This window comes from Toxotes jaculatrix, chromosome 9 (assembly GCF_017976425.1).
Source record: "Toxotes jaculatrix isolate fToxJac2 chromosome 9, fToxJac2.pri, whole genome shotgun sequence".
NCBI lineage: Eukaryota > Metazoa > Chordata > Actinopteri > Toxotidae > Toxotes > Toxotes jaculatrix.
This window is the reverse complement of record NC_054402.1, coordinates 13,734,744-13,878,922: the sequence shown is the minus strand read 5'-3', so window position 1 is coordinate 13,878,922 and position 144,179 is coordinate 13,734,744. Positions and strand designations below refer to the sequence as shown.

At 40.1% G+C, this 144,179-nt stretch overlaps 4 protein-coding genes across 6 annotated transcripts; 3 read left to right on the top strand and 1 right to left on the bottom strand.

Annotated features, from left to right (window-relative positions):
• Positions 1 to 65,663: 65,663 nt before the first annotated feature.
• Positions 65,664 to 92,628, top strand: vps53 (VPS53 subunit of GARP complex). The gene is made up of 22 exons (XM_041047112.1): positions 65,664 to 65,785; positions 66,263 to 66,343; positions 67,372 to 67,421; positions 67,510 to 67,576; positions 72,829 to 72,915; positions 73,338 to 73,453; positions 73,929 to 74,048; positions 76,307 to 76,385; positions 76,519 to 76,662; positions 76,786 to 76,928; positions 77,546 to 77,687; positions 78,599 to 78,697; positions 79,437 to 79,531; positions 80,647 to 80,889; positions 82,411 to 82,558; positions 82,912 to 82,994; positions 83,096 to 83,174; positions 83,506 to 83,654; positions 83,755 to 83,824; positions 84,032 to 84,169; positions 90,437 to 90,541; positions 91,130 to 92,628. The coding sequence occupies exons 1-22, from the start codon at positions 65,699 to 65,701 to the stop codon at positions 91,298 to 91,300; spliced, it is 2,496 nt and encodes an 831-aa protein (XP_040903046.1). The 5' UTR covers positions 65,664 to 65,698; the 3' UTR covers positions 91,301 to 92,628.
• Positions 92,629 to 92,879: 251 nt separating this feature from the next.
• rflnb (refilin B) lies at positions 92,880 to 95,792 on the top strand. 2 transcript variants are annotated; one of them, XM_041047253.1, is made up of 4 exons: positions 92,884 to 92,955; positions 93,074 to 93,494; positions 93,980 to 94,074; positions 94,364 to 95,792. In XM_041047253.1, exons 2-4 carry the CDS (start codon positions 93,297 to 93,299, stop codon positions 94,680 to 94,682), a joined length of 612 nt encoding a protein of 203 aa, XP_040903187.1. In that variant the 5' UTR covers positions 92,884 to 92,955; positions 93,074 to 93,296; the 3' UTR covers positions 94,683 to 95,792. The 2 variants fall into 2 exon arrangements, with proteins under 2 accessions (XP_040903186.1, XP_040903187.1); XM_041047252.1 differs by having other exon boundaries at positions 92,880 to 93,494.
• A 1,028-nt stretch (positions 95,793 to 96,820) lies between these two features.
• Positions 96,821 to 104,127, top strand: LOC121187112 (tRNA-dihydrouridine(20a/20b) synthase [NAD(P)+]-like). Of its 2 annotated transcripts, XM_041046226.1 has the most exons (13): positions 96,821 to 97,163; positions 97,403 to 97,524; positions 97,709 to 97,826; positions 98,079 to 98,201; positions 98,407 to 98,633; positions 100,249 to 100,262; positions 100,783 to 100,874; positions 101,076 to 101,176; positions 101,524 to 101,671; positions 101,819 to 101,954; positions 102,047 to 102,149; positions 102,332 to 102,432; positions 102,753 to 104,127. In XM_041046226.1, exons 1-13 carry the CDS (start codon positions 97,072 to 97,074, stop codon positions 102,786 to 102,788), a joined length of 1,413 nt encoding a protein of 470 aa, XP_040902160.1. In that variant the 5' UTR covers positions 96,821 to 97,071; the 3' UTR covers positions 102,789 to 104,127. The 2 variants fall into 2 exon arrangements, with proteins under 2 accessions (XP_040902160.1, XP_040902159.1); XM_041046225.1 differs by lacking the exons at positions 100,249 to 100,262; positions 100,783 to 100,874; positions 101,076 to 101,176; ... (3 more) ...; positions 102,332 to 102,432; positions 102,753 to 104,127 and adding an exon at positions 98,751 to 99,084.
• A 2,017-nt stretch (positions 104,128 to 106,144) lies between these two features.
• LOC121187111 (solute carrier organic anion transporter family member 1C1-like) lies at positions 106,145 to 133,224 on the bottom strand. Its single transcript, XM_041046224.1, has 14 exons — positions 133,129 to 133,224; positions 120,191 to 120,332; positions 116,835 to 116,967; positions 115,923 to 116,044; positions 115,700 to 115,846; positions 114,042 to 114,140; positions 113,105 to 113,353; positions 112,528 to 112,692; positions 111,495 to 111,690; positions 110,373 to 110,538; positions 109,232 to 109,404; positions 107,460 to 107,524; positions 107,119 to 107,236; positions 106,145 to 106,382 (listed from the first exon to the last, which is right to left on the bottom strand). The coding sequence occupies exons 1-14, from the start codon at positions 133,222 to 133,224 to the stop codon at positions 106,145 to 106,147; spliced, it is 2,109 nt and encodes a 702-aa protein (XP_040902158.1).
• Between the last annotated feature and the right edge of the window lie 10,955 nt (positions 133,225 to 144,179).

Here is a 144,179-nt window from a genome sequence, read left to right as displayed (position 1 = left end):
AAATACACAATTATTCGTGGATAGCAAACAGGATAATTACAGGAAATTGTCTGTTTATGCAACAACAATTGACAATATATGTAGCTGCCTTCAGTGTGTCCAGAAAGGTGAGTGCAGCTTAAAATGATCTGCCTTTGGTGATGTATTTGTGATACCATAAAATTCAGATTTGCACTTATGATTCTACAACTGCACAGTTGTATTGCATTAGTTTCCAGAAATATCGTAGCCCTTACCACCACACTCACTTTAAATGTAGGATGATACATATATTTTCTATACACTTTACTTGTTTCATCTTCCAGAGCTGAATTTTTTACTGCCTAAATTAATTCTGAGAAGTGCTAGCAATAACAGTACATCTGAATATAAGAGCATCAACCAATGCTACATGTAAAAGAAGAAGAGACAAGCATAGATACTGTAGTTTTGAGAGACAGGGAAAAGGACAAGGGGCTGTACTGTGCTGCACTGATGTGGAATTAACTGAAAACCAAAAGCAATATGGAAACAGATGAAAGCCTGATGGTGATGAGTCAGAGAAGTGATAATGAAAACCATCATCGTCACATGCTGACACGACAGCAGCTTGGTCAGTCAGGCCACAGTAATGCACTGCAACTCAAAGAAAATCTAGCGAAGCTACACGGACACTTTGATCTGTGTGTGTGTGTGTGTGTAGGTGTGTGTATGAGAGAAAGAGCTTGAGTTTAATTTACATAAGCAGATTACACCCTAGCCCCAACTCAAAATTGCCTGTGATTAAATCATTAAAATGCTATCTATATATTAACATTTAGAGCCATTATATAGTTGAGGCTATGCACATACAGCCATCAATTTGAATGAAAGCAAAGTGGCTACTAAAAACCCTGTTAGCATTGAGCTGAGCCTCTGTGTCTGAATTTGTGCGGCCATGCAGTTATTCCTCTCTGGAGATATTTTACATGTGCTGTAAACAGTTGGTAATGTCAGTTTAACAAGGGGGGGTCTTCACTGATGAAGAGCTTTGTAGCAATAAGCCAGTTAAGTTAAAAAATGATACAGATCACACTCTGGATTTCTCTTACTAAAGTTAAGCCACTGATCTTGAAAAAAGATTTGAGGGGTGACAGGTATGTCAACATAACCAGAAAGATCCAATGCAGGTGTCTTTTTTAAGCAGTATTCTTCACTTGATATTCAAAGTCATCTCTAATTACTGAGACACTGTGGCTGGTGTCCAAAATACCAAGCAGTCTGATGTTGATGTGCTATTTTAAATGTGTAATTTCAGTCATGGTTACCTACCAACAAACAGTGAGATACAGTGAGAGCATGGTTGAGAGGATGTGTGAAACAGAAAGAGAACAAGACAGAGCACAACGCCAGCACCTGTCTTAATATATCCCCTAAAAACTCTTTGTCTAACACTCACACAGGCACATGCTTTCCCTTCATTTTGTCTTTGTTTCTCTCCCTCTCTCTCTCCACACAAACACACACACACACACACACACATGTAGATAGACATAGAGAAAGTGGCATCCATCACTTCATGGTTACAATGTTACTATGGTGCCCCAGGCAATAAGAAACAGGGAGCAAGTCAGTTTAGGAGGCTGAACTGTGACAGGAGACACACACCATAACACACAAGCAAGCACTCTAGCCTGCCATATTTGTCTAGGCAACACACACACACACGTTTTTCCTCCTCTTTGCTGCTTTTTCCCCTTTTCTTTTTGGTGCTGGCAGGCCACACCCTCTAATGGTCTCCACAACTCTCTGTTGCACACTAAAATTTACATACTGCACATAAATCGAACACCTGTGGCATAGTTTTTCCTCACAGACCCTCAGGACCACGATAAAGGCGGTAATGACGGCGATGGTACTTCCATCAGGCATCATCATCATCATGACAGCAGAGGTTATGCATGTAACCATCCGTGTAATGTTGAATCTTTGTTCCCGTCTCTGTTTGACTGTTTTCCTGCTTATGTGTGAATGTGTGTGCAGTTTCTCCATTTACAGACAGCACAATAGCAATGAGTGAATTGTTTTCTGGTATAAATGGGTAATAATGCCCAGCACTTAGTCTGAATTAGAAGTGGAAAGAGTATCGGTGTTGTCAACATAGGCCTTCCGGGGCTTAAGACTGGAATATTTTTTTACTGTGTGTGGATGTAGAGAGACTGAGGGGTGCAGGGTAATGTCCTCTTGTAGACAAGTCAGTCACTTCGAACCTTCTCTTGGCATGGTTGGCATGCATTTTATCGGCACGGCATGGAATCAGTGCTGATTCTGCTCCGCTGTTGGACTCACACAGCAGCAGTAATAATAAAAGGCAAGATATGAACGAAAGTCCCACTAGCGACAGTTTCCCTGGATTTGAGAACCACTGATCTATTGACTAAATGTCAATTGTCCAGAGCAATTGTCTTAACATTCAGTTTCAAGTGAAATATAATGTTTGCAGTAGACATACAGTGCAGTAAAATTAAATTCAATTTAGGCAGTGGCGTTACAGGCAGAACAGCTGGGACCATTAAAAAAAAAGAAACAGAAACTTGGCATTCACTCCGCACGCTCGCGCACCTTGACCTCAGCCCCAGATGGTCTGGGCTTTGCCCCAGACCTTGACAAACTCCTGGAGACACCCCAGGGATAAAGGACTCACAACTATGCCATTCTGGGAATGCAAGATTGAAAGGTTAAATAAGTGTGTCATTACACTAACAGCAGTAGCATCTAGGTCAGTCCACACAAGTGGGGAAGAACTCCCGGTGGAGGTGTTTTTTTGTTGGTTTTTTTAAATTATATTTAAATGCATACGCTTAGGATATACTAAAAGATTGACACAGAAATGCACACAGAGGAACACACAACAATACTGTGCAGTATGTGTGGAATCAGAGCGCACACCATCTCACCTTGGTCTATCACTCACAGACAATGATACGTACTGTTCACAGTATTACCAGAAAACTACTGTAAATGTACCATTGACTGTGTCATGGGAAGTTTAAACATTGTTATCTATCTAGTAATATTTCAAACCTTCACATCCAAAATGATCCATATTTTCTTTTAGTTTAGTTTAGTCTGGAACTTGTACATAGTTCTTGAAGAGCTATAAATCAAATTTGTTTCATTTTATTTTGTCAACACTATTTATTTATTTATTTAGGTGGCTGTACAAAAAATGCATGTGCCTGTTTGTTTGCATCTATGGGTTAGCGTAGGAGGTGTGTATTAAGGTGTATGTTAATTTTGGCGCATACTGAGAAGGATAATCTGATGAAGATAGACTGATACATAGACAAACACATGTTGTGTGAGCATGTGTTGTTGGTGTGGGAGGTTTGAGTTACTTAAGTACCAGTCTAGAAGAAATTTTGTGAGTTCAGCATCAAACCCCTGTCTTTCGTTTGCTAAGAGCTGTCTCCAGTGGTAGAAAGCAACACCAGTGTTGAGTCTTGTTCTGCTTCTATTTCTATCACTCTTTTTCTTCTACTGAAGTTAGCACGCTACCTAGCAAGCCCAGCCCGTTCCATCTGTTAATATTGCTGTTGTGATAGTGAGTTACTGTAGCGTTGTGCCTGCCCACAGTTCTGCTATTTACATGTGTTCTACATGGATCATTAACTGCTGAGCATGTGGAATTTTTGCCTGGGAATATAAGCTTCAGCCTCAGTCTTTTAGTACAATATTGTGTGTAGCCATTTGATTTAAATGTAGATCCCACAACATTCACAACATACTTATAAAGTTTGTACATAGTTCTTGCAGAGCTAAAAATCATTTAAAAAAAAAAAACAGTTGTTTTTCAAGTGAAGGCCAGTCAGTTTAAGAATTGACCACAGGATCAAGAAAGATGAACTCAAAACTCAAATTGATAATAGGGATGGAGAAAAGGACTAGTTATGGACTAGTTCAATCTATTAGGATTTTTCAGTATTAACTAATCTAAGACATGCACTTAAAGCTGAATGTGTATTTGAGTTCGGTTATATCTCAATCATAGAAAAAATAACACAAAAACTATTTTTTACATTTCTCATTATTTCTCAGCATTATTCACATTATTTCCAAGTATACGTACACACACTGTTCAGAGCACTGTAGAATCTCAAAGCTGTTACTTCAGCCATCAGCTTTCAGAGTACTGGTTCAAGGTCTCAGCCCCTTCGTATTGAATAACTCTAATTACACACAACAGGGGGAAAGAGAACGAGATGGGAAATGAAGAATGTGGGAGAGAAGGATAAGCAGATTGAGAAGTGAGGGACAGAGAGAAAGACAAGACCTTGACAGGGGTAAGTCTGCTTTAAGTCTGTGAAAATATATACTGTATATGCACTAGTGATGAGAGATGTTCAGGTAAACAGCCCCCGTTATAACCTTGTATACACATACAAAAACACGCACAGACAAATATTAAACTCTGCTTCGTGTCCTGCTTCAGAACACGCTTGAGAAAGCACTGTTATATTTTACATAGACTTTATCCTCTAAACACTCTCTATAGACTTCAGGCACTCATGTACATGCTCTCAAACCTGTGGTGTTCCATTCGAAACAACAACAACACAGTGTTTCCATTCAAATCCAAAGTTTTGAGCTAATATTAATAAATGTATGTTTTCATCAGCTGCTCTAATACAAATATACCCAAGCGGATGTGGCAATGTTACATAACCAGCAAAGGAGCAGTGTTACAGAATACATGACAGGACCATTACCACTCTGGTCAGCTGCTAAAGAGATTAAAAAAAAAAAAAAAAAGAAACAGGGAGCCTTTGGCACCATCTCGAACCAGGCTGTTGTGTTGGAATAATAGGCCATTAAGTCCAGGACTGCCGAGACCCCTTTTTGTTCTTATTTTTGGGGGCTTTCTGTCAGAGGGGAGACATGTTTGCTGAGTAGCAGCATGACACAGTTGCTTTATCTACATGAGAAGAAATTAAAGTAGGTACTTCCAGCTGTAAAGCCAGCTATAAAAACATGCTTTGTGATTTTTCTCTTAAACTCCTAAGCCACTTGTAAACACTTCATCTATCCAGCCAATTGTTTAAAAACAGCATTCATCCATAACAATTATGCTGTTTCAATATTTAATCTATACCTAACAAATGTGAAGTGCTGGGAGCCATTGTTAAAGCTCCACTTTCAACTGGTGTACGTGCAGCTACAGCACTGTTGCTTCAGCCTGATGGGTAAAATGTGTGTTTGAAATATTGTTAGGGATGATACAGTGCTTACAGTTTGTGCGGGGCTAATGCAATACTAGTACTGAATACCAGAGGTGGGACCAAGTCATTGTTTTGCAAGTCCCAAGTAAGTCTCAAGTCTTGGCCCTCAAGTCCCGAGTCAAGTCCCAAGTCAAGACAGGCAAGTCCCGAGTCAAGTCCAAAGTCAAGATTGACAAGTCTCAAGTCAAGTCCAAAGTCCTACACTTTGAGTTTCAAGTCCTTTCGAGTCCTTTTAACCACACAGCAATAATATATTATGTAAGAGGTAAGCATATTAAACAGATGTCAGAACATCCCTTATAGCAACACATGAACTGTATTGAAACTACTCTTAATTACTCATATTATTAATATCAATCTTAACATTGTGTGATAATATATTTTGTATTTTAGTGTGTTACGTTGCAGCACGTAGACCAGCAACTCACGTGTGCAAGCTAACTTGTTTTTTCGTCAATGGACTGCTAGAGAGTAAGAGCAACGAGCAGTATAACTTTGTTTTCCTGTCGGAAAAATCCGTCTGACAGCAAGCTAAAACGGTACACATATTCTTAATATAGCGCACATTTAAAGTGACCTTGATTTTATTAGGTTTGCCTCTTTGTAGGTGGCTAAAATATGCGTTGCTGCTAACCGCCGTCTACTGTGTGATACCTTGACTAATGTTATGTATAAGTACCTCAACCATAGCCCTGTTAAAAAAATACTTAACAAAGGTATGAATAAGGGAGTGAACTCGCAGTAGACGCAACAAATTACCGTGTTTGCAATGATTTAGCTACACAGCAAAGAAAAATTAGCTACTTAGCCAATAAATGTAAGCTTTCATTCAGAACTTACCTTTCTTTGTGCAACTTCAGATGTCGAACGAAGTTCGAAGTTGTTGCGTCTCCATCTGTAATCTTCGAGCCACATGTTTTGCATACTGCAATTCGTTTTTTATTGACCACCTCGTAGTTTTTATACCCGAACGAAACTATCTTTGGTATCATTTTTTCCAGCTAGCGCGCTGTTTGACAGTCCGTCTTCATTGGTTGTCCTGCAATTTGATTGGATGGATGCTGTCGGATCAAAACAACGTTGATCTAATTTGATTGGATGTTGTGCCAACAGCACATACACACACAGACGCACACATACAAAGAAAGATACAGAGCGTTCCTTAATAACATCCTTTTTAATCTTTGGGTTTTTGAGGAAAGTAGCAAGTCTTGTCGAGTCAAAAGGCTCAAGTCCAAGTGAAGTCACAAGTCATTGATGTTAAAGTCCAAGTCGAGTTGCAAGTCTCTTTACATTTTGTCAAGTCGAGTCTAAAGTCATCAAATTAATGACTCGAGTCTGACTCGAGTCCAAGTCATGTGACTCGAGTCCACACCTCTGCTGAATACACAAAGGAAAGGGTCATTGTATATCATATCGATGGATGAAATATGTAGGTTGTTGGGACTTTTGCTGCAATAGTCATTGCTTTGCCTTTACACAGATTTCAAAACATTAACAGAGACATTTAATGTCTTCTTCACTATCTCTGCTTTAACAACTCAGCTGCAATTTTTCAGTGTTTTGGAGCTCTTGTAAAAGTGGTCATTTATCATTATCATTATGATAAATATTGCCTGTGCCTACAAAAATCAAAGATGTAAGAACACGTTTATTGTATTGTAAATCTTCTAGAATACATGCAGTAATACATGAAATAATGAACAATAATAAATGCAATAATAATGTGCAGCTATAGCATATAATAATAAGGCTGTTCAAGTAATCCTGCACACACAGACTCGCACACACACACACGCAGGTCATCCATCTAAAGCATATAAATTTCCCACCCATATGCTGGAGTGCAGTTTGTATTGAAACAAACAGCCACTGCTAATGTTGCCATCTGGTTGAACACAAAATCCAGTCCAACACTCGACTCCACTGTGTATCAGCATATTGAACTAGCAAACATGCAAACATAACAAACTACCTCAACACTCCATCTCATTATGATAACTTCTGACAATATAAAGGGCCATATTTAAACCGAAGGTAGGTAATAAAATATTAACAAAATATATCATGACCAGCAAATCTGTCAAGACAGGGTCAGATTATGAAAAATTTGAACTTCTCTTTCCACTAACAAACGAACATCTAATGCATTATGAAGATATTTCCAAAACAGATTTGAGATGCTGTGATGTGCAATTCACAAGTTTATTGAATCATGCCATTTCTTAATCCTCCTTCTCTGTATCTCTTTCCCCTTTCAGATTTTTCCCCCCTCACCTTTCTCTCCCTCTTTTTATGTCTCTGTGTGCCCAACTGTGGTCAGCCAAAACACTGATCTTATCAGAAGTGAGGTTATTTGTTTGCTCCAATTTTTTTTTTTTCCTCACACAGTTTGTTTTCTATCTGGAAAGCTCTATAAAACAACATCTGATCGATATGGGCCTGCTGCCACTGCCGGATCTCTCTCTCTCTCATTCTCTCTCTCTCTCTCTCTCTCATTCCCCCTGGAACCTTGAATTCATCCCTGACCCTCAGCCAAAACCCCTGCAATAAGCCCCCCCCCCCCCCCAACAAACACACACTAGTCCTCTCTAACCCACATTAAAATGCAATCTCTCACAGTTTCCCATACATACAAACACACAGGCTTGCTCCAGTTGACAGACAGCGATGATATGCCAACTGGCTGATTACCGACAGGACTCTCTGTGCAAATATTTACCAGACCCCTGAATAACTGACAAAATAAAACATATGCAGTGAATGAATGAAGAATAGGGAAAACACTGATCCCAACCTGAGAGAGAAAGATTAGTCGTAAATATCTGATAAGAGGAGATGAAATAACAAGTGATGAGAAGGGGAGAAAAGTGCAGAAGATGAAGAAAGAGAAGGGAACCAAAATGGACAGAGGGATGGAGGGGAAGGAGGGAAGGGAGGAGATGAAGATGGAAAGCTAAGACAAATCCCTTCTTAATGTGCTTAGCTTTTTTTCCCATTAGGGAAGAGCAGCTACATTTAGGGAGAAAACCAAAAACGTCTTGATGTTTTGCACAATTTAGGTCAGCTTTATCCCAGGCACTTTTTAAACTAACTGCACGAGTAAATAACAGAATATCGTGTTACACTGAGAAAAATCAGTCTACTTAAGGAAAGGTATCAGAAGCCAGAGCTAAAGACAATTGCCATGAGGGACATGAAGCGAATGAAGAGAAACAGAGGCTGATGTGACATCACTGACGTTGACATGGCATCTGACAGGCTAATGCTGCAGCAGAGAGGCTGACATGGTGAGACAGCTTGACATTTGAGCAGGAGGCATGACAAGAGGGAGGTTTACCCAAAATGATCTGATTAAAGAGATAAAGAGAATCGCGTGGTGCTGTAACTCACACCATGTCAGATAAAGTTCATTGTCAAAGTCATTCAGCTGTCGCTAATAACAATGATTGGGAAAAAAAAAAAGAAAAGTGGTGACTAAAAAAAAAAAAGTAAGGCTTACTGAGATTATGGATGAGAAAACATCAGCTTTATGCTTGAGGAGGTGAACCACTGGAAGACAGATTGTTTGACCTTTCATCCATAATCACAAAGCTCCATTTACACTTTGCTCCATACCACTTTTGCCTCTACTCTGCGCTGCTGCTGCTGTTGCTGTTGCTTTAAGAAGAAGCAAGTGCAAGTCCGTGCATGGCACAGTGATTACTCTAGATAGATAACACTTCACCTTACTTTAGTTTGGATGGGAATATGGAGTCACTGAGGTGCTGAACTAGTTGGGTGCACTGATGGCCCAGCAGTGGTGCACTGCACATCCATATCCCAAGCAAGGAGCAGTGGACCAAAAGCTTTTGTCCTAATCCAGGTCATCCATGTTACCTAGCAGTTTCACAAGTCAGCTCTACACCCTGCAACACAGCTTTTTCAACCGGAGCTATGCCCAGCGCATCATTACACTTGCTTACGTGATTACAATACAATTTCATTGATAACTCAAAAATGATGAATGCTTTATCCTTATTTATTATCACTCCTAAATGGACCCAAACCAAACACAGCTCCTTCAAAGTGCTGCTACACTTTGTGCTAATTAAATGCCATTTTCCTAACGCACAGTGAGGGTTTTTCACTCGATGGCTGCTCTTTGGTATTTTTGATGACTCACCAGAGTGGAGGAGCAGAAGCATAATATGGGGAGTGTCGCTGGCAATTATTATTTTCACGTCAAGATTTATGTCAAGGTGCTCACATTTGGCATCCACTGACTTCTCAAACCAAACTGCTCAGAAAGTGCATGTTGCACAAATCTTCTGATATTTTGTCTCTTGATTTGGCACATCCTTAAGGCACCAGCATTCTCCAACCAAAATGCTTAGGGTATGGTCAAACAGAATTTCAAATCTAATGGGGTTGTACAAGATGTTGTATGAACAGGTTTGTTTGGCTTATACCCCCTTATAAACCCCTTTTTGTAATATATTTTGCTTCTTTCCCCTTTGCATATATTGTTCAACCAGCAGATGCATTTAAATGCATGGAAATATATTGTCTTATTTTAACTTTTGACAGTAATTCCAGACAATCACAGCGAAGATTAATATCCAACTCATACCAGCAAATCTAACGCAATAACACATCAAACTACAGCCTCAAATAGCACCTTTATGACAGAGTCTTGACAATAATTGAACATTATAATCTTCACACAGTTAGTATTGATTTCAAGAATATTGTGTTGGATTGCAGGAAAATGTACAGGCCTTCATTTAAGTATGTGTGTGTTCGGGGCCAAATATTCATTCGCATGAATCTTTTAATGTGCAGTAAGAACATGTTAGTTTCCTTTCTTTAGCCCAAGCCTAAAGGTGTCCACTGTGTATAGACAATAAGAAATTGACAGGTTGTATTTCTTGTTTTGACCTGATTCAGGCCACATATCACTAGTACAAAGCCTCAGGAGCCCAGAGACAGACAAGTGAGGTAATTCAAGGCTTTGGCCATAGATCTGTGTTGTCAGTGGAAAAACAATAAAGGAAAGTTTCTCTGGAAAAAAAAAGTGTATCCAGCTTTGAGAAAATGATGAAAGAGAGAACAAAAAGGAGACAGAGACTAAGAGCAAAAAGAAAAGTCATGTATGTAGTTTTCAGTATTTAGCAGCTGAACTTCACAGTGGAGGAAAAGCCTTTGCAATTTTGCATGTGTTTGTCTTTTCAAAAATGGCTGGATTAAGATAAAATGTGGCATACTTATATATTGATTTTGGTTACCCTATGACCTTTTCCCTAGTACCACAATCAGGGCAACCATTCAGTTTTCAATTTGAATAAATGAATTTCAATATTTCTGGTGTGCATTAGTGTTCACAATAGACAGAAATATATTGATGTCAGTGACCCTATGCTCTTTTCCTCCCTCACCTATGTAACCACACTCTACCCTGCTTTGTATGACCATTTTTCATGCGCCCAGTACAATCTTAATGGCAAACTGGGGAGACCAGGCATAAATGACTAACTGCACACAGACTAAAAATCCTACTCACACTGCCATCTAGCAGGTTACTTATCCCAATCCTGTGCAGTTTAACACCACGTAGGGCAGCACATCATATGGTGTGGTCAAAAGAGCAACAGATTTGAACCTTTCAACCCAATGCACCAATTATTTTCCTCTGTGATGATAATTCCCAAAATGTGATTGGACAACGGGAAGGTGCATGTCCTGGTTTATTGGTTACAATTAATTTAAGAGCATGTAATTTCTTTTTTCTCTCTGAGTTTTAAATGTTTCCCTTGATATCTGAAACATGCATTCCCTTGCACATTCTCCATTACGAATTGCTGTGTATTGCACATGCTGCACTGCAATTACTTAAGTGATGTTCACTTTGCCTTTGCTGACCTACAGGCGTCTACAGTTCAGGATCTGTGCTGCTGCCAATTCATATTCGGTCAGCATGAGAGCATGAGAAAGCAGAGCGCTGTAATACCAGCTACTATGTGCAGTGCACAAGGGACAAATACCCTAATCCCCAAGGTCCACAGAGCATTAGATTGCTTTCACACAGACAAGCTGGTACAGCTGCAGGCTTCTTATTTCATCCCCTTCGCAGTCATACTGTTTATGTAGCTTTACATTTACACTGTTGTTTATAATTCATTGCGATTTTTTTTTTAATGTGTTCTGGGTAACCAAGTCATTAAGGGGTGTATCGGTGGCATTGTGAAATCAAGGTCAAATGCTAAAAGTGCACGTTTAGGTCCTGTGTGATAGACATGATAGATATAGCGCTTGACTGCACGCTTTCTGTGGATACTATACCTTTGAGGTCATGTCATTGCTCATGCACAAACAATTCATCATTTCCAAGCCAATGATGAAGCAGCACCTATCAGAAATATGCTACGTTTGGAAAGTGAATAAGGAAAAGGGCTTGGAACCCATTATTTTCTACATTCAGACAACAGTGAAATTAGACATTTAGTGCCATGCGTAAAAAGATGATGGCATATCCTGTGTAAATGTCTTAAGATTGGGGAATTATTCCATCACTGTCTGACCTATAAACAGGAACATGATCCAATCAGTCAGTGACTGACAGCTCTTTTGCCCCGATTGCTGGATGATAAATTGTTGGGACTGCAGTGTAATGAAGGACTATTTACACTTTTCTGCCAAATGTGGTTGGCACAGTTCTGGTTTCCAGTGTGTGGTTGCATTTAAGCAATTTTTGAATTTCTTCAAGAAACTTATATTTTCAAAATGTTCTACTCTGGGAACCAAAAGATTTAGAGAAGGGTAACATAAATTTCACTCAGAAACAAAAACAGTTTTATATTCAAAATAGAAGCATATATTTGAGCAAATGTTGCAGAATGTTCCATAATTATTAGGGCTTCTGGGAGAGACTTTTATTGTCATTGAGCACAGTTACTTTCAGTTTCTGTATAGTGTGATCTGGTCAGCAGCAGTAACACCAAAACTATCAGGTTATTCAAATACAAGTACTCAGTCAGCATCTCCTGAAAAGGCAGACACTGCAGACACTAGACCATAGGGATCCTTACATAATCTAAAGAGGTCTCCATGTGTGATCAGTGCTTTCAGATCTCATTTATCTTCATGCAGGGACATCTGGTTGGATGCCTTTGCTAGATCAGTTGTAGAAAATAAGTTTGCAGCCACACCACCCACCACTGGTAGCTGGTGTGTGATCACTGTTTGGTTCACAGAGGCCTGAAAACAGCTGTATTCCACCTCTTTTTCTCTCATGTAATTATTATAAGAGGAAACCTGGAAAGACATCAGTTTTAACTGAGACACCTTTCAGAAAGTCAATTTCAGACAAGATAGCAGCCCCAGTGACAAAGAGCTGTCAGCAAATTTTGTGTTGTGAAAGTTTGTCGGTAGGGTCAGCTTTCACATTCTGCACAAGGTTGCATACATGGAGAGTTTTAGTTTTAACACTGGAGAAAAGTTTTGTAGTCTTTAGCTGGAAGAGATCCATGCAGGCTTAACACTCAGTGCTGCTACATCTGTTTCTTTAACACCCTGCCACCTTCATCACGAGGTTAGGTCTTGTGTCTACTTTAAGATTAAAAGTCCTGTCTTGAATGCCTGCGTGCTGTCCTTTTATTTCTTTAAATGGGTTGAAGTGGACTGGAAATTTCTATCTAATCGCTCTGTGAAATCACAAGTTAATCTTTATTAGTTAGTGTGACTGGTTGTATCTGTAGCCCATTTCAAGCCCTATTACCACATCACTGTGCAGCAGACAGACATTTACACTTTAAAGCACTGGTCAACAAAAGGGCATATATAGGCTTAAAGCCTGGTTCTCTATTTTCTGATTTGTTAAATCGCAGCATTATTTCTTACAAGATTTCTGTTTTCTCTCTCTCTCTCTCTCTCTCTCTCTCTCTCTCTTTCTCTCTATCTCTCTCTCTCACTCTATAATCTAACTTGATAGATTTGTCTCATCAGACATTTATTTATATTTCATAATAGCAGTTGGTTTCATTTGAACAAGCATACCTGTAATGCATTTTTGGAAATGTAACATATCTATCTCATTCCTTCAATCTGCTTTCAGGGTATTCCTACATTGTTTAACACTTCTAAAATTACTCTAAACTGTTGGAGATATCTCCCTTTCACTTCACAATATCCTGTGTGGTTTCAAGTATGATGAGAGTCTGTGTTTAAAGTTAATTTAAATGGTGTTAGCTTTAAGATTTAAGATTTTGATTTCCTACTTTTCAAAAGAAAATAAACTAAAAAATAAATCCCACTGGCAGGGAAAATAACTAATGTTTAATCCTTTGTTAAAAACATGTATTCTGTAGCATTTCAGATTAATCATTGATTTTATTTACTGATATGAAATCCTTAAAGGATCAACCATGCCCCAGCGAATACACGAAACATCCATTCTGTCAAGAGCTAAGAAAGTGCCTGAACTGAACTAGGAGGATGCAAAGTGATCAATAAATGTGATCAGCAGAGTGTATTGCTGGTTGAGTGGGTCATTTCAGGCTCTATTAACTTCACTGATGGTGTGAGAGAGGCCAAGATGAGGTTTGTCTACTAACAAATCTCTGGACTTTCAGATTTTCCAACCATTCATAAATTCTATTAATCTGATTATCCATCCATTCACATCCTTGTACCTCATTTATTTGTTTAGCCTTTGGGGCCTCTCTGGGTCATACCAGACATCCAAGTCTTAATTATATTCAGTATATATATATATTTATACACACACACACACACACACTAACACATACATACATACATACATACATACTGCAGTGTAATTACTCTTTTTGTGTCATATGAGTTAGATTCTTTACTTTATATGGATGTTGTTGATAAACCATGGTTTTGTTTGAAAAATGTTAACATTGTGGATTTAAGAAAAATTATTATTTAGTTTGTCAAGAAAAAGAAAAACATTTCTACAGTAGGAACGCTTGCATTTTTTTTTTTGAAAGGTTTTTTTTTTTTAACACCAAGGCTTTTTCAGCCTTAGATCTAAATTTTCAGTGAAATTACTGAATCTCTATTGAATTAAGACATAAATGGCTGTCAACTAATGTTGGAGACTTAATTTTGAATCTGACAGTCATCAGTCATGATGATTCAAAGGTAAATTCGACTTCTTTCAAGGTTCTTACATTACAATAGAGCAATTTGCTTTTTCAAAGTTTCTGATATTGAAAGACAAGAATGATAAAAGCAGCAGTGTTAGAGGTCGGCTTCTCTTGAACATCATGTGCCTGCTGAAAATAACACAGGGAAGATTTAATAGCTTCCTGTTATTTAAGGTTTTTAACCTATAATGGCCATTTTTTCAGTGAAATGTCGAAGCCCCAAACTTTCCCGCTGTGTAAGTCTTAGTTTCTGTGCAAGACAGCCACAATTCCGAGCATCTTCAAATCAGTTTTAAGTCTATGTCTTGACCTTTGTGTGATGTATTAGAGTAGTGGAGTGCTTTGTAGTTGTACTTATATTCTGGTATTGAGGTGGTAAAGTACAATAGCCCCCTCTGTAGAAAACAAATGGCACTTGGCTCTCAGACACCTATTAAAAAACAAGTTTAGACTGACATTGCAAAAGTTTGCAAAAGATTCAGTGGGGGTCACTGGCACTACATGGACTTGCTGAGAACAAAGATGAGTACGTCATCTCAGTCATAGGTACTGTAAAGTGGTGAAGAATTCCCCACTGTCGAGTGTCATTATTTTGATAGTCCATTGTTGGTTGAATTGGTGCAGTCACCCCAGTTGAATAGGTCCATTGACCCTGCAGTGTTCTAGAAAGCAATAGTTATTGATGTGGCAACTGACTGCTAGTGAGGACTATTAAGCAGGGCAAAGGTTAAGTATTTCCAAATCAGACTGCAGTGCAAGGTGAAAAGACAGAGAGGTCAAAGGTGAGAGAATAAGGGTGTTAATGGGAAGAAAGAACATTATACTTTCTATATCTACTTAAAAGAAGGAAACAAGTAAGGGGGAAAGTGGACAGACAGAGGGGAAGGAAATGAAAACGGGGACTGAAGGATTTAAAAGAGATGGGAAAGGAGCTAGAACCATTTGTTAAAAATGAACAAACTGCAGTACAGTAGTGCATAATGTATAGTAGCAACTTAATGTACAAGTAAGCTCCCCACAAGGATACAGCTAAAAGTACTGATACTCTCTTTTAGCTGAAATGGATGAAGGAAATGTGGAAAAGCACAAAAATAGTATTATCCTTTCTATTATTTAGAATCTGTTAAAGAAGCCTAAAGGTTGAGAAATTAGCAAAGTGCATCACTGTTTCAGGAAGATGGCCTTATTTTTGGACAGACTAGATCTGGAGTCCCTGTATAATAGTGATATTTCCAAATCTGAATACAAAATTCCCAAGGCACACACTGTATAATAGATTTCATACAAACACCTGCCCTTTCTAAATTTTTATTACTGTATTTGAAAGGCTATAGGGTAAACAGCTACTCTCCACTAAAACTCATCTCTCACTTTCTCTGTAATGTGGTTGACAGCTGACTTATTCGTGCGCTGGTGGGAAGCTCCAGAATCTAAGATGTGACAGCTGGCTGCCAAAAGGCAATACTTTCACAGCTAAATTGTCAGAAAATCAAACCAAAAAGACTCACAATAAGGTCTGACTAGCACACAACAGTTTCAAGGGGACACAGTGGGGCACAGTTGAAACCAATGTTGACAACTAAGTAACTATATCCCAAGATGTGACTTTCAACACCCCTTTAGCAATTTCATTTCACAAAATAGTATGGCTAAAAAAAAAATGAAACTTCTTGAGCATAAAAGCATCTTTCCAATAAAATCACAATCCTGGACTATGAATCTGCAGTCCTGCTTTGGCTGTGACTCTGGGTTGACACCTGGGTTTGTTGAGCTGAAGAGATCAGCACATTAGTTGACTGCTCAGCAGCGAGACTGAGACAGGTAACTGATTGCAGAGTGTTCACAGCATGTGTGGAAACTGCAAAGTTTACATGTCCTGGTCACTCAGTGTGGTCCCTTAGTAAGGAGCTGCACAGTGACAGTCTTGCAAAACTAGACTTGTTTAGACTGAATTATTAAACATTACTTACTGGAAAATGATGGCTTAAAGGGAGGATGAATTAGGACTGAGGGATCCTTAGCCAGAAACACCTAATTTAACTGTTCTCTGACAGAAGTCAAATCCATATTGGGATTGAATGCACTGATAATGATGACAGAATTGTGACAAAAAAAATATTTTTGTCACCTACCTTACTAAATTAATACCCAGCCTGAAAGATTAAGTACTGTAAACCATTGAGGGATTATTTTAAAGAAAATGTGAAATAACATTTTTTTTTTGAATATTAAATGGAAAGGTCTTAGTTTTACTATGGTTAAATTGGAACTCTAGAATCAACAGTTATCTTAGGCCACATACAGAATAAATCCTTGGTTTGTTTGCTTGGCTGAAAAGCAGGGGTGGCCAAACACACTAACTAGTGAGCTAAACCTTATTGGGTTTTTATTTATTTTGTTTTTTGATAGGTTATTTAAAACATTAATTGAAATGAATATTGATTTCATTTTACATTTCAAAATGTTTGCCTTAAATGCAAATTAATCACAGCCCTTGCTTTCTGTGATGTAATTAATATATGATTAGAAAATCATCAATCACAAAGACTAGGCCCTCGTCAGTTTTTTTGTGAATTCTTCATGAACTTTCAATTAATTTTGCTGTTGGCAGTGGAGAAACATGCTTAATTAGAGTGAGACTAGATGAGCCATGAAAAAAAAAACAACTGAAGTTTGAAACTAGGAACAGTTATAATGAGTGTATGCAGAAATTCAACAGACAACAGCTTATTTGCAGTTGAACTGACATTGTGTGATTATGCATCGCCCCATCATATTTTAATTAAGGTATTTATAAGGATTTCAACACTGAATGTTACCTACTAAGCCTCCAGCTATATCACTTTTACCACTCTGCAAATACTTATTTTTCGATCAAGAACAATTAGTAGCTCAGAGGACTATGGGGAAAGTGTCCACAGTAAACAATTTACAACAGAGATGACCAAAAAATTTTCTCACATCAATCTCTATCATCTATAAGTGGGGAATATAAATGACAAGTGACATGCTTTTCTCTGTGTGTTGTGTGATTTTTAACAAAGCAGTGAAAGAAAATACCAGTGTATGCATGCATTATTCAGCCCTTAAAACGGTGAATGGTGTATATATAAAGTACATACTGTATATATACATGTAGTGGCTGATGGGTGCATGTGCCTGTTGACATGTCAGCAGCAGACTGTGCCTCTGTGTGTATGCTAATGTAGCTGCTTGTCTTCTTATAATGTCCCCTCTCTGACCCATTTCTATAATCCACAGCTGTTGAACTCCTGCCTTCCTTTCCTCTCACACTGTCTCCTTTTTCCTCATCTGTAGGCAGGTGCTGGTCCGCTGATACTGACAAGGTAATGGAGAAATGGGATGTGCACTGACTACTGAACAACTGGCTACACCTGCAAATGCAAATGTAAAAGAAAAAAAGAAGAGAAGGGAAGAACTTTGGAAATAAGAGAAGGGATAGAGAACCAAGGGAAAAGGGGGGAAAGAGAAAAGTGCATGAGAGGAGAAGAAATTTTGAAGGAAGCAGACGGGAAAAGCAACTGAGACAGGGAAAAGAAATGGAGACTCCCTGGGGATGACAGACAGGGAACGCCACCAAGGACAATTTCAGCATCAATAGCAAAAACCCCTTTGAGAAAACAGTCTTGTTGAGCGAGAGAGGTGGTTGATGCTGCTAATTGCTTATTTTCACATTTGCTGTTTAAGCATCTTCATTTCCATACAAAGTGACTGACAAGATCCAAAACCAGTGGGAAGAAAGCAAGGACCAATGTTTTTCCTCAGGGCATTCTGTTGCTATGTGTATAATAAAGTTGAATCTGTGAATAATTTATAAAATTTGATAAATGCTCCTGTCCATGTGTTTTCCAGCGTGGTCCCAAACCTTAACCCCCCGGCTCTATTATAGCCAGCAGGTGTTAGACATTGCAATCCTCCAATGAAAGATTGATTTCCTTTGAAATCAATAAAAGATGCTCTACTGCCTGTGCTATATACAGCAAGGTGCAATCCACTATTTTTAAAAAATGGGTAGGATGATGTTGTTGTTCTCGTTTTGCTCTATGATTTGTTGATTGGTTAGGGCCTCTGTAATGACCTGAGAGATTTTAGTTTGATGAAATGCTATATGCAGTAAGTACTGGTGTCAAAATAGAATTTGTGTAATTCTAGTCATGTTGCCCCTGCAATATGTTGCTTTAAGTATTTCTATGTTTATTTTACCAGTTCAGCTCTGCCCATGTGCTAACACAGGTTTTCATATTTTCAAGTTAATTGAAATTGCTGGCGGCTGTTTCATTCATTTTGGGCGTTCCACAGTTTACTTGTGACTCACTCGTTCTTGTACCTCAACAGAAACGTGGTATCACTAATGTTAGTGGTATTAACGTCCGGCAGTGTTAAGCTAAAAACATACAGCAGCCACTTTGCACCAGTAGGCACATGGGTGGGTCCACAATATATTACATATCTATCATATGAAGTCAATGTGGAGTGCTGCTATGGATTTGTGGAGTGTTGCTTGTGTTATATCACTTGATTCCTCACCTGAAGACCCTCTCCAGCTATGGCTCACCAAGCAATGTCTTTTTTAATATCCGATAGTGTCAGTTGCAGAGGCTTGGTTTTTTTCCACCTCAAGAATGAGTTTCTCTTCCTCCCAATCGCGACAGCTACCAGAGCGCTAGAGAAGACATGCTATCACCTGACAAGAGCAAAAGTCATGGTCCAATAACTGGGATGTGGCAAGTGAGGAAGCAAGCCTCAAAAGAGTGCTGCTATTATATGGTGGCTGTCTTGGTGCATGTCAGAGGGCACCAGTGTGTTTTGGACTGTAGTTTGACTAAAGTTGTTTTTTATTATCTGGAAACTTGCTGCCAGTTAGCAAAAGTTTTTGTGTATAACTTGATATTTTTAACTTGATGGCTATTCTCTAGCCTTCTCCTGGTCTTTCATCCTGTTGGGTAGCAAATTTAGCATTTACCTTGTGTCCCAAGTGTGACAGTGTGTGTCACTTCCGGATTTGATGACCAGAATGAAAAACCAAAGTGCTGTAATGCCCTCGAGAGCCAGAATTAAAAACCACTTAACTGGAGCTTCATTGAGCATGTTACCTGGAACTCACCAGAGACAAATGGCTGCAGCCTTCTCAGCTGTGCTATGGTAAAAATACTGTATGCTGCGTCATGACATGATACTGAAATGACTGGATTTGTCACAAGATTTACTTTTGAAACCCACCTCAAGAAAGGCATTATGAGTTGAACTGCATGAACAGCAAGCTGTGTCTCAGCCTGACCCAATAAGAATAAAAATAGATAAAAGTGCTGCAGGTACAAACTGTTGGAGCCTTTACCTTTAAAAAAAAAAGTCAGCGTACCACTCATTATATTCTTAAAACGCAATTTAACTGGGCTGCAATTGTACTTGATATTAAAGGGAAAAAAAATGTTTTTTATTCTTACAGTATATATACAGTAAGAATGCAATCATAACATGGCATACACAGCAAGTTTATAATCAGCTATAATCATAAGCTTACCAGTGACCATCCCCTTTGTACATCATACTGTTCCCACACAGCACAGCACTGAAACATTGCCGTGTTCTCTACCGTAGGTTTTCAGCATTCAGAATTCAAGAAAACACCAGTTGTAAAGCAAACCTTAAACCTGTTCACGGACATCATACTTGTGTCTTTAACCTCTTTCAAGGGACATAGACTACTTGTATTTGATGCTGCCTTGAGCTTTAGACAAAAAATAATCCACATAAAGGCATATCTGTATTCTATGCCTTAAAACCAGTTTTTTTGCACTCCCTAAGCAATTCATACATTTAATCCTCCACAGTTTATTGTGGACCCATATTATTTCAAATGCCCACAATCAGCTGGATTGCTGCAGTACAGCTGCCGGGCTGCTGCAGTGTTTTTCCACTTTAATGGTCTTGCTTTTCCAAGGATTAGGCTCTTTTGCTGGAAGTCCATTGTTGAGCATGTTGTCCTCACTCCTGTTATTATTCTCTGTGCCACGGAGATTAAAGGACCCTGCACTAAGTGGTTGTCTATTTCATATTTAACACATCCTCTATCACTTCTCAATGCTGTTATTAATACAGTATGTTGATACAGTATGGTTAAAGCAGTTGTAAAGGCAGCACAGGTCATTATTTGTACACTTATCTTTTTCTTAATGCATAATGCATAAGAATGAGGGCAAGGATGAAAAGCTGCATGTCCTAACTAGAGTTGCTGCGTCACAGTTTAATGCCTCCGCCAACCAGTCAAGTTGCAGTTTAAATCCATGTCTGTCCATACTCATATATGTATAATAGATGAAGCTGACCTTTGACTTTTTGGTTATAAAATGTCATCTTTCATCATTTTACCCTGTTAGACACTGGGGAAATTTTATCATAAGGTATGAATTCTTGTATTATGGCCAAAAATGTGTTTTGTGAGGTCACAGTGACCTTTGACCTTTGACCACCGAAGTTTAATGAGTTTTTTTTCTTGAGTCCAAGTGGATGATTGTGTCAGATGTAATGAAATTCCCTCCAGGTGTTGCTGCTATGTTCCATTCACAAGAATGGCCACAGTGACCTTGACCTTTGACCACCAGAATACTAGTTCATACTAGAGTCCAGTTGAATGTTTGTTCCAAATTTGAAGCAATTTACTTGCACCTACACAATAATAGCATTTCTTGGTGCTTTTGTTGCTTGTGTTCAGTCTCCTTTGCCATAAACTTGGCACGGCCAAGTCATCATGCCTCAGCATGCTGAGCTCACTTTATCCTCTTTTACTTTGATTCACTTTCGAGCTAACTGAATTACATTAATTAGCTCACACCTGTCATCACCTTAGATGGGTTGTAGGGACAACCAGGACCTGGAGAGAAACAAGTCAGTGGCTGTGTTTTAATGTTACCTTTTGATGACATTTCTTCACATGCATGCATCATGTATATTTTAAATTTATCAAAGACAGGAAGAAAGCACTCTCCTCCAGGGCTGTGCTCTCTCTTTGACATTAAAGAGAGCTATTAGTAGGAATTGCATAGAGGGAGTCGTTTTAACACAGTAACCTGGGTATGTGGAGATAAACGGTTTAGCGGTGACTGTCATTAATGAAGACAAGCTCATTTCAACTCAAATTATCAATGCCTCTCAAACCATGAAAGCTGCCTTCTCACTGTGTGTGCGTGCATGTGTTCTAATACCAAATGTCCTGACAAGGGTGGAGAGGAGAGAAGATATTTCACAACCATTAGGAAATTTTGTTGGTATTTACTGGGCATTTTATGGTTTGAGATATACATTTAGAGTTCAGGTTGATGTTTTGTTTGGTTTCATACATGAGAAATCACAAATATCCAAATAACTGTGTCATTTAAAGGATAAACTGACAAACATCCAAATTATTTCTCATCTCCAGGAGAAATGGTAATTCATTAGTTTACTACCCTATTATCATAATGGTTAAGTGTACTGAGCATCCAAATAAATCAAGTAGTCATTTGTGAAGCCCAAGCCAATTGAGTTCAACAGTACTGGCTTAGAACAGCTGATGGGATAAAATGCAGCCCTCATCCTGACAGTTTACTACTTCTTGCAGGAGGACAGAAAAAGAAATATGAAATTGCTAACAGAGGTCAAACAAGACCTCCAGAGGGTGATAGCATTTTCCATCACCGCTCTAACCAAAGTGCCACAACATTGTCTGAGTGATTTTCACCGACTGGTCCAGTGTCTCTCCAGAGCCACAGTCATTTTTGTTCATGCATTAATACTCCCAGTTGAAGGTGTAAGGATTTTACCACTCATTTATAGCAACTTTAGTGATCACTGGCACAAATACTTGTACTGGCCATGAAAAGACTAAATCCACCAGTTTCTATTCAATGAATTTCAATGCTTTTACTCTTTTGCTTTTACAATGCTTTTAATTATACTCTACCTATCCTCCAAATCTAGCTAGCAGAAAAGAAACCACCTCACAGACACATGAGAAATCAGCCTGTACCAGATAGATGCTATGCAGCTTTTCTTTGAATTCAGACACTGACACATATGCTGCCATTGACCTTCTGACAGTCTCTTTGTCTCACCTGTGATTCAGGTCAGCTGTCTCTGTTCCTGAACTAACTGCCTTTAGAGCCCCGTTTTCCTCTGTTCAAGCCTCACACTTTACATTGTGATACTGGTCCAAAATGGTACATCCATGCAAATTAAAATGGCTTTACTGTATATTTCAAGCTAATAATTTATGTCTTCATGTGCAGAGAAGGATGCAAATTGGTTTTGTTTCTTGTTCTGTGGAAAGTGGGAGATATAGTCAGGTCATGATATAGATTAAAGTGAATGAATGAAAGATTTCACTGTTGCTCAGTCTTTTGAACAGTTTTGACAGTCCCAAGACATCTTTTATTTGGAACTTTTGACTGTGACTGTACCCTAGCTCAACAGGAGACCTATAATTAATGAAATGCCTCTGCATCTGGCATAACTTTTAAGTCCAGGCACATTGCAACAGCTTGTTTTATGCTGGACTATTAAACATGCCAGGACTTTGCAGTAAAGCTTCTACAAGCCTCAAGCACAGAACTAGCTGTCCAAGCAAATTTTTAAGATAAAGAAGCATATTGCTGGTTCTCTCAAGTAATTTTCAACCCACTCCTTTAAATTTGTTTAAGTTGCACTAATTGGAGCTAAATAAGGTCAAATCTTGTAGCATGTAACTGATTCCAAAGGGGAAAAAGTAGCTGGGGTGGCAGCAGCAGAGATTTTCTAACTTTGTCATATCTGATTATTTCAGTCTGTTCTCAGGAACAAGCCTTATTAAAGCATACAACAGTAACACTGTGACCCTTCCGAAGCACATCTGTGACCCAGTCTTTATCCATGATTCAACAAAAGCCTGACTTTTCAGAGAAGGGCATGGCTGTGAATGACTAAATTAATTCCGTGACATAATATTGAAACTTCCATTACTTTATGGATGTGTGACACAGTAGGTTCTCTTTCTGGGAATAGATGATGTTTGCACGCACATTTCTTTCAAATCTATGGGTGGTGCTCATTTATTCTGGCCATCTTGTCACCAAGAGTGGAGTGGGCCCCTTTGGCAGGTTTTTCACTACACTATGCACACAGAAAGATCACTGATGGATTTAAAACCCACCAGTAACAAGGACATCTCCTCTCTTAATCTGTCTACCAACTGCTTGGCGCACAATGGATGACAAGAGCCTCTCCTAGCAGCTGTCTACACTCATCTCCACCATAACTTAAAAATCACTTCATGCTCGCTGGTCCATGATGTGTTGCTGAAGGCTGAAAAGAGCAGCCCAGCCCAGAGGCTACAGTTTGTGGCAAAGGGCAGAATTTGTCACTCCTAGTTGCTGAAGCTGGCTGCTGCTGAAGTCAGACTGAAATGGAGATTTCTTTTTTCTGTAGATTGGTAGCAGATCTAATGAAATATTTCTTACAAGTTGCTGCAATGCCATGCTCATGGGAATCAAACATAGGATTATCTCCTCCTTGTTGATGCCATAGGATAGAGTGATGGAAAACTGGGAGAGACCTGCACATGAAAAATAAATAAGAAAAAGTGTTCTTTTCTCCCGCATTTTCCTTACTTCTTCTCCTGCCACTTATCCGCTCTGGTGCCCTCGGCTCTGATGCAGAACACTTGAAATGTGCGCTCACACAGCTCCTGAACCTCACCAGACAGTGGAAGCCACTGCTTTCTCTGCTGAGTGAGATTTACATTTCACTGCCACGACATGCTTGTGTATGTAAATAGATAATAGTCTCTGAATTTAAGCCCTTAAGATATAGAAGACAGTAATTACTGTTTCTTATGTTGCAGTGTTACAGCATGTTGCAACATATGTTACAGCATATTGCAACATATACAATATGATGCCAAATCGAACAGGATCGTTTTTAAAAGGAAGAAAAGGTTAGCGAGGATCAAGGAATTTACACTTCGTGGAAACAAGCCAACCTGTATCAACCTGTATCAGCCTGAAAGCCTGGATGGCACAGGGATATACTTCAGAAAGGGCAGCAGCTGTAACTGTGTTGTTGATGTATCCATGTGTCAGTAAGAGGAGGTTAATACAGAGGGGAAAAACTACTGAACTGCTGACTAACAGCTGTAAAGGTCCCTCTCCACACTGATCTGGGGAACCTTACTAAATAGTTAAAGAGTTGAGAGATTGTGCTGGGGGAGCAGAGAACATGTTGAACTGAGAAGATAACACTGATAACAAGGAAACACATTATTAAGACAGTCACCAGGACAAAAAGTGGAAAGAGGATAAAACCTTGCAGGGAGAGTCTCTTGGTTTTCCTCAGTGGGCTGCTGATGATAGGCTCCTTTAAAGATCTAAATGCACATGTGCTAAGCTAATTAGCTGAATGTGTAGTTCTGAATGGCTTCGTGGAGAGGGGTATCAGTAACTCAGCAACAGAAACAGGCCTGCTGAGGAAAACTGATCATCCAGATCACTGCTCTTTCAGCCAGAAGGAATCTGTTATTAACAGCTATTTGGTGCCTTATGGTCACATGATAAAGCAGTGCACTGTGACTTTTGTCACTGTGTTAACTGAGGCATAACAAATCAATTTAAATACTTCTGAGGCAGTATAATGGGAAGGGTGTTTTAAACTTTGAACCATTGTTGAGAATTTTTCTTTTTTTTTTTTGCCCAAACACCATGTTTGCCATATTTTGCATTATAACTTTAAAAAAGACTTACTTACACATTCACAAAAGTGACAAGTAAAAACTTTACAGCAACAAGATCCATTACCTCTGAATTTCAGAAAAGCACAACATTTTCACTTTTGACATTTCTTTATAATGTAATTTCACACAAGGGACTTTCCAGGATCAGGGGGAACCATTGAATTGATAGAAAATATGATGCCTCTGTTTCTGATGCTGCCCATCTGCTGTGACGAGAGGATATTGCAAACTAATGCTCAGCATCTGCTCTGATCTTGGTGCGTCAAAGGATGAGAAAAAGCAAGCGAGACAGCAAGGGGGATGCACAACATGTTGAATATTTTTAGCAGGGCTTTTTTGATTTGCATCAGGTCAGCACTTGGGCGCTGATTCGCCACAGTGGGAGGTACTAACCAGTGACTCATGAGTTTCAAAATGTGACTAACATGTGATAGCCCCTCTTGTCTCCTTAATGAGATTTAATTTGCATTTGCAAGTATTGCTTCATAGAGATGCAAATATGACAAAATGGGCAAGGTACTTTGAAAAAACTGTCAAATAAGAAAATTGAACTGTCTCAAAGACCAGTGCTGCACTACTTCAAGTAAGGGAGCAGTATTAGCTTGCTTTTCCAAGTTGATTTAAAAGAGTCCCTGACAGCAAAAGTCACATGGCCCAGATCTGGTCAAGAGCCTCCATATGTCTGTAATATGGACCAGGGCCGGCGTGCCAATACCAGTGTGGATCTGGTTTATTTGTAATTGTTCCTACAAGCCTGGCCCGCATCATTTTTGATTTGCCTGACTGACTGTGAGGTCCAAATGGCACTGCCCACTCCACAGAGTACACAGCCTGCACCTGGGACACATCTGGAATAGGGCAGTAAAACTGTTATGAATGTAACCCAGATCTGCCGGTTTGGAAGCTGATCCAGCCCAGAGTCAGCCACTATCTGCATTGTCACAAAGGTTATCTTGCTCTGTTTCAATAAGCTATAGTCAGCTCAACTGTGACACCCAGAAAAAAAAACACGTTTTTTCAGAGGGACCAATACAAGAGGTAGGTAGAGCTGAACTCTGTGTAAGCCAAAAGCCAATGCCAACCCTCTCCTTTCTTATCTCCCACTTAAGGCTCAGGGAGGTGAAACCACAAGAATCTGAATGTGGGTCACTAGTGGTTGTCTCTGCAGTGAACTTTATCGGATTATCCTCATCCATTTCCTTTTTCTCCCATGATTGTCAGTATTTTCAATAAGTTTTTTTTTTTTTTTTGTTCTGAGAGCCATGCAGTTTAGAGCCTTTCAAAGCAAACTGTCAAAACACATGAGAAATGTGTGACCTGGGAGCTGGTAGGAGGAGGAGAAGTTACATTAATTTTTATCTCCCGACTAATCCAAGTAGTTTCATTGATGCTGAAGAAAACGGGCATCATCTGTGCTCCATTGGTTGATCTACTGGTGGACCACATCTGCAAATGTACAAAGCTGGGATTCACTGCTATGATTGATATCATGATGCCATCCACAGATGTTTGAATGACTCTACTCTTTATTGTGGAACATTCATAAAGCCTCCATAAACCTGACTACTGCACCACTTTGAGCTTTTCTTGGTCACTAAAGCACAGATGTGCTATATCTGAGAGCCAGGATTTTACCACTTGAGTCACTCTAACATGGAGCAGGTTGCTTCTTATCACAAATGACATTCTCTTTTTTCTGCTTTGTTTTTCTCTACTTCAGAGCATGCCCTCATCTACACTGAATCAAGACAGCCTGAGTGAGGATGAAGTCTAGTTGCCACAGATGTAGGGAGGCTTTACTGTAACCAAAGGGACTTTTTTTCAATGCACACTGTGCCTCAAAACATAAAATGAATGTTGCTCAAAGAAAGTTCTGTAGAATACTCTTATCAGTAATGGTGGATACTTGTATTTAAATCTAAAGCAAAACTATTTGTATACGTATGTATGCTCACAATTATTTTGTTGCACACGAGTAAGACAAAATAACATTGTCAATGGCTGATATTTAATTTTTGTACAAAACCAGCCAGTCACCATAAGGGGAACAAGACATCGTTAGGATGTCAGGCATTACAATATGTCCTAAATTCAGAAAAAGAAACATGGAAAAACCCCATGGATTATGCTTTTAAAAGTCTTCAAGCTAACTCATTCCCTCTGTGCACTTGCCAAATCAGCCTACTCACCTCCAAATGACACACATATCATCTCAGTGCTGTCACGGCTTTGGGAAGGCAAGGACTAGGACCCAAACGCAAGACCCCACAGACGTAGTCAAAAATAATAGTTATTTATTCAAACAAAGTTAACAAACAAAAAATCACTCACAGAGGAGGAGGAAAACTAACTGGACAAAGTAACAACAGAAAATCACTCACGGAGGAGGAAGGCAAAGTGACGGGACAAAGTAACAAACAAAGATCACCCATAAAGGGGAAAAAGGCACTAAAACAAAAGTTACCAAAACTAGAACACAAAATCACTCTTACGAGGAAAATGACTAAACCAGGAACAAAACAAGAAACAAAGTAACAAATAAATACACAACCTGACTGGGGAAACAATACGAGAGGCAAGACGAGGAACGAGACGTGGCAAAGGTATGAGACAAAAGCATGGGACGAAACATGAGACAAAAGCATGAGACAATAACGAACTGACACTGGACAAAGGGAAACGCAGACTATATATACACACATAGGTAAGGGGGACAGGTGGAACCAATTAGGGCGGGGAAAACAATGACAAACGCGGGAAACAAGACAAAGACAGGAAGTACAACAAGACCAGATACACAAGGGCAGAAATTTCAAAATAAAACAGGAACTATAACCAAAGCTAAAACTAGAGTTCCAAATTCAGCCCCCTTAGGGGCTAGTCATGACAGTACCCCCCCCTTAAGGGCCGGATTCCAGACGGCCCACAGTCAGACATACAACACTAAGCAGGGTGGGAGGAGGGGGTCTGGAGGAGGGAGTCAGTGGACAGCAACCAGAGCGCTGGTGAGAGAGGCAGGAGATCTCAGGTGGACAGCCTAGGTGCCAAAACAGGGCGGGACAGGAGACCTCCGGCGGCCGGCCTGGAGGTTGAGCCAGGGCAGATGAGGTGACCTCAGGCGGACGGCCTGGAGGTTGAATCAGGGCAGGACAGGGGAACTCAGGCGGACGGCCTGGGGGTTGAAAAAGGGCAGGACAGGAGACCTCAGGCGGACGGCCAGGAGGTTGGGTCAGGGCAGGACAGGGGAACTCAGGCGGACGGCCTGGAGGTTGGATCAGAGCAGGACAGGAGACCTCCGGCGGACGGCTTGGGTGCCAAACCTGGGTAGGACAGGAGACCTCAGGCGGACGGCCTGGAGGTTGAGCCAGGGCAGGACAGGAGACCTCAGGCGGACGGCCTGCAGGACGATGGAGGTAAAGGTGAGGAGGAGGAGGTGAGGCTGGAGGTCGACGGGGGTGAAGAGTCTCCTCCGGAGATGAGGAGGAAGCTGGCTGAGGAGCAGGTGACGGCCGGATCACCGGCTGGAGTCGTGGAGCAGGTGTCGGTCGGACCGCTGACAGGAGGCGTGGAGCAGGAGTCGGTCGTACCGTCGGCCGGGTGCGTGGAGCAGGTGTCGGTCGGACCGTCGGCGGGGCGCGTGGAGCAGGGTTCGGCCGGACCGCCGACAGGAGACGTGGAGCAGGAATCGGTCGTGCCGCCGGCCGGGTGCGTGGAGCAGGTGTCGGCCATACCGTCGGCCGGGTGCGTGGAGCAGGTGTCGGTCGGACCGTCGGCGGGGCGCGTGGAGCAGGGTTCGGCCGGGCCGCCGACAGGAGACGTGGAGCAGGAATCGGTCGTGCCGCCGGCGGGGCGCGTGGAGCAGGGTTCGGCCGGACCGCCGTCTGCAGACATGAGACAGGTGTCGACCGGGCCGCCGACAGGAAGCGTGGAGCAGGAGTCGGCCGGACCGCCGGCGTCGAGGAGCAGAAGTCGGCCGGGCCGCTGACAGCACCGCTGACTGGAGGCGAGGGATAGGAGTCGGCCGAACTGCCGACCGCAGACGTGAAACAGGTGTCAGCTGGACCGCCGCCTGGAGACGAGGGACTGATGTCGGCCGGACAGCTGACGGGAGACGAGGAACTGATGTCGGCCGGACCGCCGACAGAAGACGGGAAACAGGTGTCAGCCGGACCGCCGCCTGAAGACGAGGGACTGATGTCGGCCGGACCGCTGACGGGAGACGTGACACTGATGTCGGCCGGACCGCTGACGGAAGACGAGGGACTGATGTCGGCCGGACCGCTGACTGAAGACGTGGAACTGATGTCGGCCGGACCGCCGACGGGAGACGTGACACTGATGTCGGCCGGACCGCTGACGGAAGACGAGGAGCTGATGTCGGCCGGACCGCCGACAGGAGACGGGAAACAGGTGTCAGCCGGACCGCCGCCTGAAGACGAGGGACTGATGGCGGCCGGACCGCTGACAGAAGACGGGAAACAGGTGTCAGCCGGACCGCCGCCTGAAGACAAGGGACTGATGGCGGCCGGACCGTTGACGGGAGACAGGAAACAGGTGTCAGCCGGACCGCCGCCTGAAGACGAGATACTGATGTCGGCCGGACCGCTGACGGGAGACAGGAAACAGGTGTCAGCCGGACCGCCGCCTGAAGACGAGGGACTGATGGCGGCCGGACCGCTGACGGGACACGGGAAACAGGTGTCAGCCGGGCCGCCGCCTGGAGACAAGGGACTGATGGCGGCCGGACCGCTGACCGGAGACGTGGCCGGGATCCCCGAAGCAGGGACAGGGGAGACTGGCTGGAGGCTAGCTGATTGGGAGGCTGGCCGGGAAATTATCTTACTTCTCCAGTACTTGGCTAGTGTGTTTTTAAAACCATGGGTGTCGACCAGAGCCGGATCAGACGGAGACAGTCCCGACAATACAGCAACCTCTGGAAATACATGTATAAGCCAAGGTTTTTCCATTACTAGGACACGGAGCATTTCCCGACCCCAATTCCACTCCCAGTAGGTTGTTCCGGGCTGCATAAGCTCAAACAGCCTGCAAAGACGGGGGTAGGTTTCAGAAAGCTCCTCAGTAGCAGTTTTCATTTCCAAACATTCTTTGGACATGGACAAAGACTGGAGTTTCAAGTCTGTGATGGGGTCTGCTGGGTCCATTCTGGTCAGTTCGTTCCGTCACGGCTTTGGGAAGGCAAGGACTAGGACCCAAACGCAAGACCCCACAGACGTAGTCAAAAATAATAGTTATTTATTCAAACAAAGTTAACAAACAAAAAATCACTCACAGAGGAGGAGGAAAACTAACTGGACAAAGTAACAACAGAAAATCACTCACGGAGGAGAAAGGCAAAGTGACGGGACAAAGTAACAAACAAAGATCACCCATAAAGGGGAAAAAGGCACTAAAACAAAAGTTACCAAAACTAGAACACAAAATCACTCTTACGAGGAAAATGACTAAACCAGGAACAAAACAAGAAACAAAGTAACAAATAAATACACAACCTGACTGGGGAAACAATACGAGAGGCAAGACGAGGAACGAGACGTGGCAAAGGTATGAGACAAAAGCATGGGACGAAACATGAGACAAAAGCATGAGACAATAACGAACTGACACTGGACAAAGGGAAACGCAGACTATATATACACACATAGGTAAGGGGGACAGGTGGAACCAATTAGGGCGGGGAAAACAATGACAAACGCGGGAAACAAGACAAAGACAGGAAGTACAACAAGACCAGATACACAAGGGCAGAAATTTCAAAATAAAACAGGAACTATAACCAAAGCTAAAACTAGAGTTCCAAATTCAGCCCCCTTAGGGGCTAGTCATGACAAGTGCGTTTGTTGTATGTAATATACGCTTTTACCCCGCAGCTATAGAATCAGTGAAGGCTTTGATACTTCACAACTGAAACAACTTCAGTACAACGTTGCAGAGCCTGTTCCGCAGTGTTGTGCAACAGTGTTGTAACTAAGAGATTTGGTCATCTACATACTTAACTGAACTGTCGCTAAGCCCCTTACACTGTTCAAGCTTTCTGTTCTTGAATGTCTTATATATACTTTAAATGGATAACACTGGCAGATTTACCACACAAAATTCTTGGTAATTCTTGAAGTAATGAATCGTTTTTAGAAAGCATGTGGTTTTCAGTCCGCTTGTTTTTATCTCCATTTTCAATTTGAGCATTTGAGTGGAAATGCCAGAAATTTTAAAAAACATTTCCACGCTTGGCTGAGGTGGAATATGGTATATCAGTAAAAGCAAAATGTGACAAAGTACAATAGAGACAGACTTAAGAGGAATGAACCGTGATGTACGTGAAGCATTTGATGTAAAGCGGCAGATGAAGATATCAGAAGTATGTGGAGCGAGAAGGAGGCTTTAACAACCCTCAAAGCAATGTATGAAACACATAAATAGCATATTTCCATCTCTTCATTTTTTCACCATCTAAGGTTTGGCTGGTGCTCCTTTAATTACATCATCTTGCTACATCCCCTTCCTCTGCAATGGTTTTTATGGCACTTGACGAGAAAATCGCCTCCAAATGTTTATCTTGACAAACCAACTAATATTCAATATAACAATAGTGGATGGAAATGGGCATGAATTCACGGTTTCTTTTGATGAATTTTGAATTCGATTAAGTTAAATGAAGTTTGGTTGAAATTTGCACAGCATTTGGATGGGAACCCACCTAGTGCTAGGCAAAAGCTGGTGTCTTATCCCTTGTCACCATCCAAACTCTTTATATTTGGAATATGGAATATCTTACTAAAGCTCCATACACACTGGTTCAACATGCATAGACATCCAAGGTGTGACTGCAGAGCTCTGCCCACTGCGGTTGTTTTTTTCTCAGCTATGATTAGCCACTGCTCAGGGGAGAGGTTTAGTGAACAGTTAGTTCATATGTTAGCAGTTACAACTGCAAAATTAACAAATGACTTGTTGGCACAAGAGTCCAGGATTACAGTTTCTTGTTGTTTGATTCCCATGTGACTTCAAGTATACTCCATGGTATTTAAGTTCATGCTTCTAATGCATAGAATGTTAGGAAAACAACTCCTCCTCTGTTTGCAGAGTATCACATCTCAGAAAATGGGTCATCTTTGAGGTTTTACAATTACAGGTGACAGCCTGAAAGATAGATATTTATACCTGAGTTTCAGTAATAACTGCATTCATATATTTAGAACCCTATAAATGGCTCTCTGGATGCAGCTTGAATGGCTAAGACACATTTCCTGTGTCTTGGCATGAAGAAAACAGTAACAATCAAAGGCGTTACACAGTCCTGTTTTGAGGTTGAGAATCTTAAGGTTTGTGATTCATTTATTATTCATCTAAACCCCGAAAACCTAAAAAGCAAGTCATGGAGAAAGTAGGTAAGAGGGTTACAAATATCCATAAGTTTCAGCAGCTTTCTGGCCCCTTAGGCCTTCCCACATCATGTTACAACAGTTATTGTTTCTGAGGAAAGGAGAAAAAATGGATAGTATCCACAAACAGGATTAAAACTCCTAAAACTTCCAGTGGACAGCAAAACATCCTTCATTCCATCATCCACCAAAGTAGGTTAAGATTATCTCATACGGTAGCATGTATTCCTGTTTTAAACAGTAGGTTGTTTATGTGCCAGAATCACACCTACATCATGGTACATATATGCAGTATGTATACTAGTTTACAAAGCAACAAAGAACCCCCATAAGATTTTCTTTTGTTGGTTTTTAACAACCCACGACATAAAGAAAAAAAACACTACTCGCTTTAAAAACAATGAAAAAACATTGTTGGATTATTCAGTACTTGAGAATTTCTCCAGCCATGTTTGATCCTCAGGTTTATGTTTTAATACAGGCAAAAGCCAAAGTCCTTGAGCTTCATAAAAAGCTGAAAGGGGATGTTAGTGTTTGTCACGAAAAAAAAGAAGGATAACGATTGATAAAGTTAAAGCCTTCTTGAAAACCAATTTTTCAAAGTGTGTTTATGTCAACAACATAATGCCAATGAGCGTGGGTCTGAAATATAATAGAGAATGCAATATACCTAAATACCAGTCTCAACAAGAAAGCACTCTGTTGAATAGAGACTAAATCCACCAAGGCTGAAGGTATTTGTCAGCATCTGTTTGCTACTGTCGTGACGCTGTGCACAACAAAGACAGAAACTCTTGGATGTATTCTGTAAATACTGGACTTCTGGATCCAAAGTATAATTGTTTGACTTCAGAGACCTTTGGTCCATTTGTAAACTCCATTTGTAAACTCTTGTGCCACTTAAAGTCACAAAGAAATGAGTCCTTTCACATGTATGTGTTTATCAATAGTAGCAAAAAAGTGTATATGTAGTTATTAAATACAGCCATTACCAATGCAAATATCAGCCTTTCTGCAAATTTTTGAACTTCTGAACAATGCATGGAAGGCAAAATTCTCTCCAGACCACATTTCATGTGATTGAAAATTAAGCTGTGTCAGCTCACTGATATGGGCAGGGAAGATGGAACAGTGTAGGCCAGGGCAGACTTTATTTTTCAATCCAAAAGTCGGTGGAAAGGAAAGATATCTTAATGTCAGATGAAAGGAGGGATACTGTCAAGATAACCACACTTAGGCTTAATCATTGTGGACTGAGTAAAGTAGAAATCAGAAGGAGAGACCCACGTGGGTTATGTGAATGTGGTAGACCTAAGAGTTCAACATGTTTTACTTCAGTGTGATATATAACAAGGAAAATGAGAAATTATTCAAAGAGCTATCTGACTCTGAGAGTTCTTTCTCTTTCAGCTTTGCTGAGTCTGAACAAGTATCATGGGTTAACAGATAGAAGGTCATCCAGTTTTGTGTGCTGCAAGTAATTTTCTTTTTTCTTTCTTTTTTTTTTGTTAATCGTGTACATAAATGTGATGTAGCAAGCAACGCGTATTATATTTGATGTGTTTGGCCATGTGAGACATTTTTATGCAATTCTTCAGCTATTTGTGATCATAATTTTGGTTTTGTTCATAGACAGAAAAATCTTTATTGTCCAAGGGGGAGATGTTTGTTTTTACAGCCTAAACATTGATACATGAATTAAAAAGTAGTGATCACATTTGCACATTCAGAAGAGGCAAAAACTCCTGCCAAAGAGGCCCCTCCTCAAAGTCCTTCTACTGCCTTATGATGTGATTGTATGTTTTAAATATTCATTTGCAATTCAGTCATTTGGCAAATGCTTTTGTGCAAGCGACATGCACTTGTACTACTTTACTGACCAAGGATTTTTTAAATGGAACCGCTTTAATGCTAATTCAGTTGCGACAAGCATTTACTTCAGCATTATTCATGATTTCCTCTATCACAGGAGGAATATATGGAGTCCTTTGCTTCCATGTACAGATCCAGCAAGTTTCCTACAAACACAAACTTTAGCTTGAGATTTTAAAGTCCTAAAATACATTGTAACCTAAACCTATCAGCTTTTACAATTTCTTCACCCACTTTCATTGAGAACCTTTAATTTACCAGCTACATTTAAGTCTTATCCAAATATGCAAGTGTTATAATGAAAAGAGTTGGCTTGTGGTTCCATTTCAAAGGAGAGCAGGGTTGAACTCACCAACACTTTAGTAGTTCACACCTTGTCTGTCTTAAATGTGAGTTCTTTCTATTCCATTTTCCCTGCTTTCTCTCCAATCTTTTAACCCCTATTCCCTGTTCTGTCTCTTTTCGCTTAGTCCTTCCCTCTACTTAATCAGTCTCTTCCCCGAGTCTTTTTCTTTTTCGTCACCCCCTCTCTCTCTCTCTCTTACTCCTTCTGTTTTTCTCGCTCCTCCTCATTTAAATGTCACACTTTCATTTCAAGTTGGATCATTTTCTCTACCAGAGGGAGAAGAGGAGGAAGAGGGAGATGAGCATGAAGGAGAAGACGAGGCAGAACACAGCGGTTGCAAATGTAGTAGTTCACACCTAAATTACAGGGGAATACAGAGAGGGGGACAAGAGAGGGAGAGATTTGATGCTGTAAGTGAGCAATATTAAAGAAGAAGGCATGACTCGAGTAAGAAGCCTTGCAGCCTCGCCTTATCTCTTCACAGACAATGCTAAAGCTGAACCTGACAAACACAGTAAAGTAGGATAGGGGTTCAGGCACAGTGTGGCATAGTCCAGCATATTAGTGACTAAGTTTGACAGCTTTTTTAAATACATATATGGTAAATGTCAGAGGAGCTGCAGCTTAACCAGGTGTTATTTTTCTTTTCAAGCATACGCCAGTATCCCTAAATTTAGCTCTACATTTTAAGATGAAACTTTAATGATCCCTGAGGGGAAATTGGGTCATTGCAGCAGCAACAAAATAACACACAACGGAGTCCAAAAGTCTGAGACCACTTTCTTGTTCATGGGAAAGTGGTCTCAAGACCCCACTGTATACAATACTGTCTAAAGGAGTACTACAGATAAAACATGTCGTCTATACTACTCAGGACTCTATTTAAAATTTTAATGAAATCCAGGCTTGAGCGCAGGGAGAACTCTTTCCCAAAGCAACAAAATGAGAAATTCATGAGACCTTGGATATCATTAGTACGACAGATCCTGCCGCTGCTCTGTATTTATAGTTGAATATACTCAAATCCAAAAGAGCTCATCAAATAAAGGAACAGTTCAACAGTGTGGAAAATATGCATTCTTTCTGAGAGTGAGGTGAGAGGATAGATAGACTACCAGAGTCTGTGCATTAAACCTGCATTAACTGATTAACTTTTTTTTTTTTTGCCAGGTAGTGTACCGTTGGTTTAGAGGAGCTTTCTTTTCTAAAAAATGGTTGCCTGGTCTGACTTTTAAAAAAAAGGTTGATGTAGGCAGTGAGAGAGAACCAAAATGGTAAAGCTGCAAAACCAAAACCATGAGCTGAAAGATACCAAAACTCTGCACAGAGCTGAAGGGAACTGCAGAGTCCAGTAATATTCTCTGCGGGTTTGTCAATACAAGTGGTTCTATTTACATTACCTGTAATTTCATCCATCATCCATTAAAGTACTGAGCTGGAGTCAGCATAGCCCAGTAACGGGAGGCAGGGGGAATCGGCTGGATTGGCTCTGTGCCAAGTGAAAAAGTACACCTATGTAGAAACCACTAATTTGTGGTTTTAAGGAAATTCAAGGGCTATTTGCTGTTCCAGCTGGTTGAAGTGACTTTGCACAGCATCCCAGAGCCAACTCAGAGAGATTGCCAGGTTTGGTAAATGTACAAAGACCATCTATATCTGGCAAACCAAGCTACAGCTCCAGATGCAACCCAGAAGATAGAAATAGCTCCAAACCCCTGAAATCACAGATTGTCATTTTTATATTTCTGCTTACATTTATTGAAACTTGCAGCGTTGGTCACGATTCATAGTTGAGAATTACTGAATGAAGAGTTTGACATCATAAGAACAACATGTGAATTCTGTCCTAGTGTGGCATAAGTAGATTTGCCTGAACTAGAGCCAGTAACAGATGTCAATGTTCTATCTTTCCCTGTGTGTGTGTGTGTGTGTGTGTGTGTGTGTGTGTGTGTGTGTGTGTGTGTGTGTGTGTGTGTGTGTGTGTGTGTGTGTGTGTGTGTGTGTGTAAGCACTCAAAAGCTGCATGCTGTTTCTCCCCAGCTCCTGATGGCACTGGGCATGCCTGGGTAAGCACTAGATTGCTTGGCTATATGTCTGTGTCTGTAAGCATGTGTGTGTGTGTGCGCGCAAGAGTGTGTCTGATGATGGAGAGAAAAGTGAAGTAGAGCAATACCATCATGAGATACTGAGTGAATATTCCTCCCATCTCTGTTCCTATTCCTCTCTTCATTTGTGTCTTTTTATTGTGCCTGTTTGCTTACTTGTCTGTGTATCTGCCTTTTCATTTCAAAGTTTGCTCGCCTCTGTGTTTGTTTGTGTGTCTGCCCACCCAGAAGCCTGCGTATTTGCACACCTCTAAGCCTGTCTGCTAAACCTATCTGCCTGTTCGCATGGTCTGCATGCCTATCTCTCTTCTCTCACTTTGTACAATTTCCTGTCTGTCTTCGAACGTATTTTATCAGTCTGAATACAATATGGCAGCTGTCTACATGTCTTTGACTTTTACATCTGTCTATCCATTTGTGTGCTTGCCTACTTTCTTTGTCTTTGGAACTATGTCTTCAGTCTGTGGCTATTTCCACCGCTGCAGTCATTTTGAGTCCCTCAGCTATGTGTCTCAAATGTAAAACTGTAAAGTTAAAAATGTTGTTCTGCCTCTTCCATGTTGTTACTCATGTCAGTCTGTGTGTCCTTTTCTATTGTCCATGTCTATTGTGTTTCTGTATCTTCTTGTAACTGTCTTCCTCTCAGTCTTTCTGTCAGTCTGACTGCTTGTCCGCATTTAACTCTGTTGATCCCAGTTATCCTGCCAGTTATCCTGTCAATTTCCTTGTCAGCATCTGCACAGCTTGATTTTTGTGTCTGTTCCTCTTTCCTCCCTTCCCTCTGCCAGTTCATCAGTAACCACTTTTTTCTCTTCTTTTCTGTTCTGCTCTTGCCTTCTATCTTTCCTCTCTCACTCTCTTCTCTCAGCTTAGCTTTTATTTAACGGGATCATTTCCTCAGTATGGCAGCAGAGGGGAGTGGGAAGGACAAAGGTGAAGAGGAGCAGCTGCTAATCAGTAAGCATGGAAGCGACGGATGATAGGAAGTCAGGCAGCGGAAAAGAACAGCTTGCAACTTGGGAAGTTTCACCTGAACTTTGCAGGGAGGAAAGGATCGAAGAGAGACAGGGAGGACCAGGGAGGAAAGAGAGACACAGAAAGGGGAGACTAAGTGGATTAGAATAAAGGACAGAAGGGAAGAGTGGAAGAGAGAAACATCAAAGCTGCTGAGGGAAAATTGTGTCTGGCATAGGAGAGAGAGAGGAAGTGAGGCTAAAAAAGAACTCAGAGTACTATTACTTATCAAAAAGCTGACAGCAGGCTTAAGTTAGCTGTCTGACAGTCCTACCTAGAGACCTGAACCTACCATCAGTCCCTGTGGTCTATAATAAAACTCAAGTCTGAATAGTTCCTGCATTCACTCGGACCCTTGATAATAAGAATGTGCTTGAGTTTCATCATTAATTTGATTTTAAGAAACCGTGCTTGCACATGGCTCGGTACCTCGGGTTCATGTGCATGTCATGAATCACATTCTTCAATCTTTATTTTCAGCATGCTGGAACAATTTCACATTGTGCTTTCAATGCCCTCTATTAGTCATTGCCAAAGACTGGAGTTAAGAAAGGGGGTTTGGCATTACAATCACTTTGCAATATAATAGAGAACAAGGGTGTGTATTGGATAAGAATTCTCTCACAGACCAGTAATACTTTGGCGCTGGCACCAAAAAGTTTCCTTAAAGCTGGCAACTTGGCCCATCGAGCTTTTCAGCAAGAACAAGAACCTGTGGGAGAAATTGTTGCACCAAACAGCTGAACTTCACAATGAAGTATAGAAGCTGTGACAGCAGTACACGAATCTTTATTTATTGCTCTTCACAATGATTGGCACCATGCAGATTTTGTCCGAAAGGATCGCTTCTTGTCCTGGTGGACGTCATATGTGTGGAACCTGAAATGACTTCCACTGATGGATTTCTCCACCCTCAAGCTGGCACAGTACGTGAAGAACAGTGCTAAGGTGGATGTAGAGAGTTTCCTTTACGTCTCCCTTTAGCTTTGACTGTATTTTTAGCATTATGTCACCTGTGTGCCTTAAGCTTTGTGATTAGCCTATAATCCCCAATGCAGAATTTTGTCACATCTGATGACTCAAAGTATAAGAGATACACTTGGTTTTATTTCATGTGTTAAATACCTGTCATCACACAGACTGTGGTTATAAGTCACCTCATTATGTATAAGAGGCTAAATCCACGTTTACCCACCTAAAATTAGAAAAATTAGTACATAAACCTTCTGTATATAAAGAAAGAGAGAAAAAAATACACATGCAGACCAGAATGTATTCACATTAAATTCAAATTAAATCGACAACATGTTTTTCTAAAATGACCTTATAAATGTAAATTAAATCTGTCGCCCCCACTTTTGTCCTGAATACCGCTTTATACCCTAAACATCAAGGTGTGAAAGGTAATAATATTCATTAAAGACTGAGGCTACAACCTTGTTTTAATCTACCCTCATTACTGTGCACCGCAGGCGTGAATACACTGCCATCTTTGTGCCCAAAAACTCACAAAGCCAGCACACCCCTGTACACAGAACCCCTGACCTGTAGGTTTAATCACAAAAATGTGTTGGGGTTTAACAGGACACTATGTGACTCTAATTAAATATCACTATCTGATAGTCTTCTAACAACTTGTTGTGTATGTTCAGTCACGTGCTTGCTTCTGTTTTTAATTATCTCTTGACTTTTGCCTTAATGGTGGCATGAATCTTGTTTTCTTTCTTTTTTTTTTTTTTTTAGTGAGTAGAACTCAGAGGGTAACAGCATATTTCTGTGTTCTTATCCAACTTTCACTGTCCAGCTCAAACACAGTACTGCCTTCACCTTTTTGACTCTTGATGACTTAGATGTCATCCTCACAGTATAGGAGTGAATTTTGCCTGATCCTTCTTTCTCAGCTTCTTGACTGCACACTTACTCAGCAGGACCACAGACTCTCATTTTATGTTGTCAGTCTCCTCTATCTGCTCTCGGCCTGTTGGGATGTTGGATGGCCTGCCAAAGTAAGAAGCATGGATAGTAGCTTGTGGCCTCATTAGCGGTGCGATCATAGGCAGCCATGGCCTTGGGGGGGACGGGGTGAATTTTCAAATCCCATATCTACTCATCAGTAAATGTTCTCAACATTAAGAGAACAGTTCCATTAAACCTCTCTCTTTGTCCATTCCCTTGAAAGTGATATGGGCTGGTCTAAGACCCACAGCTACTAAAGAGCACACGTCACATCGCAAGTTGCAGTGCAGCATTTCTGAAAAACTTTGCTTGTTAGCTGGTACTGGCATTTGCTTGGACAAACCATTTCTCATGGTTCACGATCGTAAATATCTTTACGTAACCACAAATACATTCTACGAGACCTGGAAAGGTTGAGTGATTTCAGTACTCATTGTATATGCCATGGGTTTGCACATGCCTGTTTGTTTGTTTTCTGTTCTTAAGACTTTTGCACATATTTGTAACACAGTAGTTTACATCTCACTGCATTCTGGGCCAGAAGAAACAGCCCCAAATCGACTTTAATGGCCTTTCTTTCCCCAAGTGGCCAATTTCCTTTATGCAGCTCATTTAGAATGGAAAAACACACTGCCATTTGGCTTAATTCTTCCTGTACACGGTCCCATCTGTACTAATCACTCTGTTCTTGCCCAGCTTCCTGACTACAGCCTCACGACTCTCACCTTTTACTGTGTGTGCAACAGGTCTCTTATTTCTCATTCAGTAGTTAAATATTTTGCCAGTCAGAGGGAGCTGTTGTTGTGCTGCCTGCATCTCATCTCTGAAAAAAGGCTGAACTGTGGTAGGAATATCCTGTGTTTCTCTGTATACCTGGAATGCATTAAATGACCCTGAATTCAGGAGGGGAGACTGTTTGTTGCTCTTGGATGCCCTGCTTTGTTGTTGCTGACTGCATCCTGATAGCATGGCTGGACTGAATTGTGTAGATCTTTGAAACATCCACTGGCATTCTTGATAAGCTATTTGCTTTGTCTGATTGATACTTAACTAACCCATAACCCATCTAGTTTTTAACCTCACAACTGTTTTACTGTATGTGGGTAGATACTGCACAGACTATAACAGAATGACTATGGTAAATTATCTATAGTGCACAGGTTGCCTGTTTCAGAGTCAGAAACTTTGCTTAAATTAAGTTCAGAGAAGAAAATTTTCAAATTTCTCTCTGGAAGTGATGAGCTCTCTGGAGCCATGAAGGCTAGCTCGCCATTACTGCACCTGTGAAGCGTCTGATTTCAGGACAAGAGGTTGGTTCAGGTCTGGGTAGACACGATTTGGGGATCAGGTTTATAAAATCTGGTGACAAAGGAGCCTGTGATGATTTTCAGTCCTGTGGACAAGTTGTCTTTCTAATGTCCCTTTAATATGTTTTCATTTCAAGCAGGACATCTCCTTATCATAGCCTTGTTGGCCTCTGACTCACTGTGGCCTCAGAATCCACCGTGTATTTGTTTCATCAGGTTGGTGTAAGAGAGCTTGTCCTCCTTCAACTACGAGCACAGAAGTTCCTCAGAATAGTCACTATGGGCACCTTTACTGGGGAAAAGTTCTGGGCAGGATTTACTGTGCAGTATCAGATTCATTCAGTTTGTCGCCAAGGGCTTTTATCTCCTCCTCTAAAGCTCAGTGGGGATGCTGCAGCTCTGCGGTATACTTTCATCCCTTTTAGGTGTAGACATTCCTGCTTTGCTCCCTAACAGCTCCCCACTGCTGTGCCTTCTATGAAGGACTACAGCTCTTGAACAATTTTAATTGCTTCCACTTCTTATGTGTTTTTGTTCAGTCTCATCCAACATCTTTTCTTTTTTTAGTATATTATGTTTATTCTTAAAAATGCAAAGAACACTACCATACACTGTATACATAGTTTTTCATTTTCTCCTGCTCAATCATTCTCCCACCTGGTTTTACCTATAAATCCCCCCAGACACAGAGAACAGTAACTCAAAGAGTATAGACAAAAAAAAAGAATGTGGGGGATGAGGGGCTTTCCACTCCATTAGGAGAAAGCAATTACGTTTTTGTGCTTATTTTTTAAAGTTTGATCTTTGTCAACTTGAACACCAAAGATGCACATCCAGCGACTGGGTTGAATGTTTAGTTTGAAGGGCTTTGATAAGACTTTGAATATTGTGTCCCAGCAATTTGTCATGAATTGTTGGGCTGAACCAAAGCGCGTGTGTAAGATGTGCTGGTGAATCTATTGCAGCTATCCACCACATTGGAATACATTTTTGAACATTTGGATTTTGTATAGGGCAGGTGACACAGCACCTTGAATTGGAATATATTTTACTGCGCACATAATGAACTTTTATTAACCCTAATTAGGACCGGGTTCCAAAATGAATCTGGCATGGTCACGTAAAAGTTTGTTTTCTCAATCCACTTTGATTTTGGCAACGTTGGTCTCAGTAATTGAGATAATTATCCAACTTCTTTTCTGCCAGTTTAATGATCATAATGTGTTCATCTGCTTGTATTTATGACACTGTCATCCTTTTCTCTGTGCATTCAGATACCTAGAGATATTCACTACCCGATTCTAGTGTGTGGTAAAGTGTAATAGTGATCCAGTTAATACCAATATGAGAATGCATATCTGAGGGAAATTCATGGGACCGGGATTCTGTCAGTTGTGACTTTTTCAAGTTCAAGGTGTCAACTGTCTGGAAGGCCAAGCACACTCACGTCTGGTGTAGAACCTCCTTGTGGGCTCACCAAAATATGTCACTAGAAGAGATACAGAGAGACATGAGGGCTGCGCTTATCTTGAGATGTGAGTTTATGTTTGACATTACATCAAAACCTTATCAACCTACTGTAGACTGTTAGAGGTTAGGAGTCCGCCAGCATGGCTTCTTTGTCTGCCAGCCAGAAGCATTAATTCAACAGACAGCTCTTTTTGTTCTTGTATGTCTAGGCCAAACCTGGTACATTAGGCATGAGGGTGAACCTTAAGCATTTAACTGATGCCTGACATTATCCCTAATGCCACCAGCAGACCATAGTTTGACTACTTTTTGAATGATGGGATTTGAACAGATTGAGTGATGGAAGTATCTAGAAGCCAGAGAGAAGATTTGATCTAAAACTCTAAGACTTGTAGTCTAAAGTTTTTTTGTTTTGGGGTTACTGCTTTGGTACACCACATTAGTATATCGCACATCTGTACAACAGCAGCTTTGGAGATACCGTGTGGAGATCATGAGAACTGTGGTTGGTCAGCTTGGGGGCTGCTTTCATTTTCTCAGGCATGTGGAAAAGGTTGACTCTAAAAAAAAAATACTGACATTAAGATGCAGTCATCTGCCCATTTTCAGTAACATCTAGCAAACTCATTTCCACTGCAAACCTTCTACTCACTGTGATCCCACCTCTCTACAGTATATACTATTCATTCACTACTCAAGGCAAAACAGAAGATACCTGAATATAACAGTAGTTTAAATATAAGCCCATTGTTGCTTGATGTTACAATGAAATGATGTAAACACATGATATACTTTGGAGAGATGATACATCCATCTAGCACTACAATGGTGGTATCAGTGGGTGAAATCTGAAGCCTAACTGTAAATCAAAACCTACCTTGTGGGTTTTTATGGCAAGACTCCTCAGTGCCGATCATAAATCCAGCTTAAAGGTCTCCTGAGCTTCAACTTATGGGGATTTTAGGCTGTGTCTGAAGCAATCAAATTCACAGTTTTAGCCAGACTTGAAACCAAATCCTGTGCCTCAAGACATGTATTCCAAATCAAGTATTTTTGATTTAGCCAATGGCTTTGCCAATGAGTGGCCCTTCCTGGGAGTTCATTACTATTTAGACCACTTACAGAAAGGATATTTTCTTTGTTTACACACAGCAACATTAATGTAGTTTAACTCTAGGAGCTCAAAAACTGCATCAATCAAATGCCAGTGTTTATATTTGTCTGACCTAGTTTTCGACACCCACCTCAAAACCATATCTGGTGTATTACTGGACAAACTCCAATTAACACTTGTCAAGTCAAAAATCAACACTTATTAATATGAGGAAACTTGCATTGTATACTATGAATAACTGCTTTTTTATGGGTTTAATTAAGAGACCATCCAAGGCATCATACTAATCATAAAGTGAGAGAGAGGGTGGAGAGAAGAGAAAGATGAGAGAGAAGGGCAGCTAGGAGGGATAAGGCAGAGAAAGGCAGATAATCATGTGTTTGACATTTCAGTGTTTGGTGAAAGAGAGAGGATGGGAGAAAAGAAGATGAATAGACAAGGGATTAGGGGTCTGAAAAGAAAGACAGCTTCTCTTAAGATGCTTTCTCTCTTAAATGCAAGTGGGAGGAAGTGAGAGGAGGGCCAGTGGTCAGAAAGACAGAGAAAGTAAGAAAGAAAAACATGTGAGAGTGGAAAAGAAAGGAAAAGTGAGAGAACCCTCCTACACTCACCGGTCTGTTATTTCTAAAAATGACCCTCCAGGCTCCAGGATGGAGTGACGCATGTCTGGCTACCTGGAATTTACTTGTTTTCTGACACAGCCACTCAGGTACACACACCTAAGTACATCATCCATCTTGTGTCACTTCAGAAAACTAACTTCAATTAACTCCCACTAGGTCTTCAATTTGAAGGACCAGTGTGTAGGACTTAGGGAAAACTTATTGGCAGAAATGGAATATAATATTTATAATTATAATTATATTCTCATTAGGGCGGCACAGTTAGCACTGTCGCCTCACAGCAAGAGTGTTCCAGGTTCAAACCCTGGTCTGAGCTCTTCTGTATGGAGTTTGCATGTTCTCCCTGTGCCTCTGGATACTCCGGCTTCCTCCCACAATTTCAAAAAACATGCACCTTAGGTTAATTGGCCACTCTACATTGCCCCTAGGTATGAGTGTATGCGTGTGTGGTTGTCTGTCTTCGTGTGTCAGCCCTGCGATTTACTGGTGACCAGTCCATGGTGTACCCCGCCTCTCGCCCATAGTCAGCTGGGATAGGCTCCAGCTTCCCTGCGACCCTGACAGATTAAGCGGTAGAAAATGAATGAATGAATGCACATTAGGTTAATTGGCCACTCTACATTGCCCCTAGGTGTGAGTGTGTGCATGTGTGGTTGTCTGTCTTTGTATGTGTGCGATTGACTGGCGACCAGTCTAAGGTGTACCCCGCCTCTCGCCGTAGTCAGCTGGGATAGGCTCCAGTTCTCCCGCAACCCTGACAAATCAAGCGGTATAGAAAATGGATGGATGGATGTTCTCATTGGTGTATAATCACCTGAAACCAAGAAATGCCTGCGTTAGCTTAGAACGAGCCCTTCATATCTACATGGGGAGCGGGTCCTCTTCCAAGGGGCCCACCATGTTTGTCCACCATGTTTCTACAGTAGGCCAGAATAGACAAACTCTGGCTCTGGAGAGGGCCTTTCACATTTTTATGTTACCTGAAATCTCAATGTAGATTCTCCTACACACCTACAAAAGGGTGGGATGAGCAGTATTTAGTTGGTTGCCATCTGCTAGATGCCACTACAGACTTGTGCTTTAAAGAAAATACACTGTATATGTGCATGTACCGTATAAACAGTGTAGATTTACAATTGTAGACAAAAGAAAGAAGCTTCGTGTTTTCTGTTAATATAGACACGTTTTACCTTCATCACAAAAAGAAGTATTTTATAATATGTTTGTTTCCATTTCTGTTCCCATTTCCCTTAAACAAAACAGAACAGAAAATAAGCATAACGTATCCACTTATCAGATTTCATTAGAACTGTCAAAAATGTTGCTTAATCTTTTCCTTAATCTGGTTGTTGGGACATGGCCATGAAGGGTTGTGTGAAAGCCAAGAGATGACACAATGAGGCTGAACAAAAAGACAAGAGAATCCAGATCTTCATGTTCCCAAAAAACAAGGCCTCTTTTAGATTCTGTGAACTAGATTTGGAATTATACAGTGAGTTTTATATTTGTTCTTTCTCTTTGCCATGCAGCCACTCCCCAGATGTCTCTTCCTCTCACTTTTAACTCAGCAAGATTACCTTGCAGACATGACAAACAAAGTAACATGGCAGTTCAAAGAGTTTTTGGTTCTTCAAAGGGGGCAAAAGCCCAAGTCATACCTAGGTAAACAAAATAATTGGACCTCACTGTGCAACAGTATCTGTTGTAGTTGAAACAATATGTACTATTAACTATAAATACTATTAGGACTTTTTTTTTCTTTCACTTATTACAAACCTGTTGCCCAGTGTAGAGGTGAAACTGCTGCTGCCACATCCAGCTTGGCTCAGGTGACTTGTTGTAATGGGTGGAAAGCCAGTGAGGGCTCACGTCTGTGTTGCTGTCATAATGACCCCTACTTTTCAGTCTGAGCACCTGCTAGGGGCAGTGACATCTAGGAGGATAACCTTTACGTGCATTACACCCCGGTTAAAAGAAGCAGCTGGTGATGTCAGCTTGGCATGTCCCCTGGAGGAGGCCTCTGCTGCCATGTTGAGTGGCATTTCAATATTCTGAGATGCATCTTTCAAAGGCTGATGGCATAAGTGACCGGTGATGTACACTCAAGTGACACATCTTCCCCAGAATACGCTGTTATCATGTCCTCTGCATAATATGATGGAAGATCAAGTGATATGTAAATGTAAGGTTTAAGTTGGGACAAGGTCAAACCAAATTGAAATTAAAATTAACATCAAGATATCTTAAGGGACTTGAGCAGGGAGTCCTAAGATGTGTAAGTATATTCCAGCAGAGGTGCTTGTCAGATGGTCAGTGTCTGAATTTTTTGTAATTTTTCAAAACTTACAATCTGACATTCGCACAGTGAATGGTGGATCATGTGTATAACTGAGTGCAGCACTATGTAAGAGCAAGTGAGAGTTATCAATGGTGTCAGAAATTCCCATTATCCCCAACTCAAAATTAGAGGCCTACAGTAACCACTCATATACTCAGTTATCAAACTGGAATCCACCCATTCACCATACCTATCCTATTTACCTCTGCATAGTGTTATTCTGTTGAGTGAACCTCCACCACATCAAAAGTATATACTGCAAATTCACCATATAACAATGTCAACATTGTTGATATCAGCTGTGTGTTCTGTCTTATTAGTTTGAGCAGTTGATGGATGGATGTATTTTATCTTGTTTGAGCATAAACTCCCCAAATTGAATTGGTTCTTCAATGTGTCTTTGAGGCTTTTCCTCTGCAGGCTTAGTGCAAATATGTGGATAGCTTTGGTGGAATTGGTGGTGAATGTGCTTTAAAAAAACTAAGCCACTCCTCAACATTTGGATATGACTTGTATCTACTGTCCAGCTCGGTCTGTGTGGACACCAATGGGGAAAACTTCAAGTGGCCCAGACAGTTCGCACTCGAAATGCAGACAGTCACTTTTCGTCTTGTCACTCACTGTATAGAATTCATGGTGACATCTTCTTTGCAGTTGTTTCAGAACTGTCAAATTGACAGCGAAGATGTGACACATATTCTCTCAGTGAAAGGACAAGGTCTACAGGGTTACACAGGTCAATTTCAGTTGCTTGTATTGAAGTAGTCACTACAAGCGGAGTTCCACAAGCTACAAATAAAGGTTTTAAATTTCCACGTTAAAGTCCATGTTTTATCATGTGGACACGTTTTAGGTAATATCAAATGCAGTGAATGCTGGACAGTGGCAGAAAGAGTGCTTTTGTATGTGCTGACATTCTTGTGTCAGACAGAGCCATTTCTATCTGGTTACTGTCGTTAAGCCTGTAGTGACCGTCTGCCAGCATGGAGTAGGGCAAAAAAGGACTAAAAAAAAAGTCAGGAAAAACTAGACGCGTTGTCCTGGCAGCAGTTCACACTTTGAACCCAAACCACATGAAGTGTATAGACAGTTTTGTTGGAATTTGGTTTTATATTGTGGTGTTATTCAAGAGGGGATTAAAAACAATTGATACACAAACATAAAGTTGTTTTCAATGTAGGCAATTCTTCTGCAAGCTTGTATTATTATAAAGAAGCTCTTTCTGTCAGTTGGTCTATAAGAAAAGGGGATAGTCTATATGTACTATCATGGGTTTGCCATTGTCCAGCAATTACTCTTTACTTTACACATGCAAATTTTGATGTGGGTTTTCATCATATCCATATACACTAAATGACTAATGATACAAAATGCCACTTAATCAAATACAGTATTTTTTTAAATTAAAAAGTTTTAAAGGATACAATTTTTATGAACATAAAATGTTAAAGTGTTCAAGTAAGAACAAAAAGTAAATTAAGTTATGAATATTACTACACTTCTGAACCCCAGGACATTTTATTGGATTATTAACTTTTTTGTAAAGTTGTCAGACTATGGAGGTAATGACAAAATGCACAGCTTCCCTGGCATTTTTTGCAGGCCTTTTGAACCGGATTGCATTATACTGTAGAGGTGTTTCTACTATTGTTTCCAGCCCCTCTGTAGCAGCAGCTGTAAGTCTCAGCAACTGAGGTTATCGCAGTGAGATTTAGAGAGACGCCGGTAAAGTGAATCAGAGGAGGAGCAATTCATGTCACTACAGTAGCTGTAATAAGTCTCTGCAGTGTGTGCCTGTGTGTGTGTTGCCTACGTATCAGTGTGCGTGCTGTGTGCACCCGCCCTACAGTAATAAGCTTGTTGGTGTCTCCAGTTCATTTATCTGCAGTGACCTTCAGCTACACAGCCTGCACTTCTCCGCACTGCTGTACACACACTCTCTCTTACACACAAACACACCCTGACTGACCAAACCTGTCCTAGACACACGTAAACAAGAACAATCAAAGTCATACTGTCAGGCACTAATCATCTCACCCGTAATAAACAAATTTAATGACATTCTCATTAGGTTTCTGAATACATGTACACCACATGACACTCATTCAATGCCTCATGTGAATACTGTGTGTAGATGATGGATGTTCAATAGCTCTTCCTAGTCCTTTGCTTTAATTTTCCTTTCCTCTTTGTAATTTAGATAATAATAATTATTATAAATATATTTTATTAGTGTGGCAACGTTGCATTGATAAATGGCCTGTTTTCAAGATGAAACATGATTATGACTTACAAGACCTGATTTATGTGCTTTACTTTTGGTATTGAGTAGGTTGTTCAGCAAATACAAGTACACATCATGAGGCACAGGGCTTGAGCACAAAATTTTGACACTATTAGCCCAAATACAATACAACAAAACTGGCACAAGCCTAAAAAGAATTGTTTTTTTAATGGCTCCACTTATAGCTAAGAGGTGATGTTGAGTTGCTGCCTCACGTCACCTTACACATAGAAGAATCACTCCATTCACCGTAACATGGTTATGTGGATAGGTTTTAAACTGGAAATGAAAATGAGCACTGGTATTCCAGTTGGCCAATTTAGGTCCTGGAATTGGTTCTAGAGGAGAAGTAATGGAATCAGTTCATTCCTACTGGTATTCCCCTCAGTGTGTTTTCCAGTCATACACTCACACACACTCCTGTCAAGTTCTTAGACGTGGGTCATTTTGGGACCACAGAAGGATTTTTTTCTGACTGTGACTATGTTGAAATTCTGTCTCACCATCAAAAAGACATTCCGTGTCACCATTTTTCTTGGCTGCTTGACAGACACCTCTGGTCCATTTCTGCAATAAAGATGTTTTCCACGCCTTTTGAATGTATTTACTCTGTGATATCATAAGCCAGCAGAAGGTTCCTGTAGGTTAAACTGGGCTTATGGGAAAGTGTTGGGCTCATGGCAGGAACACTACAGACAGATAGGCCTATATACAGATCAGTGCCCAAATAAGAATAAACAGAAGAGCATTCATTTTGGAAATTTACCAGTAAGAAAAAAAAAAAAAAAAAAAAAATCAGTCATGACTGCACAGAGGCAGTAACCTCTACCCACTGATTTTAATTTCTGCTGTGGTCTTACTTTGACCACAGCTTGTTCAAAAGTATGGATGTTTCACAGTAATTTCACAGGCTTATAGCAAAAAAGCAAACATTATTTAATCCTAAACAGGTCACAGTGACTCGCCAACTATTTGAAGTTATAAGTACGCCAATAAGCCAATGTAGTTTAATATGACTAAGGCTCTAAATTCTAAAACACATATTTTATGAATATTTAATTATGATAATGACACATCTGCAGTAAAATATTGAACTACAGAAAGAAATAAATCACACCACATTTCTTTTCATTCTCAAAGTGTCACTCACATCATCAATCCCCAAACTGTGCGGTCTAATACAAATTAATATGCACTGGGAAAAAATGCAAATGTTTACAATGACATACTTCCACCTTATCTTACTGTGCCTACTGCTGGCTCTACCTTTGAGATATGTCTGTGAGCCTCATACTGCTGAACTCTTCCATATTTTCAGTTGTAACTGTCAAATAATTTTGATCTTACCAGAACAGCTCAGACCAATGTAGAAGTCAGTCATCGAATCTGTAGACTACGGACATTACCATGGCATTTCAGTGCAGTCATTTCCACACTTTGTATCAAAGAGGGATGTAAAATATGCCTTTCAACACCGATTTTACGGGAAGATTAAATAGCATCTTTTTGCAATTCGTTACTGCACAGTTTGAATGTAATGCTTTGCCCCGTGGTTTATTTTCTCACTATAGTGTGTTTCTGTGTCTTATTCATCTCTTTATGTCATCTTTCCTCCACCCTCTCATCCCCTTTCTCCTCATTTACCCTTCTCTCTGTCAGCATGTCCTGATCTCTATTTATCTTTTTCTTTCTTTCTTTCTTTTCCACTGCCAGGAAAAACACTGTGTTGATCTCTCTCTGACTCTCTCGCTCTCTCTGATTTCATGGCTTTATTGTCTGTTGTCTGAAATTGTTTCTTTAGAAACCAACTGTGCCTCCAGGGAAAGGACCCACTGACAGCCAGGGAGGAAGACAGGAAGAGGTGAAAGGGACGACTGACAAGAGAAGAAGATAGAGAAATCACCATTGACAGAAAGGAGGATGTAGAGAAAGGTGATGGGGTGAGAAGGAAGACAGTGAAAGTTAGTGACACGGAGCGTTTGAATTATGCATGCCAGTAATTGATGGATCCAAGTGCCACCTCTTTTTCCCTGAGTAACAGCTGCAACCAGCAGAACTTTATCAGTGTGAGCCTAAATGCTGATTGGGGATTTGAAAATAGTGAAAAGATGTGCCCTGTGGACATGTAATAGCAACACCCTGCTTCCCTTTATGTGCGGATAGCGTGTTTCATGGTTCAAGGAGCACTCCAGCAATTTAGCATTGCCCTTCCATAAAGTTGGGAGACAACGAGAGAGATTAAAGAAACAATGGTCAAATTTGAAGCAGCAGAAGCCGAGTTATTCGGCTCCAAAAACATTGGATCCTTTTTTTTCCCCTTAATGTAGCACATTTGCGACTTTCATTAGATCTCTCTTCCTCCTAAATGGCCACCTCTTTATTTAAAATTTTTTATGCCTCAAGCCGAAGCTGACATAATCTTAATGGCATCTTCAGACTTTAGAAAGCTCCTCTTCAGCCATAGAAGACATGAACTCTTTGTCATGGCGATCACAAGGTATACAGTAGGAAAAAGTGGGCCTGTGTTTTTTCATGCTAAGCTAAAGCTGGGCTGAAAGCAGCCATAGTCATTTTTGAATAACATGAAACGCTATTTAGCATATGTTCTTTGAGGATGCACAACTCTGTATTACTAAGCAGACTGCCAATAGAGGCCAGTTTTACGAACTTGACAGATTTGCTGTGGATTGCACATCGTGCACTGATGTTCTTTTCCATTAGATGATTAACTAAATCAAGTCTACACTTAGATGCCTCTTCTGTGGAGGGGGATCATAACCTTCCCATTAAAGAAACATTTTTACTAACGTTTTCTTCTTGCTTTATTGAACAGGAATCAGTACCACAGTTAGGGTCTCTTGAGTATTTACAACAAGTTTCTTGTTACAGACCCACCAGGGTCTATCAGTCTGCATCTACTGACAGCACAGCTCCATGTTTCATCTGTCTGAAGATTCATTGACAGTAGTACCCAGTGCAAACATAGGAGTGTTTTGTTTAACCATTCACAAAGGAAATAAATCTACTGTATTTAAACCTGTTACTTGTTCTTACATTCACCAGACAATTAGTAAATATTGACAATGTTCTCAAAATGGCTCCTTCAAATATTACCTTCAAGGCAGTTGCAAATATTTTCATAGACAGGGCACATTCACATATGTTTAATAGAGCTTAAGGATGTGGAGAGCTCTTGTCTCACCAAAATGTCTTGTGAGAAATGCTGAACATAAACAAAAATGATTCACAGTGTGCAGTAGGAGATTGTAAAACTCACACCTTTTTAAATATTCAGCCTCTGATATCTTAAAATAATGGTTAAAGTAACTTTATGCAAAGCAAAAAAATACCAATTTGTTCAGAGAAGACGAAACAAAGTAGAACAGAATGGAAGAGAGCAAACCAAAACAGAGAAGAGCAAAACAGACAGAGGACCAAACCAAACCAGAATAAAACCGGAAACTACAGACCAGAGGAGAGCAGGGCAATGTGTTTCACCCTGTGCAGTAAATCACACCGGGGAGCCTTTGTCAGTAACAGCTCCAATCCTGTGTATGTGTTTGAGAGAAAGAGAGAGACGTGTGTTTTGTGTGTTTTGGATGGGAACACACTCCTGAATCTCTGTGTGTTTGTGCATTCCCTTGCGTGTGTGTGCGTGCGTGCGGCACGTGTGTTTTGTTTGTGTACATTTTACCACTTTAAAGATTCTTTACTGTACAAGTGGCCTTGGTACTGAATCAAATAATTTCTCAGTACACAACAAATACGTTTGGAAGTGCGCCTGTGTATCTGTGCTCCCAGATCTGTGAGACAGAGAGAGAGAGTGAGACAGAGACAGAGAGAAAGAGATAGACTATGCACTCTAAATATGCAGCACTTACTGAGATCACTTGGTGCATCTCTGGCCTATAAAGCACCAGAGAACTCCTTTCTCAGCACACTCAGCACAGGAAATATGACGCTAGCACTACAATGACACACACACACACACACACACACACACACACACACACACATACTACCCAGGCTGTAAAAGTGCCAACATTAGTCTCTTTTTTTGTCATCTTTATGGATCAGATAAACAGCACTGTTGTTCAAAGTAAACATCAGTATCACATGGGCAATGAGAACACCGCATTATTTCTATTTGCTCTGAGATCTTAACATTTTATTACCGTGCTCATCTGGATGCATAACATTGGTTTGTGCCAGCAGGGGAATCATGACCCTTTGCAATTAAGCTCATTTTCCATGTATTGCCAGGCTGCTTTCTGAAATCTTTACTTACAGCACAGGTTTGTATCAAATCTGAGTATTGGTGTGTAGTAAGTAATTGTAGAGCTAAGGCTATTCTTAGCCAATTCATCAAATGAAACTTTTTTTTTTTTTAGCTGATATCCTTTCTGGGAAGAAAGTGGTGGAACCACCAGCAGCCTTTGTGCGGCATTGTTAAACACAGCTGTGAGTAATTTATTAATAATCTGTGAAATTTCAAGAGTCTCAAAAGAAGGTATACTTGGTGCCACTTGAATAGGCTTAGTTCATAATCCTACATCTTAGATTTGGAAAAGATATATTTCCCGTAGCTGAGATCAATTTAAGACTAGGAATGTTTACTATGAATTCATGTTGGCGATTAAACTCTATTAAAACATCTTACTAAAACACATTGGCCATGAAAACTGTGGGGAAAGAAAAGACTAGACTGGCCCCTTAGATTTGAGACGCTGGTGGTGCTAAAGAGACCACTTGTGTCGGTGTGGATCGAGGACAAGTGGGTTGTGCAGCACTCAGCTTGTGAGGTAGGATGACAAATTCACGTTATTCACTGACATTAAAACCAGCTGCCAGTTTTAATGTTGTGGCTGATCAGTTTAAAGTTAAACTTCCACCAGCCGAGTAATTTTTTGAAGAAGAAGCTGGTAGTCAACCTAGCTTCCAAAGACAACAGCCTACTGCCACAAGAGGGCAGTAAACTATAAAATGAGTGCAAATAGGTGATATCAGATCCTTTATGGGGCAGAACGCTGTTCTGCCCCATAAACGCCTCTCAAAAACCATATGCTGTCATTTAATGTGGAGAACGTGTTGTTTTGGGCCAATCAGAAACAAAGTAAAGTTCCTAAGATTCTAATAGTTGCTGGAAAAAAATGACATTGGATTTGATTAATTATAATTTGATTTCTACATGGGACTGTTTTCTCATTTTTCCACATGAATAATATGGCATACACTGGTGGACACAAGAATACAAACGATGGTCTTACAGAAGTCATGCACAAGTGAAGCCAAAGTGTAACCCACACCAGCACCCTTGATACACAGAATATTCCACTGTCCTGTTTCCCAGCACTGATGAGCGTCACCGCGGCAGTTCTGTCACATCCCAATGTCTGTGTCTTGACTTGTTCCTCTGTCTGTACAGTATAGTTCATCCAGAGTGTGATACAGGTGGCGTAATGCTACATGAAACAACCAGTGACTTGATTGTGCATGATAGTGAGCATTGTAAAGGTACTTGAAGAGAGATATCCCACCTGCATCAAGGTTACACTTCTATCTTTGCCTCCTCTACAAACACCATACCATCACACTATAGGAGGAATGGTACAATGTCCCAAAAAAAAGAAAGAGGCAGACAGATTGGGGCAAGGTTGAGAGGAAAAAGAGGACGATGATAAGATTGAAGGGAAGAAGAAAGGACCAGAGGTGAGGGACAGAGAGGTATCATAAGAGGAGGTGGGAAAACGGAACGAAAACAAAAGTAGGGTTCAGAAAAGAAGAAAAATATTGATCAAGGGGAGGTTAAAAATGAAGGCAGAGGGAAGAGGAAATTAGATGACCTTATTATCAAGCAGAAAAACTCAATTAACTCTGAGGTCTAATAACCTGACTTAATGAGACACACAGATTATTAGAATGCATGTCGGTGTGTATCAACGTAAGTATTGTTACGTGATGAGTTTTAATACAGGCAAGCGTTTTGATACAGGCGACTGTTATGGTTATTCACTTGTTCAGTTTGTGCTGTTGCTTCTCGTTTCATGTGTTTTTCTCGGTTTTGTTGCCAGGTTGACAGAACAATGAACGAAGCACTTATGGCGAAGACTGCTGTGTGAGTTGGGATAGCAGAGCCCAAGCCAGGCTTTTATGGAGCGTTCAAATTCTACCACCCTGCAGACAGGAACAACAACAAACACTACAGGGATTATACACCCCTCTAAAACGCTCCCCCTCTTCTTTTACGTCTGTCTGTCTCTGTTTCTCCTTCTCGCTCTCTTTCTTTCTCTTTCACTGTTTCTTTTTCTCTGGCTTGGTATCTTTCTTCCTTTCACGGTCCCTTTCTTACTCTGTCGCGATTTCTCTCTGTCTCTCTGATTTAATAAAAGCAGCAGAATAAAAGGTTTACACTCAAAGGGAAATCATTCAGGGAGCCAAGAAAATAGAAATAGCCTGTCTTAATCACCACATGCACACTCGCAATCACACACACGCATGCGCGGTTTCAAAAGCACCCACACAGAAACGCATACTCCATATATCATTATCATGGGGTTCCAGGCGGCAGATAATCCGGTAACAGTTGACATTTAGCAGCCTGTTGTTCGCACAGACACATTCAGTAGAAGCCCTGATTAACACTGGGCATTAACACGCTTTATGAAGGCGAGATTAATACCAACTAGCAGAAGATACATGCCCTGAAACGCTGCTACAACACAACACAACAATAATGCCTCTCTTTGTTTGCTTTACATTATTTTGAAGGTATTTGTAACTTTGTATAATAGAGACAAAGACTGAGTTGTAAAAAAAGAGAAAAACAAAGTGTTAATGACAGAATGACACACAAGTCAAGAATAGATTGAATTTAGTGCATGTCCCACACGGTGTTAGCGGAGTTCTCAACGCATCTTTCAGCTTTCGAATCTGGCAAAATGCAGCTAAATCCGATGCTCTCAGCTCAAAAAAAAATATCATTTTTTAGTTTTTATATTAGAAATTTAGTGCCTTTAAAGTGGCGTCTGTACTGAGATTACAGGATAAGTACTACAAATCCCATGAAAAGACTAAAACCTTTTGTTTTTGTCAGAAAACAGTACACACACAAAAACAACTATTTATTCCAGTTCGCTTATCTCTTTAGTGCCCAGCTGTCAAGGTAATTAATTTACCAATTTAATTTTAATCAAAATAGGCTACATACTTGTGACCTGCCATTAAATATTTACATCTTCCATATAACCAAATCAGCTTATGGTTGGGAAAGTACTGAGAGTTTTTGTGTTTCCATGGAATTTGTTGACAGTAATAAAAATAAAGAGTATCATTTAGTGGATGATTTTACAGACATCTGGCACACTGTGAGTACCCTCATTAATCATTTATCTTCTTCATGAAGAAGTGCAAAAGCATTTTTCTACACTTTGGTGAGCTGTTACAAAAATACAATGAGATTTTTTTTTTGCCAAAGTGGCCAAAATGGCTGATAATATTATTAAAGTATGAGGAAACAGAGATGTGAGGAAACAGTTGAAATTATTTAATTGTATTTTCTTTTTTCTGTTTGTTTTACCTGTGGCCAAAATAAGACACCAGGCTAAAAGTTGCAAATTTAATTTAACTTGTGTTTTCATTCACACATATCTGGCCCAAAGTATGGCAGCATAGAGAAGTCTCAGCAGAGTCTCGGCATTTTTGCTAGTGAAGTCTCTGCTGATTAGTTTAACTTAATCCCATATTACAGCTTCTTACTTCCAGAAATATAACATGTTTTTCCATTTTGAGTAAAATAGAAAAACACAGTAGAATTACATTATTGTATGGAGAAGATGTAGCAGTGGATTGAACAGGACACGGTACAGTGTAGAGCACAGTTCATTTGTTTAATAGTAATATATGAAAACATGTTACAAGTGGTTCATTCAGCTCATTTCCAGAAGTGGATTTTCTTCAACATCCCACAAATCCGGTCTGATGAGGTGTGTGTTTGGCTGTGTGTCCATGTGCCTGTGTGTCAATGCAACAGCTTGAGGGCAAATTGATCTGGCAATGGAAATGGATGAGTCCAGTGAACTAATTACACAGCTGTAATGTACTTATCAATATTTAGGGGTAATCACTGTCTTAACAGGTAGTTATAACACCCAAGAAGAGAAGAGAAGAGAAGAGAAGAGAAGAGACGAGAAGAGACAAGACGAGAAAAGAAAAGCATGACCTTGTATCATCCATAGTATTAGGGGCTTTTCTAGGTCTCTTGAGGCATAAAGACAAAGTCTGTTTATTTTTCTTCAGGTCAAGAACAGTCCAACTAATGTTTGAACATGAACAGACAAGTGTTAAATCTGAAAAACAATTTGTGATTAGTATATATCTGTGATATAGTACATATAGGCTGAATTTGGAAACACAGACCTCCATCTCTTAATATAAAGAATTTGAAGGCTCCTTGCAAAGCCTGGTCATGTATTTCCTGTTTTCTTCCAGTCTAACTCTTTGATTTCTTTCTTATTTCCTCCTCTTCTGCACTCGCTTCCTCCACGTGATTCATTGTCTCATGCTCTCCTCTCCTCCACATCGTCTCCTTATTTTTTTCATGTTCCTCTCTTCCTGAATGTCACGAAAGGAACATCAGCACAAAGCCTGCCTCTTATTCAAAAATACCCAGAGAGAGGCAGGGAGGAAAAACAGTTGAGGCATTAAATGAAAATATAGAAAGAAAATAGAGATGGGACAGAAAGGATCACCCAGAGAGACAGAATGAAAGAGAGCAAAAGAAATCGTGCATGTAATTATCCTGTTGATTTCGCTGACAGACATTGAAATCAAGAGTGAGAAGGGAACAAAAACAGATTGACATGGAAAGAGCCATTACTGTACTCTAACGTCCTGTGTTCTGCTACTATTATTGCCACTACAGGATCTTCCGTGCTCTGATTAGCTCTACACATCCTGACACAAAAAGTTTCACAGATACACACACTTCCCTGCACACATGCCACTGGGAACATGCGAGCATGCATCCCACGCTTGATCATACACACACACCTCTCCATGCTTATTTGCACCCACACCTGCATGCGTGTGCAAGAACACACCCACACATGGTATTTCTCTGGTTTGTCATAATACTTTTCAACTCAGCCATGTGGCACAGAAAAAAAGGCAATTATGGTAGGACAGACAAATGTAGGGGAAATGAAACAAAAAAACGGAGAAATGTAAATTTGCAAACAAATACAGACAGATGGAGGAGAGAGTGAGATTGAGGAGAGAGAAAATCCTGAAAGAATTTATTTTAATGAAACCGAAATTGTTTTTCTTATGTTAGCAGAAGGAGGATGCTTGTCTTTCCTGAATGTGATATATCCTCACGGTTTTTCTTTTTCACTCTAATTCTGATGCTCTGTCTCATTTTGCACAGTGTTATGTTACAGGAAGCTGATCTAATTCCACTCAACTTAATGTCATACCAGGTTATGGAAAGGCCTTCTCTCACTGTTGAAACAGCATATTCTGTGTGACGTGTCCTCCCAAGTGTCCATTTTGATCCCAGCACTGTTTGTTCTCTGGCTTGTCCTTATTGTCCCTCAAGTAAATTTTAATGCAGTTATTAAACTGCCATATTTGTTTTTTGTTTAGGCTTTGTGTGGATTTGAAAGATTCAAGTTTTGTTTTTGTTTTTTTTTTGTTTTTTTTGTTTTTTCATTTTAATGCCCCTTCTAGTTTAACAGTTTAGATTTAGACCATATTTTAAAGACAAAGACAGATGTTCAGAACAGTTGTTTTGCATTTTTTTGTGTAAATCAAAAGATACATCTTGAACGATTATTTTAGCATTTCTGAAAATATGCTTAACCTTGCCTAACCTGGGTTTCCCCCTTTTCCCAGTCTTTATGCTACGCTAAGCTAAACATGGAGAGTGGTATCAATCTTCATGTCTTACGTTCAGCAAGTAAGCGAAAAAGCGTATTTCCCAAAAATATGCAAATTTTATAATTAACTTTTTAATTATGTCTGCCACGCTTTCAAGGACATTTAGCATGAAATAACTACATTTTGAATCCAAGTACCCAAGTGGGTATCTGCTTGCCACAAGCATTGATAAGGTGAGGAGAGGTATTGAACTTTGACCTTAAATTGATGGTAATCTTACACACACACACAGTACACACGTACAATACACACTCTCAGTTGTAACAGGTTGCTCTCTGTGTGGTCATAAAAAACAAGGTCACTCCCCACATCTTGGACATGCCAACCCCACAGGCGACCGTGCTTGCAAGGTTATTAAACGGACCATCTGTCACTACACACACACTTACACACCCAAGCACGCTCACACATGACATATGCATACACAAGCATGCATGTGAAGATGTGAATAAAAACAAATACACATATAGAAGGACAAACACATACAAATTAGTGCACACAGACCCATGGGAGGAAGGTGTTCATTTGGGTCTTTAGGTTTCAGTGGATTTTCTGTTATGTCTTTGTTCCTTCCATTGCAAAAAGACATTTGAACACTCATGAAACACACATGCTGCCCAAGTGCATAAAGATGCAAGATTTCAGTATGGAGTCCTCGGGCTAAATATGTATGACGTTGCCCTTCTATCACCATGTGCACACACTGCATTAAAAAATATACTTTATGCATTACTCATTGTTTATGCAGTCATATGTTTGAGAGACATGCTGTGGGCGGCAATTTGTCAAATTAGTCGTGCTTTACAATTTGACAATGAACATGATGGACAGAGTGCTTTAATAATAATGCGTGAATGTTACACAAGGGTGTAGGACTTGAACACTATAGCACAAATGCAGGATTAGGGGATTCCTGCTGTCAGCCAACATGCTGTAGCAATCCAAAACCAGCATGCTAACCTTCCCCTTGGCAAAATAAAAAGAAAGAAAGAAAGAAAGACACCTTGCATTACAAGAAATATAAATTGAACATCCTATTACCACAACTACAAGCAAAATTGATTTGTAATTTATCATGTTTTTAGCATAAAACAATGTAAATAAGTGATGCAATGCTGCAATGCTTTGCTAACCTTGCTCTGCACAGGCCAGTTCTTCAACTTTACACCAACAAATCCCGAGTAACACCCAGTGAATTCATATTTTGACAAATGACCATTGCACTATGTATTTGTTCCTCCAACCTTGCTCTGCGTCTTTGAGGTTAATGACAGATGAAACACTATTTGGTGCATTACCGTTACCTACAGTATACAATCATTCGACATAATGGATCCCAACCAGTAGCCCAACCAGAAAGCCATGATGACAAGTTAGCGTGAGAAAAGGCATGTGTTGCGTGAGATCTGTGACGGCTGCGTGAGTCTCACGCTCAATGCGTGAGAGTTGGCAGCCCTGATTAAATAATTTGTATCACAGAGGGAGTCGTTCTCCCGCGCCCCAAATCTGTAAATAAATGAATGCAATCACTTTGAATTTACCTGCCACTGTGACAATTACACCACTGAAATCCCTGTGGCTGAATTCATTTAAGAGTTAAAATTAACCGTCGTTCTGGTTCTTTCTTTTTTTTCATCAGCTTCAAGTCATATCAAGCTCTTAATCCACCATGACAGATAATCTTGGCAAAATAAGATGATTGCACTGCTCTTTAAATCTTTGAATTTAATTTAACCTTCGTTTAAATCTGCAAGTTAATTTTAACTGATAAAAGGGGTAGGATGGGGGGATTAAAACAGTTTTGTCCTGTTATTCTTAGTGTCACACAGAGCATGTAGTACAGTACCACAAAGGACTAATGGCTAAATGTTCAATTTCAAGATGAGCTTAGTTAAATCATAGTTGAGCAGGATGCCTACCAGGGCTGCCGTGGTATCAAAAGATCACCATTAGATTATCATGACAAAGGAAATAAAGTAAAAGAAAATTCATCTCTAATTTTTTTAATATCCTTTGTGCCTCATGGCAACACACACTAGACAGAACATCATGTTTCCTAATGCAATTTTTATTTCCCCTAGACTTTACCTCACCACAGTTTCTTTATTGATAGCTCAGACATACTACATTTTTGGAACTATCTCATTAAACATTACACACATTTCTAGATGAGTGGTGGAGTAGGGAAAAGAAAGAGCTCATACAGCACGATCTGCGTGTACACTTGATCAGTTTTCAAGCTTGATCAGTAAGCTGTCTGGCTGCCACTTGAAGACTGGCTGGAGTACAAAGCATCTACTTCTGCCAGGCTTGGATCTCTCCCTTGTGAGTTTTTCTCCTCTGCAGCAGCTCTTCACCTACAGTGATATTGGTTCTGGATTGTTTGTTTCATGCTGTTTGTCACTTCTTCTCTTCTTCTGATTTATGTGTTGTGATCATCTTGAAGAGGCCAGACAAGCTGCTTAGATCCTGAGAGTGGAAGCATCTCGTCTGACTTTCAGCCATAAATCCTAGTTATATGGCATTTAACCAATGAAAATATATTCTAGAGGTCTGAAAAGGTTTGGAAAGGTGGCAAAAACAGAAAGTCAAGGAAAACTCAATGAGACTTTTGCATAATACATGTTCCCAAGGACTGTGATGTGTGATCCCCTTTGCTGCATTATCTGCAAAGTACATTACCTGCATTTTGTCTTACATTAATTGCATAGATAAAGTAATCAGAAAACAGTAATCAACACTACTGTATTCAACAAAACATTCGGGAAACTAGACATTGATGTTTGACACAACAACAATCATTGGAAATCCTGTCATGTAGAACATCTTGGATTGGATGTTGAGGGAATTTTGGTTCTGCTTACATCTTTGACAGTTCCCTTCTTTTCTTCCAGGACTAGCTAAACCCCTGGACTACACTCCAAGCCCAGATTCTTGCAGCCACTTTGTAAATCTTCAGTGCTTTTCCAGCTGCAAACTATGCCCAAAAAAGCTGATTTTGTGGGGAAAGGCATCCACCACAGCTTACATGCTGGAGGCGTTTCTCAGGTCAGCGTCCTACTGGGTTTCATATGACTATTTGATATTTTAGCAAAGTTGACGCTCAAGAAAAACATGCAGACATGCAGCTTTCATGTTACATATTGCTTTGCTGTAATGAAATGTGTGGACATCCAGTGTTGCTTGTAGAGTGCTTGAAAATTTAAAAAAATGAAATTTGTGATCTAACCCTGACATATAGGTACATATTAAGTGTCTTCTTCTCTGGACTTTGAGACAACTGTTTTCATAAGTGCTCTGCATCTTGACCTCTTCACGACCCTGAAAGACACCATTTCCATCATCACAAATAAGTCCAAGACCTTGTGATGGCTTCATCCTGACATGCACTAATCACATCTACCCTTTTTTTTCCTCTCCAGAGATTCACGTATGCTTTGGTTAGCTGAACTGCTTGCTTTTGCTTGACCTGAAGTCTCTTTTTTTTTTGAACACTGGCCGGTCAGTTAGGAAAGAAAAAAAAAAAGCTGTTAGTGGCAAAAGTTTAGCATAGTCAGCTCAGGCAGTAGCAGTAAATGACTTTCCACGAGCTATCAGAAAGCTCTAGATAATTAAGTGCTACCATGGCTGTGGTTATCTGTTGATTCTGCCTACCCAGCCTTTTCCAGTCTGAATATTTTTATACCAATAGTGGAAAGTAACTAAGGACATTTAGTGAAGTACTAAAGTATTTTTATTTCCTGCTTCCTGCTCCTACTTCTACTCCACTACAATTCAGAGAGAGACATAGTACTTTTTACTCAGCTAAATTTATCTGACAATATATAAGACAATCTATGAGATTTTACATTAAAAAACATTGCCCTAACAAAACGATCTCATGGTTTTTTGTTTTAATTTACTTTATTGATCCCTCCTGGGGAACTTACTCTCTGCTTTTTACCCACACCAAGTGAACGAAACACGCACACAAGCATACACATGCACTAGAGACGCTGCAGCAGGGGGCTGCCAACTAAGGTGGATCGGTGCCTTGCTCAGGTGCACCACGGATCGAACTCACAACACTCCGATCTCCGGTCCAAAGTCCAAAGCCGAACTCTTAACTTGCTGCGCCACGGCTGCCCCAATTCATCTGTGAAAGCAGCTTATTACGTCCCATAGTTATGTTTTGTTATTAGGAGACCTCTACCTGCCGTAGTAACTGTCAGGGGAGTAGAGGAGGAAGTCAGGTGATGTAGTATATAGAGCAACAAAGCCAGTATTAGAAGTAGGCTGGGGTGGATGGATGGGTCAGCAAAACAAAGGACATTGACAGGAGACTGGTGTTTGTTTCAAACTGTTACTTTAATACAGTATTTTTACATTATTGCATTAGTACTTTTACTGAAGTAAGGGATCTTACCTCTTTTCCACCACCAATGGTGGTGTCATGTTGGCTTTCCTTTTATGCATCTGTGCAACAGCTGGACCACCAGGCCTATAATATGCACCATCATCTTCGCCAAACCATGAAGTGACATTACAACCCTTTTTCATATCACAATTATCATAAAATGCATGCTCTCACATGTACACGCTGCTTGTCTGCAGTGTTAGTTGTGACCCCTGGTGAATTGTGCAACACAATGTGTTTCCTCTGTGGGAGAGATTTGTATCTGCTCTCTAACAGCTGCTGTGTCCCATGCTAACACAATACACCACAGCCATCTCTTCACCTCTTTCTGCCTTCTTTCAGTCAGTGCTTTTCTTCTCCTCCAAGTTCCACTCTTATCTTCCTTTACATTTCAGTACCTTCCAGCATCCTTTAAAAAATGTCAGACAACACTTCTTTGCTAATCAATTTGAACGCTTCTATCAAAACATTTTTCTATGAGTCATAAATTCAATCATTTTCATGCTCCCTCAATTATATGTCTTTTCTTCTAGTTATCAAAATAAACCATTACAAAGACTATGAAATTCTAGACATACGATGAGGACTTGTTACACCTGATCACTGTTCTCTCCTTATTTTTCTCCTTTCTATTCCTATTGATTTTCATCCCTATAGATCATATCCAGTTGAACCCGATAGGTTGCCATTTTTGTCTTCTCCTCTCTTTTCTGACTGTGGTCACGTTCTCTTTTTTCTCCTTAACTCCTCCTTGTTCTTTGATATTTTGGCTTCTACTCCCCTCACATTTATTTCATATTTGCTTTTTCACCACTCCACTGTTTTCCTCTCTCATCTGTCTCATCATGCTTCTTCTCCTGTTATGTCTAGTCTTGTTGTGTTGTTCTAAAAGCTCTCTTATGGCTTTATATGTCTCTGCAATAAATCAGAACCATGTAATGCTTATAAACTGTGACTGATGGGAGAATGTGTGTGTTTGTAGGTTGCTTCTTTTTGTAACAGCAGGGGGCACTGCTACTCCTTACATGATGATGTGTGCTGCAGATGTCAGTAATATGTTAGTGTGGTATGGGGCCAATTTTTTTTATACACTAGGTTTAGTAAACACAAATTAAGCTAAACTTGACACTGCAAGAGGCATCGGGCACGTTGTCATTGGAATCATGTTACAGGTCAGGAAAGACCATGATGTATTAAGATCAGTGAAGCAGCTATGAGGCGATTTAAAGACTTGTCAAAGGCAGACAATATGGGAGGAGGATGTAAGGCTGTGTAAAATTTAATTAAAATATAGGGATAATATAGGGATTTTCATCACCTCAGCTCACGCAGGGCTTTAAGGGATGGAGGTGGAATAAAAAGTGAAAAGAGCATGTTTTCTAAGTGCGCTTTATCTATCTATATTTGATGCCATTTTCCTGTAATTATTATGAAGACATGTTTAAATATACACAGCTAGTCATGCAGTCAGGGGAAACGATGTGGTATGTTGATACCTCCTCATGCTCCTCATGCGTTCCTACTGTTCACTGCTCTTATACACAGTGGAGATCATGATCTTGCAAAGCCACAGGGAAGGCATCATCTGCAGACATCAAGAACTGCAACAACAGAAACAGCAGTCTCCCGTTAGTCTTTCAGTTAAGTTGTAAAACAGGAGAGCTATAAACCCCAAAATGTTTTTAAAACTACTGATTTAATCCCCTGGCACCACATTTCCCCTTCTTATTCTGATAAATGTATGTAATTGTGTTTATTACATCTCAGACCTCATCTGCACCCTGGGGAGTCTCCTGCTTAACTTCTACAGATGTTGGTCCATGTGAACAAATGGTTTTTACCTGGTATTCAAGAATTTTTTAATCCAAATTAATTTTGTGAAAATAGCACAGCTACATCTGGATGGTTGGCACTTTCTGCTGTTGTGGCAGAGGATGTATTAATTTCATAAAGGTGTAAAAGTAACCATAGAAACACAGGAAACAGCTGTTGTATTCTTTGAAAGTGATATGTTACATAATCGTAAATCATTATAAGTAATGATAGTCATCACTTTTTGACTCCTTAACCCTAACTGCCACATTTTGGCCACCAGTAATTTAATTAGGCCCACATACAAACCCAAATATTTGTAGGATCATTCATGTGCACTTTTAAGATGGACAAAGACTCTGACTCGGAGACAAGTCACCAAATGTCAAACAGAAAATAGATGTAAGAGACAGAGGAAGCTAGAGGCGTGCGTGCTAGAGGTGAGCGTGCAATAATAATTTATCGCTGTGGTTTCCGAGCGCCTTGAAAGCACCGTTTCGCTGACCTCATCAGGTATCCCAGAAGCCTCTCCACCAGGAAGTGGTATGCCGGAGAAGTCTCTGGTTTTGTTTTGACAATGATGGAGGAAGAAGAATTTGAATTTGCTGAGGATTTGGAGGCTATTTTGCATCTAACCCCAGAGGTGCAACTAGCCATTGAACAGGTAGGCGTTTGTACTCGTTACTGCTGTAGTTTTTTTAAGCGTTGCTGCTCGGCTTGGTAACATAAAGCCAGCTGTTAGCAGGCTAACCCATTCAGCGAGCTCCATGGATGTGACACTGCTGTTTTACTACGACCGCCAGCTATAAAACACAGAATTTCCCAGCATATTAACAATGTTTAGCTTAGAGAAAAGTTTGTTAGGTAGTTTGAGTCTTGGGTGAACGTTAGCTGGGAATAATGTTTACAAAGCTATCTTTATCTATAGGATAACACAGCAGCTTCCATTATATACTCACTTAACAGCATGTAGTTATATTCAGGTTGTCAGTAATGGTGAGCTGCAGTTCTTTCAGGACAACTGTAAAAAGTCTTTCAAGAAATTACCGATTTGAATGTTGAAATCATCCCAGTCCACCAGATGTTCAGTGAGGCAGCCGTGGCTCTTTGACTGAAACGTCTTTTGTCTTTTATGTCCAAGGTTTTCCCCAGCCAAGACCCACTGGACAGAGCAGACTTCAATGCTGTGGAGTACATCAACACACTATTCCCCACTGAGCAGGTGCAGTCAAGTGACACGCAAACATCTGCAGACAGGCTTACACTTGTCATTTTAGTGCCACCCATCGTGATATCGCATAGCTATACTGTAAACTGACACATGTGGACTGACAGTTTTATTTTCTTTCGTTAGCTGAGAATTACTTGTGTTTTACATGAAAATGAAAAGCACAGGTGTTACTAAAGGTATACTTAACACTAGCAATGTCATAGCGTGACAGTGAGCCAGCATGCACAATAACAGGACCCTGAAACTGAGACAGCTAATTGAAATTCAGTCATCACAAATTTTACTATTTACTCCTGAGTTTGTTTTCTACTGCGAAATGTCAAAGTGTCTTGACAAAGGCCTGTTGATTAATAAATTGGAACTTTATCTGTGAATGGATGAAAATGTATTTTATTTTTCTGGTGTAATACAGATAACCATTATTATCTTGGAAAAATAAATGTGTAATATACATATAGGGCATCTGTCTGAAGTCAGTTTACAGGCCATAACCTTGATTAGGCTTTTACAATTAAAGTAAAACAACAACAGAAACAGATTCAAGATTAAAAACAGCTGAACAGAAAAATAGGTTTTGGTTAAATTTTATGTTCACCTGTCTGCTTGTGTATGTACTTAACATGCCAGTGTATCTATTGATATATATGTAGATACTGTATCCATATATAATACATGTATGTATACTCCATCTCCATGAGGGGTCACTGTAACCCTAAACTTAGTGCTTATATACCATAGAAGGGTTCCGAGTAGTGCATGTATATTCACCTACTTTTGTAGGTTTTGTGAGTAATAATTCAACAGGGGAGAGTTTACACCTGTCCTGCACGTGAGGAGTGGATATTATAGCACAGATATAATAAGGGGTATTACTCATAGAAAAGATGAAGTGTGTCTGTCTGTGACAAAATGTTTCAACTTTAAGTCAAAAATTGTGATTTTCTTTTTTTTTAGGATGTATGATAAAACATAGCTCTATGTTTTTTTTTATGACTTCTTGTCTTTTTATTTACACTCAGTCCCTGGCTAATATCGATGATGTAGTGAACAAGATTCGTCTGAAGATTCGGTGAGTAGATGTGAACGACGTAATGATACATCATAGTTGTGTGTAGTTTACCCTAAATGTGACTGCTGTTTTGTGACACATTTCACAGGCGTCTGGACGACAATATCAGGACAGTGGTGAGAGGCCAGACCAATGTGGGTCAGGATGGCAGACAGGTGAGTTGAGCTGCAGGCCATGAAGGACCATACCGCAGTGGTTAGACAAAACTGATCAGATTTGTAGTCTTATACAGCATAGCTCCTCATACATCACTGTAGAAACACAGTATATGGACCTTTTATGCCATGAATGGGGGAGATAAAAAAAACAAACACATTTGCATATTGTACATGCTCACTACCACGCTTCACATGGTGTTTAAAACATCATTCTTCTCCTGAAGTTAGAATAGTGCCATTGGTTACTCCCAACACAGACAAACATGTTCCTCCACCTCTCCTGCTCTTTCCTTTCTCCACATTGCTTCCATGGAAAAGGACAAGATGACTCAGATCCATTCCCGCTGCTCAAACTGCCCGTCTTTACGGAAAACACGTCTGGGAAATAGATTCCCGTATGTAAATACTTAGGTTTCTTATAAACCCAGGCTTTTGAGTCTTTGCCTTTTCTTGTGGGAACTTGATGGAAAAGCACAACTCCTGCTGATTTAATCCAGGTCCTTGCTCTGTCAAGGAGTTGTGGCTTAAAGGGAACGTGACACCTGATGGGTGAGCCGTGTATGTTCTGACCAGCTGACATGATTAGGTGTGCGTTGTCGTCAGGGTGTCTGGCCCGGTGGCCCTGTCTTTCCCAGTTAGCTACCGTTTGGTAGCGGAAAGGCTCTAAATCCCCTCCAGACCAATAACATTATACAGTCACACACAATAATTTTAGTTTATTTTTCCAGCCCCACAGAGCCATTCCAACATTTCCAGAGGGAAAATCCTTTCTGCAGACGGAAAGATGGAGAGGTGTTCATTTCAAGATGGCGATTGAAACATAAAGACATCAAAAGAATAAAACCAACAGGATCAGCAATTTTAGTTATTTATACTGTTGACTGTACTCACTCACTGAGCTAAATACAATCCCCAGGTTGAAACTCAAAATGGTGACATTTATAGAGAAGGATGGAGAGAGCAAGACGGGAGGAGAGAGAGAAAGTGGAGGAGGTCTGGGGAGTGATTTTCCTTGTGTTTTTTTTTCTGTAGAGAGCCAGTCAGTAATATGCTGCAGGACTGGGAGCGTGGAAATGTGACTCTTAGTGGTCAGACCCTGGTGGCTAATAGAGCTGATATTTAGGGTGTCGATGGCTGTGTTACACTCAATGTGTTCTTGTTTTTCTTGTCCTCATTGTATTGACTTTACTGCACATTTAACATTTGTCCTTTAATTTACTGTAGCAGCTCGTTATACGATTAAAGCTCTGTTGAAGGACAGGACCCTCAAAACCAGTGTTATTACCTGTTGTGAAAAAGTGACAATTTTTAACTGGCTATGAGTCCATATAGTTTTGCGTGGGTAGTTCCAGTGAATGAATACTCAAGAAACACGAAAAAGGCTGTTTCATCACATTAAGACAGATGCATACACACACAGCCACACAAACTACACAAACTGGTGACACTATGATTGACTGTAAATAGATGGTGTCCATTCACAGAGTCGTGGAGTCCATTATAATGTCATGAACTCTGTCGTTAACTAGAAATGATCACAGCTCAGAGTAATCCTTCTAACCTGCATGATTTCCTAAAGTGCTGAAGATGAGAGCAGATTGTGGGAATCTCCCCAACAGTCTAGCTGCATTGGCGAATGCACACAAATGTGCGTGCACACACAGACACACTCACAAAATATCTGTATCTGGTTGTAGTCTGCCAGCGGAGAGTTTCCTACCACACACAGCTGCCATTGTACGATGTTCTCGCCTGCCCGTTGTCATGGCAATGTGGATACCACATGCACACCTGCTCCACAGTCAGCTGAACTCAATATCACAGTGCTGATGAAGAGGTTGTTTTGCATTTATTAGTCTTTTTGCAATGAAAATTAAGGACGTGAAGGCATTTTAGTTGGAATCCATGTGTGGAGGTTTGAGTCAGAAAGGCTCATTAACAAAAGCAAACATTTGTAATCAATTACTGCCTGCCATTCACATTTATGTTAATTGGTTGTTGTTGCTTTTGCCATAAAGAGATGTTGTGCAGTTTACACACACACACACACACTCACAAAGTGTCACACCTTTAATAAGTCTTGCTGCTTGCAGAGGTTTTCTATCTGGCATTTGCATTTTTCTTTCTCTGTATGATTTTTTTTTCTTTTTTTTGGTACATGTGAGTGTTCTTAATGCCCATCGTGGTATCAAGAGGACTGCATTAGTTTAATACAGTGTTGGGTGGTCTTCCTATAGAATCCACTTTAATGTAAATATTTAATGTTAACTCAAAAAAAGCTGTTCATAGCTTGTTTTAGTCTCCATGCTTTCAACTTCTCAGAGCTCTCTTATACTAGAAGACTATACTATATTACTCGTACTCTAAACTTTTACAGTTTTGCTATGTTTATAACTTTCTGCTTTCTGTAGTTGTATTTCTTAAAAAAAAAAAATCTGGGTCACTCTGCAGATTCTATCAGCCTGTTCCTCAGTTATGTTTACAGGCATTTTCAGTATAGCTTATTAAATCTGACTATTTCATCATCTGCAAACACCAACTGTGCCAGAATTTTGTACAGTTTTCCAGAACTGAATTTGAAGGCAAATGGAGCATGATAGTAGTAGTAGTAGTAGCACAGCAGCATATTGCTATATGTAACAGAATGTGTTAGAAGTGGTGCTGTGGGTGTTTCTGTCAGGCTTAGCTGTAACAAAACAATTTTTCTTAAATTGTGATTCTATACATAACATTTCCTGATCTACTCTTTTCTCTGTTAAGTGAAACACTCCTTTCCCTAAATTGTTTCCCTAAAAATGTTTACATGAAGCCTTGGGCTCAGGCAGTGTTCCAGCTGTTAAAATTAGCCTGTTGGGTTGGTCTGAGTTATTGTCTTTGGCCCTAAATTCAGAAGTGCCATTTAATATACCCTCTGCTTTAGAACGCTAAGCTGATGTGTGTCTAAAGGAGGAGTGAAGTGTATCCCAACCCTGTTCAAGCTTTGGAAGGAAGCTCCCCGCTCCTTTTTTAAAACTTTATAATGCCACTTAATGTATGCCATGGAACATGTGCAGCTTATTGCATGTTAGAGATACACTTGTGTGCATGTTCGTGTTTGTGTGAGAGTAGATAACATCTTGGGCATGGAGGCGCCTGCTGGGCAGTGGTCTCTCTCTGCTTTCCTCAAGGCTAAATACAGGAAATGAGCGCGAGGAACCGAGCCAGTTTGACTCAGCTGAGTGTGCATGAGCGACAATTGCAGCCTTGGAGGTTCAGGCCCCCTCTCCATGCACTTTGTTTGCTCAAGATGTCCTCCAGGGAGCCTCTTTAAAGATTCAGTGGCACTCCCTTCCTCCTCACTCTCAGATCAAAGAGTAATCACATAACCTGCCTTCATTTTTCCAACTAATTTATTCACCCAACAACCAAAGGGTTTTATGAGGCATAAAAAGAAAGACTGCACGGAGTGAGCTTTTGCTCACCTTGATTGAAGATTATTCAGAACTTAACCCAGAGAGTTCCTCTCTGTTTGGCCTCCATGGCAGTCTGTGTTGACAGAAAATCATTTCACACAGAGTAGATTAAGTTTTAGCTTTGTATAAGAACATTCAGGTTTAAACTACCCACAGAGGGTTAAATGCCAAAATGGTTTTGTTGAGATTTTATGAGCTGATCATATGGTGCCATCTTGACTTTGACTGTGTCTCCACAACACTGGCACCAAGCATTGCTCTTTGACACCACTCAGGAAGGAAAATTAATCCTCTGCTGTCACTGCAAGCTGTATTTATGTGTGTGTGTTTGCACGTGCACAATTTTTGTGTGTTTGTTCACTCGCTGTCCACTTGTTTCCTAGAGGTGCTTGTAAAAGTGGTAAATTCCTTGCACAGCTGGTGCCGGCTGTTAGCATTCCTTGTGTGCATGTGTGTGTTTGTGTGAGTCTGAGGGGAGTCAAAGTTGTGTCTGCAGTGCTGCCACTGCATCGAGCCAAGTGAAGCCAATTACCTTGGCATCAGATGTCAGAGCAAAATCTCTGTTTAGGACCATCAAAGAACAGCTGCCATGTCAGATGATGGGGAAATATTAGAATAGCACTTCAGCTATCTTACAATTGTATCTGTCTAATGTTATCTAATCCAGTCTGGCTTTATAGGCTGTTAAAACTGCTAATGATCTCTTTAGCCTTTATAGTGACAGTCTTTATGCGGAGCTTAGCCTTATGGCCTGTATGTCAATTTAAGACCTATCGATGTCATATATCTAGATAGGTTGTCAATTAGACGTCCAATTAGTCTGTTTGACATTGCCCCCATTCTGGAGCTGGGAATGGGCATTAGCAGGATAATTTTTCACATGGACCAAAGCCAGCGGTGAGAACGGATATAAAAAAAATATCCCTTGGAAATTTGACCCAGGCTGGCACACATTAACTGACACAAAGATATTCCCTCCACCATGCTTCTCAAAATTATTAAAATATTAAATATGAAGATTTTAGAAGCTTTCTTTTTTTCAGGAAATAAATTGAGATTTTTTAATATATATATATATATATATATATATAGGGTGATGCATTTTAAGCAAAATAAGAAATAAATCAGTTTTACCATCAGCTGATGACAGAGTTTCCATGTTCTCTGCCCATGAATTTGTGGGTAACAGAAAATCCAGACTTTTGTCCCTTTTGTGTCATTTTTGATATTTCCAACAGACACCAGAAGACAGTTTAATTTTTTGGGTTGACTCATTTGCAGCTGATCCACAGTACACAACAGGCTGTCCAGCTCAATGTATGACGGTACAGGGAGAAAGTTCATTTGTAAGGGATGAAGATGGAAGATTTTGTGACCATAGATGCACACCTTTATTATGTCCACTCAGTGGAGCTGTGGCATGATAACTTCACTGTTATCATGCCACATACTCCACTGAGTATGTGAGAGTAAACTAAAGGAGAGGGTGTTCATCTCATCCTGTCAAGGTTTTGGTCAAACAGTTCTGTTTGGTTTTCCATTTTTCCTTCACTCCCTGCTGCTGTCCCTGCCTCGAGTGTTATTCTTACATTATTAAGGATGTGCTGAGCTGGGCTTTGGCCTCAGGGGCCCAGATTTTTGATCCTGCTCAGACCACTGATTGTTAGTGTTGCCCACTTTAAGAATAAACACACACACATGCAAATTCTCAACGGTTCTCACAGTAGTTGAAAATGTGTCTTCATTGTATGTTTCATAAAAACTATTTGTTTTGTTTGTTCTGTTTGTTTCGTGCAGGCTTTGGAGGAGGCCCAGATAGCCATCCAGCAACTCTTTGGCAAAATCAAAGACATCAAGGACAAGGCAGAGAAGTCTGAACAAATGGTACACACACACACACACACACACACACACTAAACTTAAATGCCTAACCCTAATCCTTACCCTAAAACCACATAACCACAGAAAGGCATGCACACACACACACACACACAGACAAAGGTGGGACATTACCCTCGCACTGGAGAGATACAACCTATATCCTCCCTGTGTAACAATAGAGGACAGGGGTGAGAGTTATTTGGCATGTAGGAGCAGTTATTTTTTAAACCAGCGGGTGTGTTGTTCATCTTGCTCTATTGCTCTTTATCCGATTGCTCCATCCACTGAACAGCTCTCCTACATTCGCTCACCTATTCTTTCTTTTTTCTTTCCAATTTCTGTGCTTTCTTTACCTCCTTCTTTCTTCCCGCTCTTTGTCTTTCTCTGTAGACCAGCCTGTCTGACTTGTTCCTCTTCCTGCACAGGTTAAGGAGATTACAAGGGACATAAAGCAGTTGGACCATGCCAAGCGCCACCTAACTACATCCATCACCACCCTCAACCACCTGCATATGTTGGCAGGCGGTGTGGACTCTTTAGAGTGGGTATCGTCACATTTCACACCAAAAGACTCCCACATTTCCCCCCTAACGCCTATTTGACCAAAATAAAGCATTTTAAGTTGACTCTGTAGTTGGGAGATACACCCATAATTTTAGGATGAAGCATTATTTGCTGCGTGAAAGTAGAAGATAAACCTTATATAACCTACAAATCATCGGTTGAATGATAAATGTTTTATTTCAGTCTATGTTTTCAGCAACATTGATAGAATTAGTGGCCTGATGGGTAAAAGCTGCTACTGTGCTGTACTGCAAGACAAAAACTTAAATCCTGTGTGCTTTTTAAGTGTGTTTGAAATTGATTTATATTTATAAGTGAGATACAGTTAGATTGGTGCTAGACAAATAAGGATACACCTGTTTACATGGGCATTTAGCTTAAGCCGTTTGACTGTTATAGTCTTTTTTTTTCATGTAATAATAATGAAATAATTCATGTGTGCTGTGTTCTAGAGCTATGACCAGAAAGAGGCAGTATGGCGAGGTGGCCAACTTGCTGCAGGGAGTGGTCAATGTGCTTGAACATTTCCACAAGTACATGGGCATTCCACAGATCAGACAGCTTTCTGAGAGGTAACTAATATGCACACACTAAAACACACACACTCACCAGCAAATGTGCTTAAATAAGGCTATTTCTTTACATATTTTCCTTAAGTGTATGTCAGCTGCATTGCACTTAGGGGTTTAGTACCTTGCTCAAGCTCACTCGAGTTGTTTGGTGAGCAGCATAGCTGTAAGACGAGCTCAATTCCAGTAGCCAGTTCAGGGCTTGATCTCTCCTTACAGCTGAAATACTCTCGTCAGCTGAACTGTTGAAAAGTGGTTACAGAATTTGGCTGGAGGTATTTTGCGTATTACATCCTGTTTATGCAGATATTCACACACATACACGCACAATCCCACACATACAGGAATGCACAGGAAGGAAACACACTGAATAGGGTTCTGTAATGCCAGAATTTCTTCCATAGACAGAGATTAGGGGCATACTCTTCTGAGGGTGTGTTTTTATCTCCATGTTTGTGCTTCTAGTTGAGCGTGTGAAAGATGCTTTTATCACATTATGCACTTGAGATTGTTCATGATTGTTGTTCAGTTAATAGTATATTTAGGAATGTTTGTTTGCTCGAGAGAGAGTCATACCAATATCTGGGTGTGGTCTTTGTTTTAAATACACACACACACACACACACACAGACACACACAAAAAGAACAAAGTGCCTTATTATGCGGTTGTTTCCCACAGCTCTGGCTGATTAAATTTCCATTTTTACTAATGTTTTCCAAGAACACTAGAGTCAGCTTGGGACACGTTGGCCAACTTGATGTTCAGGTTCAAAGTGGTGTTGATCCCCCAAAACAAGAAAGGATGACCTTCTGTTCTGTTTTGACTGAGGTGTGGCAGACAGTGTTCATACCAAATAACAGCTGCGTGGAAGAACTGACTCTGCTGGAGAAACAGATGATAGGAGAGACACGGGGAAGGGAAAGATATGAAGGCTGGGCAGACAGCTGGACAATCACTACTTCTCTGTGAGAGACCTGGGCAGACTTGACACATCAGCCCCCACAGTGCGGAGCAGAATCAGACAAGGGACAGATGCACAGGCAAGCAATCGATAGGACAAACATAGGCAACAATAGACAGAGAGACAGTATGAAGCCACATTTTCAGCAGTAAGGCAAAGCCTTTACATGTCATTGTTACCTTTCAGTCAGACCTTTTTTTGTGTAGGGCATAAAAGCAAGAAATTTTATATTGAATTCTGAATTCAAACATAAAACAGAAAAAAGCTCTACTATACATCAGTAAGCTGTAAACAATCAATTACAAAATATTTAAAAAAAAAAGGAAGGAGGGGCTTGGTAAAAATATCAGTCAGTGTGAATGTAGCATGACTATTGAACATCATAATAATCTGATAGCAAAGTTGTGACTAAATGGAGTCAATTCAGCTGTCTCCCTTGAACAGGATCAACTTTGATTATTTTTTAATAAGCCTTTTCAACATCATTACTTGACTCACTACTCAGCTGTCGCACACACAGACACATGCAGTGAGTGGCTGTATATATAGACACCTGAAAATCAGCTTATCAGAGTGTGAGACAGCTGAAACAGGAGCTGCAGGGCAGTGTGTGCGATAAGAGACTCATAACCAGTAGTTATGAAGTGGGAGAGAAGTGCATTGTTAGATATTTAATAAATAGTGAGTGCTTGAAATGAAGGCTACCATTTCAGTTCAATTCTGGACAATTGTCATGACTTCCAGAGCTATCTTTGGTTAACCCAGCCCGGATGCCTTTGGATGAGCACACACTCTCTGAGGACTGGACAGACTGAGATTGTAGACCTCGTTATATAAGTGTTTCTCTGTCACACATCTCTGTGGTTGCTTTACTGACCAGAAACCAAGGTATTCACCTTCATACAAAACACATCTGCAAACTAGTGTTCCGATATTAGGATTGAAAAACATCTACCAAATATAGGGAATAATTGGTGACAATTAATGGTAACAGGTCTGATAGACACTTGGCAGGTGCCAATAAAGTTACTGTATGAAAAACATTTTTAAAATGTTCATTTTTAAAAGCTTGTACACCAGTGAGCATCAAAGCTCAGGTGGCTTCTGTGACACTTGAAAAAAACATCACTGTTAGTGTTTTGTCAGCAGATAACTTGTGTACAGCAAGCTGATAGCTTTAGACTTAGTGCTGGTGAGGGACGACAAGCTCCCACATAAAAAAAAAATCATCATTTAGATAGGGTATTTGACTGAGAAAACAATGTAAAGTTCAGTGTTATTGTTTTTTGTCCTATTTAGAGTAAAAGCAGCACAGAGTGAGTTGGGGACTCAGATCCTGGCAGATTTTGAAGAAGCCTTCCCTTCTCAGGGCTCCAAGGTAAATATGTTATATAAGAATTTTTTTTTCTCAACAAATATCTTCAATTTTCATCTATTAGTACATTTTTCTTGTCCTCTTCTCCCCTTGTACAGAGGTGTATTTTTAAATTTTCATATCACAATCCATCCAGAGAACAGGTGGTCCCAGTAATGTGCTGAGAGATGCCTGTCTGGTAGCCAACGTGCTGGACCCGCGCATCAAACAGGAGATCATCAAAAAGTTCATCAGGCAGCACCTCTCAGAGTACCTGGTGCTCTTCCAGGAAAACCAAGATGTGAGTAAGAAATTGAATTGCATAATGTACAAGGTCATATCGAGTAAAAGTAAATACCTAACCACCTAAATGAAAATGCAGAAATTAGATATTAATGAAAATGTACTCTGCCCTGTTGCTCAGGTTGCATGGCTGGACAAGATCGATCGCCGCTACGCCTGGATCAAGCGGCAGCTGGTAGACTATGAGGAAAAATATGGACGCATGTTTCCTGAAGAATGGTGCATGACAGAGCGTATTGCTGTGGAGTTCTGCCACATCACCAGGTAGTCACATGTTCTGCATATATACTATATGGTGTAGCAAAAAAATGCCTGTCAAGGGGCAAGCATTGACACCAAGCTGAACTCTATGTTATATAATTAATAGATTTAATGAACATTGTATACCTTGTTTCTGTTTAAAAGGAAAGGAAGGAAAAAAGAGAAATTGAATTAAACAGGCAGAAACTGAAAAATTGGTTGTTGAACTTTTCTGCATTATGAAGTGAACCACACTGGCATGGCATGTCTGGCATGACTCTGTTACTCGGTGCAACTTTCTGTGCGGTGACGTAGGTGGCCTACATGAGCAGTGACCTAGTGTCCACACTTCTCAGTCTTTTCCCCTCAGCTACACAAGAGAAGAAAGTATTGGGCAACGTAATCTGTGTGTTGCTCCAGGCTGCAACTATCAATAAAAAAACATCTGGCAAAAATCATAGTGTTGTTAGAAACAAGCCTGACAAGACATGTTTTTGCTAAAAGAACAGATGTAAGAGTGCTATTGTGTACTTGCAAGGATTATTTGAAACATTTTGAGATTTTAAAATGTAAAATTGAAAGACAATACACTCAAACTGTGTCTATTTGTTGTCTATTTTGTGTGTGTGTGTGTTCCTAAGGGTGGAGCTAGCGAAAGTGATGCGAACACGGGCCAAGGAGATTGAGGTGAAACTACTTCTGTTCGCCATTCAGAGGACCACAAACTTTGAGGGTTTATTGGCCAAACGCTTCACAGGATGCACCTTGACTGACGCACCAGGAGTGAGAAAAGCACACACACGCAATACATGTCTAACAATACAGAGCTATTTACTTAAGCTACATCAGTTATTTAAACTGAAAGAGCACAAACACGACGTTTAAGTTTAAAGATAGAAGTTTGAAGATAGAAAATTAGATTATGGATTGTAATTACAATATAATGCACGCTTCACTGACGTCTTTTTTGCAGTATGAAATGTCATCCAATCACAGCACCTCCACCAAAAAATCTGTCATATGGCAAGTTAAAGTTTACATGCTCGTATACACTATCCTCCACTGAAACCTTATGATTTTCTGAAATACCTTCAGTTAGGTTTTGTTGTACTCTAAGGAAAATGACAGCTTGTCTTCCTATTGTTTGTACCGTAGTCACACTTCATGAATCTGCTGATATGTATTTAAACACACACACACACATGCACATGGTACTTTTGGTGTCACAGCCTGAAAAGACCTTTTAATCCAGGTCATTTTGGCGTGTGGAGGTGGAAGCGACACGCAGAGGATGGACAGATCATAAAGGGCACGATTAGTTTTGTTGGGGCACAACTAGACCAGGCTTGTTCAGAGCTGATAATATTTAGCCCAGACAGAGGCCCTTTTGTCTTCAGTTCAGTTTTACACCCATGCCTGCTGGGTTCTGTAATTCAATCAGGGATTTGGCTGAGTGGAATTTTATAATTGGAGGTGCAGTTTCATCAAAGCCTCCCATGAAATGGTCTACATATACATGAAACCTGGAATGTATTTTATAGAACATAGTTTATATTGTTATAAAAATAGTTCCTTTCTCTCAAGAGTATTGTTACCACAGGATGCTTTGGTGGCAGTCTAACCACTTAACATGCTCTTCTAAATCAGCGGCAGGAAAAAAAAAAATACTAAAGTTCTGTTTTTTTTTTTTACAGCAAAAAAGACCAGAGAGCCCTCTAGATCCAACTAACCCCTTCCTGGAAGATGAGCCAGGTGAGGATGTTGGCACAGAAAAGGATGAGGATCTGGCCAAGGTAAGTTCATGTGGACGTACAGGGACCGTCAGAAATTGCTTCCTCTGATGTGGCGCTTTTTTGTCGGCCAGAAATATGACTTTTGATCATGGCAGTCCATTGGTAGTCCCAACTTATAATCATGCACCTATGAGGCATTATCTTGTCTTGGCTAGTTAGAGCCTGTAGTAAGCAAGAAATTGTCAAAGAACTGAGCAATCTATTGCTCCACTAGTCTAGAATAAAAACCTTAATTTTAGGTTACTGGTCAAAGAAAACATACACTGAATTGTCAGTTCACGATGTACACTTAGTTAAAATTGCACCTCTCTAGTAAAACACCCCTACAACGAGGCAAGACTAAATATTAGAAACATCTCTCGGTGTAGCACAAAGCAATATCTAGCTGTAGCCTCCAAATTGACGGTAAAGTAACAGTAATAATGGTGATCAGCACCTCTCTAAAAATGTTTGAACAAGAGCTGAAAATTACAACCCTCATAAAGGTAGAATTTATCACAGAGCTGTTGTATTAGACTATATCAGTGTGTTTTTTTTCTTGAAAGTCAGTTTCTCCAGTCTTCTAATATGTAATGTATGGTACGGTATGGTTTTCTATGTTCAGAGATTTGACATTTACCTTTTGCTGACTGAATTGGAGGCAAAACATACACTCACTGATTGGATGATTGAAACTCAGGGCAGCTACAACTAGAACCCGTTATTTCACTAATAGCCCATTTTCCTCCTCTCTCCTCAGCCCAGGAAGCCCAAAGCTCCGGACAACCCTTTCCATGGCATTGTCTCCAAGTGTTTTGAACCTCATCTATATGTCTACATAGAATCTCAAGACAAGTGAGCAACACACACTCATACAAGCAGACAAGAGCAGATTAGTGCCGTGGTACACAGACCCAGAATCGGGAGCAGGTTGTGTGTAAATCTGGCTCATGCATCCTTTTTCCATTGCCCGCTCATCAATCAGATCCCCCTCCTCCCATTCTACTTCATTGCCTCCTCTGTCTTTCCATCTCTTGTTCCTGTACATGCCTCTGTCTCCACTGTGGCAGAAATGTTTCCCATTAGCTGCACGACCACAGACGCTGGGAGAAAAAGAGAGAGGGAGGTTGAATAAGTGCTGCCGTAGCAGATCTGCCTTCTTTTATTCCCACCTCTTTATTTTCTTCCTTCTGGTATCCCTTCTTTAGTCTCTTTCTTTTTGTGTAAATTGTGTTTCATTCCTCCCCTCTTTATCTCAGCCTCTTGTTCTTTATTTTTCATCTCTGCCTTTTCCTTGCTGTCTCTTCTTCTGTTTTCCGTCTGCCTAATTTCTCACCTCCCCTTCTACCACCATCCTTCTCTTCTCCTCCATCAGCCCCTCCCCGCCCCTCCCCTCCCCCAGTCATGGTGATCGCTCCTGAAACTGAACACAGTTCTGGGACTGCTGTGCTTGCATGCAGCCCCTGGCTTTTGGCTCTGTGGTGCGTTTAATGCTGTTTGTCTGTCCAAGGGAACGGGATTGACCTATTCTGCAGCTACAACCTCATTTCACTTCAGTCCAAAGGCCTTAAACAGGCAACAGCCAGATCAGCCTGTCCCCAGTGGGACATAGCAGGAGAGAACAGTGGCCTGCTTGTTTTGTCTTTGGCTTTAGTTCCAATATTCAGTAGGATTGGGCCACACCAACAGACTGTGGACCTGTTGAATGTAGTACTGAGGATTTTGATATGCTTGGAATATATTCTCCTGTTTATCCATCTGGTTCTCTGTCTGTCTGCCTGTTATTTTATCCTTTTATTTATTTATTGGGGTTACAGACCAATCATATGTTTTTAATGTTTAAATGTTTTTATTTGATTCCTTTAATTCCTTTCATGTGCCGCTAATCCAGCCACCCGTGTGTGTGCACATGTTTGTGTGTGTGTGTGAACCTGTGTGGGTTTGGCTTGTACATTTTTGGGCATCTGCAGGAACCTGGGCGAACTGATCGACCGGTTTGTGGCTGATTTCCGAGCACAAGGCCCACCCAAGGCGGGCACGGAGGAAGGCGGAGCAGTCCTGCCCAGCTGCGCTGACCTTTTTGTCTATTACAAGAAGTGTATGGTGCAGTGCTCCCAGCTGAGCACTGGAGAACCAATGATCGCCCTCACAACCATCTTCCAGAAATTCCTGAGAGAGTACGCTTGGAAGATTCTCTCTGGAAACCTACCTAAGTAAGATTGGTTCAGCTTTGGTTATTTAAAGAGAGAGTTATATATTAGAATTCCACTTTCTCATATAGGAGAAATAGGGGAATACTCTTTACATGTACCTGTGGTTTTCAGTGGAAAAAAAACTCGTCCCTTACTAGAATTAGTGTGGCCTTTAGAGACCAGTGGATGCTGGCTCTAAGAGAGCCTGAGTGATTTGAAGGGACAAGGAAAACCCTCAGCTTCTCTCTTCTCACTTGAAACACAAAGTCATTACATTTTTTCCACAAGTCAGAGTCTCAGTAGAAAATCTGACTCCCTCTGCTCTGTGATCTGCTGGCTTTTCTAAATATTATACAGAAGAAGATATTAAAGTAAGATATTCTATAATATTTTTTCGGACTTTCAACAAATACCATGAAAGGGACAAAACCAACAGTGAATCGGTTTCACTAACAAGTATTGTATGTACATTCCACCGTGCCACAGACCTCCGTTGTTGTCCAAAAACTATTAAATCAGTCCCACAAACACTGTCCTGCTGACAGAAACGCTCACTAGCATTCACTCGCAAGTATTTCTATTGTTTCAATGATCTCCATGCAAAAGAATCATTACATTTTCTGGGCTGTAACACAAACACAGATTTATTTAAGATGAACTTTTCAGAAACAAGCACGTCACGCCCATATTTGTTAATTCTTTTGCTATGGTGATGGGGCTGTTTAGGAGTTTAGTTTTTAAGTTAATGTCTTCAGTCCTCTCTGTGTTTGATGGATTGGGATGGCCTGTTTTGAGCGATCTGGAGTTGGTTATTTTGTGGCAAAGCCTTATATGCTACCAGCAAAAACATCTCTGGCTCATTGGCCACATTAGAACTCATCACTGGCTGTGGTGTACTCATACTCACACACACACACACACACAGAGGCGTGCTCTGTTTCAGATATGCATGCATGCTAATGACACACTTGCGTTCGCTGACTAATGTATACCATATTCTGAGTCATAAACAGACACTCAGTCAGAGATGCACTCGGATGCTTTGCAAGTGCGTACACTTACAGACACATGCAGACACGCTTGTCCAATGTGGCGCGCTGTGAATTGGTTTTGCGAGGTTTTGAAAGGGGCCCCTCGAAAGGAGCTTGAACTATGTTGTGGTTTTGCCCACATGTCTCTGTTATGACGTTTATTAATGACTGGGTTGTCGTTGAAGCCTAATTGGCCCAGCATCCCGACACTTGCGTCTGCTTGTAGTTATGCCTGTTGTGTCTCAGTTACTAAAAATGGCTTTTCTTACCTGTGGTTTAAATGTGTTCAAAGAGTTTTTTTTTTTAAGTCTACACCAAAGGGGGTCCACATCAGTCAGCCTTAAGGAAAAACAATACGCAGAATCTTGGAGTTCAGTTCAACTCTGATGCCTCTCTAAGCATTTTTCCCCTCTGTATGTTAAACATGCCTTCTTTCTCTATCTCTTTCTCTTTTTTTACTGCTCTTTTTCTCACTCTCCTGTTGCGTCTCTCTCTCACTCTCTCTATCCAGGTCCAGCAGTAACAGTGGGGGTCTTACTATCAGCAGTCTGCTGAAGGAGAAAGAAGGCTCAGAAGCTGCAAAGTTCACTTTAGATGAGCTTTGTCTGATCTGTAGCATCCTTAGTACTGCAGAGTACTGTTTGGCTACCACACAACAGGCATGTATACACACTCATACACACAAATGCGAATAAATGTGTGTCTTTAATTGATCTGAACCAGGGATTTACCTGGAGTCACAGCATGTGCTAGGGAACATAAGAGATGTCTGTCATTGCAGTAGTTACAGACTTTTGACTTATGTTTCATCACCTAGACAGTTATGATTACAACACAACCTGAAAGGTTTCACCCATGCTGTGTTTTTTTTTTTTTTGCAACGCACGTACAGCAAATCTAAGTCAATATTTTAAAAAAAGATCAACACATATTTGAAGGGGTGCTCTCTAAGTAATGAAACATTTATCTGTTTATTTGTGTGCTTTCATGTTTTTGTTTGCATGTGTTTCAGTTGGAGGAGAAGCTAAAGGAGAAGGTAGATAAGGTTTTGGTGGAGAGAATTAATTTGACTGGGGAGATGGATACATTCAGCACGTAAGTGACAATTGCAGAGCAGCAACTTTTTTCTAATAAAAACAGACTTCCTTCTATAATGTGAAGAGTATGTTTTAATGGTGTCATTTATACTTTTTTAGTGTAATCTCAAACAGTATCCAGCTCCTCGTTCAAGATCTCGATGCCGCCTGTGACCCTGCGCTTACTGCTATGAGCAAGGTTGGACGCAGTCACATGCGCACACATTCAACTTATATAGTATTTAAGATGTTGGAATCAAATACTGCTGCCATTCATTAAAATTGAAATGAACATCATCTCTTTAAAAATACTCTCATAAGATGCCATAACACTGTGTTACTGGTTGGTTTGGGAATGTCATTATTCAGAAATCTGAACATTTCCACATCAAAAATATGTCCTTGTTTTAATATGTAATGCATTTAAAGGGATTATCGCGTAAGCCTAACGATAAACAGTATTTGAAACAGTACTGGTGCATAATCTCTGATTCTGAAGCTTCACTCTGTCCTTCATCTCTTCTCCTCAGATGCCATGGCAGAGCGTGGAGCACGTGGGTGACCAGAGTCCTTATGTGACGTCAATCATCATGCACATTAAACAAAATGTGCCGATCATCAGAGACAATTTGGCCTCAACCCGCAAATACTTCACGCAATTCTGCATCAAGTTCACAAAGTACAACACATACACACACACAATAATACTTACTTCCTCTCTAAACTGCAATTAAAGGTTCTTAAAGTTGATATATTTGTCACTTCTCTCTTTCTTTTAGTTCCTTCATTCCTAAATTCATCAACCACCTATTCAGATGTAAGCCTATCAGCATGGTGGGAGCTGAACAAGTAAGTTTAATTTATGCTCTTTCGTCCCAAAGCCTCCTTTTAACTGTGCTGTCAGTCACCTACTTAAGCACACTCTAAGCTGCACATGTATGTGCACTATTACAGGAGTATTACATCAGAACATCCGTGCCTTACATTCATTATGTGCACTGGGATACATGTTTCATCTTAAATAATCTTGAATGTCTTGTGCATCCTACCCACCAGCTCCTCCTTGACACCCACTCCCTGAAGACAGTCTTACTGGATCTGCCTTCCATAGGCTCCCAGGTGCTTCGCAAGGCACCTGCCAGCTACACCAAGATAGTGGTGAAAGGCATGACCCGTGCAGAGATGATACTCAAGGTGAGGGGCATGTGCATTGGGGGGAAGGGGGGGGGGTGCTTTCCAGGTACAAAACAAGTATGACAAGCACCCAGCCGAACCCTCTTCAGATGAATGTTGGAAAAACACTCAGCCTCGTTCCTGAAGCCAGTAGAGATTAGTTTAAACAGTTTACCTTTCACGGTATAAACTCAGAATGAACTTGCATCTTTAACTGATGGATTTTAATGAGAACCTCTATCTAAATACAACCTCAACTCTAAATACAAAATAGTTCAACTTAAACACATTATCAGAACCACTCAATTTTTATGGGACACTTCAGATTTTATGACATTTAAATTGGGTGGCTAAATCCATGCTGGCCATTTTTACAGGCAAAGCTTCAGTTTCTGACCTTTAAAGGATCTGAACGTTAGATAGACCCTTTTGTGTAAGTGAGTTTTCTTTATCTCTTGTTTGCCATTCAACAGATTTAATGTTGAAACTCTGACATATCCAGTTAAACATGACAACGCTTCACAAAGAATAGTCTGGCACAACCTGCAGCTAACTGCTTTTTCCACTGATTAAGGTTCCGTCGTAAGACGCAGCAATAGACTTAACAAACATTTCTCCTTTAAGTGTTTGTGGTTTGACTGGCGAGCCAGTATTAAAATGCTTGCCTTGAGTCACTCAGGCAGATTATGTAGTTTATTTTTGGGCAGAATAACCCTTTAATTGTGTCTTTAACCCCACTCACAATAGCATTTTATGAGTATGTTTCCATAAAATAAGCCACCTCACGTGAGGTAGGAAGGGCATAGGAATGGAGCTCAGGCTCTACTGGTTTAATGAGTGAGATATGCGCCAACACAAGACACACACACACACAGTATATGGTTGACCCAGAGCCAGTGGAAAGGTGTGAGTGAAAGAGTTAGTAAATAAATAAATGCATGCAACCATGCGTCTACTCACGAAAACACACACCCACACATGCAGTATAACATGTTATATACTGGATGTTGTTTTCAGTGTGGAGAGTAAACACGGGATTCAGCCAGTTAGCCTTGCCTCAGAACTACCTTATGAGACCCTAGAGGACACTGGTATGTGGCTGCCATAGATTAACCCCACCCTAATTAACTGTCCCTGGGGTGTACAGAAATGTGCACACACACACAGTACATGTCTGCCTGTCCCTTTATTTCCCTTAGACTCCCAGGAGACCTTCTTTCCTTCCTGAAGTTATCGTGGTCAGACTGTCTTGATGTTTATAGCAGTCAGTGTGACCTGCTGTAATTGTGCTATGCCTGCCTTGCCTTTGCTGTTGATTAATGGCAGACAGAAAAATCCTTTTGATTTATGGCATTATATTGTAACCACTCTTACACCCTGCCTCAGACTCGGGTCTTCAGACTAACTTTGTTTTTGAAGCTGTCCCAGACGTTGACTGTCAAGCAAAACCCTTTCACCATTTCATATTTGATTGCCTCTTCTGACTGTTTTCCTCTGGGATGCACACTCTTTCATATCGGCTGTGTAAGGCCGGTCTTTGTTCCCTGGAAAAATGCCCTGAATGTATATACATGAATTTCCACTCATCTGCCACACATTAAAGGAGCTTTCACATTATAGAATTATAGAATGCATTCACATTAGCCCACTACTGTCTGCTTTTTCTGAATTTGACTGCCAGTGGGCCCCTTCAGCTGGAATGTGATATATATGGCTTCTAAGAAATCTCACAGACATAGCTGACAGTGCATGAAGGCCTTTGACTGATTCATGTGTGTTGCTATGACAGCAGAGGACAAAATCATCATTGAAGAGACTAGAAATTTGATACCAGAAGAAATATCAAAAGAAAAAAAATACCTAACAACATAACAAACATAATAAGAAAATTCTCAGTAATACTTATAGAGATAGATTGTACAATCCTAACAAAATTTAAAAGGAGAGATAATGCTGCAGAAAATAATACAAATAAGATACAACTGCATATTGTATTTTGCCCCGGGTAGCAAAAAGACATGAAACGATGACTGTGGATTGCACCCCTCTAAAAAGGCTCTTCTGAAAGAACTATACAAAGATGTCCTCTGTTCTTCTGTTCAAAGAGAAAGACCATCTGAGTAAAAAGACGTTTTTTTTTTTTACTGCAGCCCGCATTTTAGCCATCGACTTTGTGTAACATCAGGGTTCTTCACAGGTAATTGCTTCCACCTTGGGCTGAGATTGAAGCTTCTGAAAGACAAACCCATCGAAAGAAGGTCAATACAAGAATTCCTCTGACTAGCCTCAACAATAGTTTTAAATTACACTCTGCAATGCTGTGACTTGACATTAAATCTGGCTTACCCCCTCCAAGAAACTGCCATTCAGTGGGACAATTGAAGGAGCACTTTAAGTTTTCAGAGCTCACTTTGAGATTTCAACATATAGGCCACTGTAGGTTTCCTTGCACATTTCTAATAGCTAAGCAGACAATAAGTTCTTTGAACTGGAACAGTATTGTTTTGGCAAGTTTGGATTAGTATTCTGAAGAACTTGTAAAAACTGTCCAGAGGGGAAGCAGCAATAATTATTTTTATGATAATTTTTATCAATACCTTTATTGGTATTTAAACATAATTATTTATGGGTGGGGCTACAAGATGATATATCACAAATAAAGTAGATGAGCTAATCACAAATATCTATGCTGTAATCAGTACAAAACTGACAAGCAACCAAAATCTGTTTTGCAAACACCCCCCACCAACCCCCCTCCCATATCCCTCCCTCTGGCTCCCTCCCACCCTGGACCTTATGGACACGGAGAACAGTTATATTATGGATTTTATTATAGTAATTGCTTATTTTCATTGTGAAATATTTTCTGTTTTTGCTTGGCGGATATTGGCAACCCAGTGTTCTATGCTTGCTATGCCTATAAAGTCAAGAGGCCATATCTGTATATTGACAGAATGAGGAGCTTTCCATCTAGAACCTATTAGCCACTTGGCAGCTGTAAGGCAAGCTAGCCACTTCTGGAAAGTAAGGAATAGTTTGGGGACAATATGCTTGATAGCATTTCTGAAACCCTCTTCCAGAACTGTGCAACCCTTCCCACACCATATGAAAAAATGTGCCCACTGCCTTTGAGTGCAAAGTTTGCAGTTTGGTGATGGTAAAGTTTCATTCTACGCAATGTGTGGAGAGTGAAGTAAGTTCTGTGTATGAAATTAAAAAGAATGGCTTGATGGTTTGGGTTGCTGGAAGATAGTTGCGAGTTCTGCCAGATTAGTTTCCAATTTGGGTTGGCACTGTTTGATGAGAGGTCTGCCTTCCGCAGTCTGTCTGTAGATAGGGGCTTGCAGGAGGCCTTGTGCAAGATGGAATGTATTATCGAGACGAGTCCGCTGGGGCTGGTCAGAGCTATATGAAATGGATGTGTGGAGGGAGGTATATTCCAAAGTGCACCATAAGTGTGCATCGCTGTGGAAATAGAAAAAGAAAGATGTGCCGGGTAGATTGAAACGTTTCTTGATGTCTTGAAATGCTCGGGGGCTCACAGGACCATAAATGTCACAGAGGGTGTGCAACCCTTTATTGCTGCATTGAGGAAATGAAATTGGTTGACATCCCAATTGGGGGTTACTGTTACAAAAAATGGGAGAATGAAGATACCAGCTGGACAAAATTTTGCAGTGCTTTTCAGCAACACGCCAGGTTATTACTTAAGTAATAATCGAGCTGAATTTATTTCTTGATTGTTTAAGTGAAATGGAGCAGATCAGATCGTGTAACCTCTGAGGGTCTGCCATGGAAGTTAGATACACCAAATCCTCCCTGGTTGTTTCATCTTTGGAGAGTTGACAGTTTCAGTCTGGATTTTTTTTCCCCCATATAAATCTAGATGTAACACAATGTTTTTCTTTCCAGTGGTCTTTAAGTGGCAGTAAAAGTATCACTGAGCTAAGAAAGTTGATGTTTGAGAGGACATTAATTTAATAAGTGAGAGTGAAACGATAACAGGAGAGTTTTTCATCTTTGTAAATCTGTTCCTACTTCTGTCATAAGTTACTTGTAGTGTTTACTGTTAAAGAATGGACTGACACTCCTCTAATTTGATGTTCTGAACCACAGGAATGTTGGATCTGGAGGTCATCCGACTGATGCATTGAGTGGCAATAAAGCAGATTTACCCCTTTAACTTAATATCCCAAGATCTGACTAACATTATTTAGTATGTTTAGAGGGTGGGGAAGAAACTGAGGGACATCCTGGATAAAAAGCAATGTACAGCCCTGGCGGCAGGTTCAAGAGAAAGAGCAAATAATAAAGGGGAAAGAGGGCAGTCCTGGCAGGAGCTACGAGATACAGGGAATTGTTTAGAACAGATGTTTCCTGTCAACACCGTAGCAGTGGGGTTTGAATAGAGAACTAGAATCAATAGCATTCATTATTTTAATTTATTTATTTATTATTTTTGTGGGCCACTCAGGAGCAGCGAAACAAGCTTTAAGCACAACATTGACATATTATCACCTTGTAAAATTCATACGAGTTCGCAAACTGTTTACATATCGAGCACACAATGACTAACATAAATATTTGTTAGGAGATTGTGATGTTAAATCCTGAGGGATATATCTGGCTCTATAGTTGCCAAATGCTCCACACTGTTCACCAGCTAGTTGCTAACTTTGTCCCTCTGCTGTTAAGTGCTTGACAGGTAGGGAACACTAGGTTTATCAGAGCTTGTTTGCTTAAAAAAAATCCCAGAGCATTAAGATTGAACTAGAACTATAATATTCTGTGTTGTAAAACAAAACAATAAGATGAAAGATGCTAAAATGCTCTGTAAAGTTGAGGGGAACTGCAGAGTTGGCTGATCATTGTCTGAGGGTTTGTCACTTTGACTGAGCCCTTTCACATTACACAGTCTTTTGGTCCTTTGATATTAAAATATTGATTAGTGCAGCATCAAACTAATGCAATATTAGTTGCATTAGTTTAAAGTTGCTCTTCAGTTCACAGAATAGTCCATGTACCTTTTAGGCTTCTGCTTATGTAAGATTCCTTAAATCTTTATATAGCTGTCAAATGATCTACTTTGAGTGTTAAAGATGAAAAAACTGGGTTGTCTGTCATGTGAGCCAGTGCTCAGTTATGTTCAAAGCGCATAGGATTCTTTCTGTCTGTCTGAGACGGCCTCTCCTGGCCCTGTGCAGTGCCTGTGAGACGTGGCTGTTTTCCACAGTCTTCCATCCCAGCTCCACCATAGCTCCAACGCTCTCTTCCCTACCTCTGAAGACCTCTTCTGGGGGAGTATTTAAAAGGCAACCCCCATCCCCACCCTTGTTCAGGCCTGAATCCCCCCCCACCCCTGCCTTCCCTCCTCACTCTGTTTCTGTCTCTCTCTTTTAATGCCAGTTTTCATTCTTAAACTCCCTGTCCCGCTTTCTTTGCCTTTTTTTTTTTTTTTTTTTTTACAAGTTCCCTACAGGCCTTTTCCTTGGCCTGGCTCCAGGACAGTTGCTAAGTAAATCACTCAGTCAGCAGGGGTGGTAAGAAAGCAAAGAATTCCACACGATCCTGAGCCTTTCATGCCTGCTCTTCCATCTCTGTCTCTCCTGCTTCTGATTCCTCCACTCTCTCTCTCTCTGTCTGTCTGTGCAGCTCACCTACTCATGTATTTTACCTTGAGTGAAAAGAGAGCAGTGACACTTGAAAAGGAAAGATTGGACCTTTTTGAAGTGAAGGATAGGAGAAACATTTTGTGAGATGGTCCCTGTGCGCACGCATATCCATGAGATGGGAGGTGGGGGTCTGTCAGCCATGTGTTGGTCTGCCTGCTTTGTAGCGGCTGCAAGAAGTGTTATCCGATCCACGTTTTCCACCCAGTCTCTATTGTTGGGGGGAAAAAAAACAACCAAGAGAATCCATTCCAGAAAGACTTATGCCCCATTAAACTTTTTCTGCCTGCTTTTGACTAATGCAGATTTTTGCCCAGACTCATTATACCCCTAAAATAATTACTGGAGAAGCTAATTCTTGCCCACTCATGCATGGAGTAATTGGTGTGTAAAAGAAAAAAAAAAAGAGTGAGGAGTGGGTTTCTAAATATAGAACCATAGTCTCAACTTTGTTTGCTGCAAGAATTACTTGGTTCTGTCAGTAGTAGCCCCCCTCCCTCGTTCTGGGCCATAGCTGCCCCATGTGGGATCATTTAAAGATCTCTTGGGTCGTCCCATGCTGGTGCACAGGAAAGGAGGGAGGGGTGAAACCAACATTAAAAACTCTACTTTTCCACAGGTGGTGATGGCCCCACATGAACCACCAGTGGTGTTTGTTGATAACTACATCAAGCTTCTGGCTGATGGCAATCCAGAGACCTTCCAGAAGATTCTGGACATGAAGGTCAGTTGGTCAGACCAGTAATTTAAAGGAATAGTTCAAAATTTTGAGAAATACACTTATTTGCTTCCTTTCTGAGAGTTAAATAAGAAACCACTCTTATATCAGTATCTTCAGTATGAACACTTTAGTTTTTGTATGGTTTAAATACATAACGTCACAATTAGTGAGCCTTAGAGGTGCTGGTATGCAGATATGTTAGCTTTGGACAGAGCCAGGCTAGCTGTTTCCCTCTGCTTCCGGCCGTTATGCCAAGCAAAGCTAAAAAGCTGCTGGTTCCAGCTTCACACTGAACACACAGGTACAAGGGTAGTATGGATCTTCTCATCTAACTAATGGCAAGAAAGCAAATAAGTGTATTTCCCAAAATGTTGAACTATTGCTTTAACATTGTAACATTGCATCTCCTCTTATTTTGCCTCTGTGTTCTCATCTGTTCTCATGTTTTCCCATGATTTTCCCATGATGTGGTCTAATCTGTTGCTGTGAACCAACACACAGTTCTGGACTATTGGCTTGTCTTCTGTGCTAAAAGAAATTTTTTAAATACTTTGTGATTTCCCCTGTGTTCGTGTGTTTTTGGGTGCGTAGGGTCTGAAGCGCAGCGAACAGAGCAGCATGCTGGAGCTCTTCAGACAGAGGCTGCCCACTCCACCCTCGGGGGCTGACGGCGGCCCCTCTCTGTCCTTCAGTGCCCCCACCCCTGAGCAGGAGTCCTCCCGCATCCGTAAACTTGAGAAACTCATCAAGAAGAGACTGTGAACAGACACACACACACTGAAACCTTATCTTGAAAATTAAAAAGGCTGCAGGATGAGATCGTCTTCACCTCTCTTGTAGTTGTTCATCTCAAAGACTTTGAGCTCCATTCGGTTATCGTGGAGAATTACAGAAAGAGCAAACAGTTGACTGACAGTACTACCAACCCATGCTGACCTTGGATTATGAAGAAACTTCTTCAACTGCTACTTCCTGTTGCTACATACTGTATGTCATTTACTTCTGTAACTTCCCACCTTTCTTCTCATGACACTAACGTCTGAGCCTTCTAACATTATATTGTTGCACAGTGTATTTGCACTCACAAGGCAGAATGTAGTGCTGTACTAAATTCTGCTCAGAGAGCCACTGGCTGCCTCTCTGGGACATGTCTAATCCATGATGATCACAGGCCGCCTGATCCTAATTAAAGTTGATGTTTTCCGAATATAATGTACTCCAAGGATAACCGTGGCTTTCCTTGGTTATTTTAATTTAAAGTGGGGGATATCAGGTTGAAATTTGTGTTAATCTCTTCCATCCATTAAACTAGACATGCGTCAAAGGTTTGGGGATTGTTTGTGTGAACAGTGACCTAAAACTAATCACTAACAAGGGTTTCCCTGAGTAAGGGACAAAGAGGATCTTTGGATCTTCTGCAGCTTCAGTGAGACTTGAGGCCCTCTTTGTGTTGGCATGTAAAATCTCTCTAGGTCAACTAGGAAATTAGAGTCATCTAACTTAAGTCTTTAATTGGGCCTTTGCCTAGAAGAGAGGGAATGATTCAGTATATACTGTCTATGTAAACATAAATGCACATGTGCTTTATAGTTCAAAATATTCTTTTATAATTTAATCCCTTCTCTTTTGCAGAGGCACAAAAACAAGATTTTCTTAAAGCAAGTGTCCATTTATCCATCCATTCAGTTGTACTCTACTCGCAGGTCAAATTACAAACTCTACAGTTTGGAAAATACTTTTTTTTTTTTTTGGTTATAAAAATGGACTGAGACAAAACAAGACGGCTTTGTCTCAACACTTTGCCAAGTGCTCTCTGAGTTCCTGAAGCTGCTCCCTCACGTCTCCTCACTGATGTCAAATACAGTACATCACAGTCTCTGGAAGAAAACAAAAACCTATTCGCAGTCAATTCCCTGGTTATGGTCGCTGAGTTTGATGCCAGTGCCTCTCATGTTTCTCATGCCCTTGTAGATCAAATAAAACTAAATACATTAGTGTAGACATTCCTGCCTTCTGGTACAAAATCTTGCGTGTTTGTATTGTCTGACTGTAAAGCTACACGGGCAATTGTTGAACACTATTAAAACATTGCCACAGATTTTTTTTTTCCGCTTGTGCTTCATCAAATGGGTGTATACTGCTTCAATTTGCACATTTTTCACAATACCAGGAAAAAATATCAACCTGATTTTACCGAGGTCCAGTGTTGAATGAGCAGCTTTGGACACGTTCCCATGACTGGCTTCGTCTCTGGTTGCCACTTTTCCTCCATCCAATCAGCAGCCAGTAAAAGCTTCAAAAAGGCGTTTCCTTTCCTATGTTTGTGGATGTGAAGGCCCCTTTGAGGGGAGAGAAGTTTGAAGAGGAGCCGCGGGCAGCAGGAGTCTTTCACATCCTTTTCTCAGCGCAGCACAGAAGTAAATGCATTCTCTCATCTTTTTATACACAATCAGCCGCGGGGCTGGGCCGTGCTTTTAATAGATTTTAATGTCAAAGTAAAAAAAATAAAATAGTTTTAGATTTCTTGTTTTGCAGGGGTCTGAAGCTCGGGGGAACTGAATTATCGCCCGGTTGATGGTATTTCCAGCGGGCAGCCGTGCATGCTGTCCGGGAAGGAGTTTGCAATAACACCGTGGGACTTTGCAACAAAACAAAACCACTGGACGAAAGAAACAACACGAGGAACTCAAATCTGGAAATATTTCTCTTTCGTAACCTGCGTCTTACTCGCTGGAGTTGTGCAACTTTTTAACTAGAAATGGTTGGCAGGTTGAACTTGCCAAATGTATGTGAAGGAGATCCACTGGATATGAGCTGCAGGGCTGATAGAGGACTTGACAGCCCGGACTCTGGGTTACCCCCGAGCCCGAGCCCCAGCGCCTGGCTGCAGCCTGTGTGCGCGGATAAAGCCGGGGGCGTGAGCCCGGTGTCTGAGGACGAGGGAAGGGGCTCCCTGGTAGGTAGCACTGCTCTCTCACTACATCCTGTGATTTTAAGCAGCGTACGGACTCAGCTGAACATTTGTTTTAAATGCCAGGACATTTCATAACTTGCGATTTGATATGGAAGATTTGTCATAGTACTAGGAATTTACATGTATGAGAGTCTTATAGTTTCCACAAATGCTGATGTTACATTGTTGTTTATCCTACAGATTCCAGTTTGTCTTGCGCTGGTGTAAATGATGCACACAGGAAGTTAAGCCCTGAAATTGTTGCTGTGGGCCATACCCACTGGTTTTCTGACTCTCTACCTGACAGTTTTTACTTAAATAAATCAGATATTTGTGAAGGTTCTTTGACAATAACATTTTAGGCTTGAAGCATGTTCTGACCAACTGAAGAAAGTGGGTCACTTCAGCTTCTGAACTGGGCCAATGAGAACTTATTGAATTGGCTCTCCATGTGACAATTGTGGTTGATTTTTTTTTTTGCATTGCAGGTTCCAGTTTTACCCACCGCAGCTGTCCCACAGCTACACCCGCTGTCCTTTGGAGAAGGCATAGCACTTGATCCATTACCACCGAAGGAAATAAGGTGGGTTGACTATCATATGACTGGTTGTGGGCATCATTGGACCAGCTGGAGGAGTGTGCATGTCAGTACATGTCGGTCAAAAAATGCCACACCATGAGGACAAGCAGGCTTTAGTATTTTTACTTTTAATGTATACCAAAGTGGCTGACAACTTCCAAGAAAGCAAATGACAGATTTGTGAACTTTGTGTCGTACTGTAATTAAATGACTTTTGAAGGTGGGACGCAGGATAGTTCCACTACATTGTTTTATACCAAATGAAACCATTGCACTTTCCCCTTCTCCACAGATACATCTCATCCGTGCACTACAACTCGGACCGCCACTTCATCCAGGACGTGGATCTGCAGCCGTGGGGCCAGGGCCTTGAACATTGCAGGCAGACTATCATGGCCTTGCCCCACAGCACCTGGCGCCACTACAAAACACAGCTGGACTTCCAGCCTCGCCATCGCCCGCAGCGCTTCAAGAGCACCACCATCATCTACCCCAAGAAAACCAGCGCTGTTTACACCACAGAGCTGAGCTACGATTGCCGCCGACTATCCAGGCGATTCCTCTCCAGTGTGGAGCTGGAGGCGGCTGGTCATAGAAAGCTACCTCAGTGAGAGGGGTGGGCAGGTGGCTGGGGAAACGCAAAAGCGGTCATTCGCCACGGTCCCCATGCTGTGGCTCCCATAAGGCTGGCTGCCAATGACCTGCTGTGTTGTCTTTTTACAGTTGTGTAGCCTATGCTTTTAAGTGCCTATCCCAAGCTGTGGACACAAAGCATCTGTGCTGTGGATGTTACAGGTAGCAGAGATGTTGTATGTATGATATGTATGTATCCCTGCCAATGAATGAAACAGTGCATTGGCATGGATATTTAATTAAGCGCTTCAGTTTGTTAGTCAGTTAGAACTGACTTATATGGGCCGAGATAAGGAGAATACTTATTTGCCCTCCGCAAAGTCATTCTCCTCATGTCATACCAAGTTGGTCAAGCCTGCAGAGTGATTGGTTTTTAAATTTGAGGCCTGTCACAGTTCATAGAATTTGTTTTGAATTAATCAAATAGAAGAGGACCTTTTAGAACTGCTAACTTAGGATATGGATAAGTGACTAGTATGTGAGGGAGAGGAAAGGCAAATAAATGTGGTGCTGGAGTTTTGGGTGCACGCTAAGAAATCACTAGCTTATCCACACTGTACAAAGGATGTGGTGAAAATACTTAACACGTGTTTTGTTTCTTCACAGGGTATTGTGTATTTCTGCACAACATAGCACAAGCTAAGCTCTCCCCAAGCCTTTTCTCTGGCCACTGTTTATGGCTGAGATTCATGATGTGTTATGTAAATGTTGATAGATTAAGGGAAGTTTTCTATTCATGGTGATGTGTAAGCTAAAACTGATTTTAGCAGGTAGTGTAGATGGATGGTGAGAGTGGAGTTTACTGAAAAGTGGATCGTATTTTTGATATCACTCACTGGCTTAGTAGTGAAAATAACAAGCTGCATTCCACTGCTATCACTTTCTTTGGCTTGACTTGGATTGAAATTGTATTTATTCTGTTGAAGTTTTTGGATCTGAGATTTTATCAGCTGATTAACGGGTCTTCACAGTCATGGCAAGGGATATATTTGTGATGCCCCTTGTGCCTTATCGATATATCTGTTAATGCTTCTTTTTGATATTTGTCACCTATTCAGTGCCAGTTTGAAATAAAGTAATAACGTGTTCATTAGTTTATCAACTTTGTAGTTTTTGAGGAGGTATTTCTTGTCCTTTTTCAATCGATGACAGCAGAGTTTATTTTTCATTATTTGGTCTGTGAAAATGATAAACACACAAGCATTGAACACAGGAAGATATTGTATAAATTCTGAAAATGGCTGATCAAGAGACATAATTTTCCTCCCTTGCACATGGAAACACAGGTACCTCTGTAAATTGCACTGAAACATCATGGATAGATGGATGTGCTGCCAAACTGTTCAGGTAGGAAAATGATACTATTTTGGGTGAATTATCCCCAGACCACATGGAGAGATGTTTTCACATAATTGTTTTGCTTCACTGCCCCCTTGTGGCCCCAGAGTGAAAACACTGTCAAGAACTTGATTTGATTCCAGAGCAAAGTTGATCCTGTCCATCATACTTTCAACATAATAAAGCTTAATTTTGACTTATAAAGATTTCATGCTGACTTAGTGGTACACAGTGAAGACACTGGGTGAAGGGAACAATTAAGTTAATATGGAAAAATTAAAAAACTGTCATGGTATCAAAATGATGTCACACACAATCACTATATAGTATGTATAGAGTAGGTAATATTACAAATCCAGTGCCAGTATTAAGAAAACGTCATCTGGAAAAGTTGCTCCAGTTGTCACTCTAAAAGAGTAAATGAGTATGGTGACAAACTGACATAGAAGACGTTTTAACCTCTGCTGATATCAGTGTGAGGTATGTAATTTTTAAATTCTTATTTATTCCACAAACACACTGGGTATTACATCCAACGCACAATCTTTTAAAGCGCTAGAGCTACTTTTCCCTACGGAACCTGAAGGCAGCACTCTGACATCGAACGACAACATTTTGTAAGAAAAAAATATCACCGTGTAAAACCTAAACTGGTTACACTGGAGAATGTTTGTTTATAGGTAAAAGCAAACAACAAAAAGAATAAAATTAAATTAAATAAATTAAATAAACACACATTGGGTTATGTGACGTATGGGTTCAGAGGTTGTAAACACACGCCCACAGTTTTTACCCGCATGGTGGACAGAAGCAGCGTAGTTTTAATGTTGTTCCGAAGTAAACCCAGCTATATTTATGTATCAGCATGCGACAGTCTGCGGTTTTAGATTGTGTAACCAGTTTGTGTTTGTCTTTGAAACAATGAAATAGACGCCAGACGACAGAATCCATCCTCAAACCCTGCTCTACTCGTGGATATTGTGCTGGTTAGCTTGTTGTGCTAACTCGCTATCAGTGCTACTTGAGAAGATGAAGACCTGTAATGGAAACACCAGTATAATGGACATGTTTGAAAAGGGAAAAGTCCTGAAAATATGTGCTCCTATGGTTCGATATTCAAAGTAAGTGGAATCTATTTTCCATCTGCCATTGTATTAATTTCCTTATTTTTGAAGAACTGAACTACATTAAAGGGGGAAGACACTTAAAATGCATCTAACTTTAACATTATTTGTCCCCAAGTGTTTAATCGAGTTATCTGCTCTTCTACCTTCAACACGATGGGACGTACTGTAGGTACAACTACCATTTATTTTGTGTCTTTCGCACACTATGCTCAGTGAAGTCCACTCTTCCATAGGCTTGCATTCAGGTCCTTGGTGAGGAAATACGACTGTGACATCTGCTTCACCCCAATGATAGTTGCTGCTGACTTCATGCGATCTGTCAAAGCCAGAGACAGTGAATTCACTACCAATGAGCGTGAGTAGCAACATTGTGATATGAGCTGTAGTCTTGCAGCACCACCACTTCTAATGCACTGCATCTTTACACAAGGACGTAAGTCTTGCCAGACAAGTTCTTTTAATTGTGAGCTTTGTACATGCAGCCATGTTGCCATTACCACGTTTTTCTGACTGTTGTTTTTTTTCCCTTTCCTCCTCAGGTGATCGGCCCCTGATAGTGCAGTTTGCTGCCCATGATGCCCAGACTCTGGCTGATGCAGCCTGTGTTGTTGCACCTTTCTCAGATGGAGTTGACCTCAACTGTGGCTGTCCCCAGAGGTGCAGCTGCTGACAGTAGGCCCAGATACATTTTGGCCTCCAGTCGCTTTTTATTACTCTTTTATTTTTCAGCATTTTGATTTTACAGAGGGTTAAAAGCTAACAGTTTGTTTGGCTGATTCATTTCCAATGGCAAATTGCATGTGGCTGTTTTCATCTTTATTATTTTGACCACTATTTAAGTGTTGCAGGGATACATAGACAGAATTCTTTGTCAAAGTTGTTTGATTAGTTTTGTTGTCGTGTTTTCAGATGGGCTATGTCAGCTGGGTATGGTGCTTGCCTCATCAACAAGCCTGAACTTGTGAAAGACATGGTCAGACATGTCAGAAACCAAGTGGACAATTCAAACTATACAGCGTCCATCAAAATAAGGTAAAAAAAAAAAAATAAAACCCCGAACTGCTCTGACTATTCCAGAGCTTGACTGGTAAATATATTGCATGTGTGAAAATACATGTAGTTTAATTGTTAACATACAGCTGTGACTTCCTGTGTTAAAATTGGGGTCAGAACCAAATAATAATAATGATATTAATATTAATTATAATAATTTAGAAGAAATTCATGTCATCCACAGAATTCACAAGGACCTGAGGCGGACAGTGGATCTCTGCCAGAAAGCTGAATCAGCTGGTGTGTCATGGATTACGGTCCACGGCCGTACAACAGAAGAACGCCACCAACCAGTCCATTATGACGCCATAAAGACAATCAAAGACAGCGTGTCTGTGCCTGTCATTGCCAATGGGGACATAAAGTACCTCCGTGATGTGGAGTCCACTCACCAGCTTACTGGTGTCGACGGTAGGTTTGTATTCAGCAAAAGCGTGCTCTTGAAGTACGCTAATAAACTTTTAAGTAAACAAGTATACTTATTCATGTATGACATATGCATAAATGGCAATATTCCTTTCTTATTAGGTGTGATGGCTGCTCGGGGGTTGCTTGCTAACCCTGCCATGTTCGCTGGCTATGAGGATACTCCTTTGGAATGTATATGGGACTGGGTGGACATCTCTATAGAGCAGGGCACTCCATTCACTTGCTTCCACCACCATCTTACCTACATGCTGGAGAGGGTTAGCTCCCAGCCTGAGAGGAAAATGTTCAATTCTCTGTCCAGTACCTCAGCTGTAATAGATTACCTCCAGAACACATACGGGTTGGTACAAGATCTGGGAACATGAGTATGTTGAAGTGTGACACATTTGATTTTAACATTTTTGTGCCAAATAAAATTGCAGTTGTATTATAATGTCTGTCTTCTTTACTGCTACATTTTCTCCAGTCAAGCCATATCTAAGTTACTATATAGCTAATTAAACAGAATATCAAGCTATTACTAGTGCTCGTCTTGCTCAGTGAGTAGATACTGAGGCTTGGGATTTTTCTTCTTCTTTGAATATCTACCACAAAATCATCAGCTATGAATGATATTACAACTAATAATAGATCTTTTTACTCAATCTTTCTAGTTAGAAAAGATTTTTTTTAAATCCTATGATATGCTACTTCACCTGCACATCTAGCTTTTTGGGAAAGTAATGTAATTTGTTTTTATTGATAATGATGACTTTGCCATGTGTCCGTTTTTGCAGTGTGAATGCACACCCAGTTGGCATTTTATAAAACTAATTCAACAGTCCTGTAATAAATCCTAACTTAATGAAGGTTGTATTGTTCAGTTTTTGTTGAAATTATTTTTGTTGAGATGTTGATTCAACTGTGTGATCATTTCAGAGGATGTAGTTTGTGCTGCTGTTGAACTGTATTACATGATAGAGGAAGGTTTGTCTGTTGTTTAGCCTACCCTCACTGATATAAACGGTGTGGACAAAATAATAATACAAAATAACACTTGTCCATATAACACAATGCAATTCAACAACACTGTAAATTGCAGCCTCCAGATCTACCACAAAGTTGAATCAACACCTATTAAAAACAGTTTCAAGACATGCTGAACATCATAACCTTCATGAAGGTAGAATTTATTATAGGACTGTTATATTAGACTGTACTAATTTTAGCTAGGTGTACCTAATAAACTGCCAAGTGATGTACGTAAATACCAAGCTAATCAATTTACATCACTGAATGTAAATTTCTTAGTTCTAATGACGACATGAAAGGTATATGCCGGAAGTCGGGCAATTTTGTCTTCAAAGTAAAGCAATGTATGTCCTTTATCCACGAGAAAGGACTGCGATGCACAAAGGTAAGAACAGACAGTGAGATTTCAAATGTTAATTCTCAACCATTTAACAAGCAAAAACGCGTTCCCAATCCATATCAATGCTTGATATCAACGAGGCAACATTTTATTTTGTAAAATTAGACCGGAAGCTTGATTTTTCAAGTGAGTTGCCTGTAACAGGAAGGGAAGCGGACAGATAAACTTTGCCTTAGTTGATTTCAGAAGTGAAAAAAAAGGTAAGTTGTGCATTTAAATGCTCGAGTTGTAACATGAACTTATACACTTACCTTACTGTTTTTTTTAACCGGCTAGTTAGCTTTCTCTAAGTCCCCCAGGTTAGGTTAACGTTAGCTTGTAGTTAAGGGAATAGCTTCCGTTAATGGAGCACTTGGTTTAAGACTGCATATAGACAGGGGTTGTAAGGAGGGAAATAATTTCTAAAGGCCTCAGTGTAGGCTTTGGGCATTTGCCTCGAATAAGCATATAAACACGCAAAAATTGCTTGTGGTGGCTCTGTAACTGTAAGCTGTAAGCAGGCTACAACAACGTGAGTTTGACAGAGCTAACCTAAGCTCCTGCGTTTTTACGTTAAGGTATGTGAAGAACTGGGTGGACGAGAAGCTTAACTTATCATTCTTCTCAACAGAGGCCGCGTTGTTGTCCTTTTTTTTTTTGTCAGAACTCACTTCTTACCTGACATCCTTAAAGGCTTCATGTCTGTCTTTCTCAGGCCATCCTCATAAGCCCCCTGCAGAGATGACGTTGCAATGGACTGCTGTGGCCCTCTTTCTCTATGTGGAGATTGGCATCCTTGTCATCCTCTGCTTACCATTCATCTCTGCCAGGAGGTAAATAATAGTCACTAAGAGTCATACTGTGTGCATATTGAGTTTGAATTACCATGAACAAAAACAGAACAAGGTGTGCTGTGCTGATGTGACAAATGGACTGTGAGTTGTAGCGATCCTGCAGAACACTGTGTATATTGTTATAGTATAGACCTGTTACATAGTGCCTGTCTCTAAATGTTTGTACATGCATGGTTGCAGGTGGCGGATTGTTTTCCAGCTGAGGATCTGGAACTTCATGTCGATGTTCTGGAACAAAGTGTTTCTCACTATGATCATAGTACTCATTGTTCTCTTCCTTGGTAAGTGTAACATCAGCTGTTTCAATATTTTGGACACATCTCTGTAGATGGATCACAACTTATAAGTTGGGGATGTAAACGCAGATGTTGTGAACTATTTAAAACATCAGCCTCTGCGCTGAGAGGAAGCTTTGGGGTTGCTAGTGGATGCTACAATTGAACTGGAGAGTGTGTCTTGAAAAGCTCAAACTTGAAGCCACATTTAATCTAGTCAGTCTCATCACTGGAGACTGGATTGCTCTTGGCAAAATCTTAAAACTGAAACCTCTATGAAGATGGCACACGGAAGAAAAGTTGTAAATCTAAGCTTTCTGGTTATAACTCATGGTGTGCTCCTTTTTCTTTAGATGCTGTTCGTGAAGTGAGAAAGTATTCTGGGAAAGAACTCGGCACAGATGCCAAGCTGCAACCGAACATGTTTGACCACCTGCACATGAAGCTTTTTAGAGCCCAGAGGAACCTCTACATCTCTGGCTTTGCTGTCTTCCTCTGGCTGTGAGTCTGCTGTATACACTGATACACAAAGGATGTGCTAAAAAAAACAAAAAGCAAGCATATTAGTTAGTAATGAAAATAGGTCACCTTGAGCACCAAATCTTCACCTTGAACCAGGTCTTTCTCTGACCCCATTTATTTTTCTAGGGTTATGAAGCGAGTGATCACCTTGATTAACCAGCTGGCAGAAATGCATGGGACTACTGCTGCTCTTCAGGCACAGGCTGACAATGCTAACCAGGCTGCCAAGAAATACATGGAGGACAATGACCTGCTGAAACAGGTACGTTCCATGCAGGTATCTGTTAGAGTTACAGTTAGCTGATAAAGACCTGTATTGAGTTCATGTTCTTTGTTTTCATTTATGTATTTCAGACTCTGATGAAAGGGAAGGGTGATAAGGCTACTTCAGAGGGCATGGAGCTGTTGAGAAAGGAGGTGGAGAGACTGAAAGAAGAACTGAAGACCGCAGGAGATGGTTAGTATCCATGTACTTATCCACGTGTCCTCTGTAAATGTGCCTGTGTTGCTTTTACACACGTGCAAGTATTAGTTTTGTATTCTGACCCCAAGAAAGTTGGTATAAGAACTGTAGACTTCAAAACTTGTCACTTGATGATGATAATGCCCTGTGTTGATGTACGATTATTTCCTCTCCAGCCCTGAAGAAGTCCCAGTCAGAGGTAGATGTCATGAAGAAGCAGACGGACGGCCTCGCCAGGGAGTACGACAGACTGTTGAAAGAACATCAGGAGCTCCAGGTAATGCCAAGTCCTAAACTCAGCAGGATAATGACTTATGGGGTCATTCAGTATTTAGATACAGTTAGTCTACTGAAAAAGTGCAGGGGTCCATTTTTTGTTGCTTAAACATTACAAACAAAAGGTTGTTAATATTAGTGAATCTACAGCAGTTCACATTGTCTTCCAGGATCTCAACTAAAAAAACATGTAGGCCATTTTAAAGTCTCGTATTTTTTTCAACCCCCCCAACAATGCATTTATATTATCTAATCTAATCTGATAAATCTGAATATAACATATTATCTGATGTTTACTTTTATTTTCTCATGTCCTTTCAGAATCTTCAAGATAGTGGAAGCAAAAAGGATGACTAGTTGTTGTAAAATGTTTAAAAGGTTGAAGTGTTTGCACAGCAACTTAGCCCAGTTGCGAGAAAACCACGGCAACAAATGCTTTACCTTCATGTATTATACTCATCTTACACCGTGTGTCACAATGCATGTCACAAAGCCAGAATTGGCTCCTTGGAAGTACAGACGTTTGGCTGATATCAGTAATGGTTTTAAAGCATGGAGGTGAATTTATATTAGGGCTCCAGACTGGTTTAAATGAAATGAGTAATATTTGATGGTTTCCTGTTACTGCCTGGTGCAGTGTGACTAAGAGGGTTGCTTTTTCAAGTGCACACACTATCAGGCAGATTAATTGTACAAGGTAATTGGAAAAAAATTCAGTCAGTAATCAACCCAGAGCACTTAATATGTTAAAGAAATATGCAACTAGGGCAGGTGTTGTTTTGTGGTTGTCTGGGCCCGGTGCGTAGCAAAGAGTGCACGATTTGTCAAATGCTAGAGCTCTCTATTGATGTGGCAGCCAGCCTTGAATGTATTTTGATACTAAAGATTTGTTATGTATGTACTTCTGCGTGTAGACGGGACAGCTGCTGTCCCCACTTTGAGCTTAAATTCGGTCATGTAAATTCTGTCTGTGCTCGCATGGCTCATCTTCAGGTTTTTATTATGCTCTAGTTAGTGTTCTGTACTTTTTGTAACCTGAGTAGTTGTGGTAGATGCTAACGGTTTGACAGCATCCAGCACCCAAATGTTTTTTTTTTTTCTATTGGTTTCCTGCTTTATTTAAATTTGCAAATGCTGATGAAACTTTTCCGTAACATATCTGTGGATATAAATAAAACAGAATATCTGTAGGGATAGAAAATTGAATTCATCCATTTCTGATCTTATCTGTTAGACTTTAAATAGATTTATGTTTCTGGGCCACAGAAGGTCCGGCTTCCGTTATGCTGTATTTGCTGGACTGCGAGTTTAAAGTGTTTATTTTTGGGTTAGAGAACCACTTGTTCTGTGTGAAAAGGGGCTGTCTTACATTTCTGTTATTCAAACAGAGCCATGTCACTGTGAAAGAGGAGCTGACATTGTGCAACTAGATGCTTCAGTGTTTCCCAGTTTTTTAATGGTAGAGCGATTATTGCATGGGTTTACTGAATTTTCTTTTTCAGGTCATAGAATTTAAAAATGCCTCTTCCAGTTGTGTTGTTATACTTCTGTTATAGACAGAAATCAGAATGAAGTGCCTTGTAGGTGGATGCAGTACAGTTTGTTTAATAAAGATCTGTTTCTTTATCTTGGGTCTTGTTTAGAGCCTAAGCATGTACTTAATGAAACACCTTGAATAAATAACACCAACACATCATTTGATTGGATATTAAAAGTTTTATTTTAGTATTACATTTAAGATATTCTTTAAAATTTTACAAAAATAATCCAAGAAAATTATTTACATTCTGATTTCTTTAATGCAAGTAAATGCCTTACATTATTTAGATGACTTCCTTCTATACCCCTCGCTGCTCCTGTCTGAGTCTGAACTTGTGGCCACCTGTGCCTGAAACTGAATTCAAAACAGTCACCACATAATATATGTTGGAAAAAATGGTACATATCAATTTTGGACATAAAATCTTACAAAATGAGAAACATTTGTCTTGCGATACAGCAGCTAGTGGACTGATTTCACTTCGAGAAATCATTTTGTCAGATTTCATGAAATGGCTTCTGATTTTCGGATGGAGTTGTTTATGAGCATAAAACCTGAGAATAGACCATGATGTTTCTGTTTGTGGGTTTTGGCACAGGAATTCATGCATATGTAAAAATACACAGAAAAACAAAGCAAAAAAACAGACCGACCAGTGAAGCACTATTGTATAGCAATGGCTGGAGACGAGGGAGCAGAGCTTTTACACATCAGAAACACAAATGCACCTAAAAATGTTGCCTAAAGAGTGGGACAGTGTACATTATATCATTTATCAGTGTTTCAACAGTACAAATTCTGCCTCTTCAAAAGGCACGATACATGGCAACCACCAGACACAAGGGCAAGCGTTCACTTCAGTCATCTGTTTCAAACAGCAATGGTTGTTTAATACCAGAGCCCAATGAGGCCCATTGAGATTACTCTGGGCAAATTCAGTCTAATCCTAATTATCAGTGTTAACAAGTTTAGTTGACTGTGTTCTTAATAAAAAAAAAAAAATCCTCAAAAACACCATGAAAAGATGTGGTACTGCCTCCCTCTGGCCGTCATTGATATTGAGATCAGAGCAGCCTCCATTAGACACAGAGGTAAACATTTTTAGTGGGTATGATTACCAAAGGAACAAGTTCACATCCAGAAAGCGCACAACACGAACTGCAATTGACCTAACTTTGGGCTTCAAGTAAGAGACAAACATTTCAGAGTCAGTCAGAAATGAAACCTTTTTTTTCCTAAATGAATGTAAAGACATATTCACTGGGAAATTTAAAAGTAAAATGAAATAGTATTCTGATGTCTATCTGCTGAAACTGTCTGAAAATTGCTCTCTACTATCAAGCAAGACAGATGACATACACTATTTAGAGGTAACTGTTGAGTGAATGAGGCACAGATGTCAAAACAACAACAGCCAAGCCCTCTAAAAGTTAATGAAATATATGTTCAAACACATATTTCTAAGACAACCTGCTTATCTTTTCTATTAAGAATTCTGAAAAAAAATCCTCCCTTCCAGTTTCTTTGAAGGCCTAATTTTCCTCATGTTTATTTTTTTGCATTTCAATTTAATGTCATGCCTCTGGTTTTTAAGGCCACGTCTCTTCTTCTGTTCAGTAACCCTGGTGATTAGGAAGAAAAACTTAATTTGCAAGAAAAATCCAAAGAGGCAGCTTTATAAGTGCTGGTGTTCAGAATTACTGTACTGTTTTTGCAGGGGTCTGTACAAGTCACATTTCGCATCTAATCTCTTGTGCCACCATTAAAACAGGAAAATATTGTTTTCTTCATAAGGAAAAAAAAAATAACAGCATTTACATTCAAGAAATATTTCAGTTATATCAAATTTCTGTCAAATCCACAAAGCCTTCACAGGTCCAGTAGTACAAATATAGAATTTATGCTTTATATGAGATAAATCGGATACAACGTGTGATTCCCTGCAAATCTCATTTGTGTGTGAGTGTGTGTATGTATGCACAGTATCACTCTGTACATATTGTGGGTGTATATCTGTATTTATATTTATATTTATATGTGTGTGTGTGTGTGTGGTTGAATTTGTTCATCTGTGGTGTGTGTGCGTGTGTGTGTCTGTGTGTGTGTGTGTGTGTGTGTGTGTGTGTGTGTGTGTGTGTGTAGGGGACAAAGGCTGTCAGTTCTGCTGGATCTGTCACAGCCGTGTCTCCCTGTCTGTGCTGTTATCTAATGTTTGCTGTAATTGGTCAGAATTAGAAATCACAAACTCTTCCTTCCTGAGCGCCTCCAGCTCTGTTCCGCCGTTGGCCAAGGCTCCGTGTATGGCACTTCTTTCCTCCCTCTTCAGGTGTCGACTGAGCAGAATGAAGCCCGGGATGCAAATGATGAACGAGATAGTCCGTAGGCTCAGAGTCAGGCCCAGGTATGCAATCCTGAGAAGCAAGTGCGGAAATCTTATATATTATATATATTATAATTCATTTGATAAAGATTAGGTTTCTTTTCACAAGACATCAGCATCTTTTTTTTTTGTGATTTCGGAGCAGATTTCGATCTGCATTTACTAGCGATGAAAGGGTCCATATTAGTCCATAATGATATCCCTGGGAAGTGCGAGTCATGCTGAGTCAAAAATGTGTGTATCATATCTGTGTGTTCAGATTTTACAGAGTTATGACTCAGAGAAGGAGAACGATTTTTAGTCAAATTGCAGAAATCAAGCACCTAAATTGCCTTCATGAGCTCCATGTCACAGCCTCTGCTGCCATCCCCCCCTGGGGGACAGCCATCCCCCCCTGGGGGACAGCCCTCTGCATATAAAAAGCTCTGCGGTATATTAATGCTAACATAAATATACGGCAGAGGTGCATTAACCTTAATATTCCTCGGCAGTACATTAATGTTAACCCTTAGTGGAGAAAGCCTTATGTTAAGGTCAATTAAATCCCTTACAAAGATGAAAACAGGTGGCTCATTTTAGCTTGAATGTCAATGAGGAACATTTGAAAGACATTAGAGGAGGTGTTGCAATCTAGGCTTTGATATGACATTTTTCCATTAAGTGTTTATTTATTCTTTATTATGTATTGCTATCCAGTATAAACAGAGAGAGAAATGAAGATGAAAGAAGGTCCCTAAAATCCTGACTGTCATGCATGTGAGTAGTACCTGTATGCAGTGGTGTTGTAGATTCTACAGGCTCCTATGCCCCCACACCTCTTCTGACCCCACTTTAGACATGTGGTGTCAATGATTGCGCCAAAGTAGATGGGTGCTGGGATCCCAGCTGTAGGATCAGGCATATTTTTCACAATTAAACAACAGATTCTGCATAGCCTGCAGTCAAAACAAACTTTTTAATAGAGCTCAAACAGTGGAATTTGTGTACTGTATCTGGTAGTTCAAGTGACAAGGAAGTTTGTTAGAGAGATGGCATTTCCGAGGTTTGCATCCCAGTCCTGAGCCACTCAAACATGCTCAGTAGAGGATGGGTTTTAAAGGAGACTTACCGAGGGTGCGTGTTGCTAGAGCATGGAAACCCAAGGCCAGAGACTTCAGCTGTGGTTTTATGCACCTGTATGAAGAAAAAAGGCAGAGCTTTTTCAGGAAATAACTGGTTTAAAAAAATCTCAGCCATTCAAAGTCAATTAACTCATGTTCCTTAGTAGTGTGCAAGTAGTAATCTCTCAAGTTCAGTCAAACCCACTATATGTAAACTATAAACGGTCATAAGATCAAAAAAAAAAAGAAACTGTACCTGCTAAATGTTTTACGAGTCAGGAAATACATTTAGCATGTTTAACTCTGTGTTTCTGCCTAATCGGTCAACAGAGTAATGAAGAAGTGACTTTGTAGACATTTCACGAGACAGTATTAAAAGAAAAACACTGCACATAAAGTAATTTCATTCCTGTGAGGCCACTGCATTCAAACAGGATCAGCTGATATGGAGTGTCAGCCAGCAGAGGGTGCTGTGGTGCAGAAGAATCTATATCTAGCTCATAATACAAGATTTTGGGCTAGGCCACATGTATTCTGTACATATTCCACTGCAATAGCTATGGCAAAATGTACCGTGTATGTCTATTTTTCCCATTTAATTTCTTTAAAATATTGCTTTTAAATGTGTGTGCACAAGTCAGATTGGTTGTGTCTGACTCTGCCTGTTCATCAGCAGTTGTCGGGAAAAGTTTCAGTATACATGTTTCTACAGGGAGCTCCTGTAGCTCCTGTAACCCCCCCCCCCCCCCCCCCCCCCCACACACACACACACACACAAACTGGCTATGCCTTTAGTCCATGAACTGAAATCTCTGCTTAATCGTCTGCAATGCATTTTCAGCTTCAGCTACCAAGTTTAACCTTCCCATGAGTTAATTCACCTAATTAACCAGACCGAGGAGCTTCAGACTGTAGTCACATGGATTATTAGACTTTTATTGACTATTACTGCTCTATTTGACAATGTTCCCTTTGAGAAACGAATGTCATTGATGAGTAACAAAATAATATAATTTAATTATAATTACAACAACAGAGCAGCCAGTCTCTGGTCATCTTGCAAAAATGTTTCTCTGTCACTGTTGTTGATCATCCATGTCTCAGAGCTTTCGAATCTTGTGCACTGACCCACATACAACATATCACACATATACTGCATGCAGAGAGTTGAGTCGCAGATTTCTTCAGTATCAGAAGAGATAATCATTATAGTAAACTAATGAAGGATGCGCACTGTTCACTGTTTAAGCACTGGCCATCATCTAATGTAACACATCATGTCATAGTTGAGGTCAGTTACTGTCAAGAAATGGGCTCTCACTTTAAGATCAACAAGTCAACAAGGCTTTGCCTTGTTTCACTTTGTTTTTCACAGTTGCTTGACAAAGTCACTGTTTATAACATGTGACCCGGAGCCACAGACACACTAACAAACATGTAGCCTTTGCCAATAATTGTAATGACCCTAGTCATTGTGTGTGGATGCCTTTATTCCTATGGAAACACCATAAAAATATGAACTTCCCATGATTCCTGGAAATAAGGAGATCAGCCAGGCATAAGATATTTGAGTGCTAAGAATTATATGAAAAATGTCATTGTAATTGTAAATGTAACTGAATCTTAACATGTCACTGAAGGACTCCAACTTACTAAACACTGCAAACACTGCTATAAATATTGACAGTGAATGTATTTTAGCAACATTTGTTGACTATGAAAGAGCTTCTGAAATCAGCACCATCAGGGTATGTATTTATTTATTTCACTTAAATCTGACCTGATGAGAAGCATGTAGCCTGGTGTCCCCCCAAGGGAGATGATAAAGGAAGTGATGACAGAGAGGGCCAGGAAGTACGGGAACATCCTGTCACAGTCGTCCTTGTGAGGGCACTGACCTGTACTGGCCGTAAAGTTACCAGCTACACCGACACAGCTACAGTTAGAGAAGACCTGGAGAGACATGCATAGTTGCACACAAGTGACCATGTATAGCTGGACATAGACACACACACATATACATACAGCAATATGTGCTTACATACAAATATGCGTGTGGAAATGTCGGTGGTGCTAGAGTTTTCAGTGTTTAATGTCTTTTTCAGTCAGAAAGGTGTAAATACTGAAGTGTAACGAGATTAAGGATGAAACATTACATAGTTAATATTTAGAACCAAAGAAAATTTTAAAGCCTTGAGATATTCAAAGTATTAGCAATCCATAAACCCAGAAGAAGGCTGAAAGGATTCATCTTTATGTGAACAATAGAAAGTAATAATGATCTTTCTGACTTATTGGCAGCGTTCCTCATTTGTATAATAACACTACACGTTGTCTTCTGCGGTTGGCTGATGAGCTGAGCTGTATTTATACTGGTTCAACAAGATGTGGCTGCAGATTACCTCTAAAATCCCTGCTGCAGGATATGCTGTGTGTCCTATTACCAATAATCAATTAAACAACTAAAAGCAAACCATGTGTAGTAGAGCCTGATGTAGCCTGGTTCTGATTTGCTGCCCACATCTCAGATTTTCTTCAGCATTTAAAGTTGTGATAATGAAGTGAAACTCAATAGCCTGGCAAGGGCTCTTGTAGCATCCAATCTACAAAGAAGTTTAAATTTAAATAAATGTTTTCCTATGTTAAAGCAATTATTGGTCATGTTACAGGGAAATGTTAGGCTAACTGTAAACTTGATTCATGCTCACATTTAGGATACATGAATGCATAAGCCTGAAGAGGTGGCAGTGTACAGATTAGACAGGAATTTATGGCAACAACAGTGTGTTCAACAAAACAAAGCTGAATTTTAGGCCAAAGCTGTGCTATTTACAGTAGGCTACTACAAACATATTTACCACCATAAATTAATTTTCCATGTACAGTATTTTTTTTATAGTTTGAGTACCTTGTCAACTTACTGTGTTTTTCCCTGAGCCAGCAGAGCTGGTGCAGCCAGCAAGACAGGGAGAAACATATGTGATGCCATTATCTCCACAAACTGGGTCCCAGTCACTCGCTGAACAAAAACAACCTGAGTTGCAGGCTGTGAACACTGGATGATTATCATAAGATATCCCATCCATGCTGGAAGGAAGAGAGCAAAGTATAACTCAGAGGCAAATATTTACTATTACATACAGGAATGTACTCAAATTTATTATAGTACTCCTTAAATAACTATGTCTTAAAATGCAAAGCTTACTTAGATTTGAAAAAGAGCTAGAGATATATAGATAGAAATTATGTATTGTTTTAATGCGTCAATGTTACACTTAAATGATGTTATTATTTACCATTTATGTAAACATCGTGAGGTGGGGTGAGGGAAAGATGGGATTCATAGATGAGTGAGCAGATAGCTTCTCACTCAACTATGAAAGTAAACAGAGAGTTAATAAGCATTAGGAAATGTAATATTTGATTTACCACAAGCAGTGTTAGGTTCTAATTGTGCGTGCCAGCTTCAGCACACTCACTGCAGGTTAATTAGCACATTGCACCCATCTGGCTGCTTTTAATCTGTTTAGTCAGCGGTGTCACTTCAGTTGTGTCTGCTGCTGAACCTCAGTTTTAAAACTCAGCGGTGCACTGGGCACACACAGCGACTGATTTCTTTGTTGGTCTGTAATGTTATGTCTGGCTGAGTTTATGCTTGTGATCACCTACTGGCTGCCTACTATGTTTAACAGCAGTTTACATGTTCTTGCTTTTTTTCTATTCTTTTTTCTTCTCATGCTGTTCATTCATGTGTTCCCATGGAAACCTTTGCCCATTTGTTGCCAGTTCTGCCTAGATATGAGTAAACTTACTGACTGTTATATCAAGTTTTGTCACACATGAATTAATTACATACATAAAATCAGGTATTAGTTGCATTTGCCAGATGTACCTGAATGTAACAAAGGAGAAACTCAGAGTGCACTTACAGTAGGTTAAGTAATAACCTGTGCTGTAAATCACTGGTTATACTATATTCACTGAATTTGAATAACAAATACCTGTGTTAACCCCAACACACCACGTGATTATTAGAGCCTCACCTGTTGTATGAAAGTGTCACCCCGGCTACCTTGGCATTCTCACAGCTCATTGCGAAGAAGAACAACGACAGGATGTAACCAATCAGGGACGTGCCAAAAGCGAACCTGGCTGCTCCCATGATGTTGAGCTTCAGCCTCTTCATCAGCAGACCTCCAGAAAACATCCCCAGCGCCACAGCGGGGATATTGATCACACCTAAGATTAAGAGTGAAACAATGAAACACAGGATCAATATTAACTGAAATTAGATGTCGCTTTAAAGGTTGAATCTGGATTTGAAAAAAAAGATATACGATTTCATATTGTATCAAAGCTTGGTTACCGTCTTTCTGACACTTGCTAAAGTCGCATGGAACTTAACTACTGAGACACATTCAAAGGAAGAATAAGGCTTCACAAAGTCCTAGTCTCCTTGATCAAAAAAGCTGCCCTGTTTTTTATTTTTTTTAAATCTCTTTTCTTATACCTTCATTCACCATCAATGTGAAGACATGGTCTTTTATCTATACCCATGTCATTAGCTCTGGTCACTAATATTGCATTCTCTTTCATATGCAGCCAGTCTGGTCAGGGCAGGCATCTCCCTTGATGAACCTAGCTACTTTCATCTTATGTTATCAGCTTCGTTAGATATTTTATTTCATATGCAAAGCACTCTTCATATTCACAAAGCTCCCGTCTCTGCAGCTGTAGTGGTTAGTGGGCTGAATTAGAACACAGCCGACCCAGTCCTCCTTTCTTTCACATTATCCTCTCTCCAAAGGTCTGTTTGTGCTTCATTCAGCAAATGTAAAATACCATAAATTAACTGGGGATAAAAATGCTGACTGGTAAATACAATGACATGGTTTATTGGAAAGAAACACTTATAAACAATTATAAACGTAGGCACTTTCAAGAGCTCTTCCTGCCATATGAAGCAAACCGTGCAGAAAAGCCTTCCCTGGGTCTGTTATGTGTTCTGTTATTCCAGGTTGTAGTGTGCCATTAATTCATGTGACCCATGCAGTATTTTTGGAGAATATACCATACCCATAAGAAAGTTGGCCTTTGAGGCAGACTGCCTGAAGTGCTGCTCGATGTACTTGGGCTTGTAGGTGACCATGCCAATGAGAGAGTTCAGCTGGATGATTGTCACACACAGGTAGATCAGATACACAGGGTGTCCCAGCAGAGTTCGCAGGGTTGGAATAAAGTCTGTGGAGGGATGAAAATGTGAGGTGAAACACACGCTTGTTTGCAAATGTTACTAATTACTGCTGTGAAATCATACTTTCCTGTCTAACTACATGAAGTAGTGTAAGTGGTAAAGCCTTGTGACAATAGGAAAAAAAGCCCCTATGTATCAATTTGATGTGATTACAGTATTATTGTGAAGGCATATAGTTTTTGTTTGTAGACAATATAAGACAATCTGGGTAATAAATGGTGCAATCTATGTGTTATTTTCAACCATTTCGCTCTATAGCCCATTCATTTCTACATAAAGGGGCTTTATACTTATAAAACATTAAATCCATCAATATTTATAAACACAACTACAGCGAGCATTGATGGAATCTGAAAAATTTATTTTTACATGACTGCAAACCTCTAAACCCATCCTTACCTTTGGCCATCTCTATGAAACTAGTATGTTTGTCTGCTGGATACTTGTGCTTCAGAAGGGGAGAGTCTTTGATGAAACTTGTCTGCTCTGGTGCGCACTGGTCTGGGCCACGGGGCCCAGATATGGGAAGAGAGCGGGGCAGGAACCAGAATGGAATGGCAGAGAGCAGGGTGATGACCCCAGCTATGAGGTAGCCCAGCCACCAGGCCCCTACCCAGCGGGCATCTGATGGGGTGATGGTGATGGTTTCTGTGTCGAGGAGAACAGAGGGCGAGAGATAATCAATGCTCATATAAAGCTCAGGTTGCTTACTTAAAATAGGTTGCACATATTTGTGGCTTATGCTGTATGGTTTAGTAGAACAGTTTTCTAATGAGAGATGCAGTTTTTGAATAGCTGAACAGGCTTTCTCTGGCCCATTGAAATCTCTTTCTACTTGACTGAATAACCAAATAATAGAATGCAAAGATGAAGCACTGAGTACATATTTGCCATTTTGGTACAAACAGTCTGTATTTGGTCTTTTCTTTCTTCCTTATCTTCCTTGCCATCCCAGTTTTGTCTTTCTCTCTCTATTTTTTCTTGTTTTCTTTCCCTCTCCTCTGTCCTTTCTTCTCCTACCTTTTCTTTGTCTTTTTCCTGCTTCCCTTTGCTGCACTGTTTGGCTGTAGCATTTGTCCTTCCTCTACCTCACCTGGCCTCATTCATTAGCTAATTGAAGCAAACCCTGCACACCTGTTCTGAGTCTTTGAATTGTGCACACACGGACTGTGGTCCACTTGTTGTATCTGATAACATTGTGCCTCAGTTTTATGAATGAAAAGACCTTTTTCAGAGCAGAACATTTTGACTTGTAATGCCATTAAACATGCAGGTGATACTAACAACATTAATAATGGCTCCTTAAAATTAAAAATGCATTCTCGTTTAAACTCACCCATTTTAACAAATCCGATGTCCACATAGATTTTGGCACAAAGGGACCCTAACAGGTACCCAAACACAGGGCCAACCACCGAAATGGTCTGCACACAGCCTAGGATATGATAAACACACCCCAAGAGACGCACAACACACAAACTGGTTAGGACTTTGGCTATGTTGATCGAGAGCTGAGATGCTGTGGATAATACAGAACACTACACAGACGTTTTACACACAGTGAATTTACATGCATATTGGTTTACATTGGTTTACACTAGATACATGTTTCAAACCTGTTTTAAAACCCTCATGTGTTTGGAAAAGACTTGCTAAGTAAGCACGTTCTTTTCAGTAATACTCATAAGCTGCTACTGTGGAACACCTAGGATTTACTGCTTTGGTTGTATTTGAGCAGAACGCCACGGCTGCACATGGCCAAATTGTGGAATTATTGTGTTTGCTGCTTCGTGTGGGAGCTGCAACCCAATTTTTAATTATTGTTTTATGCAGTAAGCAGGCCACATGCTTATTCTTTTCAAGGACTTTTGCCCTAAAATTACCTTTTTTAAAAAAACTGTTTTTGATGACATTGTGAATTTGAGGTTCTCTGCTAATGAAACACCTTTGTTGTCAGCTTTATGGACTTCCAAAGCTCATTCTTTTCTTAAGTCCAGGAGTAGAAACAAAACAGTCCTTTTAGCATTTGTTCCCTAGGGTAATGAGGATGAAGAGAAGGCACACTCTGTGCTTCTTGAGTGCAGAGTGTGCCAAGGGGGATGTGTTGGTGATGAGTGGCCATTGGCATCAGTATAAGTTCAGCTGAATGCATATTCTAGAGCTTTGTAGTATTTTATCAAGCACTGTGACTTTCATCTTGCTACGCCAATGTCACGGCTGGATCACTGTGTTTGTAGATGCGGTGAACTGACCAGTTACGGCCTTGCTACCATATACAACGTACAGTATTTGTTGCTATGACTGTGATCTACTCAACATTTTTAACAGTCAGACCAGCAACAGTCAGGACAGAATATATATGTATATAGTTTGCACTATCCACATTCAGACTGACCCATTGCACTATTGGTATTTATGAAAAAAAAAAAGTTGTTGTTCTGTTGGTTGTGTTGTTCTGTACTGACAGCAAAGAAAAACCAGAGTCAAATTCCTTGTTTGAATGGCCAATAAAACTGATTCTGATTCTGAGAACGGTTCACTGGTCATATATCTTGGTCATTATTTTACACATGACCTTACAGAGTACAGAATGTACACTGACTTACATTGTACTGTAAATTGTTCACTGCAGGGTAAATACAGTTGTATGGAAATTTAACTAACATTCAGCTGACTTCTATACAGGGCTCCTGTGTACTGCTTGTCTATGGTGTAGCTATAAACAGAGCAGTATACATTGCCCTGCCGGCGTTACTGTGTGTAACAGTATTATGTGCTATATCGGCAAAAATATACCCCACATGACAGGTCAGTGATAAGAAACCTTACTTATATACTGTAAATATTGGATACGGTTGAGAGCAGGAGTCTGTAGAAATTCCATTTTACAAATCATGTGCATTGACTCAATATAATCACTTATATATTTTTTTCTTTTACCTTTTCTGAACAGTCAGTAAGTGTATCTCTACCACTGGTTGGCACTTTTCTTACCCACATATAGGGCAGCGTTCTCCTCAGTAGCAAAGTCATCTATATAAGAGATCCCAAGAGGTTGAACTGGTGTCTCTCCGATCCCCCGCAGGACATTTCCCAGGAGCACATAGATCCACATAGACAGATTGGACTCGCCTTCACAACCTGAGGGAAGGGAAGAGTGTAATTGGACATCTTTACATGTCTACACTAGCGTATATATGTGTGTGTAAACGCTCACTTGTGGCTGGTACTTCAGGCAGTTTACCATCTTGGGTCAGGCCAGATGGTGAGCCCATTGTACACGGAGAGGGGTTAACTGTCGAGTTCACTACCCGCCTCACTGATGTTTCATACTCATAGCTGTACACAAAACACAGATTGAACTGTTAAAAAACAGGGGGCAGAGATAAAATTTGACATTTTACTTGGTTATAGGACACAATCTGTGTCAGTTTTACTGGAAGTAGATTTCAGCAGTGAAACCTCCAGAAGCATCAAAAGTCTAGACTCACTGAAATGGCAATACATTTGAGCTGGTATAGGTTAACAGTTATAGTGCTATACCAGGAACAGCAATGTATCATGGGAAAATAATGGTGGCATCTGTGTATGTTATCTCATACTACTTCCATAAGAAGTAAGAAAAATAGCATAGGCTTAGAAGTTTTTCTGTGGTATTGATACAAATCTCCTGAAACACAAGTATAACATGGACTTGATGTAATCTTGTGTCATTAAGACTTTATCTAACTGGTTAGTGATGAAGTATTTGATGAATCTTCATGTGGATATGAATTGGTGCATTATTGTTTGGCACAGCTTGTAAAGGAATGAGACGCACATGGAAACAACAGCTTCACTACACAATTTCTGTCTAGCCCAAAGCATGTTTTTATTTTTAATTACATTCTTACGGGGCTGTTTAATCTGCCTCAATCAAAAGATATGCAAAAATATACATCACATTTTGTGCCTCCTGTGTAGCTGTTACTCATGTGTTGGAAACCCAAGCATTTCTTGTGTTGAATCAAAAGGCATTCAGATGTTTTTTTTAATTTTTTTAATGCATTTAAAAATATATTAGTATCTGGGTGTATGTGATATAGTTGAAGTCAAACATGAACCAGGCCCACTGGCTCCTTGTACTCACCGTCCAATGATGAAGTGAGGCAGAGCGATGATGAAGGTGCCAATGGACATCAGCACACAACCCACCGCAATGATCTTTGGCCGGTGGAGCTTGGCCCCAAAGTAACTGACAAAAGCGATCACCAACAGATTACCTGAAAGGATGGAGGAAGAACCGGAAATATCATGGATTTAGAGTGTTACTGTACAACCCCTTAGGCTGAAGAAAGAGAAGAACTGAAGTAAATAGTTTGAGAAGTAGCAGATCATTGACTGATGACATTTGTTTTATATATCTTTTTCTGTGACATTGTGTGAAATCCAGATATGGCTCTGTACAGCATGCTGGCCACGTACTTGCCATTAATTGCTTTTTTTACAATTATGCTTGGATTTCATTAAGTGAAACGATGGAGCTCTTGCTTCAGATTAAAGCTGCGAGCTGGTGTGCACATCCATAGTTTGAAAGGCAGATGAGGTTGCATTCTCACACGTGATGCATTATTATCTGCAGCAGGGTGTCACAGCAAATGTGTTAGATAGCATGAAAATTAGGAACGTGGCCATTTCTCTGTTGTCACCTTTCAGTGCATTTTGTCTGTGATCAGCGGCATGGAAGCTCCATTGTAAACGAGGTGGAAAAGTGGCCTAGAAAGATACGCCATGTTGCCTGACCTTTTTCAATTGTAAAGGTTCGTTTGATGGGCTGACGTCAAACCCTCCAACAATCCTTCAGTTGTTGTCACTTATGCGTGTGTGTGTGTGTGTGTGTGTGTGTGTGTGTGTGAGAGAGAGAGAGAGAGAGAGACCAGCACTGTGAAATACCAAGTACTTACGAGTAAATGTGCCTTTATGTGTAGTTATAGGAAATTCAAAGAAGTGCTTAAAGCTTCCATAGTATTCTACATGGTAATTACAGTAACTACTGTAAAAGAACAGTAAGTACAGTGACTGTGTGTACTACACCCAGAGTGAAACAGCAGTTGTTTGTTCACTTTAAAACTTATTTCACTGTGTTTGCTTTAAATGTTTAATCAAGTGTGCATAGACACCATTTTCAGATGAAAAAAAAAAAACTGTAAATAAGTCCCAGAAATTACAAAGAATGATTCATGCAGCATATGTACAAGTCAGCGTATACATCAAGTGGGTCCAGTCAGCAGAGCTCATCTACCTAATGTGATCTCTTTAAAGATCATCCAGCGTTATTACTCTCTCCTCCCCGATCTCGTCTTCATTATTCTTTATTTTCATCATTTCCCACTTCTCTCCTCTCCCTTTGTCTTCCCCCAGTTCTCCTCTCTTGTTTCCTGCACTTTCCTTTCCTTTTTTCTTTCCTCTTCACGCTGCCCTGCTCTGCCTCTATGTTGCCCTGGCAACGGTCCTATAGAAAAAGCTTGTTGCCTAGGCCACACGAGTGAAGCAGCTTTCACAGGAGATGGAGAGATGGAGGGAGAGAAATCCGCTGTATTCAGCTCTGACTGCACTGGAGGTGTCATCCTCACCTTTTCCTCTGGCAAATACACCCCACCTCCATCAGAGTATCAGCAGGTTGCACACTCCGGCATATTATTATTGAAGAAAAATGTTAATTATTCTTCACTACTATCGTATCACCCTGGGCCCAAACTGCTTATGTGACATTAAAAGAACAGAGGTAGAATAGCTTATAGTGAATGACAACTTTTATCTTGTATGAATCATGTTTCTTTGGGTCTCATCTCGCTCTGCAAGCTATGTATGATTTATAACCTACAAGAGACACTTCCACTGAATGGCCTAGCCTTACATAACTGACCTAGAAACTGGTCAGGGGACACTCTTGGAAGACATTTTGCATGACGTCATCAAGAATTTCTTATTGCTAAGAGGAACCACAGATATATATACATTAGTTATGGTATGTATACAGCAGTTGTGTAAGCCAAGTCTACTAACTAGCTGCACATTTTCATTAATTGAATCTGCAGTTTGGTCAAATAATTTAAATACAATTTTCATTCTATGATTATCAGACTACCAGCACTATGAATTTCAACTTGCCATAGATAATAGCACAACATACAGGACAAGTCGTACCTGAAAACCTGAAATTAGTTTGAAACACAGAAAATAATTGATTTGGATATTTAAAAACAGTGCATTGTGGTATCCTTGATACCTCATCATGAAGTTAAACAAAACCATTTACTAAAGTTTAGACTGTGTTACCTGCAGTACTGATTTCATATTGCACTCATTAAATATTGTCAGACTCACAATGGACAGTTTTTTAAAAAAAATATTGAAATTAATGCAGTAAAACCAGAAATGTTGCCTCTTTTCTATTTCCTGTTGCCAAAACCTGGTGCCTACATTACCCACAATTCAACTAAACCGTCAAAAGTTTTGTCAGAGATTCTGGTGTGTTATGCTAGTAGTGTCAAATAGGGATGAGGAGCAGGTTACTGAGGTAACCGACACTATCTCAGATTACATCTCTTGAGGCAGTTCAGATTTCTCACAGCTCCCTCTGGACGCAATAAAGGCTTTATACAAGATTTTTTTCACATATGCAATAATACTCCCCAGCACCTGGAAACATTGGGAACTTTGATATGTATACAGCACAGTCACCCTTTTAAGGATTCATGTATTGATGTTTAGATTGATGCAACAAGAGTTGATACAGATACAGATATGGTGTCTCATAAATCATTAATAGTATCATATCCATAGTGTCGTTGGTTATAGTGTTCTTGCTCAATACTGGACCGTATACCCCTATTAATCATTTAGACCCCAAAAGATGGGTAAATAGTGCTCATGTTTAAAAATGCTGGAATTATCCTTTAAGATAACCTACATTTCCAGCAATATTGGTCATGCTTTGCAAGAAAAGGGTATGCGATATTTTATAAATGTCTGAACAGAGCCAGGCAGTTTGTGTTGCACTTACAAAACAATATTATTTTTGTATTGCCCAAAGGGTCCATCTGCTTGTAGCTGATTCACATGTCAGATAAAAACTGGTGAATGCCAGATCATTCCCAAGTATATTACTCAGGGAAAGCTGAGATTAAATTAATAGTATAGAGAAGTTATTGCATAACAAAACCTTACAACTTCTAGAGTCTGGCTGTCCACAGCAAAAAGAGAGCTTGGAGCCAGTTATGTCCCTGGTCGACACTATGACTCACCACGCACACACACATACACACACACACCCCTCTGTCCTCTTCTTGAAACTGATGAATCCTTTATCTGCAGCTTGAATATCTCTCTGACCCATTCATACTTCTGTTCCAAAAACAGAAAGGGAGAAGGGAGGGGCTACCATGACACAGAGGCTCCAAACAGAACAACAAAATAACAGCAGTGACTGGCAGGCCTACTCACCTATCTCGAAGCTCCCGTCAATGACACCTATTAGGTAACTTGGGATGTCAAAGCGCCTCTCCAGCTGAGTTATTGTGCTCTTCATGTAGCTCCCCGACAGAGCCTTTGCAAAATAGGCAAAGGACAGAGCCACCAGAAACATCTGGGGAAAAAAAAGAGATGAAAAAAGGAAAGGGAAAAAGAAACAAAGAAAGGGAGTTTAGGTTAATATGTCCACGAGTGTTAAACTACAAATGAGCAAATGCAGTGTTTTAACCTTATTATCACTTGTAGTTATCTCCTCGATTGTGTGATGTTCACACGTGTTTTGTCCACAAAGAACGGACAGAAAAAGAAGCACTTGTGTGATATCACTGTGGTTGCTACGATGCATGAACTCCCCTCATTAACCTACTTTCAGTGGTCCAACATTCACTAATTAACAAGTGCCAGCATCGTAGGAATAATGAGGTTCAGATGAGGGAAGGGGTTTAGAGTGGGAGGAGAAAGGATGGAGATGAACACAAACTGTAGGTTGGAGAGCAAGAACCGTCAACAACAATGAGAGAATAGCTGGCTTATATCGATCGGCCACAACATTAAAACCAGTTACTGGTTCCTGGTTTTCACAATAAAATAAGCCAAAATCATGTGTGACCAAAAAAAAGAAAAAGTACTGTCTGTACAAACTCTGCCAACAAAACTAGTTGAGATGGAGAAGGAATCCCTGCAGATCTTTTCTCATCTTGTTTTAATTTGTGCTATAATGAAATTGAAGAGAAGTGAGCAAACGTGAACAGTGACTGGGCCCAGATCAACAATTCTCACAGTTATGATTAGTGGTACAAGCTCATCCTTGTCCTTTGCCCCACCTCCCTGCTCTCCCTTTGCCACAGTTGTGTTGTATTTTCTGCTCTTGCACTTGGGACTTTTGCAGTCTATTCTCCAGCTTCATTTTGCTGTCAACTTTCGCCTCCCTTCTTGACACCAGTTTTTCTGCATGCCGCGCTTGAGCGAGCATGTCCATAGATATCCTGTCCATAGATGTCCTGTGTTGAGTGTTATACAGGGTTTATGAACCAGTTTCTTGATTTCTGGATACAAGCTCACCACAAAGAAGTTGTTCTCTCGTTGTTTGTATGGTCTGCCAGTGTTTGGGTCAGGTGATTGTGTAAAACCACTGAGGGCTTTGATGATTTTTGACCATGGTAATCTATAAAACTATCCACAGGCTTTTGTACAAAGTCTCTTTCAATACCCCAGTCCATTCATTCTGCATAATGGTCTGTCAGTCTCTAAACCTGCCACGGCTGTTTTATTACTTAGCAATCAGTCCAGTCATATGGAATGTCTTCTTTAGGCCAGTCTTCTTGGACTGCACCCAATTTCAAGTAAATATTGTTGACCATGAGTCTCTATTTCTCCTGCAGTTGGGTAATGTTTCTGGATCAAGTCCAGAAGCTGAGCTCCAAACGTAGCACCTCCAGCTTCTGAGGGAACAGGCATTCCCTCAATGACATCTCTCAAGTCAGCTGCTGTTGGTCGGTATAAATACATTGTCCCTGCAACTCTGGGATTAGCTACTTCGACCAGGGTTGTTGGGCAGAGGCAGGGGCAGATACAGCTGGGCAGACCCTCCTCAGGTTGGGCTGCCATGGGTGGTTTATCAAGTTTTCATTCCCATGCTGCATTGGGAGGAGGTCACACCCAGAGAGACAGTCCAGGTCACGGTCAACTTTGCTTTAGATCTATGACGTTTGAAAACTGTGAAATGCCCATACAGATATATTACAACTGCATCAAACATCTTGGGTGACTAGTCATAAATGTCACTGCCGCTAGTCGCCCACTGACCCACATACTTCCATTCTTTTGTGTGTGGCTTTGTTAAAGACATGTGTGGATCATTATGTTGTTTGAAAAATCTTTTAATCTCATCAGTCTTCTATACAGACAATGCACAAAACCCTTTACCCCATAGTAAATGAGCACCAGTCAACAATCCTGACTCTTTACCCTGTCCATCTGCTGTGTGTGTGATGAAAGGCGCGAAATTCAAATCCCCAGTGTGCATGTGATCCATCCCTTTGCATGTAGACTGGGTAGTGGTAAAAGACAGAGGCATCACTGGCGGAAACCACGTTGGACAGGTCCATTCCAGGTATTCTGGTCAGCAGTTCTGCTGTAAAGATAGAGCCAACTGGATCCATGCCAGTTATTGCTCCACAGGCCCGCCACTGCGGATGCCACCAGAGACACCCTGCAGGTTGAACAGGACAACAAGACCAATTGCTAATTTAGCAGACTCCAACATCACCCTCCAAAACCATTTGACAGCCAGCAGGATGAGCCCGAGAGAGCCAGGGCAGACAAGAAGAAGCTGACAGACACTGCCCTGAGCGGTCACAAACCCACTGGGAGTATGTGATGCACAGTAGTGCTCAGCACTGCTGACAATACGCATATATAGGTTTAAAAAAAAGAGAAGTAAAGGCTCTGTAGCTCCTCATACCAACACAGACATATCCAGGCTGGGGACACTTTAACAGGATGGAAATACCTTAAAGCACTTTGATCTCATCCTTAAGATGGTTGTGAAGTTCCACCTTTCTCTAAATTTCTGATCTGACAAGCAGAGAATTATCTTAATTGGCATGGTCACAGACTCTTTTAGCAAAGTGTGGATGGAGATGTTTGGTACTGTGCCTACCCCAAACACATATAGCTACCCCATCTGTAGCTAGATATGTTTACATTTACTGAGGATATGCACCATAGGGGGTTTTCAGTTGATTCAATATGATTACTTAGACTGTCTTAATCATTTTTAAGGTTTAAGTTTGATGGAAGCTTTTGATGTGTAATCAGTTGTACATTAAAAGTTTCTTTTCTTATTTTAGTCAGCACAGAATGCTAAAAGGGTTAAGATATAAGATATGGTTCAAGTTCTTATTTCAAACCTGATGGTGTTTGGTATGCTCTGGTGTTTCTGTACGTGTAGCCTGATATACATGAGAGCTTTGATGTACAGATGAATAGGTGGTGTTGTACAAGGAAAGACTGAGCGATATGTCCAGTTCTGCACTACTGATTTGGAAAGAGAGGAACACAGCAAGAATGAAAAGAATTAGGTACTGTTTTCCAGCTAATGAGCAACTGTACTGTAAGGTGGAAGAACGCTTAAAGAGTGATTTGATTTTTTATTTACAAATTTATCAAACGGGAAAATGTGAGGGAAATTCCAGAGATAATCATGTGTCTTCCAATATGAGAATGTTAAAAATATACAGTAAATCTGCACCACAACAGGGTGTGTGTCTGTAAGAGTTTAGGGGATGTTTGAGATTTGACATATGAAGGCTAAGAGAAGAATAATGAAATCTTAGGCCAAGAGAAAGTCATTGTATGTTGTGTGCTGTATCAAATTACTATAAGAACTGAGCAGGGACAACCCCTCCTCAGTCATTTCTGTGTAGTACTGGTGATGGCTCTTGCTTGCAAGAAGTAAATATCTATCTATAGATAACAGGAATTCTTGTCTGGACTATGCAATAACTGATTTCCAGTTTCCACAGCATGACCAAAAGGTTTAAACAGATTCATTCATGGCAGAGCTACAAAACACCTGAGAAATTCAGAATTTCCTTATCAACACCAAAGTAGGCCTAAAACCAACTCAGAGCACAGGGTGTTTTTTTTTTGTTTGTTTGTTTGAAATGAAATAAATTCCTGATCTATAATGAGAAAACGTGATTAAAATGACAAAATTGGTTGACTCTATTTACACACTTCATGCCACTTCGAAGTGATATTGTTCGAAAGTATTTCCTCTCACAACCTCTTTAGATAATCTCAAATGTGATCAGTCTTTAAAAAATGATTAGGTCTTTATGATCAAAAATTGGCTCTTGTGATATATTTGAACCGACATAATGCAATGACTGAATGTGAGCCAAATCCTTAACAGTGCTGCATTTCACTTATTTGGAAGTTATCTAGTAATTCTATGGCATAGATCAGAGGTTCCCAACACAGTTGACAACAACTCAATCATCCAAAGTACAAAAAAAAAAAACTTTAAGAACCAACATGGAGATTAATGGATACAACAATAATATGGACTGTGTGATCACAGGGCACCATTCCAAGGCTGACCACATTTCCACTGCTTCCTTAAGGTTTTGAGGAATTGAGAAAGTTATGATCTTGCCCCGAAGTGTTGATCTTGTAAAGATACGAAGCATTTTGGATTCAACAATAAAATATTGTCAAGCCCTCTAGATTAAATGAGGACATAAATCTCTCTCTTATCACCAAATTTCCTTCTATATTTGCTCTGTGGTTTATGACTGTGTGTTGCATTTATATTCCCTGGGAGATTTTGGTATTGAGTAATTGGACAATGAATCCCCAGTATATCATGGAATAAGCTGTTTTTAATGAGAACACAAAATAAACTTTCTAATTGAAATTTTTTTCCTCCCTGGAGGAGACAGCTGTACTAAACTGTCAGGTCATTTGCACCTTCAGTGAAGAAACGGATGATGCTGAAATATGCTAGTCGCTGTGTACGTGTTAAACCCAGCTTCCTGTGAGATATGCCAGAAATGAGAACAAATTGGTGTTCAGGAATGGTTGACTAGTTTGATCTAATCTGGAGTCACATGTTATGTATATACATACACATACACATGCCTATAGGAGCAAATCCCCCCTTTGGTTTGTATTCTCTGTCTCCTGTGACCTTTCCACTTGTCTAATGAAACAGAAAACAAAATCTGTATGGTGCGCTGTCCACTCTGCTGTCTGCTATCTCTTTCCACCCTACAGTATTTCTACAAGAAATGTGTTGCTGATTATTTTTGTTTCTTGAGGTAGCACGGATTATGTTAGGTATCAAGCATATATTCTGCAGAGAGCTTACTCCCTTTCCTTGCTTCTTTCTCTTTAGCTTCTGCATTCTCCTATGCCCTCATTCACCCTCCATTTTCGCTTCAAATCAAAGCTCTACTTGCTCCTTTCTTGCCAATTTGCATGACGAAGAAATGACAGTGGTCTCAGTGCAGTGGTTTCACTGAGCACTGTGTTTAGACAGAAGAAGAATAAAACCATTGTGTTGTCTATAGACAAGTGCCTATAATCTATTTCTGTCTCCTTGAGTACTTGTTAATAAGTAATGGTTTGTAGCCTTGGTCATGGTTCTTGTACGGCATCTGCCCCCTTAGTGGATATCCAGCACTGACGTAAGAAAAGCAGTGCACATGAGAGTCACATTACACAAATGATCAGGCAAAGACCATGGTCATTAAAAGAAGGATGGTTTTAGATATAACTCACCTATAGTATAAACATACAATTTATATCCCAACAAAATCACCCATTAAGTGCAAAATATCAGTCTTGAGGATACAGTTTGACCTTTTGACCATTTAGTGGTAGCTGAATTGGAAGCAGCTGACTATACTACCAGTGCTGGTAAAAGCACATTAACAAAGTTAGAGAAGGAGCTAGCTCTTAGTAGAAGTCTTTTTAGCAAGAACAACAACAAATTGTGAAATAATCAGGAGTTTGTGATACTGTAAGAGTGACATCTTGTCTTATCCCTGCACCTCTCCTCGTACAGAGCGTCCATTTACATGATATGATGTGAGAGGGCCCGTCAATGCAAACAGACCTCTGTTGAGATCATGCTGACTACCAGTTCTTGCTGCGGGGAAATAACAAAAGTAGCTCATCACATGTGGCACAGTTTCCTAGGGGAAGGGGAGAGACTTGTGAGCAAGCATGCATACACGTATGTTTCCTTCCAAAGCAAGGGAAAGGCTATTTCCAGTCTATCCTCATTCATTCAACAAGGTAAAAACTTGTTCTCTTGGTCTTGATTACTGTGAAATTAATAAATAATTTAAGTTATCCTCGGTTTGAGGGAGGAAGAGAAAGAGGAAATGTCAGAAATTCCAGTGGTTGGTTGCTTCTCCAAAGCTCCACAGAGAGCCCTGAATGTATTATATATACGATGAATACACAGATCAGCTGGTTTTAATGTTGTGGCTTATCGCTGTATAGGAATATATCTGACAGCAGTGGCCCCCCAATGGGAATTAAGCCAACAACACTGGTGTCACATTCTTAATTATACTTTTAAAGCTGTATGAGGAAGTGCATTGTGCTTGAGCTGACTCAAGCTTTTGCACCAACAAAGTGTCAGTTTTAGTGACCATAAGCAGATTAGTTCCTGCTTGTGCCAGTTCAGTCATTTACTGGCTCACAATGACACTGTTTGTACCAGAACAGGTAGCTGAGTAAATTACAGACGTAAGCTTGTAAAAATCATTGTGATATCAAAGATACTTTATTTTTGCAACTCTGCATTTCTTTAGATGGCATAGCTCATAGAGTTTACTCATCATGTAAGCTTTTAATGTGCCATGGTGAGGACCACACTGCTTTTAAAAGAAATGAGAGCTAAACGGTGATTCATTTGGCTGATGCCTGTAGGCTCCACAACTATGATCCATAATTTTTTGTCAGTTATTTGTAGTGGTATTTTGTTCTTAATCAACATTTTAATCATGTAAGTGACTAAAATAAGAATCCTCATTTGTTCCAACTGTTTAAATCCTTAAGAGCTGCACCATCTCCACAACGTGTTTCACAAAAACAGAGCCCTTAATGTGCACACTGCGAAACCCTGACCATTCCATCTAGGAAAAATAAAAACAAATGAAAAAAAAATGTTAAGGAAAATGAAACAGCAAATCTCATTTAAACTAAGAAAAGTAACTCTTTTGTTGACCATCTCTGAAAGATTAGTCTTAGTGGAAAACCACTTCTGTGGCAGTATAATGCACTATTATTTAATTTTCTGTAGTTACAATACAGGCACTGTCCCAGTGAAAATTGTTTTACTTGCACTGAATGTAAAATTATTTTTGCCTTGTGTCCTTCTGCTGTCAGAACACACGTGTGTGTGTGTGTGTGGGGGTGGATTTCGTTACTTTCGGATAGAGAAAAGCTAGCTGTTTCTGCCAGTTTCCAGTGTTTGTGCTAAGCTAAGCTAACCAGCTTCTAGCTGTAGCTTCATATTTAGTAAATTGATATAAGAGCAGTGATCTGATTCTGTACAAGAAAGTGAACAACTGTGTTTTCCAAAATGTCAAATCACTGTTTAACAATTAAAACTTTCTTTGTAAAAGAACCTAATTAAAACTTTGTCCTATTACAAATAATGGTGATAAAGTATAATAAAGAAATGGTCTCGGCTGATGTATTTTGATTAGCACTGGTATGACTTTTAGAGAGCAACACTACTGTAAATATTAGGTCAAAAGTGATGTCATTATTTTCCTTACCGAGCAATTAAAGAAAGTAATGCATTGGTAATAGAAATCTTTTTCTGAACAACATCATGCTCATTTTGGGATTTGCAACAATGGCATGCATTGTGCCATTTTCATTGTGTGCTTTTAATTGGTGCTCTACCAAGTGTTAAACAAGCAGTGGCCTCATTGTGATTAAAGATCAGTAGAAAGATATTCACATTAAATCTGTGCTTAAATTTAAACAAAGCCTCCTTGTGACCTGTGACCCGTTTGTTTTCTTAGCTCACTGATGTCACACACACCTAATACGCTTAAACTAACACAGGAATCTGCCACATACACACACACACACACATAGTTTTCTATTGTTTGTAAGCGTTATGTCCAAAAGTGGAAAAGAAATAATTATATAATACATAGCAAAATTAGAGAGGGAGTTCTGAGATGGTGTTTGAAGCAAGAATTAAATAATAATAAAATTAAAAAAAACAGGGACATTGTTGCTCTTAAGTTCTGGTCTTATTGGTGGAATTAACAAAAAGCAGAGAATAACACTGAGCACCAGATTAGAGTCGAAGCGGGCTGTGCCACGTCCCACCCAGCCGGTCAGGGAACCAAACAATTCTGAGAAAAAAATAAAAGCTTGTCCTGCCACCGCAGTCTGTATTATGATAAGCCGCTTGAACACCATTGTCTCACATCACTTTCATGTGGGGAAAAGGCAATAAGAGTGTCTGATCTCATTTAGGGCTTTACTAACTTTCATGTTGTTGGCAGAAAATATGGTTTCAGCCAACTGACCCTCCACTAAAGCCCTCCATAGAACGGCCACTTTCCAATCTGAAATTAGCAACCGTACCGAAGTGGGGGAGGCCTGCCAAGGTTTCAGAACAAGGGAAAATGCCAAAACAGTGTGCATATAGAACCCACAAGCCCAACAGCAGATATCCTCAAATTTTAAAATGGGGGTGTCGTATTTTTCGCTTTTTCAAAGCAAAAAAACTGAAGAGGAGACGATGTCGGAATGTGAAAGGTAACAGTCAGCGCTGAATCCATCAATCCACTAGTAACACTAGTTGCAAGACCGAGTTCTAACATGCAATATCTTTTAGTAATTTGTGAATGGGCGTCCTAGTATCCCCTATCCCAGTCCCCTATCTGCTCTCTCTTAGCATGTCCAAAAGAGGAAACATCATGGCAGCTCTTGAAAACCTCTAATAAAAAGGTTGGCATGCAAATCAGAACATTGTGGTTCATAATTAACAATATTAAACAGATCAAGTTTGAAAGGACATAGCATTTCATTGTCAGTAATAATTACTGACTTGTTTCTATTGTGCAGCTATTTGATTTGAGCTCTAGGTCTACCCCTCTTTTCTTTGCCTTGATCTGTCCAGGGCCTGTGGTCTTGACACTAGCGGCAAGGCTATCATAGGTGGCTCTCCTGGAACATATTCTTTTAAAAGGCGCTTGACATAAGACAGGGAGACCCTGCAAGATGACAAGGTTACTCATGTTATGTTGTCTGTTCTCACATTCTAGAGCTACTGACTCAGAAAAAAGTGATAGTTTTTTCTACAGTAGCTATACTTGTCATTTTCATTCAACACTATACAGACGTGCTGGCTGTGATGGCAAAATCTGGAAAATTGCCAGGCTGGTTTGAGCGTGGTGTTGGTCTAGCTGTGCCAAAGAGAGGAGGCTGTAAAAGAGAAGAACATTGCACAAATTCTTAACTTGATATTTTTTGTCATTTTGACATTTACAGAGGCACGTCATCTCACAGGCAACCATGAAAAGGAACTGTTCTACAGATGCATTTACCCCAGAGTTTCTAAACCAAAGTCATGTCTTGTGTTACTTCCACTACAGCACCTATGATCAGTTCAACAGCTTTTCAAAGTGCTAAATGATATTATTGCCCCGCAAACACAGACTCCTGTCATGTACAAAATGGTAGACATCGAGATCTAAAAAATGCCCTTTCATAATGAGTTTTTACTCACACTAATAAAACAGAGACAAAATGTCGATCACACATTGTCAAAAACAAGTGATCTAACTCCTGAAAATTAGGGGATATCCCTCAATGCATCTGTAAGGTTTGAATAAAGGCTGAATAAAGTAATGATAAAGTAAGATAAACTGTTCATCAAAATATAGACTTCCAGCAACTGCAACTTCAGTCAAGTCCTCTTTTTTCCCTGATGGCTCAAACCACTATCAAGCGGGTACTTTCTCCAAACCAAGTGACATGGGAGCATTATCCTGGTATACTTTAAAAAATGTTGAAGTGCAATGATTTAGTTTTGCTAGCAATGGGCTAAAACACACTGTTTATGAGATAATAAAAGCTGTAGGGAGTCAAAACAATTTATTGACCTACCCTGCTGTGCAAGAACATTGCTGTTCCTGTATATGTTTGTCCTGTACATGAATTGCCAAGACGTGGGGAGCCTGTCGCTTGCACTTGTCCTCTTCATTCACAATACTCCGCCAACAAATTATACTGTGAATGTAGCTCTCAAATGTATATTGCAGTCTTATCTGTCTTCTTCCCTCTGATATTTCAGAACTATTATTCCATAAATTTGCTATTATTTCCCTAACTGACATGCACACATAACAAAACAGCCATAGACACATCATGGGTTAATTGTAAAATTGTAAAAGTATTGTAAAATTGTAGAAGTAAGATTGTGTTATTTCTTCTTTCAAAAGTTGTACATAGTCTTATTTTAGCATCAAACTATAACCAACAAGAAATAGTCAAACACTGACATGGCTGACATGGTGAAATGGTTCAGTGTTTCTCCTACGTTCCACTCAAGGCAGAGCTCATCACATCTGAGTTTTCAGCGTCACAGCAATTTTCTTTGTGTAAAACTGCTTAATACATATTTATCACTAACTAGCCAGCAGTTGCTCTATCATTCACATCACAGAAGGAGCCCTATTGTTTTCTGTTCTGCTATGTTCACTTGCTACAGTAAGCTAATGTTAATACATAAAAGTTGATACTCTCTCATCCCTTACTGCGTGGGCTTCACGTGGCATATGTTTTAATTTGAAGGTACCTTAGGAAGTAAGGTTGGCAGTGGAGGTTTTTCAACAGTTTTTGCCCAGGAGCTGACTTGAAACTTTGCAAGGACTAATCAGATTTTATTAAATTCATCTGCTGATTAAAATCACATGATGCGATTGACAGCTCCAGAACAGCCATTGAAAGAACCTTGTTTGCACTTGTTGTTTCCAAAGTTAAGAATGAACTCTGAAACTCATCCTTTAATCCAACATGGATGAGAAATCACTGAAGTGCTAAGAACATGACATCTGAGCAAACTCCCTCCGCCGTTTAAGATCATGTGATATGACTAAAAGCTCAAGAACAGCAACTAGCTGTCACTTTGGGGTGTGTTGGGGTAGGAAGCATTATCAGAATCAGAATCAGAATAACTTTATTAATCCCCGTAGGGAAATTCTTACTGTTACTTAACTCCCAGTTGAAAATGAAGAGGAAAATTGCACATAGTGTGTGGTAAGAGAAAAAATTTCTAGAATAAATAAGTGAAGTGAAAAACAAAATAAAATAAAAAATAAAATAAAAGTATAGTATAATGAAAATCAAGTAAAAATATTGCAATAACTCCAATATCAAACAGAACAATATATACAAATAATAGAAAAAAATAGAAAAAATAAAACATCTTAATATTTGCAGATATGTACATGAGGTTTGTGGTTGATGGTTTAAAAATGAAGTATGCACAGTATACATGAGTCCGTGATTCTTACAGTTCAGAATTATACAGTTTGATTGCAACAGGCAGGAATGATTTCCTGTGTCGCTCTGTTGTGCAGTGTGGAACAATGAGTCTGTTGCTGAACGAGCTTCTGTGACTGGTCAGCACATGGTGGAGAGGGTGTGAAGGAGAGTCCAATATTGTCCTAACTTTGGACAACATTCTCCTCTCCAACACTGTGTTCATTGAGTCCAGTTCCTCCTCCACAACATGGCTGGCCTTCCTGATGATCTTATTGAGTCAGTTAGCACTGTACAGCCTTGCATTCTCCCAAATGAATTCCGGGAAAAGGCTCATACATACGAGTGGTACCCCTATAAAAACAGTGTTTGTTTACTGGCTACCTGATACTATCTTGTGCTATTGGATAACACTCATCAACTGCTGACACCCAAGGGACCTACACTATGTCCCCATGTGAAGGGTTTTGATGGGAACAGATTAATAGAAGAACAGAAGCGTGATTCAGTTCATCTGCCATTCTGCTAATGCCTTTACATTAAGACAGAGAGGTCACGGGTTAAAATGTACAGTATCCCTCTTGGACACAGAAATTCTCCATGTGGAAGTGACTTGTTAGGCTATTGCTGTAATTTTGTTATTTGGTTAGGGCTGATGTCCCCATGCACAAATGCATTCCAGCAAATGTACTAAGTGAGCATATGACTCCACAACACATACACACTCTACACAGCAAATACAAAAGAAATAGAGTAAGCGTTCAAAAAGACGGTGAGACAAGCAGAATTTAGCAGCCTGTTGCTGCTTGTAAACGCTCCCAGTAAACACGCACTTGTGTGTTGTACTCCCAAATCACTAGAATCACTAGTTCGTTTAAAAGATTCATTTCCCAAATTGTTCTTGACTCCAGCTCCAACTGAGTAGTCCCACTCACTGAACTGAAAACCAACAATAATCCTCATGATCCCCAGTTTCAGGAACTAGAAGTGATGTCACTTTGACAAACACACCAAACTCCATTTATAATTCTTGATATTTTAAGTTTCCTCACAGAATATTGGAGATTATAGCTGGTCTTCAACGACTTTTAAATCTTTTTAACTGTTTTAGAGTTCGGCATTACTCTTGAACTTGCTGGGCCTGATTCCGACTGTTAGACCTGCTGACTTTCACTCAGGGCTCACGTTCACTTTGCAGTACGTTCAGTGAATGAATCACAGAACATCACAGAATGAGCCATTCAAGTCATTTACTCATTCACACAGGGTGACTGTATCCCTGCACATTCACTTGCAATGGACCAAGATCACAACTGAACTGAAACAGATCGTTTCAGAAAGTGATTCATTTTTAGTTTGTTCACCCAAAAGATTCAAGTAAATGATCCTCTTTTGTGTGTGAAGCCTATTTTTTCTCTTTATTTTAACTGAAAACAAACTGAACTAAAACTTTGCTCAGCTGACCATTTATGAACTGAATGTGTTTTTTTTAAACAACAGAATTGAACTGAACTAAAATGAACTAAGTTGTATTGGAAAGAAAAACCCATTACTGACTTTTGATTTTTATTTTATGGTTCTTGAGACTGAGGGATTGTCTTATTTATTTATTTATTTATTTTTAACAAACCGGTTTGAATATGTGAGAATATTTGCTTAAAAATTGTGTTGTGTTGTCCTTTAATTTATGCTCAACATGTAGGGTGTAAGTGTATTTCAGTTTGCATCCTTCGTTGAGGGATGACTAAAATTTTTAAAGACAAACTGACATGAGACAAAATCTTAAATGCCAGGAGAGAGACCTGGCTGGCACTCTAAATAGACAAAAGTAAAATATACTAAGTCAAACCGTCACAGCATGTTAGCTCGTGTACCTTCAGGCTGGTGCTGGGAGAGGAACGTGGTTCTGTGGCCGTGCTGTCACTGCGTCCATTCTCCTGTGTGCGTCCTTGCTCGGCTCTCTCCTCCATCCTTCAGAAAGTTCTCTGTGTCTCCTTAGCAGAAGTCTCCCACGTAATGCAATTTCTTGGCACTGATGCATGCAACCCTGCAAATGGATAATTCAAGCATGTGACCCACTTCTCATCCTCAGCACAAAAACAGAAACATGTCTACAACAACCGGCATCGAAGAGGCTGACACACAAACACACAAACAATATGTCCCTGTATTTGTTCTAGCGATCTTAAGACTTAAATCGCAACTAAAAAGTCAATGTTGTAATGACATGGGTGACGCACGTTTTCAGAACAAAAGGTTGTTGTTTCCAGTTAACTATTTAAAGCCACAGTATCAAAAACTCACCACCACATGCTAATTGCATTGTTCGGCCAGTAATTGACATCATGTGACCAAATACAGTGAAGCACAAACCCAGTTCGTGAAGTGTGGTAAAACCATTTCTTAAGCTTAAGAACCTCAATGCACTATATAAACCACTTGAGAAGAGGAAGACTTTGATTAGCTAAGGTGACCTTTCTACGCTTCTGAGTTCAGAGTGGTAAGGGTTTGTAAACAAGAAAAAAATGTGCCTGAATTGAGAAAAATGAATCGTTATTCTATAGGCAGTATTCTACATTTTCATGTTCTTTAGCCTCTCTAGCATTTCTCATTCAAGTATTTAATTATAACATTTTAACTACCATGGCATTACTCACTTTAAGTGTTCTAATTTGTGCCAAACTGTTCAGACATGCATTTGCAGCCAGGCATTCCTGAGCAAACCTATGCAGTTTCCATGCAGTACTTGTGAGCAGGCCCAGAGAATGATTGTGTCACCCTCAGCTGAGCTATATTGGCATTATGGTCAAATGAGTGGCTCAAATAAAGAAATAAAAAGGCAGCACGTAAAACACTCACATATGCAAACCATCCAGCAGTTTTATAGCTCCTGTGTAAAGCAGCAGTCGCTGTTGTTTGAACTGTGTTAGATTTTTATGTCCCTATTCTTACAATTCATGTAAACAAAAAAAGAAGCTTCAGTGTTTTCTGACCTGATTCCCTTTGTTGCTATTTGTCTGTTTTTCTTTTCCCATATGTTTTTAGATTAGGTGTTTTTTTTCACTCATCAGAAATTTGGGTGTGAAACTAATTTAATAGGAAAGACAACAATGAAACAACACTGAAATCCGAACAAGGACTCCTACTTATGCAAAGAAAGTATTATTCTTCATAGAGTCTTCATACCATCTGATTTTACCCATTTCTTTACATCTCCTTTCAAATCATCGTTCATTTCTTCCTTACTGACCCCTTTCTCTCCCTTTCTATGAATTCTTTCTTTCTAACTCCTCATATTTGTCTTGCTTATTTCACGTATTGGTCTCTCCTCCCCCCCTCGGTCCATTTCCAGTGGTCATGTGAAACAGTGAATGTAATTGCTCCAGGGGAACGACTTAGTGATTGCTATGCAGCAAAGAACACTAACACAATACCCTCACCATTTCTGTCAGTGAGACTGCCACTAGTGCCACATATAACATGTTTGCATTTCTCCCTGAATGATTTTTCTGTCTTCAGGACCAGAGCTGACCAAAGGAGCTGGCTTATCGCAACAGGTTTGACCTACATTCAAGGAAATAGACCAACAGCAGCTTTAAGTAGGCCAATATGAAGCAGTAGTCCATAAAAGCAGAGGGTTTTGGAAAAAAAAAATCAGTAGTTCAAGCACTTTTTCATGTGTACCATAAAAGTTTATACTCACTTCAGCCTCTTTTTCCCATTCCCACACACACTGTGTCAGTACAGTTCTGTATCAAAAAACATTTAATCTGTCGCTGTTATGTAATGTCTGGTAAAAAGACTAAAACACAGTCACTATGTTTGAGTCTTCATATGATTTCAGCTACTAGATCATCACCTGAACAGGGTCACTTGTTATAGCAAAACTTACTTAGTATAGATAATGAAATTATTCAAATAACATAATGCATGAATATGTCACAAGTATGTAAGGTGAATGCCAATGCACCAAAATCCACAGAGCATGCAGTGATCTTCACTCAAGCTCTGAAACTACGAAGAAGAGCTTTGTGCTTAATATATATTTAGCACATATTGTTCCCAAATGTCCTATCAGAAGCTTTCATTCAATCATAAGAATACTGGTTGTGCTTTCCTTGAAAATGCTTTATGCTGCTGTTACATAAGAATGTATTATTTCAAAATTATCCTTTCAAGCATTTAGACAAAACAGGTTCTTAGAAATAGCAAGTTAGTAACTGTATCTAGAGACGACAAAAAGATTTTGTGTAGACTGAACGGAGAGACAGCCAATAAGCACCATCTGCCACACACTGTATCACAGGTGAAGTAGTTTAACAGTTCATTAGGAAGGTGTAATAAGCACACCATCTTGTTCTGTCCATATTTCGCTTCTTATTATTCTTGTTGAGCGTTACCATCAAAAAACAGATGTACTCAATAAAACCAAAGAAAAACAAATAGATTTTTCCCAGTCACATATAAGCCCAAAATGATTGCTGAAAATTGAACTCGGAAAAAAAACTTTCATTAGTCAGCTCACCTTGTTTTTCAAGGCAGCAGCCCGTAAAGGCCACTTGTAAACAGCTCAGATAGAAATAACATATATTACACCTGAGCTGAAGCAGTGCAAGCATGTGTGAATGTTTGCTGTTGTTCTTTTAAAAAAAAAAAAAAAGATGCCTACCCTCCCACATTTTACTATGGTCACATTATTTCCGTCTTCTTCTATAAACTAAGACAGCATAATAGCATAAGCTATCGTTTTAAAAACAACATCATCATATCAAGCGATTTCAGCTCTTGAGTCTCTCCCATCTTGGAATGGCCAAAGCACTGTAAAACGCTTGACATGATGATTGGTTGTGCTTGGTTCATGTCTTTTTTATTAATGAATACACATGAAATGGTACGAGTCTTCTCTCTATGTTCCGTTTTATATTCCAGCTCACAGTCTCCTCACAGTTTCTGTAGTGTATACCTTTGGGGGTGTGGATATCACTCCCCGCTGAATCTGTAGCATGCTGCTAAAAGGGCAGCACCATGGAAAGAAGAAGCTGTTGTTAAATCTTCATGATGTCAGCATTACCAAATGAATTTACTGAGACTAATAGGCTGCAAAGCAGGACTATAGAAATTATGATACTGTAGCAACCACTAGCAATTCCAGCTTCACAGCTATCCATGTTCTTGCACATATGAATATAATTCAACTGAAAAGGTTAAGATATTCTACACATTATCAAAAAAACACCATCTTGATTATGGAATAGTGGGTATTAGTGAAAACAGAAAAGCAGCAGGAAAAACTAGTCAAAGCCTTGTTCCGCTTCAGTAAGTCTAATCACTGAGTTAACAAGGTCAAAAACAAACACACACACACACAAAGAGAGAGACACTAACCCCTAAACAGGACGGTCGTATACAGGCTAAAGATTAAAAATGGTTATGTTTAGATTAAGGTTTGGTTAGAGTCTGGGTACATGGGTGGGATCCATTTAGATGATGAATCTTCTACTTCAGCTCCACCATGTTTGCTATGGCTAAATCATCATTCACTTCTCACTCAATGCCGCTGATGGTCAACATGCAGGTGTTAACTGCATGCCAGCTTTAATGATTCCTTCTCGTTTGCTTAAATAAGTTCAGATAACTAGTCTGATCAATGTAGTACTATGGTCTGGTAAAAGTAAGGGTTAAATCTGCTACAAGATGACAGTGACTCTAAGCAATATTTTAAACAAACAGGACCCAAATAACAACGTTCTAAGATTTATACCAATGTTCTTAAGACTTGGGTCTGTCATCACTGAGAATGGACATATCAAGAAATGGAGACAAAGAGCTGTTAACAATTGAGAAAAAAAAAATAAGTCATTATTAAGACCTTCTTGAGCAGTCTTAGCATTTCGCAGGACCAGGATTTACCTAGTAAAGCTTCAGACGTCTTCATCACACCCCTGGAAGATTTAAACCCAGGATGTCCTGCAGATACAGCAGGAGCGTTGTGAAAAACAGCCCCCCCGTACATCTTACAGTCTCTCCAGTGCTGTTCACCACATCAAATTATAGTTTCACACTTCATTAAAAAAATAAAAATTTTTGAAAAAGTATATTACAATAGCCCACGTTTTCTGATGAAATGATTTTTTCAAGATGATTTATCTGCCTGGCTTATCACTGGAACAGAATTAAGTGCAATGAGGTCAGATTGTGACCATGTACTACCGCAGAAGCACCAGGGGGAAAAAAAATGCCTGTTGCCATTTTTCATTACAGAAGACAGACGCTCCTTGAATCACTGAGTCATACAGCGGTGACAATTACCGAGGATCATCAGGACGTTTGTGGGGTAAAAACGAGCCTGCCTACCTTACTGTCCTGTCAAGCAGTCACCCGGTTGCTTGTGCTACAAAGATGAAACAGCCAATCGGAAACACAGGTAGCCTCCCTTCAGCCAGCTCCGGTCAAACTTCTCATGTGGATGGGAGAGGAGGAGAAGCGCCGACTCTTATCATGAATGCTCTGAGACCGACATGTACCTTCAGAGTTCATTTCCAGCCGACTTCACGGTCACTCTCAGGCAGACTAGACCGAATCAAATCGTGATCTCCTGAAACATGTCTTCACCCCGGTTGGTGCAGCCTGTGTCGGTGAAAAGCTGCTTGGAGATATGGTGCGTTAGATGCGCACGAAAAGTGACACCGCGTAGCGTCTTTTTTTTTTTTTCTTGGACTGACTGCAGATAGATGGGGTTCAGCACAACATGCATACAGAGAGAGAGAGAGAGAGAGAGAGAGAGAGAGAGAGGACTGTCTCAGTCTACGCTTCTCTCTGTGGCTTTCTCCTCAAGCTTCTCTCAGTCTCCCGCCCCTCCGTCTCCCTGCACGCCGCCGCCCCCCCCGTACAATTCAGATCAGCTTAATTGGAATCATACACCATAGCATTTACAGCGTCATGCATTTATCAGTAGGCTGTTACTATCCACCAGCTATAGCCTAAACACACTTGTTATTTGAAAGCATAATAATATTTCAGAATCAGTAAACAAAGACCTTAAATTGAAACTGTGAAAAGAATTTTTGTGGGATGGCTTTGTCCCTATTTGTGATTTGGTTTACGACGTTTGATCACTGAGCTTCTGCTGTGCATTCCTGTCTTTATCTCTGAGGCAGGGTCACTTAGTTCGCATACTCTGTCTGTGTTTTGATGTTGTGTTTTTCAAGACATGGATAATTTGGAGATCATTAACTGTCTTGTGTTCATACAGTAAAAGTGACAGTTTGCTGATTTATTTCTGTGACTGCTGTTCTGTTCCTTTCATGCCATCACATTCTCATAAAAGCCCTGTTTACTTCTTAAAACTTTTTTGTAATAAAATATCCACTCATGGCGAATCTAGAACAGGCACATGATGGGGTTATATCATTAAGTTTGGGATCAAACAAGGTTGCTCAAGTTTATTTTATTTATTTATGTTTTTCTTGTTTGTTTATTTTAACACTGAAGTTACACGGGTTGCCTTTAAGCTGGGTGCCTTAACCTGTTGAATGTCATGAAAACAAATAGGAAACAGTGGTTGTCAACCTCAGTTAAACGTTTAAATAGACCCTACAAACTACTTGCCGATCACTTCAGACAGAACCATATTTTTCTCAGGGTGTGTCTGTCTCTCACACCTAAAGTAGGCGACATGTTATATATGTTTTGTCATTTAACATATGTAGTGCGAATGAGATTACAATTATCGTCGTAGGGAATCATTTCGTATAATTAAACTCAAATCAACATAACATACTCTATCAAAATCACCCCCCCCCCCCCCCCCCCTCCCCCCCCCTCCATTCATGGTTTAACCCGAGGCATCATTAATGATGTCAGCATGTAGGAAATGTTTGGTCGCCACCCCCTTTGACCTCCTGGAAAAGCACGGTGTATGGGTAAGCGAGAACACAGCAGCAAATAACTGAAGAAAACCGAAAGTTAAATGAATAAACAACTGAATTTACAGACTGTGTGGATAAGTTTTCCTGTTTTAACCACAAAAAGTTTATGGTAACTGTGGCAAAACATAATTGTAAACACAGGTGTACGTGGGGTAGTATGAGCTAGCAGTGCTATAGATGAAGATAGTGTACTGGCTAAACAAACAGGAAACAAAAAAGTGGGGAAAATGGCGCAAATGGTATGGTCTTTGCCCCTTTGTCAGTCTTAAGAAGGTTTGGGTTAACAAGACCGTGTAGAACAGTGTCTCTGGAAAGCTACTGGAGGGATGAACAACATTGTTCCAAAAGACCTTCTCTCCTTTGGTATTTAGACACAGGTCTTCAGTTAAGCTGAGATGTGTTGACTTAAGCTTAAGCTTAACAGATTTCCAGTAGATATTTTATAAACACATATGATGTAACGGTTATTAGTTTGTTGGGGGGATATCTGAGGTCTTTTGGTGTAGCATGTGTTGCGTGACTGAAGGTCCTTGGCCTTCAGTTGGATTTTGTGAGGGGGGGTTAGAGTTTAGTGGATTTCCTCAAGGACTGCTTTGAGTTGTTTTAATTTCTCCTGACCTCTCCGTGATCTTTCTGCTTGATCTCTATCTTGTACAAATGTTGCTAGTCCTGAATATTATTTGACTGTTGTATGTTTTTGTGCGCCCTTGTTCCTTATCCACCCATAAGGGGCACTGCATATGGAAGCCTCCTGTACTCTCTGCTATGGCTTTATCAAATTTTGCATTGAGCCTTCTCTGGGTCCAGATATTCTGAGATTATCTTAGAGCATTTTGGAATCTGTACCATGTTTTGTAGCTCAGGTATGTGCTGCCACTTTCCAGTGCGAAGTCCTAGACAGCAGTGTACACCTTAACCTCTTCCTCCAGATCTGATTACTGCTGGAGGACAGATCAATGTTAGGTAAGCATGTGGAAACAGAAGGTGACATGTTCTTGTAGCACCTGTCCTGCCACACTGTATCTGATTGCACTGGCACTCACAGCTGTCAGATGGTACGCATTACAAAAAGCATACAGACACACTGTCATGCCCTTGAATTTTCTGAATGTCTCAAGTCTACTCTGTCCTCAGAACCTGCTGATATCTGATTCAAGTGTTTTTTTTCTTAAGTGGTTGCATTACAATAAAACTAAGGCGGTGCAACAGGTAGTTGACCCTGTCAAGTATCTGTCTGAACTTCTGGCGTTTGTGCAGTTTCTAGATGGTGCTGACCTACTCTTGATCAGGCTTGACTTATTCGCTGATCCATGACGATGAGCAAGGCTCCAGACATTTTCTTCCCGGTCGAACTCCAGTTAAGAAGCTTGGGTGTCTTTGAAGATTTCAGCTAGACTGCTGCTGTCTATAAACTGAAATGCTGTCCCAATTAGAGGCATCAAATGAGAGTTCATTAACTTTGTCTGACCAAAATGTTTTAATATTGATAGAGTAAAGAAAGCTGCGCAACCTTTTTATAACTGGATTAAACTGGATTAAATGAGGAAATTTATAAAGATTACAATATACACTGAAAAACCATTGTGAGAATGTTTTTTTCCAGTAGTGCCCTATACACTGGCTGTGCAAAACATGATGTTTAAGGCTGGAGAAAAGCCAATTTTGATGATCACTCACTCTGAGTGATAAAAGCCAAAAGAATTCCCTGGAATCCCCATTTAGAAAAGAGCAATAATATAAGTAAAGGACGATACTCTGAGCAAGCGTATTCAATGTCATATGTGGTTGCTATAAAGTGTGACTCAGAAGGGATCAAGACAGTTTTGCAGTGCCTCTGTGGAATTCTGTGGTGTGACCATGGCTTTTGCCTATAAGTAGCAATGTCATGTGATTAGGATGTGATTATGGATTACAGCTAGTTTTTAATACATGACAAACTGCAGCTTTAAATAAACAGTAACTGTCCTGTGCTGCAGAAATAAGGACCACACTCTACACTGCCGTTTCAGCATATTGCTGGACACATACTGGATAGTTTAACCCTTTCATGCATGAATTATGAAGACCTCAGTTCTGATTTTTATTTCCAGTGTTTTTATCCCTCTTTAGGCATGAAAAAAAAATACAATTGAAATTTTGTTTATGAACCTTTTTGTCGTGGAGTTACAAACATGTCCATTCTGCATGAAAACTATCATATAAAAACATTTTTAATGCTACTAATCTGATGTTTTCTCACAACATTGTCTGCGCGGTGTACAAATGTTCTGTCTCCCCTCTGATTTGATATTGTCCTCTCACATAATAATGTCCTGCTCATCTCCACTTCCCATCCATCTTGTATGGCAATTGGCAAAGCATCCAGCACACAAGACACTGCATGCAGACATACTTATTTTTCGTGTGCATGAAGCTTCATGGCATCTGATGGCATTTTTTGCTTTGGTGCACAAGCATCCACCGTTTTGGCTGATATGAAACTATAACAATAAAGCCCATGCATATACAAGAGAACAGCTTTTGAATAGCTGTCCACTGTAGTGACCACTGTGCATGAAAGGGTTAAGTGTGTTAACAGCCTAAGGAGTTAATTCTGACCAAAGCATGGAGGGTACAGTGCTCACATGGCACAATAACTGATATGACCCATATCCATCAAACATTACCATGTTTACGTCAGTGATAGCAAGTCAAGGATCCTGTATCTTTGCAATGTCAAACAAAGGCTTAACTGTGTATGTGTGCGTGTGTGTATGTGTGTGTCAGTTTTATGCTTTGATGTAAACAGTTAACAGTGTGCATCTGTTGGTTTTTCTTTGTGCATTTCTTGCCCTTGTCATTTTTGTGAATTTAGTTTCAATGTAGTTGCATAAGGCTGCGAGGGGACACAAACTTTGATGACACCAAATCTCTGGCTTTTTTGTTTTTAGCCATGTTTGCATCATGGCTGTGTGGATGGCCATGTTGGTTGGTTGGTCAGTCAGTTCACCACTTGTGAATTACTTATGTAGACATGTAGAGATGCTGGAGTACACAACTCTCTCCTAAAAACGTTTCTTCAGATTGATATATCTCAACTACCAGATGGATTGCCATTAACTTTTGTACCAATATTCACGATGCCCTGAGTATATTAAATAGTGATCCCCTGACTTTTGCTCCAGCAACACCAGCAGGCCAAAGATTTTCAAATTTAGCCAGCTCATAGTGCAGACACAGCCTCAGAGAGATGAGATAATTCAGTGACTGCAGAGGGAATGTGGATTGTCTGCACCAGTCGCGTTGATCTAAGTGCAGATGTGACTAGTGTTGAGTGGTGATCCCTCCTCCTGTCCCACAAGGCTTGATTCTCATGCATGCCCATTATCCACAGAGGTCCCAAGGTTAGGCCTAAGAAGGGCACAGATTATCAAGAGAGGAATGAAAGAGGGTGAAGGGAAAGAAGTGAAGATCTGAGATAGTTGTGGAGACTGGAAAAAGGTGGTGGAAAGGATGAAGCGATCATGACAGAGAGCACAGAATGAGCAGTAACATCTGAGAGGATAAAGAGAGGAGGGGAGATGGTGCAGAGAAAGGCTAGAGTCTCCCTGCAGTGTGTGTGTGTGTTTATGATCCTTTCAGAATATACCAATTTACTGTTATAGATATCGTAAACCATATCACTGAAACTTAACACGTCAGAAAGATCAAGGGCAATATGTTGATATCAAAGTATGAATCCAGCAGTTACTTCTCCCATATTCTTACTTCACCCAGTCCATGGAAGAAAAGGATGTCTCTGGATCTTTAACACACCCACTGGTGAATTCCAAAGGCTGAGGCAAAATTGACTGGACAAGGAGCACTTCAAAGAGAAGGCAGCTTCAGTGAAAACAAGATTAGGGAAGGGATTACTTTCAGTCTATACTGGACAGAATGTAGTCAATTCATCGGATGCTCTACAGCTGAATTACAAAGGACAAAATGCTTGAAAGAAATCAATTAATTTGATGATGATGCCATTCAAAGTTCAAAAAGTATTACCAACAAAGAGCTCCTGGGGACAGTCTATGCAGACACTAAAACTCAAAGCTGGCAAACTGTCTCAGGATGAAAAGCAAAGAGCAGAACAGTCACTGTCACTGCAGTAATTTCATTTACATTAAACATTTCTGGCATTTTCACTTTCAACTTGCAATATTTCAGTAGTGTGCATGCATTTAGTGTGCAGCACACAACACACAAAGAAGCTAAGAAAATGTCATTATACAAAGCAGCAGTCTGCACAGAGAAGATGCCATCGCATCAAATAGGTTGATTCAAGGGATTCTTGAGTAAAAAAATCTTCATCCAGAGTCATTAACATAACCAATTTACTTATTCACAACCCCACAGCCAGGATATCTCTAAACATAATGAAGTATACAGAGTCTGGTTAAGTTTTACATATTTCATGTAGTTTAAATATAAATGTAACTGTATAATATCTACCTACTGACACTGTTTAAAGAAACAGATATCACATAGGAAATAATCACTGGATTCCCTATTCCCAATTACCACTGCCTACATATCTGTATAAAAATGAAATTGATTTTTGACAAGGCCAATGTTAATAAGGTCAACTAGATACCTCCTGTACTGTATAATGTAATAATTTTCATGTGTGTCTCCTATCATTTGCCTCTGCCAATATTTAATAACTCCTGGCGAGGAGTCTGAGAAATTGAAGGACAGGGTTGACTCATGTTTTCTTTTTTAGTCACCGTGAATAGTAAGATTAAAGGGGAACGCCACCAATTATATACATCAAAGTCTGTTTCCAAGTCTTGGGGTATACTGCTGCATGTGTGGGGGAAAAGAAAAAAATAAAAAGTTGTATAAAGCCTTTTGTGGCTCCAGAGGGAGCTACGCAAAATCTGATAAACAGCCTGAAGTGACATAACTTGAGGCAGAGTTGGTTGGGGCTGAAGACTTCAAGCTTAAAAATGAGGAGTTAGAAAGAAGTGAGCTTACCA

Bases quoted from the DNA above. Each gene is read 5' to 3' on its own strand.
- vps53 (XM_041047112.1), top strand. From the start codon at position 65,699: ATGATGGAGGAAGAAGAATTTGAATTTGCTGAGGATTTGGAGGCTATT. The intron at 67,577-72,828 runs GTGAGTTGAGCT...TGTTTCGTGCAG, and splicing joins TGGGTCAGGATGGCAGACAG to GCTTTGGAGGAGGCCCAGAT. The intron at 83,825-84,031 runs GTAAGTTTAATT...CCTACCCACCAG, and splicing joins GCATGGTGGGAGCTGAACAA to CTCCTCCTTGACACCCACTC.
- rflnb (XM_041047252.1), top strand. From the start codon at position 93,297: ATGGTTGGCAGGTTGAACTTGCCAAATGTATGTGAAGGAGATCCACTG. The intron at 93,495-93,979 runs GTAGGTAGCACT...TTTGCATTGCAG, and splicing joins ACGAGGGAAGGGGCTCCCTG to GTTCCAGTTTTACCCACCGC. The intron at 94,075-94,363 runs GTGGGTTGACTA...CCTTCTCCACAG, and splicing joins TTACCACCGAAGGAAATAAG to ATACATCTCATCCGTGCACT.
- LOC121187112 (XM_041046226.1), top strand. From the start codon at position 97,072: ATGAAGACCTGTAATGGAAACACCAGTATAATGGACATGTTTGAAAAG. The intron at 98,202-98,406 runs GTAAAAAAAAAA...TGTCATCCACAG, and splicing joins ACAGCGTCCATCAAAATAAG to AATTCACAAGGACCTGAGGC. The intron at 100,875-101,075 runs GTAAATAATAGT...GCATGGTTGCAG, and splicing joins CCATTCATCTCTGCCAGGAG to GTGGCGGATTGTTTTCCAGC.
- LOC121187111 (XM_041046224.1), bottom strand. From the start codon at position 133,224: ATGGAGGAGAGAGCCGAGCAAGGACGCACACAGGAGAATGGACGCAGT. The intron at 112,693-113,104 runs GTAAGGATGGGT...ATCCCTCCACAG, and splicing joins TTTCATAGAGATGGCCAAAG to ACTTTATTCCAACCCTGCGA. The intron at 111,691-112,527 runs GTATGGTATATT...TCTTAATCTTAG, and splicing joins AAAGGCCAACTTTCTTATGG to GTGTGATCAATATCCCCGCT.